Source organism: Chelmon rostratus, chromosome 5 (assembly GCF_017976325.1).
Source record: "Chelmon rostratus isolate fCheRos1 chromosome 5, fCheRos1.pri, whole genome shotgun sequence".
Lineage (NCBI taxonomy): Eukaryota > Metazoa > Chordata > Actinopteri > Chaetodontiformes > Chaetodontidae > Chelmon > Chelmon rostratus.
The window spans coordinates 23,052,638-23,196,816 of NC_055662.1; the positions used below are offsets into that span (position 1 = coordinate 23,052,638).

At 42.4% G+C, this 144,179-nt stretch overlaps 1 protein-coding gene across 1 annotated transcript; it reads right to left on the minus strand.

Moving 5' to 3' along the window:
• Positions 1 to 13,705: 13,705 nt before the first annotated feature.
• On the minus strand, positions 13,706 to 119,844 carry LOC121606778 (EGF-like repeat and discoidin I-like domain-containing protein 3). The gene is made up of 10 exons (XM_041937315.1): positions 119,572 to 119,844; positions 92,707 to 92,736; positions 82,015 to 82,143; positions 61,996 to 62,109; positions 52,356 to 52,537; positions 42,483 to 42,638; positions 41,273 to 41,417; positions 40,964 to 41,148; positions 23,663 to 23,818; positions 13,706 to 14,084 (listed from the first exon to the last, which is right to left on the minus strand). The coding sequence occupies exons 1-10, from the start codon at positions 119,633 to 119,635 to the stop codon at positions 13,935 to 13,937; spliced, it is 1,311 nt and encodes a 436-aa protein (XP_041793249.1). The 5' UTR covers positions 119,636 to 119,844; the 3' UTR covers positions 13,706 to 13,934.
• Positions 119,845 to 144,179: the final 24,335 nt, after the last annotated feature.

The window sequence follows — 144,179 nt, forward strand, 5'->3', positions numbered from 1 at the left end:
ATTGGAAACGGTGGAAAAACTGTCTGGAGAAGGACCAGAGTCTGACGGTAAAAAGGGAAATGTAAGTTGACAGTGCTGTGTGAAATGCTGACCTAAAGAAGTGGACCCTGCTCAGGTCTCCGAGGACTGTTTGCTATGACTCTGAAGTTTCCACTGCGTTGTCAAAGCTTTAAGCATTGCCTGCAGTACTGAGCAGCTGAGACTGTATTTCTGCTCAGGCTTCGTGCAAGTCGATAAAGAGGTGACTCTCACAGGCCCTAAACTCTCACGTTCCCTTTTGACAAGGACTGGAGGCTCATTAGAGCTCGGCTCATGTATCTTTCATAGACGCCGCTGCAGAGTTCTCATCACCTCCATCAAACAGTCACATCACTGAGGGACAAAGACCTCACCTCCAGACGTCTCATCTGTCTCGTTCTGTCATGAAACAGGAAATACTTTTACCTCCCCTCCTTTCCCACCTCCTTATCGTTTTATATAATTATCATAATGCACCAAGCTCACCGCAGTTTGCTTATATTCATACTCAAAATAAGAAAAGAAGTTCAAGGACTACAATATCTAAAAACCACCACCAACGATAAAAGCAATCCCAGTTTTCTCATAGTGATGTAAAGCTAATGAAATGCAGCAGTTCATTTTTTTTTCTTATCATTGAGCACGCCCATTAAGGAAACAGCTCTGATCAAGTTTATATAGTTAATAGGTAATTTCAGGCCATTATTCTCTTCTAACCTCTGCTTTCCTTTAATTTCCTCGCCAATCATGTGGAGCCTTTGCTGCATTGTTTAATAACTCTTCTCATTAACCGTTCACATTCTGTTGCCAGAGTCATAATTCTCCCTTAACCCCACGCAGATGTATGAAACGTTAAGTTTAAATCACGACAAAACTATGAATGATAATTATATCCAAGTCCAGAAAAAGTTCAGTACTACAGTTTCATCCCACCCTGTAAGTGTTTGTTATGCACAAACTGAAAGTCTGTCAAGGTCAAAGTCACGTTGCCTGATCAGATGTTACAATTTCATCATGCCACAGTTTCTTTGTCATTAAAATGTTCAACTTCTGCCATTACTGCTGCCACTATTATCACAAGAAGAAGAAGAAATAATACAGTATTTTGGCCACTTGGGGGAAGCATAGCAAGCTGTAAACACAACACTGATATTTTATCACCTTATACACTTGATATGATGTTGTGTTAGCAAATATTGACCTTTTATGAGCCTGGTCTCGTTCCCAGGACATGAAATGCCTTCACGAAGACAAACAATGTACCCTGTAGCGTCTGTATGAGCACCAGGCTTTCAACAGGCTCCAAGTGAGCTTACTGAGAGCAGAAAGATTGAAGCAAAACAACACAGTTGCAGGTTGTAAAAGCAAAACAAGTGAGCTGAAAGACGCTCTGTGGAGATTCTGCTGATTCACCGCCACAAAGAGCCCCTTTCACATTACACTTTTATATTATTGTTAATATTATTATTATGAAACACCAAAGCATGTGCTTTACCACAAGACATACACTGTGTGTTTTTCAAAGGTAAAATCTTTACACCTTTAATTGTTAAAAACAGACTAAAAAAGAGAGACACCAATAAACAGCTTGGCTATCCAGTCCTCACCTTTCCTGATAACATTTCCCACATGTCAGGCCGGGACTCAGATCAGGACTCAGACGCAGAGATTTACTCACAGTTCTTTATTGAACAACCCAAGAACTACTTCGCTGAGTGTTAAACAAATAGGCTATGAAATTATTCTAGGCAAAAAGATATCACAATAATATATCTATAATATAGGAAAATAACAATGAAACAGAAAACGCTCACAAAGAGGAATAAACAATGAATCACTATGACTATGAAAATAAAGAAACAAAAGACGCTCCCGAAGGAGGAAAACACAAAAGCTATGAACACGGAAATGACTTAACGAAGCTAGGTAAAAAAAAAACTACAAACTCAATACACTCCTAAGAAACGGAGGAATAAGAATGAAACTAACAAAATTAATCCAACAGAAAATCACTCAATAATGGGGAAAACAATTCGGCTAAAATCTAATCTCAGAAAAGAAACCAGAAACTAATTTATAAAAGTTACAAACCAAAAACACTCACGAAGAGGATACAGGAGACGATGATCAATACTGTGGCTGTGGCAAGGACAAGGGAGAAGACAGGCTCGGGTGAATCGCGACGGACAAAGACACACTGGCACAAGACAAGGGAGACGCAGACTATGGTACATCCCATTTCTCAAAATTGCATCCTCGTTTCCCTCACTTGCGTCTTTTCCTTGCGTCTTAGTCCCTCACACCGGGGATGCATGAGAGGACTCAAGGAAACCACGCAAGGAGAGAGAAAACGAGGAATTATGTTTTATGAGAATTGAGACGTCCTTTCCTCTGAAGCGTCACGTGAAGCGACGTGCCCCTCCTCCCCCCGCCCTCGATATATTTATATTTTATACTTATATTTACATTATTAAAAAAGTCTCCAGCACTTGCAAATAAATATGAAACACTTTTATTAACACACATGAGAATTAATAAGTTCATTCTTGGCTGGACGCCTCTTCCAGGTGAACAGGTGGTCATTTTCTGAGCTGAACTTTATCAGCCTCGCTGTGTCTTCTGTCCTGTTCAATGAGACAGACTTCAGATCTGTCAGTGAAGGCAAAACGACAAATCATGAAACACATTATTTCACTCAGATAACACGCAGAACAAGTGACGAGAGGCAGATGTATTAGTGTTTGAAAAGGTTGTAGATAAAAGACTGCTTAGTGGAGACAAAACTGCAGACAGATGTTTTAATGTCTGACGCTGAACGCAGAAATCAGCTGCTGCGCGACTTTTATCCATCCGTAGAAATAATAGCGGTAATCTCTGTCTCCAGCTACGTCTCTCTCAGGTCTGGGATATCCCGTCACTTCTCCACATTTGACATGATTTCTTTGATCTATCTGTAAAGAAATCCGCCTGCCGGCCTGCGCACGGTCTGAGTCGGTTGCTACGCAACGTACGTGCTTACGTTCAGAGCCGCTGCGCAGTGAGAGCGGTGACAGACGAGAGTAGGCTAATTTTAAATCAAGAAAATATGGTTTAATCACTATTTTGTGTCACTTTATATTGAATGCTTTAGTAGTGAGCAGAGTTCTAAGCGGGATAATAGTGAGCAGGTTCCTATATCGTCCCTGCTCACTATACATCATCTCTTACGTGATTGAAACATGACGGATCCTCATGTTCTTGTATTATGGCTTGTATTATCGGAGAACGTAGCGTTGTTAGGCTCATCTGAATTACAGCCATTCACTGCAGGATATTTACACTAGCGCACTTTCTCTGCCACCTCGTTCAAACGTGACAGCTGTGGGGGCGGAGTCTTCATACCGTTCAGTTGAAAGACTTCCGGGTAGGATGCATTGATGTATCCTCGCTCATAGCTCCTCCGAGGGCCACACGTCACAATGTGAAATAATGACTTATGTACGGGTCGTCTGCAATGACTTGCAGACATGCACCTCCATGAAAGGGTTATATAAAATAATGCATAAAATCTCCTGACTTGGAGAGCCATAGATTCCACCCACAAAGCCCTTAAGATGTCCTTGTGATATCTATGAATAACAGAACGACTGAAACAGGCTTTTGTTCATGTGTTCTCACAGAAACTCGAGTTGTTTTATCGCCTCAATGAGACTTCATGCGAAATGCTTCTGGTGCAAAATACACATGTAAGAATGTATCCAAGCTGACCTCAATTATAAATGATGAGTTTGATGCTTTCAGAAGCCTTTTAGTGGTAATTTCTGTCCCACTTGAATGCTTTACAGGTACAAGAACTGAACCCAAAATAACATTTGCATCGGTCTCATTAGAGATATGAACCGTGCACACACACACTGGCCCAGTTCTGCCAAAAAAAACTCCCCAAAGACTACACAAACAAGATAACAAGAGGGCACTCGAAACTCATTTGCCCTCAATACTCATTGTGACAAACAGACTGCCATGCAGACGAATTTAGTCCATATGATAAGTGACACTATATATAGCTCAGACGTTGGGTGGTGCTGTAATGTTCCAGATATGAAACGCTCTGCTGAGGCATGAAGAAATTTGTCACCACAGTTTTTTACAAATGGGCTAAAAGTCAAATCCATGTAATATCACTGAGCAGACATTGTGGGTGGATTTATCCCATGAATCAGAGATCATTACGTTAGCAGCTACAATAAGAGCGCTAGTGTCTGACTGTCTGACGATCCAAATCAAACAAATTAGATTTATTTTTAGAACTTTACACAAGAGTCCTTCCTAGAAAAATTACAATGGTTTCAAATGCTCTGAAACAACCCGCGTTCATGTTTTCCCCTTGTAGTAGCGTAAATGGTATCCTGGAAAAAGAAAAAAAAGAACCTGCATTGGTTGTTCAAATGCTGAATGGGCAGATGTACAGAGCATGTGACTTTGACACATTTTTGACCTTGTCCTAGTGATTGGGAGACCAGATCAGCAAAACAGATGGCTATATGTCAGGGGTGTCCAAACATTTTCCATTCGAGGGACAAAACTGAAACTTAATGGCAGGCCACGGGCCAAAAGCGGACACCTCTTGTATTGTATTGTACTGTATTATTGAGATGCAAAATGATGCTAAGAACCCAAATTCGCCAAAAACCACTACCTCTTCAATGGCCTGCTCCCGTCTATTGACACACATGCAGGTTGACTGACTTCCTGGACAGTGTCACTCCTCTGTCCACCGTGCTCACATTATGAAAAATAATAATAAGGGATCCATCCATCCATCCATCCATTATCTATACACCGCTGAATCCTTTTGCAGGGTCACGGGGGGGCTGGAGCCTATCCCAGCCGAATAAGGGATCCTACATATTAAAACAACATGTTTATCTTACAAAGAATAAAACAGGATGGTTATACATAGATACATACAAACATATCTGGTGGGCCAGTTTTGGCCCACAGTCCTCATTCTGGCCAGCCCTGGTTTACATTTTAGTTGTGACAAGATTATATGAAACAGATGAAGTTTAATAATCATAATAAACGATGTTCAATTAATTGGCTCGATGTTTGTTTGTTTGTTTGTTTGTTTTTTGCTTGTGTTGCTATTTGTTATCGTGATGTTATAAAATCTCACTCTTTATAAAGGGTTCGCTTGCATGACACTCGCTTTGGGTTTTCAGTTGCCTTTTTCATCAGTCACAAAGCGCCCTCTCGTACACCACCTGGGTTACCTGCTGGAGAAGGGCTGCTGGGCATCAGGGCGGAAATCGTGAACTGATGGTGTGACAGCCCCAGGGCCTCTGCCAGGGCTTGCGTGTGCTCTGTTGTTGCCGTTCAGTGTTGCCAGTTCCTGGTTTGTTGGAGCCAGAGGTCATGAATGAACTGGAAGCAGCTGGCCAATGTCTCCAGGTTATGAAAGACCCACCTCATCTTGGTAGCGGGCAGGCTCTCTCTCCCGTGGCACCACCCTCTATTTTGTTGGATCTTTTTGATTTTCTGTATGTAGTTTATTTACCTAAGTTAGCCTGGCAGTCGGTCTCCCTGCCAGTCTTGTTTATTTGAGACAACCTTTCTGTTACATTTGTTAAAATAGATTAACCTTTTAAATAAAGTTAACCACTTACATGATTCTCCTGTCAGAACAGGACCCAGGACCTCCCAGACTGAGCCCGGCGTCTATTTTATTGGATCCGGCACCTCCTTTGTCACTACCAAAATCTGCGGTTACGTTTTTGTGTCTTATTTGATGTTACAGCCCTGCAGCTAAGCAAGCAGACGTTTGTGGCTCCGTCCATAGCACTGAAACAGAGCACAGGAGCTCGACAGACAGATGATTATGTAACCAAACAGACAACACAAACACTTTTCCCTCACCATTTTAGCAATCCACAGACAGAAGGGAAACAACAGGAAAGTGGAGGGGCTGTCAATGAGAGAGAACAAGAGAGAGAGAGAGCTAGAAACAGCTGGTTTTTAGTGATTTTTGTGAATGTTAATAACTGTGAATAAATAGTGCTTTGTTTTTGAAGACAGTAATGTTCAGTTTTAACAGCCAGCATCCAGACACTGTCTAGTGTGCTCCAGCACTCCAGCTGTAGATTATGGATGCGTTTTGTGTTTTTTTCTCTCCCCCTGACCCACCAGAGCTGTACCCGCACCTCCTGATTTACAAATTAAACACAGAGGGAAGGACAATGATTAGGGTTAATTGACTATTTGTGTAAGCTTAAATGTATTTGGGATTTGTTCCTTAAGCAGCCGTGAGTCGTGATAACAGTCCGGTTAGAGGTGGTTTGTTGTGGTGGGGGTATTTTCAGCAGCAAAGATGCTACTGAATGATCATAGAATGATTACAGGCACTTTATAGGGAAACTACAGGCAGCAGTGTGTCTCTATGATCCTCTCACTCCTCCACTACTTGCTACTTGTTGCTGTTGGTGACGCTCATATAGTTTAGAAAATATCATAGATCCAAGATAAATGGTTGATTCTAATGTGCACAAACCTCCGTCAGATAAAGGATCAATGAGTCAGACAGACTAGACTAACATATTCAACTAACAACCCCTCTGCCCCTGTACTCCCTCTGCTACCGTGGGATGGAGGGGTGGGGACAGGGGTAGGGGTGGCAGGTAAAGAAGGGGTTGCATTTTGGTCATTTTGCTAACAAGGGAGACGTTATCCCCCTCCTCATCCAACGGAGTGTAACCTATTATGTGTCCAGCACAATGCTATCCAAAATCAGAATTGGCTCATTCATCCTTGACAATAGATTTATTGCTGTGGATTTACTGGATTTTATCTTTGTGGCACTGAATGGATGACACGGATAACACAACACATACTAACAGCCTTTTTTTTTTTTACAGTCATCCAACACATAGAGACATGTACAGAACAGTGGTTATTCACCAGGTTAATATATGACAGGAAGAGGTGGAGCTTTCAACCATATCGCACAGTTTTAGCTGATAGAGGATCCTCAGTTGTGAAAACTTTCCATTATTATATTGTTGTTATTATTTCATTTTGTTAAAAATAATTGAAAGTTTGAACACCTACTGCTGATGATGACAGCAGAATACAGACAAAAGCCAGGAGAATAAATGGACCTGGAGTTGAGATTGTTTTGTCGAAATAATTCTGTTTTGCCTCTGGACCAATGTAACAGACAAATATGTAGATTGCGTTTAGAAAATGTGAAATTTTACATTTTACATTTTCAACATCCCGTTTCTTTTTCTGTAGGAGGCAGCACTGGTTGCGCGTCTCTTTTCTTCGGCGTCGTTGCCAATCGCATTACAGCCCTGTCAGTCAGTTACACATGGGAGCAGCAGGAGAGCGTTTAATGTGGTCCAACCCTGTCATACCTGCTCATTTGGTAATGCAACACTTTACAACATAGGGGTGGACATGCTCCTGATGGGAACAAGACCTCAATTTCTGCACGTTCTGCAGCGTTTTGCACATACTATAGAAAGGGAGTCACTGAGACTGCAGATCACGTTGCCCTCTCTGTGAATGTTTTTTTTTTCCCTCGCTCTTTCAGTCTGGCCTTTTAAAAATAAACTCTCTGAACCATTATATGCTTGTCTTAATACCTCTAAGGCTGTGTAACATACTCCTGAAACTTTAAAAAATTCAGATGGAAAAGAAAGTGTTTGAAACAGATCCTTGCAAGATCATGTACATATTTGATATTATTAAGTACTACGATGCTGCTGTGAAATATTTTACTGCAGTTTGCTCTCTAAAGTTTGGCTCGTGAAGTACTTTTCAAATGAAGTACCACTGCTTTACAGTACAGTTGATTCCACTGATGTCTCTCGTGAGTATCTAGTGTCATTATCTCTCTCCCTCTCCCTCTCTCTCTCTCTCTCTCTCACACACACACACACACACACACATCTTTCGTTATGCATTGACTTATTACATAACTTTCCCCAATTCTGTTTAACACATTTCATTTGTGTCAACAGTGCAATCCTACCATTTAAATTAGGACATGTCACTCATACAAGCACCTTGTCAAGTTTTTAAACAATTTGCTACGTTAAAAAAAAAAAGGAGCATTATCAAACGTTGAATTTTTTTCTTGGTAATAAAAAAAATCCTTTCTTCACATAAGGTCTTTTTAAAATGAATGTGTCTCAGCCTTCCTCCACCTCAGGTTTACACAGTTCAGCGATGTTTTAATCTGCCGACTCAGTTCATCAGTTTGCAAAGCAAAATTAAATCAGTGGGTCACCAAGACAAATATGACTTGCCTTTTGATTGCAGTAATAGAATTATGCTGCCTGCATGAGAAAAGATAAAAGAAGTGAAATTGGAAAGAGAATAAAAAGGTCAAGGAACAGAGAGAAGTCCAAACAGCTATACAAGTGGTGAAATTAAGATGGCAAACAATGTGAGGCCGAGCTTCGCTTCCTGCATTAAAACGAGAGCTTCTTGAAACAAGACGAAGAAACCAGCAATTGTTATAAATAGACAGATCAATAGATGATGGCAAGTAGGAAAACAAAGTTAAAAATGAATGAGCAGTAACTATGTGAGAGTTGTACCAATAAAGGGATGAAACAGATCACAAATACATTTCTGCACAAGAGACAACAAGATACAATATTACAAATATTGGTATCATTTTATATTTTTACCTTGATGTGTACAGTATTTAAAGTACATGTTAAGGTGGAGGTTTGGTCCTTTAGCAAACATCTTCTTACTTCATATCACTTTCCTTTTCTCTGCAGGTGAAAACTATTCACTTCACTTCACAATTGGTAACACTAATGATTTCAATGCAATAATTTCAATACAATATTTCTTATCAGTTCTGTCCAGACAGCTGTACTGTACAATCATATCTAACAACCTCTATCAATAAAATGACGTCTTTATAATAGATATCACTGCATTGGAGGAAATTAAATTATTGTACCTTAGTTGTGAAATGTTTCCGACACAACTTGAGCAGATCAATTGCAGTCACAGTACTGAGTCATCTGCTCGTAAGAAAACGTCGTGCTCTGTATTGATTGGATGCAGGTAAAATACCACATTGGAAACATCCATTTAAAGAGGGAACAACTCTCCTCAAACACCACCAAGAGGTCGTCACTCTCACTTTGAATGTGGAAGCTTTAGTAATCAAGTTGTAATGGAAACGACCAGCAGACTAAACTGATTGTTTTCTAATAAGCTTTTAATTGCGAAATAGCTTCACTCACCTGAGTTACGAGGCAGTTATCTCCCCCGTACACTGACACTTTAATAACAGAATCATTACCGGACATTTCAGTTTTCCACAGCCGTGTCGGCCCTGCGACTCACACTTTGATCCCCTGCCACAACCGTGAGAACTCACCTGAGAGACACAGAAACTGCCGATGGCAGGACAAAGAAAATCAATGAAAGCAGCTTAATGTGGTAAAACCATGTTGACACTGAGCCAAGCTTGATGGAGTAGAGGGCCAAGCAGTGCAAAGCCAACAGACTTTCTGTTGTAAACTGTTATACTGTAACTATAGAGCTGCTACGACAGGACGGGTAATAAATCTTGTGGTCGCTGTCATCATTTGATGCATCCTTAAATGGTGGCAGGTGATCTCCAAGGGATCAAACTACAATGACTGTATGTATTTGGAGACTTAAAATGCAAAAAAGCTAATATTTCATACATCTTACAATTACAATAAAAGTTTGCTAACAGTGAGAGATGTTTTGACATGATTTTATATCTTGCCATTTCCTGCTTGACATTTTGCAAAATCTGTAACTATGAAGCTATCACCTGCCGCTTATTAGCTTAGCTTAGAGACCACTAAACCAATAATTATCATGTTTAAACTTTTGTTTTTTGTCAACAAGACATACCATATTAGGGTTTTATTGGTGTTGTTACGGGGGTTCTGTCACCTTTGGACGGTGCGAGGCTAGCTGTTCCCCTGTTTCTAGTCTTTATGCTAAGCTACAGTAAGCTAGCAACTGCTAGCTTCAGCTATGTATTCACCGAACAGGCATGAAAGTGGCATCTTCTTATCTAACTCTCAGCAAGAAAGCAAACGGCAGGATTCCCCGAAATGTCAAACTCTTCCTTTTAAGAGTCATCTTTATTTAATCAATATTCAGAAGTGTTCAGCTGACATAAAAGGCTCTGTAGCCTTGCAAAGCCAGAATACATCTTGAGAGTTTTTTTTCTCCGGGTTCACGTGAGCTGCAGCGCTGCAGAGAAATTTGTCTGTGCACAATTTATTCGACGACTCCAAAGACTTAGCATCCATTATGTTTCCTCACGCACATACTCAGTTTGCATGTGAACTTCCAGTCTTTGTATCCTCTTTGCCATTTTGTTATTTATTCACAGAAAAAAGCCACAACGTGCACAATCACAATCTGCCATTGCAGTGAAGCTGGGTTGTGGAGAGCATGGCCAGAGTCTAATCAGCAACGAGGCATGGCTGAGGCCATCAAGAGAAGAGTAGAATGCATGGCAACTTCATCAGAACAGCAGACAAAAGGCAGCCAGAAGCAAAAGAGCCATGATGCAAAACAAGAAGGGTACTAGTGATCATTTCCTTCGTCTAATGCTTCTTTCTGCAGCACCTGATGGCTGAATCAACAGCAGTCACCTCCGCCTCAGGCTGCTGTAGGTGAACCTCTCAGCTCATCAAGATGAGTGACAAGAGTGGAGACGGGGACTTGATTGACTGAGAATGAGGACGACGGGACACAGAATACATCCTGTATCGAGATATCATCTTCAACGCTGAAGGAATAAGCAGAATCAGTGATGAGACATTTAAAGAAAACAAAGCAACCAGGTCCTTTTTCACAGATATGTTTTTATTTGTCAAACTGAAGGAGCTTTTGTTTGAAGCAACACATTTTTTTGACTGTACACAGTTTCTCACTCTCCTCTGCAGGCTTGAAACTAACCAGCATTATAATAGGTACGTTTTCTAGATAGTGATTGACACTCAGGCCGAGGAGGTAAGAAATAATACGTGAACGGCGGACACAGAAATACAAAGACAAGATGAGCTTCCACTTTGCTCCCCCTTTCAACCTGTGAGATGAAGTTTTACATTGCACAAGACAATCGATGGTGAGCACAAAGTAAAGGCTATCAGAGCTTTATGATATGCAAGAACATAATGTGCCTGTGGACATCTTTGTTATACTGTACTGTTCAAACTCATACATCATGCAGACTTCCTCAGAGCTTTGTAGCAGTCCTGCCGACAGGAAGCAGGCTGCGGAGATCAATCAGAGCAGATGCTGGCCGAGATATAGTTCAATGCGATAAACAACTGAAGAGTCGAAATGGAAAATGTTCACAGATGGATAATCTGTGAGAGTTAATCTGTTTCTGCTCATCGTGTGTCCGTGAATTTAAGAATGACTGATTTACACCAATAACAATTTTCACATATTGGTAATCTACAGCAAAGTCTTTCAGTGTGACTTACATCAAGTTTGGCAACGTGAGATATCTCTTTAAACACATCCGTGCCATTACAGTATGCTGTATCATAATCTGCCATAATCGGCTATACTCAGTTCCAATTATCCAGATAACAAACAAAACTTTTTTTTGTTTTATTTTCAGACGTCGTACAGTTACTCGTCAACTACAACAACATCTGTGTTGATGGCATGACAGCTGAGAATGCCCTGGCACACAAAAATAGAAAGCAAGCTCCGAAATGTTTGGACGGTGACGCATTTCTCGGTTTTTCTTGCTGCGCTTTTCATCATTCTGGGTGTAGAATTAAGTCCAAAAATGTTTGATTCCAATGCATTTTTATTCATTATATATAAAGTGGTGAAAATAACTGTGGCACTCTTATTTCCCAATCTAGTCAGACAGCCATCATTATGTAGAGAGCTTTATTTAAATTAAATATGGTTTTCCTCTTCATGTGTTACGTTCTCTTTTCGGCTGGGCTGCAATCTCTGAACAAATACACTGTGTTCCTACAATATGAAATGATTGGTTTGCTAAGCGACTGAAAGCTGACAGGTCTTAAGTGAAACATGAAGCATAAAAGTAGACATGGCTCCCTTCAGCTCTTACTCTCGCACTCGAGAGCTTTGGGAAAACTAGTCAAGAGTGGAAACCACTGGAGTAATCCAGGCCTATTTTTAAGCCGTGTAGAATGGGCTCTAAGGTTTGACGTGCTGTGATACCTCAGGTACTTGTTTGCTTCCGTTCATTTAACCAGCCGAGCATCACTGTTCATTTACTGCAGGACGCAGCCAGCAGCAGAACCCATACAGTGAAAATTGCATAAACAGAATGTTTTGACGTGATTGGCCTAGCAGCATCTTTATCCCCGGTAACCTTAATGTGTCTAAATATTTTTAGCATCCTGAAACCATTTGATCACGCGGAGAGCTGCTGTCATGTAGTGTGAAAATACCCACAAGCTCTTCAGCAGTTCATTATTATATCGTCTCTCAGTCCAGTATGACAATAACAACCAGATGCCCTGAAATACTGAATGTAGAGCTCTGTACTGTCGCCACAGTTCATCATCACTGCAGGTTTTAGCTAATGGCATAAATTAATATACTATTAATCTTGGACCTTTGCTCTCTTTTGAAAAATACAGAAATTAATTAACAATTATAATTTATCATATCAAAGGGATTAAATAAAATAAAAGACTGCTAAATATTGAATATCTGAGTTATTCATATATCGGCATGATTTAATTAATTGCTCTCACTCATTTGACATTTTTTAAAAACAATAATAGACGGAAATCTTTAAATAGGTGGCCATAAATTATACATTTGTGGGTTACTGAATGACATCTATCCTGAGCTTTTAAAGTGATTCAACTTAGATCTCCGAAAGAACACAAAGACATTAAAGACAGATTTTATGCATCTGATGGCGGAGGCAAAAACAAATTAAATAAATACAAAAAAAAAAACAATAATTCCAAATATCTTAGAAAAAGTGTGGTGATAAACGAACAGATACAGATAAAAAAAGGAAACTCCTGATGAGAGCATTAAGACATTTTAACTAGAGGCAGCTGTAAGCCTCAGTGTCAGTGCTGCAGCACAGCGTTTAGCTGCAGTGCCTGTTTGTTGTCTCACATATAAGTCGTCTTCAGTAAGATTTTGCAGTGTGTTGTAATGTTTCAGAACTACTTTAAAATGCACATAAAAATAGGTCCCTAAATCAAAGCCGTTGCTCTCAGGGCTGGAGGTTTTAAATGATTTGTCATAATATACATTTATAATTCACGCACCATGCAATTTCTTAGTCTTTTACATATAATACAATAATAGTGTTTTGACTGATGTAGTAACGTCAGTGTCCATTAGGGTGAAAGCATGGCTTGAGGACGTGTAGTAATCAAAGTAAAAATATGTCTGACAGTGTGAACATGTGATCTCTACATGGTACTTTAGACAGTTTAGTTATGTTATGGAGTTGGTTAATCATGTCCAATGGAGCACGGCAGACAGATTCAACATCTTTGTTAAAAAGTGACACTGTACAATAGCTTCCATGGCAACAAGTTAAAACCACAGCGAGACCCCCTCTCCGACTCGACCCCCCAGTCCCACCCCTCCCGTATATATTACAGAAGTTCATTCCAAACAGGATGGTAAATCTTGAGTAGAATAAAAAGACAAAGATCACGCTTTAAAGAGGAAATTAAAAGACAAAAAGTGGATCAGGGGCAGGTTTGAAATCATTGTACAAAAGGAACAAACAGCAACCCACCACAACCAAACACGTATTCTTGAAAAATCCATTGGAAATTGATTTCTTTTTACAGGTTGCACAGTTTATTTTTGAAATACTGGCTGAGATACTCCAGTATGCCAAGGGACGGGGGACAATGGCAAGAAAGGTGGAGGAAAGGACATCACTCTTCCTCTGTGCATCCCAGTATCTCTACGCGCAAAGTGATCCTGCCGTACCATGACCAGGGGAGGATCCGGATGAGCCGGGCGTAGACGGGTGGATCTATCACGTTCTTTCTGTGTGTGTCGTTATCAAAGTTCCCTTGGAATACCTAGAAAAACAGCAGCATGGAGGGAATTATTACTATTATAACTTAGTATATCTTCTCACAACAAAACCAGTTTTTCTTACAAACCCCAGAGAAAAATCATGAACCTGAAAACTTGTTAACATTTTATATTTATATTCACTGATAACTAGTTTCTTATTAGCATGCATATCCTAACCCTAACCCCCTAACCCCAGAATAAAGCGTTAATATGTGCTTTATAATGACTAATGACAGGCCAATATGCAATTAATACTAATAAGAAACTAGTTAATGGTGGTTTAGCTTAATATAAAGCACGACCGAAAACTCAATTTTAATGGTGCGGCAATATTAAAGGCACGCTTTAGAAGTCAACATCAAAATCTTCAGTGTAAAACCACAGAAACCAAATCTGATGGCTTTTCCCTGAGAGGCAGGTGCAGAACATTCATGCTGCGTTTCTCCGATCCTCCAGACTGTGACCTCGAAGGCCTCACGCCTGAGCAGGTACTGAATGAAGTGCGGCCAATCAGAGCTTCAATTCAAACACTGCCAATAACAGTTGCACATTCTCTGAACTCAACCCCAATTCTTGGCTCTTTCCGTTCTGATGCGCCACACATGTGAGCACATCAACAGTTTCCCCCTGTGGAAAACTGTGCGTCGTTAGAGCGGCACAGCTGGAAGCCCCACCTTCGCAATTAGTGACAGACATCTACTGTTGTTTCTCCTGCTTGCTGAATGGTGTTATTAACGTGCGCCTTATGCTTGCTGGTATTGTTTTCCTTCAATTTACTTCTTTTTTTTTTTTTGTATTTTTCATCTTGGCAATAAAAGGAAGGCTGTGGTGGCTGCCAGAAATGCTGCTATAAAAGAGAAGCCCTGTTTGTCTTGTATTGGCTCTGCAGAACTCATAACATATTGTGCTACAGACTAAAATGCATTCTAGATGAACACACAGAAACCGTCGTCATGAAGCCACTGGCTTATCCTTCACTGTAAGTACTGGAAATCCAGTTGTGTCTAGCAAACCACCAAGTCCTCGAGAGGGATTTCACCACATTTATAACAATTCAGCGACACTTCAGAGCCTTTAGATACGCCTGGAAAAAGCGGTTGAAGGGTTAACTAACTACCAGATACAAACAAGCTAATTGTCATACTGGGATATGTGCTCTGTTGTTGATTATCACTTAGATGCTCTATGATGATGTGTGCCTAACAGACAGTAGAATGAAGTGTATTAGTAAGAAATGTATCTACGGGGACTGCTTCATTGAAGGATATGATCATTTCAATTAAACAGACAAGATTATGCCTGTGTGATTGGGATTCGCTGTTGTGTGGAATTGAAAACCAGCAGGCCAAATCCAAACAGGTGCTGGAGACAGAGGTTGACCTTTTCAGAGTAAAGCTTCAGCTAATTCTCTTTCAAGTAGCCATGTAGGAGCTGGTTTGGATTGAGACAGTAAAAGCACGGTCCTGAAGGTGTCATTATAGCAAGCGCTAGAAGCAATGGCCATGCAGCAAAAATCACATGAGGGAGTTTGGAGAGAAATAGTCTAAATTTTGTGTTGTTGGGTAAAATATTCACACATCATAAATCCTCAAATAGAAGGTCAGAGATGGGATTTTAAGATTTAAGCACCACAGCCTTTGAAGGAGAGAAATGCAAACTTTTTATCCATATTTGATGCTGCTGGTGGAGTGGCGTAAGCACACTGCCAGCTGGAGGAAACCATTCATATAAACCTCCTACATCGTTATGAAGAGGATAATAGACATTCACAACAGGAATTCGTCAAATCAAGTTACCCACACACGGACTTAAATGATGCATAAGCAACAGGCATCCTTTCATTGTGAATAGAGTCTTGAAGAAACATGCACATGCACACTGCAATTCAAGACTGAAAAGGTGCAAAGTGGAAAAGGTTGTACTTCAAATTGTCCTCTGTAAGCAGAACCCACAAACTAATGCACTCGTGAACAGAAGCACAGAGTTGTCAGAAAAAAATGGAGGAAAAGCTGATTGCTGCAGTCAACTGACATAACTTTGAATAAGAAAACTGATGAATGGAAACACGTCGCTTGTGAAATGAAGTGCTTCGTCATTCGACGGTACAGTGGCAACATGAGAAAATAACTGGCCGATCGAGGCAGTAAAAATGTGAAAATGTTTAATGCAAACATGCCCCCGAGCTTCAGGCTAACGACAAGCAAGAGAAAACCTGCCACTGTGAATCCAAATGTGCAACTAAGGCCTAAGTGTGTAAAATATTAACTATTCACTGAATGAAACCTCAGATAATTTAAATATTTCTACAAACAGACAACCAGAATATTTGTGTTTTTTTAAAGTCCTGCTTCAAAATGCCTTCAGGCTACTGTAAACATAATTACCAGCGCAACATAGATTAGTCTGCACAAATAATATTCGCTCAGTCTTCTGCAGTTAAAGGGACATGCATCTGTTTTCACCACAGCTGAGAGAGTCGGAGGTGTTTCACCTGCACAGAGTGAGCTTACGATCTCATCCACCATCATAATAAACCTCAAAGAGGCTTTATATCACAAGTTAAGCTGATAAAGACAGTCATAAAACATGAGTGAAGCGCGTGACTGTGAACTTCTTAATTTCTTATCCCTCCGATAAAAACTCAACTACTCGTTTCACTTGAATTCCTTCAGATAGAATATGAAGCTCAAACAGTTTTTTTCTGATGTGGCTGCTACCAGAGAACGTCACTGCCTTTTGTTCCGTCATCACACACCCATCCTTGGCTGTATTATACTTTACTCTTCATTGAACATGCTACCGTTCACTCCCCAGTATATTATTATTATATTATGTTAACATTTGCTAATATCCATTACATCTGTGCAACTACGTTGTGCAATATTACATAATTCTTACCGTGCTATATATTCTTTACTGTTATATATTTTCTACCATGCAAAAGTACAAAGACGCTGTATTTTATTATTCACACGTTACTCATGTGCAATTCAACATTTTCCACGGCGAACTGCGCCATTCTTCACGAGGCAATATCATTTTTATACTCGTTTGTACACGGCCTGATGCCACTTTCATCATTCTGAAATGTTAGTAAAATTAATTACATGAATTAATTAATTAATTAATACATTACATATTGTTTACAGATGTAAAAGACATGTAAGATGTAATTGTCCCTGATTAATATGTGATAATGTGACAACATACTGAACCTCTGCCTCCTCTTCCTGTGTATGTTTGTGTGTTTCCAATAACACGACTGCTTTCGTGTAATTCCGTATTCTGTCGTTTTGAGCGCTTTCATGAGTTGCTCTTGCTGCACGCTATCGCTGAAATCTTGCGACAGGTGCACACTTTCATTACTTTCCTCATTTCACATGTCTAATACAATCGAGAGCGGGCCACCTTTTCATCCTGCATTCTTTTTCATCATTTTCCTCCTGCAGTGAAACCCATTCTCTCCCCGTCTTTCTCATCTATATTGTAGCACTGGGCTTAGACTGTAGTCAGATAAGGTTTGCATCTGCAGACGGGCAAACAACACTACATCACGTTCTGCTCTCTCACTGCACACGCCGACCGTATCACTGTGCAGAAGGAAGCGTGCATCCTGAACGAGAGACTCGCGCTCATGACAGAGCGGGATGTAAACACTGTAAGCCCCCTCAGCTGGGCTGTCATGTTAGCTAGTAGTATCAGTTAGTTATTACCAACTAATCTTCACAAGCTAGCCATGACAGACTAGGACGGATGCATGCTCCTTCCTGCGGAGTGATACGGTTCTTGGGTGTGGTTCGGTAGAAAGAAAATAGTTCCTACATAAAACTGCTTCAAACTTTTTTTTGGCTATTTAAGCAACACAAGCCAATCGCCATCTCTACAGTCGATATCTTCAGAACTCGGCAACTCAAACCAAAACAATCTAGATGGATACATAGAACTACAGGTAAGGTTTTTATTTTGGGGTGAAATGTCCCTTTAAGGAAGAGACCTCACTGTGTGTTGCATATTTGGTGAAATGGGCCCAAGACATTTGTAATGATATCTAAGTCATACCCTTCAAATTATGACATAACATGAAACAATATGACTCTTGCACTTTCTTTTGAGCTAGCATACAGATCCAACAGGTGCACAGACGTTTTAATAGAGCTGGACACTCTGTCGCAGGATCTGAAGTGCTGCCAATTCTCCCCGGTGGACAACCATGGTATTGCAAGAAGCAAATGCCCAGAGAGATGGATGTAACCCAGATGGATGATGGACAAGACTGGAGTGCTGCATTGGGCCAAAGATTTTCAAGGATGACCCTGATTAAGACACTTGTTGGTTTATCCATGACAGAGAATTTCTACAATGACAGCCAAAGTGCCTCGTATTCCTTTTGGGCTGCCCACCAACACAATGGAGCTCCGCTGTCAGTCAGTCCATTTTTTTTATTTTTATTTGTATGTTGACAGGAAACCTCGAATGGCAGACAGTGGCTTATTACTATGATAATTCAGTTTGTGATAAAACGTCATTACAAGTATCAGGATTCACCAGCTGCCAGACTACTCAAAACTTCTTAATGTATACTTGTTGTTGAAAACCTAAACTTAACTCATCTATTAATTGCAACTGTCTAGAAACTGTAGGTTGTGTTAGAGCAGCACGGCTTCTCGCCTCATGGTGGTAAAGTGGCCCAAACAGTCGATAGGGCAGCAGCAGTGTGTGCTGGCCCACATCTATTCCAGTACTGTTCATAGCATTTCCCAACTGCATACTGTTTACATACATGAATAATATCATAAACCTAGAGTGAAGGACAGGCATTTTGAAATCTAACATTCTACCTGTTTCTCCATCCTGTGTTGAAATGTTCTTTTCACTTTTTAATGTGGTTTAGAAGTGCAACATTTCACATCGGGAAGCGAGAAATGTGTCACTTCCAGGAGTGTTGCCTCACCTGTAATGTGACAACCAGGGCACATGACAGCACAATATAAAAGGCAGGACAGATAGGCCATAAAAGCAGCAGCTGATTGAAATATGACAAGAATCTCTCCTAGACTGTCTGGGGAGCTGCACAGTGTCAGAGGCAATGTCTCCAAAATAAACAGTCTGGAACAGGATATGTGAAGAATCACAATAAAAGGACAAATACTGTAATGCTCGGACAGGGGGGGAAAAAAAGAAGGCATGAGCAAGGTGATGAAAGCATCATCAACAACATATTGGCAAACAACTGGAAATGTGTAAAATAATTCAGGGGGCAGACAGAAAGCGAGTACAAAAAAACTGTATGTCATTTTGATTCAGAAGGCAACATAGGCAATTACACGCAGCTACTCTGCTGTAAAGAATGGATGTAATCCATTACTTCCAGCGAAACCCTGTGCAAGCTGTATGACGTTCTGCTGTCTGACATTTCCCACAGCATTTTAAACACTGTTTGCTGCCATAACAGCACGAGAAGCGAGTCTATGCAAAGTCTAGATATCATAATTTAAAACCACATTTAATCATTCATCTATATGTTCATTTGCAAATCGCCACACACACTGCCTTAATCTATGACCTTTCCAGATTTCATCTGAATTGGACCACTTGTGCAGCCAGATGAAATACAGCTTTTCCCATCCTGATTACGTTGGTGGGACATTTTGGACCATCCTGTTATATTTCTAACTCAAGCTGTCAAAGTTACCATAATGCACTGAAGCCAGAACATCTTCTGAGTTCTGTCTGTTTTTGACTGTTTTTCTATGAGCTATGATTACTGAATTATTAATAGGTAGAAAAGCTTATGTTTTGTCCCATTAAATGTTAGGCACTGGGTTACGTACCTGCAGAGTGGCTGCTTTAACTATTGATTTAACTGTACCAGACGCAAATAACTGTAACTACATTTAGGTTTTATTAAGCAGGGGAAATAATGGATTTTATTTGTGCCCCATTACAGCCATGAGGAAATAAATATAGAGGAGGGTATAAATGAAGCAGTCCAGCTCGCCTGACAGCAGCAGGATCAGGAAAATATAGGATGAGCCACCAGCTGCTGACTGGTGGAGCCCACTGTTGGAGTATTTATGCTAGCTGCCAACTGAAATCATCTCAATTCATCGCCCCCTCCCCCAAGTGTAATCATGCTATCCAAGAATGGAGACGCAAGCTTATAGGGCACCTTTTCTGTGTGTGTTTCTTCAGACTGACCCAGGAGCCACAACTCTGCTCCCAACTATTGATTTTCCAGGCTGGTAGAGACTTCAGTACGTATTACTAAGGGAGGCCTTGCATGCCTCTAGAGACACAACACTGCCCATACTCCCATACTATTAGTTAAACCTGCTGCACAGGTCAAGGGAGCGGGCCGCTCAGATCTCTTTGCACTCTGCCCTCGTGCTGCCGAGGTGATACCAGGAAAACTCAACCACGTCTTCACTGATAGGTCAAGACTGACCTGCCAGCCTGGAGGGGGCAGTTACACTCAATCAAACTGAAATGCACAACTACGTCTTCAAAGAGGGGCGCTGCGTGTTACCCGGTCATGTGTTTTTCTCATCCTGAAGTGCATTAAACCTCGCAGCCAATATTTTCCAAAGCTGCAGAGAAAGAAAATATGACTATCAGTGGTTTGTTTTATGATGATTGTATTCTCAGCTATCTCACATTCAGCTACCCTCTGACCTGGAGGGAACTGAAGACTCTAATGGCCAATTAACCCCGTGTCAGCTGAGTGAAACACTATTAAACATAAATCAATTACTTTTGTGCTTGATTGGCCCCATCAACTGACTGTGTAAATATTGACACCCAGGAAAAAGCGGCGGACTGGGCAGAGCGGTGACCCCGGTGTGGAAACTGTGTGCATGTGGGAACGCAGCCGAGCCGATACGGAAAATAATGGAATGCATCCCAGTTTAATTATGTTTAAACAATGGACTGTGTTGTTACTTGTCTCAGTTACAAGTACACAGGTATTTGGGATTCGTGTGTAAAGAAAAGGCACTCGGTGGATTTCGTGGAGGGATGCTGTTATGTGTGTGTGTGTGTGTGTGTGTGTGTGTGCCACTGTGCCCTGCTTTGACAACATCTGTATTCTGACAGCGCCTCCTCTCTCAATCTAAATCTAACTGCCTGCAGCCTCTGCCACACAGGAGCTGGAGGGGGGAGCTGAGAAGAATACTTACAAGCCTCTACCACTGTGCCCGAACCAGACACCCAGACACACACACACACACACATTCACAGTAAATCCCTGCCAAGTCAAGCATTGTGGTGTGGCAGGAGGAGCCTCGGGAGTCCAACAGCCAAATGTGTCCTCTAGCATTAATGGCTGCTTCAGCTGACTGAAGGGGGAAAACACCTTGAAGAATCATACTTCTGAACAGCCCCTTGGCTCTGTCTAGGGACAAACTGATTGACATTCTCCGAAGCCCTGCTAAACACGCCTGCCCTCTAATACAGAGCACACGCACTCAGATTGACTGCATATCCTTAGTTTGGCTCTGAATTATACAGCAATAACAACACAGGGAAGGCTTTAGATGGTTACAGAAATAGCTTGTATCTGGTTTTAAAGAGATTCAGTGCTGCTTTCCACTGACTTATTTTTGAAAATTAGATTTAAAAATAAAACCTCCTGGGATTCCTAGGATTTCACAAGTACTCTCCTTCCTTTTTGCTCTCTCAGATGATGTTTGCCAGGTCTTCAGAAGTCATCCAGCGCTCAGTATCAATATTGCTAGAGTGAAAATCATGCTGAGCATGCACTGGCCCGTGTCCAAAGATCATCATGGGTGTTGAAATTATAAACTTCTCAAGCAAGCAATCTGCAGAAATGGAAAATATTTCTGGGCATTGGCTGCTACTGAGGCTCCGCAACAAGGATAAGGACATAAATTAACGTCTGGTGACAGAGGGGTATTATTTGCCTTAACAAGGTGCTGTCACATTTTAGCTCCACCATTCTGAGCCACACAAAAGAAGCCCATCTTTAAGAAAATCAAATTCTGAAACAGCAGCTGAAGCTATCACATAACCTCTACAAACTGCTCAGTTTTATGAGAAAGCCAGACATCATAGCTGATGCTTTTATGTGTGCACAGACTGCAGGGCACAGGGCCGCTGCTGAACTATGAAATCAAGCATGACGGCAAATTAAAGGCTCAAGTAGTTTAAGCTTAGAAAACTATCCACCGATGCTTTATGTTGGCTTATTATTTTAAAATGTGTGAAATAAACTGGCATCAATCAACAAACGTGTGCCAGTATGTAGTAAAGATTGAATCTAATGTACTGAAAAATCAATATATCTTCAATTATAAATCAAATATTATGCCTAATAAGGCTCAACACTTACTGACGAAGCATTTACTAGGTAGAAGTTTTGTGCAGAAGCAAGAAGACATTCTCTCTGCATCTGGAGAAGCACTCAGGTTTGAATTACGTGTGCAAACTCTTCCGCTCGCTCACAAAATATTATGCACAACAAGAAACCTTTGAATAAAGTGGAGCGACGTTTGCATCTTCAAACAGCTGGATTTCATTTCATGACATCTCTAATGCATATTCACTGTTATTTATTTATGAAAATGTGTTCCACGAGTTAAAAAAAAAAGATTATTACACTCCAAAGCACTCTTTATATAGTCTTATTATACTTTGAAGTTCAAGAAATTGGTTAGATTGCACTGCAAGATAAGCACAGAGGAGATTATATAGCGGATTATACTGCTGATACGTATATCAAGATCTCAGTGTGCAGAGTGAAATAAAACAGTGAGTTTAAGCACCTCTGCAGTATTTGCTGTTTGGGCATGTCGGGATTCTACTACATTTCAGTTTCTTGATTTTCCATAGTCAACACATTACCAATACACAAATAAACAGACGAAGTAGGGCTTATCTTTCAATAACACAGCCAGAGAGAAAAGTAAACACCACCTCTCTTGCCACCAGTATCTGAAGACAAGGGGCTTCAGCTTTAGCGGTAGCCCTGCGCCTGCAGCTCTCCTGATATCAGCAGGGAGGCTGCTGCAGCCCTGCACTGTCTCTGCTGTCGTGGGCGATTGGAATGGACGTGTACTCCGTTGAAGGGCCGTAAACAAGATTTTCAGCATAGCAGTGGCCAGACGAGGTTGACAGCACGGTCTTATCTGATCCCAAACCAGAGAGAGGGAGTGGGACGGACCAGGCAAGCTCAGTTTGAGCCACAGATAAGAAGATGCTAAAGGGAAGTGGAAAGGAGAAACAGACAGGCCTCGAAATGGACATTTTCACTCTTAAAGCTTGAAACTTTTTGGGATTTGTTGCTTTGTATGTTGTCTGCTTCAGGTTCCTGTCCTTCCTGCGCATCTTTCTGTTATAACGTCTGTTTCTCTCGGCCTAGGATGCCCCTTTCCTTCATGGTGTGATATATAATTCAAAACTGCAGTACTCACAGCACCCACAGACATGCATTTATGATTCCACACTATCTTTTCAGTATGCTTGCTTTGTGTAAATGGCAATAAAGATGTGCTTTATTGAATTGAAAAGTTTTGTCAGCACAAATCTTGCATAATGCTTATTATGGGCTGTGAAAGCTCCTTACCTTATCCTTCCCCTGTTTCTCATCTTGATATACACTCCACCGCTCTCCATCATTACTGTACGCCAGCTTGTATGAACCAACAAACTGGACATGACCAAAGTCTTTAGCTCCCTGGGTGATGATACCTGTGACCTTGGTTGGCACAAGCAAGTCCACCTGAAAGAGGGAAGAAGCAGAGACAAAGACAACAGAATGATTTAATTTCTTGAGAAACTTAGCTTGTGAAAATTGATGCCATCAGAAGATTTACTCTATAAAGACATTGGGCGCAAAAAGTCAGATTCAATTATTCACTGAATATTGAACAGCAAGGCTAAGTCCACGACCTCGCCTCAGCAGAACAGAAAGAGCACGGCGCAGCAGCTTCTGAGACCCAGACTGCGCCATTTGGGTTAATTTTTAATAGCTTCTCATTTGTTGCAAACAATTTACAGGGCAGGGTTGCCACGCTGTAAACACAAACTGTTACTTTTATTGGCATTTTTGGGTTCCATTATGCTTCATTATTTAGAAAAACACACCCACCCATTGGGTTGAGATGCAGAACGTCGTTAAACTGCACCCCAAATGCGTGACAGCAAGAGTAAGTATCATAGCTCCGTCACATTCACCTTGTTCACTCTTCTTCAGAGAAAATATTGTGCGGTTATGTCTAAAGCAGGTCAAGCATTATTCAAGTAAGATCTTTCCACTGTGTTAATTATGTCAAATGAATAATGTATGTGAACAATGAACAATAAAATGGAAGCTAAGAGGAAGGCGTTGCCTGCTAACATGGCCAATACGGTGCTGTGCAAAAATACAGCGCATATTGTAATGGAACATTAAGGGGGAGTACTATAAAATAAGTCAATGCTGCTCATCTTTCATAAACAGAAAGCAGTGGGTGTTGTGTAATGTTACATTCCACACAATGGGAAATGTACAGAAATACTTTGACATCTCTGTGGCATATTAAGACAAATTGTTTGTTTTGTGCGCAACAGGAAAAACATTAATACTTCTAAATATCAAAAATACGATAAATTAAGGGTGTGAAATTTCCATCACTTCCCACGTGAGTCACTTTCTTCAAAAGGTATGCTGTTCATGTCAAAAGATGCAAATAATTTGCCGCCTCATACATTTTCAATTCTTAAAACGCTAATAGCCTAAATGTCACTGTAAAGCCGTCTTGCTTATCGCATACATCTACGGAGCGTCAATTCGCAGTCGATACGAGATGAAAAACAGGGTGCGACTTGGCATTTCGCTGTCACATGGGAAGATAGTGGCAAAATTTAGACGCCCAAGGAGAGAGAGAGAGAGAGAGAAAAGCGCGCAGCATGCAGATTTATTTCCTCTGCTGAATATACACAACATTAGGACAACCATGCATCACTCTAATTGGCCTGGTCATAGGCCAACATACACTTTGTCACGCCGCTCCGACAAAGCAAAATAGCGCCCTGCATAGATTAAACAAATAAGCAAACAAACTGAAGTAATGCCTGAGTTATGGCACAGTTTCATTCCACCTCCTGGTGCTGACACATTGCAGAACACCACTGTGCATCTCAGCACATCACACCGCGCTTTTATTGCCGGCAATATGTTACAAACCCCGAAACATTTTTTTTTTTTTTTTTTTTTGTCTGAGCAGTGATGTGAGTGAGCTCTCAGAGTTTTCATCTCTCACAAGGTTTCAACACTTCTCTTTCCTCCCAGCTACTCTAAGATTGAGGACTGCTCCCTGGGTACTGGAGGGGCCCTCCCAAATGCAGACCGCCTGCTGTGTACATACTGTAAAGGCATGGTCCTGGCACACATGTAGACAAAGCCGTTCCTTAGCGACTGCACAGCCAACTCTTGTCTTTCTAACAGGCATCCAAGTGGATAAACTCCCAGCTATCCATTTGCAAGATGTTAAGCTAATGAAAGTAGGACAAAAGCCATTGAAGTTTGCGTGCTGGCATAATTTAACTGTGAACAATGCTGTGGTTACAGGTATGCAATTATGCAGATGTGCGCAGTACGTATGCATGCTTCATTTGTTGTGAATACACTATTCATGAAGTTTCTCCCTCAGCCTCTGCTTCCTGACTGTGGCGGCAATGTGGAATATTTTCCTGTGATGTATATGAATACCTTCAAACAACAGCTCTGTTATAATGACAATAATGGCAGAACAACCGGCTGGATAAAGGTGGCTAGACAGAAACAGTGGCAGGGGCCACTTGGCTGATTTAGAGGGGCATGGCACCTTACATTGTGAGGCTTTGATTATGCTCCAGCTGCAGAACATCGAGGTAATCTCGTTCTACCCATGCAGTCAAGTCTGCCACCAAAACAAAGGCAGGCTCGAAGGGGAACCTGTAATTGCTGTCGCAGGTAGCGGTCAAAAAATACAACCGCCCCCAGCGACGCCGGCTCTCAGCACTTTGATGGCCCAAACTGAATTAGGGAGCGAGATAAGCTTGTTAAAGCAAGGCCTCTCCTTCAGCCGCCGCCTTCTGTTCTTTTTTCCATCACACTCTCAACCCCATTCTCTCCTCCATGAGCTGTTAACCCAGACATACTGGGAGTGTGTTAAGTCTTTGTAGCGATCTCCGAATCCTCGCGGCATCGATGTTCCAAAGAAATAAAACACGAGAATCAATTTCAGGATTTTGCTTGCTGTGTGTGAGATTAAAAAAGTAAAATTCATGCAGCTCTAATCTGAGCATTCAGTTTTTTCTCCCACACAGCTGAACATCGAAACGGGGGAAGGGGTCAATTACTTATTTGTACTACTCTTTGATGGCAGCATGCGACAGGGCAACGTTTGTGCACTTCTGCCAGACAAACACTCATCTCCCCTGCTCATTAAGACGAGGGTTGGTGTGTAAATCTCGAGTCCCTATTTGAAGTGGGTTTGCCAATGCAGGATAAAGAGATGAATGCAGTAAGAGGCAGCCTTATAGGGATCCCAATGAGGCCCAGTTTCCTTTATTATGAATACAGCACATGCATACGTTGCATCCCGCTGACATTCTCCCTCCAGCTGTGCTAATTTAACTACGAGTTGAAGACTCATTTAATCTTCAAAGCCTGTGGGAAATGTGTGTGTGTGTGTGTGTGTGTGTGTGATGTATACTTTGTGTATATATCCTAGGTCACAGTGCAGAATTCAGAAATGTGTGTCAGAGCCATGAGGAGGAAATTGCACTGACCTATCAACCCCACAACAGGGCAGCTATTGTTAAAGCGTGAAGCTGTGGCAAGAGCTTGAAAAACATCCCGTTTCACTGCTCTTATTAATTAAATAAAGTACAGCCAAAATATCATGAAACACAGCCATAATCGTGCTGAATGTACCAGCACGAGGTCTGGTTAAAGCTCCTGAGAATAACAGAAAGTCTGCATTAAAAACTGGAGGTGAGGGGTTTGAAAGACATATAGGAGGTCTCATGAAATATGCTATTTAATAGCATTATGGTACATGTAGGAGCCAGATTTTCTGGAGCTTGCCCCATACTAAAGACCAAAAGTCATGATATCTCGGATTCTGCTGCTTTGATTTTGACCTTTAATTGGAACACAGTTGCAACATTTGTACCATGTAAATGCACAAAAGACATTTCAGAGTATATCTTTGAATCCTGGTCCTCAGGGCTCTGAGCACGGTTGGTTTTCTATGGGCCAACCAGAGCAATTCTAGCTCCTGATGACCATGATAGAAACGAGCAGACACATTTGAAGCAGCCACTCTTGTACTTCTGAAAGCGTCATTTATAACAGATAATACACTGTGCAAGCTATACGTGTAGCCTTATGACAGCAAAACTCTGGTGAATATGACACACTATCACTGTCCTTGGTTGACACGGAGGGAAAAGTGTGTGTTTTGGGTGACCGCACTGATTTCAGTTGGCATTTGCATGAACTTTTCCACGAGATGTCAGATCTGTATGATTGCCGAACATAGCAAAGAAGACTACTCTCTCATACTGCAACCTGACTATCTTCAGAAAAACCCCTTAAGCCGAAAAGCAAACCTAACTGACTAAAAAACGAGGGATGAGGCTGAAGGCTGACAATTTCCAGGCGGATGGCTCACTGAGTACAGCACCCCTCCACTGAGTGCAAAGAAAAGCCTGTTTGTGTCATGACACCTTTCTGATTTTAAAAATGTCTCCCTTTACACAGAGGTGAGCTGGCTGAGCCGATTCTATGAGATGAACCAGGAGTCTCACTGAGCTGGAGATGCTGTTATGTGACATGTATGGCTTTTTCTGCGTCAAAGTACATTGTTTTAGTATCATCAAAGTGACCTGAGCAGAAATGAGCAGATATAATGTAGGATACGTCGTTGTTAGAGCCCACTGATCAGCCCAGAGAAGTTAAACTGAAACGCACTCATTCATTTTTTTTGTTTCATTTATGATTGTAGAAAACAACGGCCTGCAGCCTTTTATAGACTTATACTGTTGGACAAAGAAACCCAAATAACTTATTAAAGTGTAAGATCGAGGGTGCTGATGATAAATAGCTGCGGGTCAAAGTGAAAAAAGAGAACAACGTTTCATGAGAGCAAACAGTTTTAAATAGCCAGAGAAGGTACACCTTTACACCTCCAGGCAGAATGTGTGGTAACACCTACATACGAGACTGTTTATGGATGAAAATCCTCAAATTAACCCACATGTCCCACCAGACAGATGAACAAATGACAAATTAAAAGCACTGCTGACTCACAGCAGAGAAAGCAGAGGTGTATGACTTACCAACAAACTTGTGCCTCAGGTCACAAGTTAATTATATTAAATGAGTAGACTGCCATTTTTGGAACTGGGTAACTTAAAGGACCAGTGTGGAGGATTTAGTGCCATCTAGTGGTGAGACTGCAGATTGCAAGCAACTGAATACACCTCGCCTCACATTCCCCTACAGTGGCTGCATAAAGCAAAAAAAAAAAGCAAAAGGTGAGAGCCAGTGTTTGTTTGTCCTTTCTGGGCTACTGTAAGAAAAAAAAACATGGCGCTACTACTCTGTAGAAGTAAAGAGCTCATTCTAAGGTCACAAAAACACAACAATTCTTATGTATATATAAGGTGATTATAAACTAATGAAAACACAATTATATTCCATTTCTGCCAGTACATCCCCTTGAATCCTCCACACTGGTCCTTTAATTTCTGCAGAGTACGATAGTTTGACTTTAATATCACTGTCACCTTAGATTAAATCACTTTTTTACAATTTAACTAAAACAACCTAAAACTGACTACATGTCAGGATGTATGCATCTTTTTAAAATGTGCAGCCACATTATTAGGAACACGGCTGATGTTACACTTTTGTTTACGTTCTCAGAGGAGGTGGTGTCACCCTCCATCACCACATTATGACTCATTCTCTCTCGTTCTTTCTTAGGGATGCATGCACACCCACACCCGAACTATCAATCAGCTCCATTTTTTTCACTCTCTTTCTTCTTCTAGTATTGTGTGATTTATCCTTTCAAGCGCTTCTCTGACTATCTGCCTTTCTCAGTGGGTTGTCATGTTGCGCAGGACTTCACATCAAAGCCTCCAAGTAAACAGACTCAGTTGCACACAGTTACATTTCTGTGACTGAAATTAATGTTCGCATTCTTTTAAATTTCAGACATACATATACTGTACCTGCTACGGATACACAACACACACACACACACACACACACACACACAGTGAATCTCCTTCCTGACACCTTTTGTGACCAGTGTTTCCACATGGGGCGGTGGGATGTCAGAATGCATAAACGCCTGCTGCGCGCTCACACAGAGAAGGTAAGGTGTGCAGGCAGGCTGGAGTGTGACTCCGTACCGACACAGTAAAGGCAATGTCATAGGGAACAAATCCCCTCATGGCTGCATCACATTGTCTCACGCTGGTCGGCGTGGCACTGAGCACGTTCAGAATTAACTTCAACACTTTCTCTTTATTGAAATTCGACGTGTACACAGTGTTGTTTGTGAAAGTGCTAAATGTGGAATATGAATGCACTCTGCCAGAAAGAAACATCTCCATGTGGAATGAGCTGTCCCTGACATGAGGATAGATGTCTTTGTTGCAGGGCAGGATGACTCGTTCTGGCAGTACGTTAAGAGAGTCAGCTGGTTGGCCAGTCAAGGCGCATCTTACAGCCAAAAATGCTGGGGACATGAATATGGGAAAAGCACTATGCAGTGACTCACAGTCAATTGCAGAATGGTGGCAAGCGCGCACATTTATAAGCCAAGCAGTTTTACATGGCACGGACATTGCTATGCATTGAACATCCTCCCCCTTCCTCCTCTTCACTCTCGTCCTCGTGCCAACACACTTGCATCTTCACAGTGTGCGTAATATGCTTAAACACACAATGAATGATACCTGCATGTAGATAACCCAAAGCAATCTGCAAAGACCAGAATGAATCTCCTTTTCAAAAAACAGGATGCTCACAGTGCAGTCAAACATTTTTAGCCACGGTAGCGACATGGCTCCAGGCCACTACTTTAGTCAAAAAATTTGCCCAGAGGATGAATCCTACTGCTTTTAGTGATCCCTTGATTTCTGATCCGGCACCACAAGTGGATCAAAATTTTCATTTATCCATTGAAATATTTCATTTTGTGCAGACTTTCATGGCACCGTCAGAATGATTTGAAATGTCTTTGGTGATCCTTGGTCAAAATTTCAGAAGTTCAGTATTTAAACTAATGCCATCAGCCATCTAAACTAAGATGGTGAACATTACACTTTTCAACATCAACACGCTAGCATCGTTATTGTGAGCATGCAGAAGATAGTATTTCCTTCGAAGCCCCTCTGTGTATGGCTGTAAACTCCTAGCTTTGTTTATCAGTATCAACATGCATGTGACCATCCTGTGAGCTTCTTGTTTTTTGTCAGATTTTCTGAGAGGTTTTACACAAGCTTCTGGAGAACTGGGAGAAGCACTGGCGGAGAATCGACTGTGTCATGTGCAACTAGAAATGCTAATGTTTTTAATAAAGTCTGTGTAGAAAAATGACCCTCTCCTTTAACAGCTTGCAACACAAACACCTGCATGGTCAGCTTTTTGTTTCTAAGACATCTTTGCCTCCATCTATAATTTAACACAGTAACTTAAGTGCTTTAAAAGAGAAAGTGCACATTTAGACCATTAAAGTATTATTTATCCCTACTCTTCCCTCCAAAACAAAGGCAGCCTTTCATCAAAGCCAGTGCATTAAAGCACAAACATCGCTACCTGAAATTCTGACAGGCCACTCAGAGCGAACAGCCATAAAACAGATGGAAGCTCAGTTAGCGTGTCAATTCAAAATGGCTGCATGAACCAATGAAGGGAATTGGCAATGGCAGGAAGGAACAGGAAGGAAACCAACCATGGTGGTCTGGATCATTTAGAGCTATTACAGCAAGGAGAACAGCTTCTGCAGAGCTAGAGAGCTGCATACTGTGTCAGCATGAGTGAAGGGAGGGACTCCGAGCTACATGCGTAAAAAATGGCCTTGACGGCGCACTAGTATGGGACTTGTGGGATTTCACACTCTGTTTAATGTTCACTGTGACTAAACACGTGATGGACACTCACTGATAAAACCTAAAGGAGTCTGTCTTCTGTGTGAGCTTGTCTCAAATCAAATCTGTAATTCGTGCCAGAGGGTAAAAAAAAAACCGCTTTCTGTTTGAATATTAAGGAAGCGTTAAATGGGAAGTGATTTAATGATCTAAAGTATGGTGTTCTCATTGTAACAGTGACGATACAGGGTTTCAAAGGTCCTGCAAAATAGGTGAGTTAAAAATAAAGTCGTTTACGGCTGCGGCTGCTGCACACACAGCTCATCATACCTCCCTCCCCTCTCCTGCTTCTCACATGCTATATAAAATATTCATATCAAATTCTCACACATGTGCGCACATACACACAAACACTCTCTGCAAAAAAATATCTATGGTCACACGCAATGAAAGCATTACAGAACAGATAACACTTATGTACAGAAAATCATATGACACTTGCCCTGGTATTAACCAATATGCAGCTTTCTTAAGAGCCATAGTTTAAGTGTGGACGACTCTGAATTAATCATAATACTGTAGCAAACAGCATGTAGCTTTGCTGCTTAAGTGCAGTCCACTCTCTCCTGTGTGCATAACATAAAGATGTCTGATTTAAACATAGGGAAGGGAGTGGAGGGTATGATGGGAGGTGGATGCTTGTCAAGAGACGGCTTACAGACGCCCTGAAACCTTAAGATACACATGCAGAACACACTGGATCCAATCTCTGCTGCACTGATTTAAGCTCTGGTGCCTTCACTTCTGACAATTCCTGCAGATCCCACGATTACAGCCCGCAGTGCTCCAGACTCATGAATCACTCATCCCGAGATAAAACAGATAAATGCATCCTACGTTAGCTGAGAGGGAGTGAGAGGGACAGAGGTAGAGAGAGGGAGAGGGGGATGAGCGTCAGGATGTGGTGTTGAAGGGTAAGATGGCTTCCTTGGATAATGAAAACAAAGATGCAATATTACACAGGTTGCATGCAGACCTGTATATTTAAGGATGTCGTTGGAGGGAGGGGACACTAAAAACCACCCAATTGAATCAGGGAAGCAGATGGGTTTACCATCCCTCCTGTAACTTCATTTGGAAGCTAATTGAATCAGCAGACTAGCTGCAGGGAAATTGAATAAAACAGAGCAAGAAAGAGTCGTATTGGACAAGACTAAAATGACACTCTGAGATAACGCCTAAATGAAATTTACATCAGGCATGTTTTCAAATGAGTGTAGGTTCTTTCTAAGGTTCTTGGAAGGATGATGTTCTCAAGATGAATGAATTTGAAAAAAAAAAAAAAAAACAGGAAACATTTGTAAACCAACATACAGCATTTATGGCTATTCATCTTTGTAATATGAAGGAGTGGGTAGCCAGCTGTTCGATATCCAGGATCAGACAGGTCCCATCTGACATGCCTCTCCATAGAAGTCTGATAATGACCCACAACAATCCCCCTTAATGTGATCTTCCATATTCAACAAACCTGCCAAGTCTTATAATCATCTACACTCTGTACACGGCTACACGGTGCAAATTTGATCTCGCCTCTGTGAAACCGGGCTGGCACATCAGCCAAAGCAAGTGTTGGCCGAGAAATCTGCACTCATGGTTACATCTGCTGTCCTGGCTTCTAGGCTTTCGATCAGTGGGCGGCGTCATAGCTCAGATGCTGTCAAAGCGAAACAACAAGAGAAGACGGGATGCAAGTAGTACATGAAACACATCTATGGATCTGATCACATGTGGAGGAACACAACTGTGTTACTTTCACTGACAAACTGTCGGCTCAGTTGGAAATGAAATCCCACCAACGTTATGTTAGGTAATTAATATCATCATGTTAACTCCTGTGGAGGTTAAATTTACACGCATAAAAGTGGAGCCTGAATGCAGCCTGACTTGGATTGAACTGAATTAGTTTGAAACTGCTCAAACCAGTGCTCACTTTATGCTCTTTTTCAGCATCACAGCTGTGGCTAAATGGTTGTGTGCCTCTCACTGATTGCAACAGAAACCACCTGGAGACGTTGTCCCTCTTACATTCTGTTTCTTTAATTAGTCCAGCAAGGAAACTTGGCTGCAGGCGCTGTTCCTATTGATTCAGCTTTGTGTGTAGGGTAGTAGGACAAATAATGATAAAAAGCTGAGCAGTTGGTAGAATAAAGGATGCATCTAATGTGATTAGAACTTTGAATAGTCAGCTCAACAGGGACAAGTGCCTTTATCTAGTTTCGACCAGATCAATATGGTATGACAGTAATAAAAATGCTGGATTTAAGGGGATACTGTCTGCATACTGCCTAACAATTCATGTTAGTAAGAACTATGTGTTCTATTGGGGGGGGATCAAGCTTGAAGGACGCAGAAGATGGCTCACCCTTGAAAGTTCCTAATAAATTCTTACTGTTTCCCCATGCAAGTAATTTCAACAAAGCACTCGTCTCTTGTTCTTGGAATAAAGACATGATCGTTGCTTTTCCAGATGATCAAAATCCCTCTTAAATCCTGTCATGCTACAATGCCTTTGCTCTCTCTGTGGCAGCTTTTCTGTTTTTAGAAAGGACACGCTTCATCTTTGCTGCATAAACACTCAAGAAGAGATGAGAGTTTCAATGGGACAAATTAAAGCCATTCTCTTCTGTGGATGGATGAAACAAACGCCAGGCTAATTCTATTGATTAAAAGAAATAGAGTTTGTTGTCAGCAGCGCTGTATTTGAGGTAGCGATTTGATTAGGAAGCTGTGCTCGGCAAAATTGGTGTAATGGTAATACCCGGTTTGATTACAACGAATGCATGCTCACAGGCACTGAGCGGGAATCAATCTTGCATTACGTCTACTTATTGTTCCGTCTAGCCTCTACTCACATGGGAAAATGCTCTGTGCGAAGTGTCAACATGCATTGATGCTTTAGGAACCATTGGCAAACAGGTCATTTACTTCTGCAGTATACTGCATTAATTTATGTAATTGTAATTCTCCAGGACATTTTGAATTACACTACAAAATAAAATCTACTTTGCAATGCTGACAGCGTGATGAGCACTTTTGAGACAATTAAAACCAACAGCAGAAAATAATGAAAGGCATTTGAAACATAAGAGGCACCTGACTGCTCTGAAAATGATTTTAGCTGTAAATAATTATTTCTCTGACAAGCCCATATTACATATCACCGTGTTTTTGACCTTAGACCTCATATTATGGTCACGTAAGGGTTAGAACACTCTTTCCGACATCAGACTCTTATTTTCAGTCAGAATTATTCCAGTAACTGCTATTTTAATGTTCGTATACATCTAAATGTTGAAATGTACCTGATGTATTATGTAGTAATAAATGGCTGCATGCTCCACAACAGAAATGTAAAATTCATTTGATTTGTCTTATTATTGTTTCTTGGGAAGCTACATGTAAAAGTGAAATCCATTAAACATTGCTTTTTGCAAAACGTATTTCATTTAATATTTGCTGTCTGGAGAATAAAAATCCTAAGTGTGTTCTCAATTGCTTCTTCTCCACCCATCCCATTCATCTTATTGGTCCTGTATGCTCCCGGCTGACCAACAGAGGGACTCGCTGATGGCCCTTTATGCATTCAGTCTGTCATTACTGTCTCCACATGTCTATATCTACAGCTATTTAAGTTGCAGTACTTTAGCCTGCAAATGGTTCTTCATGTTTCTATATAAAGCCAGCCAACTGATCCAGAAGACACAAATCTGATTCACAAGGTGAGAAGGGAAAGGTGACCTCATGCTGGGCGGTACAAGATCAGTCTTCCCAGATCAAGTGTTGGGTTGCATCCATTTGAAGTGCTGCTTTCTCTGTGCCCATCCTGAACATAACAAGTATATACTCTGACATACAGCCTGCTGGCAACCTCCTCTGGTATCATCAGTACCAATTTGCTAATCTTCTCCTGTCTCCGTCAACTTGGGCGATCCCACAAACCTTTGTTGTATTCTTCTAGTGTGCAGATCTGTTCTTTCAACGAGCACAGAGTGACCACTTGTGGCCGTGAACAACCACACCATTCTGCCAAATGCTATTCCTCTGAGACGGCACTCTTCTACCAGGCCCAAAAATGATTCCCATGGAGAAATAGATTGAGAAGGCTCTAGCTGCAGAGTAGAAACGTCCTTTTGAAGCATGGCTTTTGCATGGCTATCATCTCATGTTCATTCATGAAGGCAGTGAGTGGAGGATGGCAATTGAACCGCACAGTGCTCTGTGACGCCAAGGAACACAACACCGCGGTTCTTCGTGTGATGTCCTAATGCTTCATCGTTGTGTGTCCTTTCAAGACGACGCTAATCATGTCTCCAAGCTTTGCCAAATCCAAAAAGTGTGAACACCTCCTTGCTGTCTGCCGGCCATGTATGGTACAGATGGACTTCACCAAAGTCAGGAAACAAATGGCCGCAACCCAGTTCTGTCATGCAGCTGTAATGTTTTCGGTGGACTGCCAGCTTCCACCACCAAAAGCTACACTTTTGTGGCAGTGCCATTTATTATTCTTACACTCAACTCACATTATTCACCTGGACCTCTGAAAAACTGCTCTATATTGATCCACCCTGACCATCATGGCAGTCATTCAGTACAGTGCGAGGGTACCACCGTTTCCTCGATAATCAGAAACTCATTTCCTTTGCATGCCTCTCCAACCGGCAGAAAGAATCTCTGATATTGGCAATCAAGAATTGCATGCTGCTAAACTGGTGCTAGAGTAAAGACTGGCAGGAGTGCTCAGCAGGCTACATGGGACTGTGTCTCCCCTTGTCTGGGTTTATAGTCCACCCCTGTGCTTTCCCCTTGGTCCCACGTGTTCCAGCAGAGAGATGTGCACGCAGCGCTGTAGCTGCTGAGATGCCGCTGTTTGCCTCCCCAGCATCTGCCTATGCAAACCTCCACTCCACAATAGTCATTTGCCTAATTGATATGTGTGCTCCGCTCTGCATATGTGAGTCGACGTAGTTCCTAGGATCCTGTGATTTTACTGCTCAGCCTTCAATCAAAAAAACTGACAATTTCTAATCCTGCCTGCAGCTTGGTGTTTTCTTTTGGGCCCAAGAGTGATTCAAACACTGACAGCAATATTTTGGATAAATTTGACTAATACAATGTAAACATCGATATTTGTTCACTTGAATAGAACAGTAAAATGGTTAGTATTTAATGAATGCACGGTTGCTAGTAGAAGCCTAATGTGGAGACAATCATGAGCATCAACCCTGTCTCTGATTCCACAGATGCAGAAGTAAAAGTGCACTTAAATATATCATATGCAGGTCTTTGGTCTACTTATTACCCATGACTACCTGGGCAGGCACATAAATGACTTGCTAGCAGAAAAGGATATCATACCACAGCTCGTACCACATTGCCACAGTCGGTGCGCACTGATGTGTGAAAATGGTTGTATGCTTAATTTCACATTAGCGCCAACATACTACTGTAGTCCTCTAAAAGTTTTCACATTCAAGTTTGAGCTCACTCTGCATCATCAGAGGCAGAGGTGATTATCAGGGTGCCACAGCCACACACCACACATATTTATCACTTTAAGGAGATAATTGGGTGTGAAAACCTTGGAGACAAGGGATAACAAATGAACCACCAGAGCAAAATTACTTTCATAGCTTGTTTTGTAACCTTTGCAGGCAACAAATAAATTCAACGAGTTGCCAATGAAGTGATGCATTTTGTCCAATCAATGAGTGTTGATCGTTAAGACGCTCGTACATTGCATGTTGGGACATTGTTTAAAGAAATCCCACAGTGCACCTCGTTACTATTTACTGCACATATGTACATGATATGGAAATGTGCTCTACGGAATTACGAAGGCTATTTTATTGGACTGAGTTACACTGTACATGTGAGCTTGTTACTGTGTTCACGTACACATGATCATGCAGCGAGGGACTGGCAGCTCCTGGTTGGAACTGCGGATATTGTGTGAGGCATTATCCAAAAGTGGAGTTAGATAGCAGCACAGCTACTCGAGTACTCTTTCCAAAGACGAGAGCTGCAGCTGTGGGGAACATATCTGATAGTATTAAAAACCTTTCTGTTTGCACCACTTGTGGACCACCACCAATCATACCTACACAGTGGTTGTATGCTGTGCTTAATTTGCTTGTTTGGATGCTGTGTGACAGATAAAGAGAATTTCCCAATATGAAAGAAAATAACAGAAAAGGATATTTAATGTGAAGCGTTTTTTTAGTGATAAATCTCTTCTGGAGTGAAGTGCCTGCACAGCAGTAGCTTAAGGCTCACTGGAACCTTCCACAGCAGCTAAACTAAAGGGTTAGTATTTAGTTTAATCTTGTGTACAAAGCTTAAAGATGGCACCCGACCAAAGCGGACTCAAAGACCATTTCTTATTTCTGCTGCTTTGCCACAGGGATTTGTAAGCTCATAAGGATGTAAGAAAACATGCTTAAAGTCTTCAGGAAAGTGCAATTCGAGACCTGTAATCAGTTCAACCTACTTTGAATAATAATACTTTGTCAACCAGCCAATGTCCAGTTCATACCCAACTTTTAACCTGACGCCTTTGCATGTGGAAGGATTACAAGTCTTTCACTGCTGAGTGGATCAGTGAATATATAACACCACCGACTGTGTAACATACATGCTCAGATTATTTGGATGTTTTCTTCTTTATTTCAACCACACAAACTAAAGAGAAAAGGATATAACACAGGTTATATAACACAACATTAAAATTATTATAAAATGTTGTTCTGTCTGCACACACGATACTTCTCTCTGAAGAGTGGAGTTCTCAAACTTGGTGTCAGATCAATGTCAGCATGTGATTACAAAGTGTATCCATATTAATCGTATTCAAGATATAAATATAAATAATAATTTTTCAATAAATGGCCTCAAAGACCATGTTTCAGTGCAACACCTCGGTGCATCAGTGACGCTAACATGTACGTCAAAGCACAGGAAGATGAGAGGATGAGAAAGAGGAAAGCGGTGAGTCCAGGGGTGTCTGAGTGGAGCACTTGTCCTCTGCAGTTTAGGAAACAACACAAAACTTTTCAAAAAAACCCAAAAAGTTTTCTTCTCCTTCGCTTCCTGCCAGTGGAGACAGCACCTGGAACAGTTTCAGTGCTACGCATAACAAGAGCCGCGCTTCAGAATTCAACACCACGATTCAGCAAAGTGAATCCTCGCTAAGTAGTTTGTTGACTGCAATACAATTAAGAGATAAGAGATGAATAGACACAATCGCTCCATTCCAACCTTTTTTCTTTGTCTGAGGAATGTTTACCATAATCCAGCAAAAAAACAAAAAAAAACAAAAACTCTCCACAGTCTTGGAACAGTACTTAAGAAAATTTGCAGTGTACGTGTTGCATTAAGAGGGATACTGTGAAATTGAAAAGTAGCTACTGTCTCTCTGGCAATTTCTCTTTGCTATGTGGACATGTTAATGTGCATAATTAACTAATCAGCTTATGCCAGCTGGAACACTTGGCAGCGCAGTCTGACAGCTTCAGCTCCTCTCTTGAAAACATCTTGAAAGATTCTGGTTCTCCCTGTGTAATCTTATCTACTGCCAGGCCAGAATAACTTTAGCTTGGACAGTCCCCAAACATGCCCAGTTCTTGGTGTTTGTGTTCGGATTTTACAGTGTTTTTGTGCCGCAAAACTTGTATTCTTAAGCATTAAGTGTGCTGAAAAAAATGTATGTTCTGAACTTGTTAATCAAATGATTACATTCAAATGATCCATTGCATGTTTGAGTTATGTGTCTCTATCACTGACATGACCACTAATTGGATCAGTGTGTGTCAGTTTAATCCCTTGTCTCAAATGATGAAAAATAATGTACCATCAGTGTCTTGTTAAACTGAAGCAGAGGGCAGCCACTGTGCAGCACTCGGGGACCAACTCCAGTTCTAAGCCAGTGTCTTTGTGAAGTCACTGACGGGGGAATTAACCTACCATACATGTTTTTGGTGGTGGAGAAAAATGGAGCACCTGGAGGAAACATTGCCACAGACTCCACCGCCGGGATTCGATCCAGGAACCATGTTGCAGCGAAAATATATTTGTATATTATTCAAATGCTGGAATACTCCTACGTTAATTAAGCATTCAGAGTAATGTAAGAGACAAAATCTGCGTGACAGCTCATGACTCCACTGTTTGCTTTTGAAATGAGCTCTTGTCCGGTGCTATGCATCAAGAATTCCAGTCTGACATTCGGTGTCTGTAAAGAGTTTCCCGCTGCTCCCACCGCACACCACAGCAGTTGTCTTGATTAATAGGAATACTTAATTTGTCATTAGGGCTGATTAATTCCATTAATCCTTAAGGTTTGAAGTCATTCAGTAATGTCACTGAGAATCAATTATTTGCCATGGCAACCAGTATAAAGCAGACACTGACTGCAGGAGTTTAACAAATGCAAAGATGATCACTGGATTCAAAAAAGTCGGTCAGTTCAAACAGCTGTATCAGTATAAATGGGGAAAAGTGCTCTGCAGTATATAACTCTTAATGTCTACTTTTGAAGAGCTAGACATCGTATATGCCTGTGTGCGCAGAAATGGTCTTCGGCAGTGGAAGCCATTGATTTTCTCACTGCATCTGTATAGCATCTCCCCTTTACTGCCTGCACAGCATGTAATATGAGACCACAAGTTTTCCTTTACCCACAGCAATCAATTTTGCTTAGCCGAGCTCCCTGGTCTGGATGGGGCCCGCCTAAGTACCTGTCTCCTCTGCCACGCGGCCCTGCGCAGCCTCACCCTCAGCAAAAAGGTTTCGGCGTAATAAAAAACAGATCTGACTCGAGACACGACCGATCTAATAACGGCCAGACAAGTCAGTGTGACTACAGAGCGCTAACTGTGTCACTGCTGGGGAGGTGGTATGCATGGAGCGACTGCAGCAGAAAGGCCGAGAAATCAAAGAAATCCCTCTGATCTTCAATTCCCTGAGAAGATGATCCACATCACAATTTCTTCTATGCTATCAGTTTTACAGCTTGAAGTACGATGTGGTTTCTCACTCTAAAAGCAAAGAGCATTTACTGCCTTTAATCTTAAAAGAACAAAAAAATAAATAAATAAAAAATACAATATATATAAGGCTATATGTGAGGGCATACTGGATCTGATTGATACTAGGCCTCCATCAATCTCACATATTGTTTGGAAGAAAGACTGAGGTGCAAACGCTCGCTTAGAAACGTGCCTTGTCCCTTTCAGGAGACATTTGCAGCCATCAGTTACTGTAATGAAAACAAATGGTTTGGCTGTTTTCATAGAGATAGAAAGCCTGGGCTGCAGCCAAAGATAACAAGGCTAAAGTCTTCCAACACAGGCAGTGGGGGTGTTGGATTAAAAAAAAAACTGGCATGAAAAATAAAGTAAAGAAATGACTACCTATTACCGCTTCTAAGAATAATACTGAGACCGAGCGAAAAGAGGTGGGATTCCAAGATAGAATTTCCTTCACAAGCAACAGTGCACACATCAATGAAGTCTTTCCCGATGAAATATAATTGAATTCATTGGCATGCATTACCATGTACACACCATCAATTACTATGCCAGGGACGTAAGAGCTAATCCTTCAGCAGCGTGAAAACCAGCTATCTGCAAGAACCTGGCCGTCTGTTGTTCACTTCCCTGATAATACTGTATTGATCTAATCTCTACAGTAGCTCCAACAGATAACAGATTTGGCTTGGATAGCGTCTCACCTGTAGCCACTGCGACTGGTCGCTGTGTCCGGCTGTCCAAGCGTTGACCTTGCCCTGTTTGTCCAAGCGGGCCTTCCCGGGCTCCCAGGTGAACATGTCCATGTTGAGAGTCCTGAAGATGCTGGAGGCCGTGACCTGGTAGTCCTGGATATGGCCCGACTTCATCCCGAGTGGTTCAGAGCAGCCTGGCAATAACAAAAACAAACAGAGTTGTTCTAACCTTTCTGACCTGACAGTCCACTCCCCCTAAAATGAGGATATTTTCAGTTACCTCAGTGTGTACAGCTGGCTGTAGCTTAGCTCACTCACCTGTTAGCTCACAGCCGAGCAGCTCCATGCGTAGGGTACAGTGCCTCCTGCAGACTTGGGGGTAAATGCGCACATACTGGGCCTCAATGGGAGGGGTGAAGGAGTTGGCTGATGGAGCGTTGTTATCGACGTTTCCCCGGAAAATCTGTTGCAGGGGATGAAATAACAGCAGATGGGGGCGGGGAGGATGGTGAGGCAGATCAGTTTTGCTGTAATGTGGCAGTCTATCTGCCGCTGTCTCTAGTGTCTACTCCACACTCAACAAATTGCTGTCATTCAAGGTCAATGAGCTAGAATTACAGGGAAAAATAGACAATTTCTCGCACCATTTGAGCCCGTAATTCATAAGAACAGTGGTGTGTTTTAAATTAGAGCTCCAATTATATCACTATACCTTCTGGAGTGTTTTATCCAAATGACCTGAGATGGTCTGACAGAAACTCTCTGATTTGAGTGAATGATGCGTGAGGCGAGGAGATATAAGCCAGGAGGAGATAGAGCAGTGGCTTTTCATTCGATACAGGAAATGGGAGCTGTCACTGGGTGGCAACAGGTCAATGTGAAAAAAAAAAAAAAATCCCCAACTCATATCAGGTCAAGGAGGAGGGCGTGTAACTGCTGCAAACACACTGACAGGTATTTATCCCAGCCTGCTCATACGTTTCCCACCTCCACCTCTTAAAACACTGCATAAGAATTTACCCCCAATCACATTCAGATTCTGACAACTGCGTGCAAAAAACATAAAACACAGACAACAAACAAGACTGAGATCAGAGAATATGCAACTCCCCACTCATTGTTCCGTGTGATAAATTTGAGAAGGAGTTTTGGAGGTTTGGGGTCATTCGGAGCTCGGCCAAATGGAGGACAGCCGTGGTTTGCTGTCAGGAATGATAGAACGCTGTGTGGCCTATTTGGTGGCTGTTCATCCCCAAATAGTATAAAAATTCAATCTAGAAGTCATAAAAGTGGAGGGGGGTAAGGGGCAGCAGGATGGGCCCGGTGTGTGCTAGCTAATTAAAAAGCCATCTCATCATGTCCTCCACCCTGCCCTTGACTGAGCGCACCGTCTCTAGTCGCTGTGTGTGCACGTGTGTGAGCGTGGCCGTGTGTGCAGCTTGGTGTGCGTGACACAGAGTGAGCGGCTGAAGGCAAAGAGTGGAGAGATGGCGTCGGGCGTGCCTGCGTGCACACGTGTGTGTCTCACCATATCCTCGTCCTTGCCCTTGACTTTGTATGTTCTCCAGGTCTTCCCGTCGTCACTGTAGGCCACTTTGTAAGACTTGACGTACTCTGGGCTGCCGATGCGTTTTGCACCCTGGGTAATTAGGCCCGTGACCCTCATCCTCCTCTGCAGGTTTATCTGTGGAGTCACAAAAAAAGGGCAAAATCGAAAATTTACAGCTTCACTTCCAGTTTGAATACGTGCGTCTGTGTCTGCCTGTGCTCGAGCGCTGCGTGCACGCAAGTCATGGGAATCAGTTCGCTCCCTTGAATCTTTTCTGTCAGGGCCATCCATCTTATTCAGAAAGCCTGTGATCAAATGGAACATTTAATCAATCCTCACACTCCAGATCCAGTCTGTCAACCCTGTACTGACTGTCAATATGGTGCCAACGTGAAGTGGCTCGGAGAGCCGAGAGGAAAATAGAAAGCTAAGAAAGAGGAAAGTGATGAATGTTTCCGTAGATCCTGCACAGCGCACACAAAGCAGGACCATTATGATCGAAGTGCGACGGACATGTTACCAGTCGAAGCAAAATGACACCTTTTCGGCATGTGTACCACAGATTAACAACAGCATGCTCAGCAGGTGGGATGTAATTCATGTTTTTGTGTTTATGTCACTACATGCTGATGTTGCTACATTTACAGTTGTCGGGTCTAAGTGCACATATACAGCTTTAATATTACATGTTTGCTTTTATTTCTTTACCTTATATCTTGCAACTCAGTGGCCTTCACACTGTACGGTCAAAACTGAAGCCAATGACACATCACTAATGGATGCTGCCTGATGGCTGCTAAAGGATCCTTCCTTAAAGGGCCGGCACTCCGCCCGAAGTCATTCTATTGGTCTTCTAAAATATGTCTTGGTCATGATAAGAAAAATGTCAAAACTTAAAGAGCGATGCACCTAGAAGCATTTATTGGAAACATTTGAAACAAGCCTCTTGTGTCTTTGCCCATTGAACGTAACCTGCCTCCAATTACACAGTGTCAGCAAGAACTGGAGGCTTTTGAAGCTACACATGTCACATCCATGTTGTTCTCCAGCCTTAAACCCATCATTTGTGGTTGGCTTCAAAAGTGGCTCGCCCGCCCTGTAAATCTGGTGAACCTGTTTAAAAAATGTCTCCAGAGTTACTTTGTTTCTCATCTTAACGGCTGATGAGAGCCGATGACAGCTCACGTCACTGCGACAACAGGGAGAAGCCTGCTGTGGTCGTGGAGTGGTGCTGTGATGGGTTACACACACACACACACACACACACACACACACACACACACACACACACACAGCCTAATTTTTACAGTGAATATTAATATCGATGAAAAAAAAAGTAGGGCAGGACAACACAAGGCAATTTCATCATCATAATACTGTAACACTTGTGAGAGTCTGTGACAAACAAGATAAGGTAAATAAACGGTGATGACAATTGTTCATTAATCATTCTGGCAACACATCCACACCGACTTGCCTCGTTTTCAGGGGGAAAAAAAAGAAACTTTGGCTCATCGAGCTAACCCTCTGACAAAATATAAAAACACAGCTGTCTAGTCTTTGATAGCTGCAGAACAGAAGGGCGGCAATAATACCGTATTGAGTGAGCGTTAATTAAAGGACCACAAGCCTTCAGTGGCCAAATCTAAAAAAGAAATGAACAGTTTAACAGAATTTGATATACTAATAAAACTGCTTTTTTATTGGCATTTGTTTTAGAACATGTAACAATGGGTAAAGAAGAAATTGAACAGCAATGCTCACAATCAGAATCCAACTCTAAAAGGCTTTCAAGGTTCACCAAGACTGAACTCCACATCTCTACAGCTGACTCCTTCGCCCCGTCAGCGCAGACTGTCGATAGTTCTAAGCACACAATATCAAGGCACATGAAAACACACACTCGAAAGGCGAGAGAGTGGGTGGCTTCCAGCAACTTGCAACCAACATTTTATCTGCTGTAGGTCCGGCTAATGGCGCTCGCTTTTTGATCAGCGTTACGTCCAGCTCAGAATGACTATAACGGGTGAATGAAACACGCTGATCCGAAACAAATCGGAGAAGTTAGAGCCAACCATTTCCCAGAGTTTGGCCAGAGAACACTCCCAAAACAGCTTTTAAAGAACACAGAGTGCAAATAAGGTTAGCAATCATTCTCATTAAACAAAGCTTCGTGGGTGTCACATGTACTCATGTATAAAATTATAGCATCATAGTGCTAGCAGTGTGCTGCTCAGCTCAAAAGCTGGGTCCAGCTCTGGGATTATCTGCCCTCCATGAAGCATCTGCTGCCAGGGGTCTGTGACAGTGCTGCGAGATAAACCAGCAGAGTTTGGAAACCAGGCCTCTTGTGCTTCCAGTGCTGTATAAATTTTTTGAAGTGGGTGTAGCCTTTGAGCTGATCTTACCAGAATAGCTCAAGGTCAGATTTCTTCACACCATTTGATTTTTAAGCTCGTGCATTCGACACAACAAAATCCATAACTTAATGCGATGCTGCATACAAACGAGACTACATTTCAGTTTATGTTTGCGAAGCTGAAATCAGTTTCTATTTAAAAAAAACTTTTTTTTTTTTAAGCTGATCCACGTGAAATGAAAGTCTAACTTCACTGACAATGTGACCACATTCACGATGGCATTCCGGGGGCTTGAGCTCATTTTCCGGTGCAGAAATGGTAGCATTACTATGTAAGGCAATTTACAAGTAAAATATTTGAGCGCAAAGACTCAAACAGAAAGTCTGAGCCCACTAAGTTATACTCTCCTTTTCAGTTAATGAAAAAACTCTAAGCTGTGGCTCCTGAGGACATTAGAGATTAGAGGATTCGCTCTCGCGGATCCAGCACAGAAAAAGAACTGTTTATGTTCGCCAACCTTGTCTGAACTGTCAAAAACTAATGGAGTAACGTCTAATAATTCTATTGCAGCGTGGAATTCCTTTCTAATTTCCATTTGTAGGGACTCAATTACACATGTTTCTCAACATATTTAAAGCAACATATCAAGTTAATCATACATAAGGACCCATCTTGTAGCCTGAGAGCTGCAGTGACCCACTCTTGCTCATTTGCAGCACTTCTTCGCTCTCCTCAGTTTTCTCCATAGAGATGGATACTTCTCGCACTAATTAGGAGCCCTGTCACTAAAAGGCCACTGCCGGGGTAATTGGGGTGATCATTCACATTTTTAATGACCACTCAGAAACATACGTCTGCCACCTCAGCGCTAATAGCGGTGCATTTATTTGTCTGAGTGAAGCATTGGTGGAAATATCCTCCATTAGCAGATCTACAGACTTACAAGTGTCAGTTTGAAGGAAACGTCCCAGTGTGAGAGACAATCAACTTAAAATGCTTAGATTGACAGAAAGGGGGAAAAATACCTTCAGAACTATTGTACAAAACTGTTACTTCTTAAATGCACTGTGCAACTGAACCCAAACTGAGATGACACAACCGATATTCTGACCTGATTCTGAAGTCTTTATCGATGTGTACAATAAAAATGCACAAGCTTGCGTGCTTGGTATATGTTTGCACTCTCTGAGTTTGCTTTAGAGACTTTGTGCAAAAGAGCGCCACAAGTAGCACTGCAGAAGACAAAGTTCACAATGAACTCCTGAACCTTCTCACCAATTCACCCTTTTCCTTTTCCCCAAACACGGCGAGCCTTGTTTATGAAGCGCTCTCGGTAAAATGCATGAGCCTCCAAAGAAAAGAGCTGCTACATCAAATCATGTCTCCTCTCCAACTTTATTTGCAGCACAAAGAAAATACCACTTGCTCGCATGGTGTGATATAACCGGATTTCTCTGAGGAAAAAAAACATCACGACTGTGAGAAAATGTTCAGCATGGAACCAGCGGCAACACCCTGGAACTGATTATGTCCTCTGTAGCTGTAATTCACACGCTACATTCAGGAAACGAAGCAGTCCTCATATGTTTGGACGGTTTGTCTGCAGTAGATAAAAACCATTAATGACCATTAATGACCATTAATATACCTTTGATTTCTCATTGGCCCTTTGAGATGTCAGGTATACTACTAGTAGCAAATATTGACCTTTTTAATATGCTTGTAATGATGCAGATCTTGAGTTACAGCGACAAAAGACACAAGCTGGGTCAAGATGTACCAAGATTTCTGTTTTTAACATTGTTTTTGTTCTTGGCTTTTATGTTTTCATCTGGATTTCAAAGCCCAGTACTATAAGAAATCCATGTTAGCAGCAAATTTGAGTTATGCATGATGGATGGAGCTGAAACGATTAGTCGGTTAATCAATTAGTTGACTGTCAGGAAATTAATTGACAACATGACACATTTCAGTCATTTACTTGAGCAAATGCCAAAAATGATCTGGCTCTAGGCGGGAGTATTTGCTGTTTTTCTTCGTCACACAGTGTGTGAGAGCTCACTGACTATTTTGGGGATTTTAGATTGTTGATTTGACAAGAGCAATTTGACACCTTAGTCTCTGGGGAATTATAGCCGTCATTTTCCACTATTTTCTGACATCTTGCAGACAGCACAGTTAATTGATTAAGAGATTGCTTTGTTGTAGTGCTGCTGTAAGGGACTGCTTCACTAACTTATCACAGCACAACCTGAAAGCCCTCCACTAAACAATGAAGGACAACATAATATAACTTTTTAACACTTTCCATTATATTCTCCAGAGCTCATTAAATCTTATTTAATGGGCCAAAAACACTTTTATTTATAGCTGCAGCCTTTGGGTGAATATGGCACTGACTTCGCAGTGGCTAACTTCCACTTCTTTACATTGCCAAGACCACTAACTATCACCAAATATAATCATACCAGCAAGCAAGACCTCACACGTATGCAAAGGTCAGGAGCATAGAAAGTGAAAAAAATCCTCTGTTGATTACACACCGAGATGAAAACAGTTGAGGGAATTGCAGCAGCATTGTAACAATTAAAGTGCCCCGTGCCCTTGAAGCTACCAGAGAGCCCTGTGGCACTATTGTGGAAAAGAAAAAAAGGCATATGAGCTCATACACACACATTCAAGCAGCCTTATCTCTCTCACTGAGCTCTGTTCTTCTATAACACACCTGTGCGCACATCAGGTAGATATTCAAATTACGTCAGCGTTTTTCCTTCTTTTTGGTCGATTCCTACGCTCGCCGTGTACGGGAATCAAATCCTGACCACAGTAGCACGTCAGAGAGAGTCAGTGACTCATTGCAAGAGTGGCCACTCAACCAATAACCCTCCAAGAGCTCAGTGTAAAACTAATCCAGGCTGTGTCACAACCTCACAGTCAGAGTCAGCGATATGCAATCATGTGACTGTGATTGGTCATAGCGCTGCAAACGTTTAAAGGATTTGGAACAGCATGAACAATAAGCCCAGATTTAAAACAGCACTGGAATACTGAGGCAGGGCCGCTAAAGGCTAAAGTGGACCTACGAAGAAGCTGCCACGACTGTTAAGACTGCTACAGACTGATGACTTACTCAGAGCTGACATCTGTTTGTAGCTCTAAGTGCTAAAGGTGCTGCATTAAGTTTAGGCTGACTGATTCTTATTTAAGAATACCTTTTTGTGGGAAACTTGATAGAATTTAGTCCAAACATGTACAAGAATATACTTTTTCTTACTTATGATTGCAGTCATGCTCTATGACACACAAAATAAACGACAATGTAAAGATATTTGTCAGGGTCAGATCTCAAACCACATAACACAGTGTGGAGCTGAATGTTTTAATAACTACTATAAGGTTACACTGGAATGAAAAGGGAAAAGCTCCCCAGACGGAGACAGAATTAGAGTCTAAGCAGGTTTGATATATACAAACTGGCACATGCCAGCAAATGGGAACACGCTGTGGGAGATCTGCATGTGCACGTTATGTCATTAGCTGCGCGTCTGTCATTAAACTATGCATAGACCTCAAGCAAGCGATTCGGATTGTGTCACTCCTCCAGCACAGCTGGCCAGAGCTGTACTTTGTTGATATTGGTCAGACTGGCAGCATATTTCCCTTGAGTGTACGAATGCAATTTTATGTGTGAGCTAGTGGTGGCGAGGCTGTGGAAAACCAATGTTCTCACACAACGCAGATGTGTGAACAATGGCGAGCTTACGCACACACACAAACACACCATTCACAATCACACAAACCGACATAAACACAAACAAACACATATAGAGTGAGTGCTTTCTGCATTTCTCTGATGTATTATTTAAGGTACAGTATGCCGCTATGTGTTTAATTCATTTGTTGAGGTTTATGGGGAAGAAGCCGACTCTGGCTGACATCCAAAGACACGTACTGCATCAGAGAAAACCTTACAAATAGCCAGACGAATGTGATCCCTGTCCTGATAGGTTTGTCATCTGTCAGTGCAACCCGTGTCACCTGACAGACACGCAGACGCAGTCGCACCACATCACTCTGCACTACAAAAGCACAGCGCCGACTCCTCAGCATAATCCCAAAACACTGACATGACTGTACACCTCGCTGTACTCACGTCCCAATTATCCAGGCCCTGTGTAGAAACACACAATGCCTACAGCAACCAGCGCAACATCCCACGTGGCATCATTAAAGTCAAACAAACCGCCTGAATGTTTTATGTCCCGTTCTCCTCAGCCTCTCCATGTGCCAGGCTCCCTTTCTCTCACTCATGTTGGCTGTTTCTTTGACTCTCCCTCTCTCTTTCCTTTTTTTTTTTTTTTTTTAAATCCATATTCTCTTGTTGTTAGGTACAGCTTCACTTTCTCCATCATGCTGTCACGCTGTAGTATGTTTTTCTATTATACTTTGTTCACGGTTCACCGACTGCGTATCATGTATCTGACAACAACCCCACTTCAAAGGTTGCTGTCAGCATTTCTGTCACAGCAGAAATGACTCAAGAGTACGAGAAACAAATAGAAGCTGAAAAACCATTACTCATATAGGAGTTAATGAATTAAACTTGCTAAATAATGAATGACTTTTACTCTTTATCCCATCTATATATCTCTATCTTTTTATCTGCAATCTGTGGGACGAGTGTCATCAGCCTGGAGTCGAGCGGGAAATTTATATGTCACAGCTACACATCATCTGACAGCTGTTTTATATGCCACAGCTGTTTCAGCACAGGGTCAGGATGTATGACTATTTGCTCAACATAAATTCAGGCAATCAGTTCTACGTAGGAAACCATGTCATATCAGGTGAGGGGGAAGTACAGCAGCTTCAATGCCATCACTTGAATCATTGTCTTATGCAAAGAAACCCATGGCATATAGGGTTAACATTGCGTAATAGTACACATTGGGAATAATTTCCCTGCATTAAAACAGCTCTAAATATGATATGCAGCAATAATTCAGAACCACCAGGCAGTCTATTTCATGGATCTCTCATCTATTTGTCTATGTTTGACAACAAGCACCAACTAATGGCACAACATGAAGGCCGACTTTAACAAAGTGTAGGCAATAGGAGATTTGTGTGTGTCAGTGCTGTGCTGCAGCAAATATCTAATTTCTTTTCACAATTCACAGGGCTGTTTTAGATGAAGGCCCCTGGGTGGTCACAGAAACACTTATCAGGAAAGGACAAAGAGAGGCACTGAACTGTTAATGCTGAATTCAATCTTTTTTTGTGGATAACAGGAAAATTACTGTTAATATTACTGCTGAGCATTGTGTAAAATGATACTGCAGATTTCTCTTGACAACACTGTGATTTGCAGATCAGAATTTCCATAATACATAGCAAAGCACCAGAAGATCGAATAATTACAATACTGTGCTCTGTAGTTTTGCTGCAAGGAAAACCTCTACTGCCAAACTAAATTCATGACACAAAGTACAGCGAGTGCCACTGCAGTTACATTTGTGAGCATGCCACAACTAAGTGTCCAAACAAGAGATGGCACAGTTGAGTAACTGCGAGCAAATCGTCATCACAGAGCGAGACGCAACAGCCACTTGCTGACAACTGGTATGCCCTTTCACAATGTTTCTCACTGTTGACTACACCTGCACCTGTTCTACTCCCAGCTTGGACTTTTTACTGCTCTTTATTACCAGTAAGTCAGCCATCAAATTTGCAGTATCAGTGATTAACTCTTAAGATGAAACTATACTAACTATCAAATACAAAGTGATGTTTTACTGTAGGAGATATAAGTAAGTTAAGTGGTAAGTAAAGTTCATTTATAAAACATCTTGTCTAACCACAGTTACAAGGTGCTTCACAATGAAAACACTGAGGAAAAAATAAGATCACACACGTTACAGGACAAGTCTGGTTCAAGAGGGCCGGAGCCACAACTACAAATGCTCCGTCACCTTTGGTTCTAAGCTTAGATGTCGGGACCTGTCGGGAAAAGGCCTTGGTCGGAAGACCTCAGTGATCTCACTGGCCACGGGACAAAACAAGCCAGAAATATAAAGTAACGCCAGCCTGTATCTTGAACAGATAATACAGCTTTGATTTTGGCTGTTTCCTAATTGGAAGAAACGGGATTTGACCACTTCCCTTATGTGACACTCAAAGTTTATATGTTGGTTTAAGAAAACTTTTTTTGAGGCTTGCTTCAAATTAGTTGCTAAAAGACCAATACAATGGTGTATTTTATCAGAAATGCCATGAGGATATCTGTTTTGTCAGGGTTAAGTTGGACGAAGTTACCTGACTTCCACTCCTTGACAGCTGTTTGGCAGTCTTACAAGGTAGAGAGTTTACTGAGGTTATCCAAACTGAAAGAACAGTTTAGATGGATATCGTCTGCATAACAGCGATGAGATATATCCTTAAATTGACAAATGAAGAAACCAAGGGGAACATGTACAGGGAGGAAAAAAGATAGGACCAAGGATTGAACCCTGGGGTACACCACACATCAGCCAAACAGATGAGGAGACATAATCTTCAGTGGCAACAGGCAAACCAATCAAGAGCAAACCCTATTCTACCTCCCCATTGCAGAAACCCACTAAGAATGATCAACAGTGTGGAAAGCTGCACTTATGTGTGGCAGCAACATAATGGAACATTCACCATGATCAGCATGCATTAGAATACAATTTGATACCCTGTGTAGAGCAGTGTCAGTACTGCGCTTCAAATGAAAACCAGACTGGAATGTATCAATGAGTTCATTGCTGTCCAGCACCTGCGCAAGTTCTTTACATACTATTTTTTTCAAGACCTTGGATAGAAAAGTTTGCTTTGAAATAGGACCATAGTTACTGCGAGGCAGTAGTCAAGGTTTGCCATTTGATGAGTGGCTGAATGATTGCATGTCAAAAATAATCAGGTACACAGCCAGAGTTAAGAGATCTGTTTACAGTGGAGAGCTTGTGTGGTCCTAAATAACTAAAAACTTTTGAACAATGTCAAGGTGGCTTGAGGAGGGGCGCATTTCGAAGACAGTGGCTGTGAGTTCATCCAGGGAGGTTGGTCGAAACTGGCTCAACAGAGAAACGTGAGAGTATTTTTAACGGGTTGGGTGTCAGCATTAAGGAGTGTATCAAAAGTAATACACTTGTGGTGAGACACAAAAAATCCTCAATGCGTAGAGCGTTTAAGGTTCGACCCAAAGTACAATCCAAATCCAGAGCGTAACCATGATTGTGGGTTGGCCCTGAACCAGGTGGAATTAAAAAGGCTGAGGCGTGCTTAAAAGCTCAGCAGCAGATTTATCCAATACATCATCACCACATATGCTGAAATCACATAAATATAAAGCAAATTTAAGGCCATAAAAAACAAGAGAATAAAGTGCATCTATAACTAAGACTGTGCCTGTGTGTTAATTCATGTGTGCCTGGCCCTGGCCCGGCTTTGTGTGTCGACTGCGCCTTACCTGGATCCATGGCCATCTGTCATTTTCGGCAGCAGTCCAGGCATTGACCAGGCCCTTCTTGTTGAGGCGTGCAAAGTACGGGTACCACTTCTGCAAGCCGAAGAGAGCACGGTGGGTGGAGGAGGCTGTTATCTGCTGGTTGGAGATTATGCCGCCCTCCATGCCCAGTGGTCCAGAGCATTCTGACGGTAGAGAGGCAGAAAGAGACAGATGAGCCTCCATGTAATTTCAGCACTCAAAAAAATGTGAAACTCAGTCTATGGAGTGTATATAGATTTTTAAAAACAACACAAACTCTCCATTCAGTAACGTCAGTGTTTTTGTCCACATCCTGTTTCAGCTGTATCCACATCAGAGTCAATATCCTTGTTTATTTCAGTCTCAGACTGAGATAAACCCTGTACTCTCTACTTGTACGGGATCAGACACGGTCATTAAAATCACCCATTTTGCCTCAGTCTCAGTTGTTGCATCTTTGTCATGGCCCCCTATGAAGAAATAGCCTTTGTGGCCATCATAGATTTGTCCACTCTGACGCCTGCCTCTGGACAATAAATGTTGCTCAGATTCATCAAAAGAAAATTCCTAATGGCCACATCCTTTTGAGTCCCAGCATCCAACGACGGAACTCCTCTCGCCTTCATGCCGTTCACATCTGAGGAACGGTTGCTCCTTCATCTCTTCCATCAGCAACAGAGGCCTGAGGCTTCCACCCGAGGGGCTGCGACCACGTCTGGACAGCATCCTCCCCAAAGTCAACAAGCTTTCCTACGGCTTTAAACACCCTACAGACTCCAGTGCTACTGGGGAGGCACGGCAGCAATATCTTCAGACAAAAGCACTGCCCTTTCTTTTTTAAGCAGCTTGTTTTCCCTCTTAATCCTAATTGGCATGTCCAGGCACATCAAAAGCATTTTAATAGATGTACCTGTGGTGAAAGGGATTCTGGCAATGTTTATCCAATAGAGAATTTATTGTTCTGCAAAACAAGTACCTCTTTGTGTTTCCATTAAATAAACTTCTTGGAAATCAAACAGTCATAGAAAACACATGGGAAAGGAAACACAATGAAGAAACAGATGGAAAGGGGCCATGTATCCATATGGTGAGCTAGATCACTATAAGGCATACGGCAATATACAATTTTATTGGATACAATAAAAAGTTTTAAAAAGTTGCCACTGCTCTCAAAATGAGGATTTCTTAATTGTTCATTTACACACAAAACATCTGCTTTTTCTGTTGAAACGCACATTCCAAACACACTCTGGATGGATTGAATCAGGATGGGCTATGAATGCAAATCGTATAGTTTGCCTCTAATTATAAGACGACTCATCCTTCGGAAAGGCATCATAATTGAGGACTCAGGTGTGCCAAGAAAACAACCTCAACCACAACTGAACCGGGGTGGAATTGTGGTTCCAAACAGCTGTGGCGTATTGCCATCAAAACAGAATCAGATGTGTTTCCAGGTCTTCATAATCCTTCAGACTAAATAAATTGTGGTAGAGAGTTGTGTTGTAAGTGAGATTGCCTCTCTGCTGGACATCATTCAAACCATAAGTCGTAATATGGAACTCATTCACTTAGAAATAGCCTAGAAATTGGTTCCCCACAAAGTGCAATTTGAAGGAAAAGAAAGCAGCGGAGAGGTGACACAAAGTCAGTTTGAATTCTGCTAAAGAGGCTCGATGCACCGACCCCAGCATCACTGCTCCTCTAAACTTGAACAGCACAGCGGCTGTATGGAAGATGCGCTGCATTAGTCGTGACAGATGCTTACATTTTAATTGAACTTTAAGCAAAGTCTTTAAGTTGACATAAACACGAGGATTTCCTGCAAAGCATTTTTTAAGTTTTGAAATATCTTTCCTAAATGAACATGATTGGTAATTATATGAATGCTGTATAACTCTGCACGCTATTAATTAGTACAGATATTGCTGTGCAAGAAAAAGTGGAGTATGATCTAACAAAAAAAAAAGATTAACATCCATTTCAAAAGATGCTCTGAGAACCAAGTTGAAATGACATTACTAGGAGAATATAGATGTAACGTCAAGGCAGTGTGTGCTACACACAGAGGTGCCTGAAAATGCAGTTTGGGACATTTAATCCTCTATCAGATTTGAAAGTCATGAGGTTGGATGTAATCCTCAGGTGTGCGGCAAAACGGGATTTATTTCCCAATAACTTTCTTACTGTGTAACAGCAGTAAACAAATAGATATGACAGTCTGAGGTGGTAGTGTGTGCATTTGTCACTTTTATTTTGCTCTTGAAATGTGTTTTCTGAATGGAATGATGGTTTAGTTTTACAAAGGAGAAAAGATAATTCCTGATGCTGTATTGCATTTCACTGATGCACAACTGCACCCAGTTAGTGATGGATATGATGTGGGAGGGATTCCTCCCACTCTGTTCTTGGTGTTTATTTCTAATGACAGCAGGGATGGAAAGGATTAGAGCGAAAAAAACAGAGGACACACATCATTTATTACGCTTCTTTTGGCGAACAATGGTGAAACTGATTCAACTCACTTGATTTATCCTGTTAGTGTGTCTCAGATAATTAAATGTCCATGCTTAAGAGCCTAAAAACCACAAGTGTTGGAAAAGCTGAGGGAACTTGGAAGCGTCCCAAAAGAATGAGAACATATCATAAGCGCTCAGTTCAGCCAGAGGCGCCGCTCGCCGGCCGAACTGTGAGTGTCCGTGTAAAGCAGCCTTCGGGGGAAGCCTGGAGCGATGGTCACCATCCGGCTGTGATGCCGTCCTCACCATTTAAGTGAAACACCTAAGCATTTCAGCACTGACACACACACACACACACACACACACACACACACACACACACACACACACACACACACATAGCAGGAGACAATGAAACTGGCAGCGCTGAGAGCTGTGAGAAGACCACAGAAGAAAGCGGGAGTCGGAGAGGAATGGAACAATGAAAACAACCCTTGCTCGACTTATCCAGCTGCTAAAACAGTGGGGTTCTAGGCAACAGGGAGCTGTGGAGACAGTGAGTAATGTCTGAGGACGGTCCAGGGGGATCGACTGGAGGCTGGATGAGAGCAAACACTATATCCATGAGTGTGTGTGTGTGTGTGTGTGTGTGTGTGTACTGCCAGAGATGTGTGTACATATTCCACTATGCTAAATTACTCTTGCTTCACTAGTTCTTCCTTGTGTGTGACTCATCGCCTCCAGACTGATGAGAGGTTGGTGTAGGTGGATGCGGTAGCCTACTGCCAAAGCCAAGAGAAGCTTCTGATTTTCTGATATCTGATGGATGAACTTCATCAAGTCTAAGAAAGGATAAACAGCTTCCACAGTAATCCAGTTTAAACCCATGGGGGTCAGGTTGTGGGCTGAGACTTTCCAAAATGATCACTGCATTGAATGTACAGTGATCTTTCTCTCTCTCCTCTTGTCACTCAGGCTCCTCTGTGCTGGATCATCGGCCGTCCTGGGACCTCCTTCTGGCTGTTGGTGCCTCATCCAGATGCTTGGATCTGGATCACCGTCCCCCGGGAGAGTCAGCCTCTCCACATCTCTCCCAAGCTTGCTTGTTATCCTGTCCCTCTCTCCCTCCTTGTGTTTGTTTGTCCCCTATCTGCTGTGCTTGCCTCTTCTGTTTGTGCAGCCTGTCCTGTCTCCACAATGGAGAGGAGGTTGTGTGGCTCAGGTCCTACCTATCTGGCGGCACCTGATGTTGCTCATTGTCCTCCTGGATCCGTACTCTTCACTTGTGTTTTACACTATACAGATGCATGTTGTTATTATAAATTATACTGTGATTTTTGCTCTGCTCTGTCTATTGCATGCATGTCCATCCTAGGAGAGGGAACCCTCCACTCTTGCTATTCTTGAGGTTTCTCCATTAAAGGGGTTTATCCCCAACTAAGTCGAGGGTCTGAGGCCAGAGGGTGTTGTATGTTGTACATATTGTAAAGCCCCTTGAGGCAAGGTGTGATTTGTGCTATTGGGCTATAAATAAAATTGACTTGACTACATGCACAGAGTATTGCTTCAAGCTAAATGCTACTATGCTCAAATGATGATGTTAGCATGCTGATGTTAAACAGGTGTAATGTTCCATGTTCACCATCTTGGTTTAGCAGGTTAACATTTGCTACTAAGCATTAAATACAAAGTACTGCTCACATAAGTAATTAGGACACAATACCTTGTCTGAGGACCACAAATGTCTGTTTAAAACGTTGCACCAATCCATGTTGTCGATGTCACAACATACGTGAAAACTTGGACCTGCTGGTGGTGCACCAGGAAACATCAGGGGAGTCAATAGGATTCGTCCTCTGGGAACTGTGAATGTCTGTATGTAATTTCATACCAATCTTTGAAACAGAGATTTCATTCTGAACCAAAGTGACGTGCCGACTAAAAAATATGGATAATATTTTTATAATGGATCCACAGAGAGGAGCATGTGATCAAAATATCATTTTACTCAAATGAATAATTTGAAGAACAGAGCTTCCTTCATGCAGATATGTTAAGTTGAGGTGATATCCCCTGACCAAGCATAAATAATGTCCAGGGGGCAAATTAATGCAATAAAAGACTCATCATGAATCCCGGCTTATTAGGACCTCACAGATTCACACATGCTACTCAGGCACAGGCATCAAATGGCACATCACCCTGATAGAACTCCTGAAAGTGAAATTGAGTCTATTTCTCTTCATTAAAAACCAGTGTTACCTGACTGAGGTGCAATATTGCATCAACACAGCATCATATTTGTCTAGAATCCAGACAAATCTACACTTCCTCCCCTCAGAAGCCAAAAAAAGTTCATCCCACAATTTCTATCAATCATTAATAATGATAGGGGGGAGCAACTGATAAAAATGGATCTCAGCTGGATTTCAGTGAAATAAAGGTCAGCATGATGCCATCAACAAACTCTTGTTTTTTTCTTCCACAAAAATAATATTAATTCAACTTAGTTTCACTCCATATTTTCCCCCGAGTCATCCACGCCCCCCTCTGCAGTAGCTCGAAGCCCCCCAGGTTTGGGCAGCTCTCTTGTCAGGTACTCTGAGTGGATGTTGTGGCAGGACACTGTTCCAAAGTCGCGGTCCTTCTCACCTTGCAGCAACGATGGGCCACTCTTAACGAGCTGCCTGCCAGTCGTCCATCAGAGCAGCAGAGCCAGCCAGCCCCCGGGCCTTGGCCTGCTGGCCCCTAAGCATACATCAGTCCTGCGACAGCACACATCACTAACACCACCACTACCATGATGTGACAGCTGAATCCATCTCCCACAAGCCCTACCTGCAGCCTAAACAAATTAGAGCCCCACTGAAATTAATGCCAGCACACCAATACTAATGAGCATGCGGCAGAGAGAGGGGACGAGGAAAGGAATAACAAACACACAAAATGCACGTCAGCCACACACTAGACGTTCCACAGGTGATAAATGAGACCGAACGAATGAACTTGCATGTGTTTTACCGTATGTGGGTGGATAAGTGTGTCAGCATGTGTGCAGCTATGCACATTATTAAAGCGTTATTACATCTTGATCGATACTGTTATTTGGGAAAAAAATCTGATAATGGTTGGTTCATATTGATTTTCTTTCCACAGCCCATAGAATATTTTTGGGGTTCTTTTATAATTTAACTATTTTGACCAAGAAATGTACTAGAATTTACATTTTGTAGTTGGAAAATAAACTCGTCACTACTCTGTGGTGGAAAAGGTGATGTTAAAACTTAAAAAGCATATTGAATAACTGGTACAAACATGTGTCTGAACTTTTTTAACAGCTCGGGATCCTTCCTGTATTCAGGCGATATCGCTGCATTCCTGATTAACATTGCATTAATTGGGGAGTAACCAACAGCGCTGATCATCAAAACCACACAAACACAGCTTCTCAACATTATCCATGATGCAGAAAAAACAGGTCGACCAATTGTTTTGAATAGATTTAAAATAACCTGACAAACCAGGGTTGTCACATTTCAAGGTCCAAGTTTAAACTTTACATTAACATGATTGAGATTCAAATCAAATATGTTTAACATGCAGTTATCACACATCCAAGACTGTTGACAAAAGCTCATGGTTGCTGGTTGTCATAGTAACGTGACACAATTTCCAACTTGTGGGCATGGCGGGTAAATAGCGGTCAGAAATCGTGACTGTCAGGACATGATGGAAACATCTGTCGCTGTAATTAGAGCTTGAAGAAATGCCGACAAAGACGGCCGAAAGGACTGAAATCAGACTGACGGCGGCTCAGCTTACAGCTTTTCCTGGTTGGGGCAATGAAGACGGTGCTGTGCTTTTAAAAGGTTTGGGAAGCAGTGATGCAAACCACACTAAAAAATAAGAATAAATTAAATACAAACCGAATGAAACAAACAAGACAATAAAATGATTTACACTTTGAATTACCAGCATCATGAAAATGTGGGCTGATGTGCAGTAAACAGCCAGAGCTGAGCGTGGTTTGTTTGATATGCGGCCACTGGGTGATATTTGATGTTACAGGGTGGAAGTAAGTTCATGCTAAACTCGGTGTACTTTCATCGATTTAGCTTCTGCTCAAGACAGATGGTTATACAATCACCCCAGTCTTAAGGTGCTTTTGGAAAACAGAGCCCTGAATAGTCACCAGCTTTCTTCAATACTGGATCTTTAACCCGCCATTTAACCCATATTAGAGTCTGAGAGTGAATGTCTCTGGACGATTACAGCAGCAACAATCCCAAATTTCTGTCAGCAGAAACGCTGAGGCAGCTTGTGCCAAGTGTTATCTCATTATATTTCACGCCTTCCTGTATATTTCACTGGGAGTCATGTCGGTAAGTGATAGATATGATTCTTCTTCTCGCTTCCCCCTTTCCAGTGGATCACGGGAATCAATATTGAAGGCGCTTTAATTATTTCAGCAGAATCACTAAACAGACAGGCACTGGCCAAAAGCTCGCTGCTGCCTTCACAGAATATTCTCACGGTGGTTGCTGGTATGGCCAGAAAATGTACAGCCGCTTAATCTGCAACAGCCAACGTGTGTGCACGACTTGCCCACGCACACGACGTGGGCTGAAGGAACAAGTCAGAGTAGATGATGAGTCCTTGCATAAAAGCACATTCCAGCAATTCTACATTTTCCATGCATGCGATATTCATTTGGGACCCCAGCGACTGCACTTCTTACGATAAGGCTGCAACACATTCAGCAAATAATGCATTTAAATGGCAGGGTCAGGATTGGGATTTTGATTTTAAAGGCGCATTTCGGCACTTTTACACATTAAGATCAGTTTACTCATCATAAGGAGAACTACTAAAAAAATAACTCAAATGGTGTCACAGCGATGTCATCAGTGTTATCTCAGCTTGGGTTTTAAGGCTGAAGACTTTCAGCTGAAGGTGTTACAAAGTGGGCACGTTAAGTTTGCATGATTCACCAGGCAGGGATGGTGGAATGAAAGATGCTATCGAGTTGCATTATGGGAAATGTAGGTTTCAACATTAAGGAGTAAGGACTAAAAATCTGGAGCTGCTTCGATTTGCTTCCAAATTATCTACTTTATGGGACTACAGTTCTAAATTGCCGAATCACCCTTTCAAAATGAATGCTTCTGGTAAACTTACACTGAGACTGGTGACAGTAATTTATCACATAAACCTGATAAAATCCTGCTGGTTATCATTCACATCGTTTATGTTCAGAAACATAGCTGCGGGACGTTTGATGGTCACTGAAATTAGAGGAGCAACTGCAATTTTGTCACTTATTTGTCTTTGTAGTGTTTTCTTTTAGACCCTTTGTAATAAATTGGCCTGTCAGACCACATAAAGCTTGCTCTGAAAGTGTTAGGACTGAGGTATGATCGGCTCAACTCCAGCACTCTGGACATGAATGACAAAAGCAAAGAAACAAACTTGCGGGGTGTTCGGGGCTGTTAACTTCCATACTGGGTCAGAACTGTGGGATTTATTGGTTTTTTCACCCTCTGGTATGTGTATAAAAAGATTCCTACACAGTTCATCTGCTGTGGATTTCAACGCTATCAAATTTAAGATGAGTCAGCACTTTCATTTCAAATGTGTTGAAGTACAGAACCAAAACAAAGCATCGCAATTCTCATAGACTGCACCGTGGCTTTGAAAATAACTGAAGCCGAATCAATGGTTGTATAATACGCTGTACGAATATTGAATTTATATGGGAAAATGAAATAGAGCATCATTAAACAAATAATGGAGCTTAGCAAATGTTCAATCAGCAAGAGCAAATCTTTCTTCTGCACTTTTTCACTTTTCCAACCAAATCGGTCAGGCTGCGCCTCTTTCCTCCAATTGCTGCCTTCTGCCATCCAGTTCATCAAAACAACTACAGCAACGAGCCACATTTCTCTACTTCAGATGCAGACTCGCTCAAAATCTTAGCCTGTTGCTGAACAACTGTGCTGCACCTACAGTAAGATAGAAAAGCTGATGAATTCATTTGTGAGTCGCGGTAAAGGGTGGCTCGGCGCCCCGGGTCCACTGATACATTAATCCTAATATGTTCCCAGACTGAGAAGACAAAATCCCAGCAAAAGCATAATAAACACGAGGCCCCTTTGAGCTCTCCAACAAAAATAAAAACACTTCAGATAAGACGGAGCTCTCCCTCTTTCTGCACAGCCACTGGACAAAAAAAAAAAAAAAAAAAAATGAAATGAGGGCTCGCAAGCCCAAAGTGGCCGTGACTTCTCGGCATTCAAATGCTTTTATTTTTTATTTTTATTGTTATTCTGCTTGAGGGTTTAATGTGTTTGTCTGAACAAGCAATGTTTTCTTGCTCTTCGTGTTTTCTATTAAACTCTATTAAACTAAAAGAGAGAGGAATGAATTTGTTTTTTTATGATGTTAATGAAACACACGGGCTGTGCATACTTTTGCATATCTTATTTTGCTCGGATCTCATATTCATGTTGTCAGTCTGGACCGTCAGATAGAAAGTCTGATACGTACATGTACCCAACGGATGGATTTGGGGATATACAGTACTTCTAATGCCTTTAATTCAAAAACATGAACATTGTGCAAAATGTAAAGACTTTAGACATTCATGTTTTAAAGAAATAGAGGAGTCATGCTCTGCTAGCATTTCAGTTCATGTTACCAACCACCATGTGTGAATCCATCCTGTCCAGTATGAGAAAACATCAGCTCATACCCCGAATGTATTGACAGATAAATTAAGGGGAAAAATACATCTTTAATATAACTCCAGACTTCTTCTTCTTCTCCTTATGTATTACATTAAACCTTGAACTTCCAAAAGTTGTGTGAGACACAATGTCGACTGAAATTAACAGCTTTCAAATGAAACTCTCTGTAAGACACTGCTGAATACAGAATACTGTAATAATAGATATTATGAAACAGATCCAATAGCAAAGAAATGTCCTCAAGATTTAACGACCTTGAATAAACCTCTTTTCATCACTGATCAATCAGCTTGCCTCTCTTATATACTACTATTGCTACTGTGCGATTACCTGCCGCGTCAGGTGCGCTGTTAAAATGGATGGTTGGTTGTAAAAGAGTCAAAAGGCAAACATTTAAAAAGACACATGGGCACTTACTGTATTGACAGTTCCTCCCCATGTACTCCCCGGGGCATTCGCAGGAATAGTTGGCAACCAGATCCGTGCAAATGCCCCCATTCTTGCAAGGGTCCCTTTCGCATTCGTTGATATCTGAAAGAGCCGAGAAACAAAAAAAGGTGCATTCATTTATTTGAAGCAGACATGCGGGCAATTAGAAAGACCTCATCCTCATTAGAATGCATTGGTAGGGAGCATATATTGAATTTTCTCTGTGTGTTCCTTGATTCTGTCTGCCCACAGAAGCTCTCACAAAGACACAGGTTTCTTGATACTAATAAATCACATCGCTCTGTGGGAGGCCCTTATTGCTAGAACACAGGCCCAAGTTTTTGGATGTGAGGAACAATTAACCTAGTGCACTTTCTTTCTAATTGAAATAATTATCATTCTTTTCAGTGTACTTTCCAATGTGAGTGCACTGCAAAGCGTGTCTGCTGAATTCTGCAAAGCCACACAAAGAAATCATCAGTATTATTGTTGATTGGTCAGTATCTATGAATGTCTGCCAGTAGCCACATGGGTCGGATGATAAATTAATGACAATAAAAACAGTGTAGAGTAAATGCCGTAGATAATCTTTTTGGTATGCCAAGCATGTTGCACAAGCAAGGTTAGATCTGCAGTGGCGTTGCAGCCCTCTTTTGGGTCAAATTGCATTTGTGGATGCATTGCATGACTAAATAAAATAAGAGAAACGCAGCAACAATAAAAACTGCACACAATCAACTAAAAACTTAGGTTGGTCTGTTTGTATTTGCATGTATCTGTTTATACCAACAATCTAGTCAAAGCAGTAGAACTGACTATTATTCATATATATATATAATATAAGGCGAATATTATTCATACTCATAATTCTGACAGCCCTTTGAATTTGAAGTTTTTATTTAGCTGCCATTATGCTGTTTATAAAAAAGTCTTTCTCTGGTGAGAAGGACTGGTTCTGTTCAGTAATATTCAGTTCTGCGGCAGAAAAGTCTTGTTTGTGCTCCATCGCTTTCCAAACATGAGCAAGTCTTAACCAGCCAGCATCGGATTTATTTTACTCAACCATTATTTGTGCAAATCGGATGAACTGCGCCTGGACTCACTTACATCTGTAGTGTGAGTAAATACTGATGCTGAATATAAAAAAAAAACAGCGATGACACAAAATTTGGCAGCGGATTTTGCAGTAGACTTGGTAAATATCCTCAGTTTCTTTATTTAAGAATCACAGAAACACTGAAGAGCAGAACAGAGCATCAATATGCTAAACTGTCACAGAATTATCATCAGCTGTAATTGCTTTCTGAAATAGCTCCACTCTCACTGATTCGTCTAATCAATTACAGACGGTGACAGACCCACAATGCCACCCATCACACCCATTTGCACTCTGCTGTACTGCTGGTACATTTAAGGAAAAGGGAATGATATGGATGGTTTATGAAGGGAGGGGTGGAAAGGGGGAAACTTTCGAACAATTTTGAACTAATTTCTAACGATTTCCAAACTTGCCTATGGCTGCTACGAGACTTTTAATCCTCTAAAACATACCGTGAGTCATCTGTGACTCATAGCTACATTTTGGCTTCATGAATATGTAACCAGGCTTGAGATTTGGAAAGCTTAAGAAAGTGAAACATGATTAAAGTAAGTCTGTCACGCCGCCTCATCTCTCTGCGATTGTATCTACAACGTCTATAATAGTCACTCGGGCACATCTGTAATATCTAAAAACACATCTTTTTTTCCGGTGAGCGTCTAACTCTGGAGAAATACAGTCACGGTCGCCTCACATAATGGTCACTGAGGTACTGTGACTGGAAGCTGTGGCATCTTTAATCTGCAGCAGAGCAGAGGAATAAAAAATAAATAAATAGAGAAGAGTGAAATAAGAGCGAGAGAGAGATGAGAAATGCTTTGTGGTTCAACTAAAAATCCATGGTGGTCCCGCTAGGCAACTGTATTTGGGTGAAAAGATGTTTGATGAAATTGAGCTGTAAAATCTTTCCCGAAAGACCATAAAAAAGTTGTGCAGGTTGAACTTAAAACACATTTATTTTATTTTCATTTGTCTGGTATGCATGAGGAGATATTGTGTCTCTGCCTGGATGTGTAGAATTCGTGTAGAGCGGATGGTTATCGGTCATCTAACGCTGCGTCTTTTTATTTCAGTTTTTTTTTCCACGTGAGCACACAGACGGCACGTGCAAGACCAGGTCTGCTGTGTCTTGTAAGGTCCGAGATTTACTTGCATTTTAAACACTTGTTTGTGTAGACAAACACTGTGGACGTAAATGTACCATATAGAACTTTAGATTTGCATAATTTAAACAGTAAACATTCACAAAAACATGACACTTGAGAAATAGCTAATTCTGAGATCACGACAGAAAAGCAGCGTCATTGTAACTGGCATGCGAGGCCCTGAAATCAAGCACGTCGTGACAACGGCGACTATGTTTCTCTCCTTCTGCCAATGCAAAGAATTGATGATGAGGAGCAACGCCAGCATTTTCAAATGTCCACCACACAGCACACACAGCGAGCCAGCCAGTTCAGCAGAGTGGCTTTCTAGCAACGGGCATTTGCACAACCAACACTCCACACAGATGCATGATATGTGAGGCAGCCATCATGCAAATGCGCACTTAAAAGCATGTATATCTCTGGCCTAATGTGGCAGCTGCGTCCTGCTTCAGATGGCATTGATGAAAGAGAGGCCCTGCAATTTCTGCTGCTGCATACAGCCATGTTAATGGAATGCAAGAGGTGTGATACCAAATGCACTGCACATGAACCAAACAGCGAAGCACCAATCCTGCGAGCGTGATTTTTGTATACTTTAATGCAATATTGTTGGGAAGATTGAAGAAAATAGGTTTGTTAGCCAGCGTGTCGTCCTGTGTCTTACAAAGCACAACAAAAGAGCAGATTTTCACAGTTGGCACTAAAACACGACTCTTGAAAGACAGATCGCATCACCACACGACTGTGCTGGACACGAAGTAGGCAGATCAAAGACGAACTGCAGGGCCCACTTTCATATAAATTACAACAGAGATAAGTGTAACCTACAGTTTTTACCCAATTATTTTGCGCATCAAGCTGTGAAGATTCGTGCACATGACATTTATCGTGCTTTATTTCTGCATTTTGCCGCTGCACAGACGGCTTGTGATTATCCGTATGTTTTTCAGTGTCTGCTTCCCAAGGCATTTTCAAAGGCATTTAATAAAGCCATTAAAGCCTCAATGTGCAGTTGGCTCACAGTCCCCAACTCCCCAAAATTACATCAAGTATCATCTATAGTCTGCTGGGGACCATGCAGTTCATTCTACATGGTTTGCACCACGGAGACCTATATGAGATGACTGGAGAGATGCCACACACATACAGACTGTATACATAATATGGACTGGGGCTTACAGCTAAAGCTTTGAGGGAGACAAAATTTATTTGATGATCCTCGTTAAACAATAATTATATACAAACCTTGCAATGTTTGCATATTAATTCTTTAATGTGAGATGAAGGAACAAATTTGAACGGTTATCTGATGTTATTTCTTGAAATTAGGATGAAATATGCATTTGTCATGATGTAAATCAGCCTTATTGATGCATATGAGAGAGCAAAGCACTCGCTGACTCAAGGTCTGTCATTAATGGGGTGGGTTTGGGTGTGACGCAACATTTTACCCACTTGTTACAATCAGATGCTAAGATGATACAGTAATCAGTAGTTATTGTGCTTCTCAATTGTTAATGCAAGCATCTATTACGTTTCATATGAGATTCAAGCTTTAAACCAGTTCCCCAACGTGAGCTTTGAGCTTTCTTATGCTAACTGATGAGCTATAGTACAGGACAATCTGATATAATTATATATCTAAAAACAGCCTGCATGACTAATACAAGAAACTCGCCTCCTACTGACAACACATTATTAGCACAGAGATGAACAAACAAGCACTTGTCAGGAGGAAACATCTTGATTATGGGAGGTTGCTGCAATCAAGGAGGATTATAATTTAATTGTAATAATAATCCGGTTGGAGGGGCCCTACGATCCTGTTAAGAACTGTTAACCTGAAAAATGCCAACAAGAGCCCGCCTTCTACAGCAGGGAACTATGATTCATTGAATAATTCAGTTTTTTCAGTTTTTAATGGCTTTAATCCTCAAGAACCACTTACTGTTAGCAACTGTGACAACAACAATAAAAACATTAATCCAGTTATTAATCAAGGCTGCAGCTTGGCCATAAGAAACATCATCCGTGCATTTCACGGTTCATCAAACATTTGTACGGGAAATATCTGGTGTTTACTAATTGCCTTCGTGGGACACTCAAATGGAAATGTGATTTTTTAGCCATTTGTGAACACTGAGATATAATGAATTCAATGCATTAGCTAAATGTCGATCCATCTGTGACTAAATGCAACAGCATTAACGTGAATATCTTAACATAAATGACACAAACGTTCCCGTAGAGCTTAACTGAGCAAGCTCTTGAGTATAATAGGTGGAAAGTGAGCAGAATGCTCTCTATAGAGTCCATTACCTCAAATGTCAAAGGAGCAAGACACAGAGAAAAAAAACAGCAACAGAAACAGTGATGTTTATCCATCCATCCATCCGTTAGCTATACCTGCTTATCCTTAAGGATACCAACTGACATTGAGCGAGAGGTGGGGTGCACCCTGGACAGGTCGCCAGTCAATCATGGCGCTGGAACGTACAGCAGCAGAAACAATGAAAACAACCTTCGGTTCATTGTGCAGCACAATCCACTGTTATTGCACCACTGCAATCGCAGCACTTAAATAAGTGATGCTGTCATTATCCTTTAAGCTCATATCCTGCTTTGTTGCCACCTGCACTGTACGTTCAAATACAAAGGTGAGCCAAATGGGCAAGTCAAATAGCCTGGAGCACAACATACCGCAGAGAGAAGGAAACACAGCCAGCCCATCTTACAATGTGATTCCCTTTTATGAGGGGCCATCAGCCCCTGGGAGATCAGCGCAGAGAAAGTGAGACTTAAAAGCGGTGTATTGCCAGCAAATCAGGTGGGAGAAAAGGGATTACTTCAGGGAATGCAGTTAATCTACCCGATAGAAACTAGAGAACAGAGGTGAGGAGCGGCATGGAGAGGTTGTGAGAGACAGAAACTGTGAAAGAAAGAGAGGAGAGGGTGAAATAAATGGGAAGAGGGACAGATGTGATAGCCCAGTGGTCAGGTAAATAAATTCCATTTACACAACTTGTTTAACACAGTCACAGGCATGCATCCAGGGAGTTTGCCTCACTTATAATAGTCAAAGTCTACCATTCTTCATACAAAACTGCCATTAAAGGCTTAAGCATGGTAAAACAACATTGTGCAAACGATGTCTCCGGTTTAATGGAAATGGTGCTATCCTGGTTATAACGATTTAACAAGCCAGTTTGAGTAAAGATTTCTACAGTGGATGGAGACAATAAAACCACCAGGCATACAATTTAATGCAATACAACACAGTGGCTCTCCAATAATATTACTTTAGTGTTGCTTGTAACATTTATTTTTTGCTGAGGCTGTGCCAAGATGATACCAATTCAACTGCGACTGTATTTAGTGGCAGTGTAGTACTTTTTCAAACGTTCAAACGTTATTTTGTCCATCCACCGCACGCACATTGGTGGACAAAATGCAACAGAATACACAATTTCTTCTAAATTCATGAATGGATATACTGTATTGTACTGCACTGTTGATTTTTATAGATTTAATGGTTGTTCTTGTGAGACATATTAAAATTAAGAATAATAAAAGGATAAAAAACCATAGACTCTCTGTCATCATCATTAACATCATCAACCATAACCTTTGCACACAGACACAGCCTCCTAAACTGCAGCGCTGAACCCTCACCATGCTCTCATTGGTTCACTGGAGTGTCTCGCTCCTTGACTTTGCTCCTCTGTTGCTCTCTGAAAAGTGTCTCAGCCGGATAGTAATGAGAGCAATGAATAGTGCTACGTGTCAGCATCTAACGCTGGCTGCGAGCACTAAATTGGCTGCGGTGTGGCCAGCGAGCAGGAACAGGCCCGCGGTCACCTGTGCCCTCTCCACAGGGCTGCACTGACCTCTGCAGCGCCTGCACCTGCTACCACCGCACAAACTCACAGCCCGATGAATCCGCTTTCCAGCTCATTCAACAGTAAAGGCGCTGTGTCAAATCCTGCACAAAGGAGAGTTACTCAAGACGTAAATGTGCCATAAAGAAGAGGCGAAAAATGATGAAATTCCATCAAGTGCATTAACTGTGTGAGCGGAAATAATTGCGCGGTAATTGGTGCGGGGACACACTTCAAATAAGACACAAACCAAAGTTAGAAAAGGGATCCTTTTCGCAGTCAGAAAACATGTACAGCTCCTTTTTTTATGTTATTCTTACAAGGAAGAAAACGTCTTTGAAGACAGAAATCTGACGTAGCAGGGGCAACGAGTCACAATGTGACCGGGTTACAAACCAACTGACATGTACAGTGTAAACCTGGTGTTCGAGAACAACGCCATTTAGCACTGAACCTGACTGCTGCTGACATTTGTAAGTAAGTTACTCTGCTCAGACAGCTGGAGGTGACCAGGTAGCACCGCATGCACACATTTCACATATGGACGTTCGTTTACGAGCCTGTTCAACAAGCCAATGTGCAAGAGAAGAAGCGTCAATGCTTGGAAAGAAAGAAATCAATGATCAAAAAATGATGTTTAGTGCTTTACACAAATTCAACAACAACAATAATAATGAAGCATTTAAAGCTCAAGACTTAAATATATATTCAGGAGCATTAGAAAGCCTAAACTGGCCCCAAACAACAACATAAATCACACAATGATGAAATTAATGCCCGCTAATGGCTTGTAATCCTCTCACACTTGTAAAGCCCCCAACCTTAATTAGCAGAATGAAAGGTAAAGTCCCAGAAGCATTGCCCCTACATCTCACCCACTTCCTTCATTAAATTACAGTCAGATGTTTGGTAAAAACAGTTCCTCCTCAGCCAAGACACTGCAACTCCACACAATTGGAGGTTAGTCAGGACGTGGCTTTCATGCGGAGAACGTCTCATCGTGTTACATCTCTGCATCTGGACTCAGTTTGGCGCTGGAGCACATTTATCCCCGGGGATGTTTCGACTTAACGTATATGTTTTTCATGTCACTGAGCTGGTGGACATGTGAATGCTTGGCAGGCAAGCTGATCCTCTTGACCTCTCAATCCAGGCAGTGGTTTGACCTCTGCGGTCAGTGACTGGCAGGAATGAAGTGGACAACCGTCTGCCATATAATTAATCCCTGACCCTGAACACTCGCACTTCCTTGGAAGTAATCAGCCTATTTTTTTTAGACACACACACACACACACACACACACACATATATATATATATATATATATATATATATATAGTGGGTAGGGTTTCCAAGAGGACGGGCTGTTGCTGATGCTTTAATTCAAGGTAACAGTGAAGATGTTGGAATTGATGCCCTGTGCATACAGCCTCTATAGTTTTACTCAGTGACCTCCCAGACTCAAAGGAGAAGAAAAACATGATATGATTCAGTGCTTTTCATACTTACAAATAGCATGCAAACAGCACAGCACAGCATCTTCTGCTGCCCCTGCCACGATTTACACACGACGATACTGTATTAACACCGTGGGAACGATATAAACTCACGCTCAGCCAATCATAGGGTTGCAGTTCTGATAAGGACAGCATATCTTGTGCTGTCCTGTCTTGTGTTCCCACTGTGATTAGCGTGCACATCCATCTTGCGATACAGTGCTCATTGTTATTTATTTGTTTTGTGAATATTACTTTTCGCCTCTCATTTTTGTCATTGAGCACTTGCACAAAAGAGGTGGAGATAAAAGAGCCGCCTGCTCGCGTCTCAGCAGGAAAGGTATAACACCTCAGTAGCCTGCATGCAGAGTGAGGGCTTTATTACCAGTAAGTCAGACACACGTAATGTTTTCCACCTGCATTTCATCACGTCATATCTAATCTCCTCCCTCCTGTCGGTGTACCCGCTGCTCATTCATTTTCTTTTCATGGTCGAATGCTCACACAAGCTTTAGCATATACTATGGATGCAACAGACATGCATGTACATGCAGTATCTACGTTGAAGGGATTACTGCTTGCCCATGTGAATTCCAGTTTGGATAGTTCTATAATGCTGCTTTACTCCAAGAAGTGCTGACATGCCCTCAGAGCTGCATCTTCGCATATGGGCGATCGGCCTTGGATGTTGTGTTTGACAGGTCCTGCTGCAGTGAAATGTGTCTAGTCCACACTACACAAGGCCAAGACAAGTTCTGTCTCTCCAAGTTGAGTCAGAGATGGAAGATAGAACACGGAAGTGTCTGTCTCCACTGTCAATCTACCCTGTCAATCTATCCCTGCCTCATCCATGCCACTGAAGTGACTATCACCACATAAAACAGGCTTCCTATCCGTGGTCTGATGAGGTCCCACAACCAGTTGAAAGAGACTTTTGAAATCATGGGGTGCATCCTTGAAATGTGTTTTCACAGTGATAAGTCTCAGCCTTGGTCACATGCACCTAGGCTTAGCAAGAGTATTGATTGGACTGATCTCCAATACTGAAATTTGAAAAAATTCATCTTACACGAAGGATAGTTTTCACAGTGGTGCATGCTGCATGTTTTAAGGGATATGCTGATGCATGAAGCTGTGAATTCAGGATTAAGAATAGTGTATTCCAAGGACTCTCTTTTTGAAGTGGGATTAGCCCACTGAGAAGTTATTCACAGCAGCACTCCAGAAGCCCTTGAAAAGGTATCTTAGGATGCATTGCAGAGTGATTCTGAGAGGCAAAACACTCATCATTTCGAAGACATGCAGACCGAGGGGTGGTCCTCCGAAGCTGGGCTGTGCAGAATGTGAAGAGCCCTCAGCTAGGAGACAGAATGACACTCGGAGGAAATAAGTGTGATCTTAAGCTTACAGATGGAGCCTCCACAGCAGGTGGGGGGAATACTGATCTACCTCGGAACAACTGTGTCATCCACAAGCTCTTTAAAATCACAGAGGTTCACTTACTGGAATGTTTAAGAGACACTTATAAGGTACGAGATGCACACAGAAAGTGGAGGGAGGTGGCGGGCAAAGAGCAAGCAAGGGCTTAACAAGAACCGTCTGCTCTTACAAGAGCACATTATTTGAGTATGTGTATGAAACATATAAATGCAATATGTCTTTTTTAACATTACTGCCAACATATGTCAGCAGGACTGTGGACTGGAAACGTTTAAGTATGATAAACCTCACCTACACAGCATGTGCCTTTAAATATTATGAGATTGCTGTGCTGACCACATTACAAGACTCTCTGTCAAATAACGACATCTTGAAGATGTTTTGGTTTATGCACTACACAAGCAATCTGTAACAGATGGTCACACATCATGTCACTTTTCACTGGGAGGGATCCTTGACAGGTCTGTCAGGTCTCGTTTGAGTTCCTCCGGAAATGCATGTCTGCAAGAAGCGAAGGATCCAAGTTGGATAAAAAAGAGGAAAACCGAGCGAGAAAAAGAAAAGACTATGGAGAGAATAGAGAATCGCTGAAGACACGCGAGCAGCAGGGATCGCCTGTTCTGCAGAGACAGTCTCAGCGCCATACTTGCTGATGTTCTCTTGCAGGTGTTACGACTCCTCCTCCTCCTCCTAAAATTTTCCCTCGCCCCGTAGCTTGCGATCGTTGCCGTCATCATTGCCAATCAAAATAGATTTCACACAACAGGGTTCTGATTCGCAGACAGGTCGAGGTATTTCCCTCTAGATATCTCCGGGTATCAGCTCATCTCTCAGATCACGTCTTTGAAAATTCACACATCGATGACACATAGCAGGGCTAAAAGCGTGCAGTGTAAACTCATTATAAGTGTGGAACTACTAACCTAGACATGGAAAAAATCTATGCTTTAGTTTAGCATGCTAACATTTGCTAATTAGCACCATACACAAAATGCAGCTGAATGTGACGAGGATGCCATTAGCTTTGCAGGTACTGAGTAATTTACCTGGTGAGGCAGCTGGATTGCCGAGATCACACGTTCAGACAAGATCACGCGATCTGAGAATCCATCTTACCAGTCCTCAAGTTCTGCATTTGTGGCCAGACCACATTCGTGTGGACCGATCAGCATCCTTTGAGGAACTACCGGCAGTTACAGCCAGAGATTGTTTTCTGGTGGCACGTAATGAGGTGAGCTTGGAGCTGCTGTAGCATCAGTTATATCAGAACTGGAGAGCATTTGTTCAAGATGCTCTTCACTCTTCTCCTGACTGGTTTCCCCAAGAGTCCTACTACAATCTATGGTTAGTTAAGCTAACTGATTTAAGTTAGCCTGTGACAGAAGGTGATAAACAGATGGCTCATCCAATCACCTGCCAAGTATTTTTTGAAAGTGCCTGCCCTTTTTCAAACAGATTACATGGACGACTTCCCAGATGGTTCTGTTTAACAAACCATCTGGCATGTCAGGTTGTTCAGTCATAAGTCACTGGACAAAAAGACATTTAGACCAGGTGAAGTCACTAGATTAGAGGTCTGGGGATCAAGTTAATGTAATTCATCATCTGGGGAACATGAATGTGCATACCCAAATTAATAGCAAGCCATGTAATAGCTATAAAGATCAAAAAATATGCAAAATGCCAACCTCAAGGTGGTGCTGGAGAAAACGCCAGGGGATCATCAAAATCAGTTCGACTCATCCTCTGGGGACAATGAATTTCACATTCAGTAAAAAAAAAACAAGTTTGGATAAGGGTCAGATTCTGAATGGCTTATGCAGAGTTTAATATTGGTAGTGCTGCGAGATTAAGATACAGCGGTTTCAACTGACACTGATTTTGTTTATTCATTTCCTTGCTGCTCCTCTCTCAAAACTACCCTTTTTCTGTGTCTAAGAGGAGAATCATGGCCATTCACACATCATCATTTCTACCGCTCAAAGGTGAACCAATAATCTAAGATCTCCCTGATTGAAACCGACTAAAATCCTCTTATGGTTTACAAACTGCACATTCTCAAGACCATCGAACCTAATCTCTCTTTCAGTCACACTGATGAACTCAGTCCGTAGTAAAACAACACTGGCACTAATTTGGCCACACACCGGAATGAATGCGGCTCTGTGTAGCCAAGCTCAACATTTATCTGCTCTGTTCTGCAGTGGCAGCCAAACGACCTGGGCACAACTGAGTCTAACTATTTTCCACAGCCAGGGATTTGGGAATGCATCTCTTTTTGTGCTTTGGCCATCTGCCAGCAGGTCCATCCTTAGTGCAGAGGCTAGGAGGTGACAGCGTAGCTCAAGTGTCTGAGGTGGCCTAACACAATTGGGTCCTAGTAACAGCTAGCTCCCTACAACTCCTCCACAGGATAAACCAGGCGAATGGGTGCTCACAATACAATTTTCATCACATTATTTTCTTGCTGTTTTCATCCAACGTGCACATTTCCAAGGCATTTGTTTAATCTCAATAAACATTGAAGAATTCCAGACTGAAAAAAAAACTCAAACAAAACCTCTCCAGCAGCACTCGCACACATTCAGTCTTTCAAAAGTGTTGCCCTTTCCCTAGAAGATTATGTTTTGCTAACAAGTCTGCACTTCAAGCCACCAGTCTGACCATTTTATACAGCTTCAACTTCCTGAAGGCATTCTGTGTCATTATATTTGGTTTTAAAAGCAAAGTTGCATTGTGGACAAAAACTCTCACCTGTAATTTTGCTAGAAAAGCATCTCTTTGGCAAAGAAGAAAGGTCATCTTGCTCAAAGTACGTTTCTACAGCAGTTTTTATTTGGAAGGATCTGCAGAGCTGTGTGCTTACTGGAGGAATATAGAAAAGGTGACATATCACCTCTGTATTATCAGTGTTGAGCAAAAGCACCCGCAGATGAGGGTGTGAGAACATGGCTAACACTGACAAGATCAGGGTCAAGCACAGTTCGATCCTGGTAAATAGTGTCTGGTGCCGTTCTTTGTATTCGATGAACTTGAGGGGGAAAAGAGGTCAGTTTTGATCCGTCAAGCAAAAAGGTTCCATCTAGGAGGCTGAATAAAATATGTCGGTGGCGCAGAAAAAGTGGCTCTAAACACCCTGATTCTAGCTTGTTTCCCCAGCTTGTTATCCAAAATTCCCTCTGACAGAGACGAGATAGGGTCAGCTCCACCTGGGATGGAGGAAGGGGCAGCAGGATGCCTGAGAAAACAGGTATTTGTAGAGCAACACTGATCTGTGACTGGGTCTCCTTCACGCACACACACACACACACACACACACACACGCTGAGAGCAAACAAAACCCATGTAAAGTATAGCTGACAAGAAATGTTAATATCAAGAAAATACATACAACTGCCAACTGATTCAGTCCATGGAAGAACAACAGTGTCCTAAACTATCACTGCCTCTATTAGGACCAAATATAAGAGATATAAAGAGAAACACTCCAGTTTTCCATTCATTCATTCATTGCACCTTTTCTCATCGTCAACTGAAAGCCGATTTCTTTAGTGCGTACCCAGTTCAGGGTCAAGGCCCAGTCGCTTTTCATCTACTTACATCTTCCATATGTACTCTTTTTGAGACACGGTAAACAGTTTTGCCTTTCAAAAAAGGAGCAAAAGAGGACTCAGACTTTCAAATGAGATGGTGCCGCCACCAGTGCTCCCCATTGTGCTCCAGGGAAAGCGCACACACACACACACATATATATATAAGAATACATATAAGTGATCCATATCTCAGTAAGACTGTCTATGGTGCCACCCATGAAAAACAAGCCTTTCGCTGTTGTTTGAAAGCTTTTTGTGTGAGACTGACAATCAATGAGAGCTTCACAATAACATCATCAGAATCACTGAGGAAGGGGGCTTATTCATGTTACACATGCTAACAAAGCGACTTATTCTGTTCTTTCTTTTATTTACTTCATTCCTTTTACTTTGCAGTACGAATGCATTGATGAACGCTGCTATTCACGCAGATACAGAAACGTAAAAAAACCCCATAAAAGTCACATAAAGGCCGTGGAAGCGCCACATGAAGAGGTGCTCTGCCGCTTTGCCTTCCGGTGACACAAATGTGCGCTGCTTTGAGCAAAGAGAGACCAAATGTGCAGTGAGCTAAAACAACAGGACCGCTGGCCCACGAGCACGTCTGTCTTTCCAATTTGATCCTCGGAGACTCCCAGGAGACAGAAAGAGAGTGTGCAGACAGTCGCTCCATGAGCAGCTGATCGTCTGCGTCTGATGGCTCGGCCGCGTGATTGCGGTGGCTCCTTTTGGATGTTTGGTGGGCTACAGACCCTTCCCCCCAGGATTCTCTACACTCATCTCCTCCTGTAAATGCAGCTTTCCAGCCACAGACTGCGAGCAGTGGGTGGGCTGTGGGATGAGAATGTAATGTTGAGAGGGTGTCTGGAAACGGCCGTGGCCTCCCCACAGCTCTACATCACAGTAATGGAGCAGTGGGGAGAGCCTTGAGGCTGGCGATGTTCACAACAGTTCTGAGGCCGCTTCAGGTAGCGGGGACGCATTTTTAGATCTGCTGATATACAGCGATGACCTTGGGAAAGTGCAGCACAAGCGAATTTACGCTCACAAGACAAACAATGTGAGACGTTTGAAGAATTTCCCAAAACACGACGCTGTGAAGTAAAACACATCGGACGCTCTTGAATGCATAAATCAGAATAGAGGGCTATGAATCGGAGCAGTGCTGCCACGCTGATACTGCACTGTCAGTTTGAAACAACGCAACACAATCATCGGTCCATGTGTCTGTGACCCAGAGAAGATGAAGAACGGAAGAGCAGAAGAAGAAGTCCTACATTTTTAGAATCAGTGTAAATTATTCTGCGAAAACAATCTGGTGTTAAGAGTGATTCATGCTAATTTATGCATGTGAAAATAAAAACTGCTGTGCAGATTAGCATCGTTTCAGTAAAACTTCCCAAGTCTTGTAACCCAGAGGCTGTGAAGAAGAGACAGATTTATACCTACAAGAACAGACCTCAGGCGCTATGACTAAACTGATGCCTCTGTTTATTTTGAAAATAGGTTAACTTTCTGTGGACAAAGTACTCCTTCTGCCTGTTAACCACGGAAAAGTTTCTCTTTAACAAACTTTTTCACTAAGTTATAGCTGCTCTTAAATCAATCTTAATCCAGTTAGCTAAGCCTGCCCCGAAAACGTAATTCTCTAAAACTTGAAGGGAAAATCTGCCCTAAAACAAAATCTTGCAATACTTCTCTTATGATCTAAGAAGGTTAGCGGATGTCTGCATATGAATAACTCTCCCCCCGGAGCTGCAAACAAAACAGCGGCAGCACTCTGTGGAGCTGCACCACTGAGATGAATAGCAGGCTGATTTTGTGGACACAGCGGCAATTTGCAACATCATTTGTTGGAAATATGGGTCCATTTTCTGGTTCAGAACTGTCGTCATTTCTACAAAACAACCATGAGCAGAAAGAGCAAACAAACACTCGTTTAGGCCACATGTTCGGGATGTGCTGTCAGACGAGCAGCTCCAGGAGTGATGGTGCTACCACGCCTGATGAGGTGGAGACTCCGGGCATATTTATAGGTCTGGAAAAGAACTGAGCTTAATACATGCACAGAAATATTCATTTAACCATTCAATTGCTTGTTTTGTGATCAATATATCAATGTCAAAGTGTATAAACACACTATTCTTTCAGCAATATATCAGCTGTTAGAAAATAAGTTATTAACCGCATGGATTTGGGATTTTTAAGGCCTGGCGATGTGCTCTTAGCATTTACCGACAGGAGAAGGACATTTTTGTGCTTCATCGTGATCTTTGCCGGAGTGACTTTAACAGTGCAGTCTCGCAGTTAGAAGGAGATAACAGCTGCTTAAGTCGTGGTGAGAGGGAGGAGAAAACCACAGGCCCGCCACCCCCCCCGCCCCCCCACCTGCTGTCCCCTCTCGGCGGCCTCCACGGGAGGAGTGGAAGGCGCGCCGGCTAACAAGAGCTTCCTCCCCCTGCCAACACAACACGCTGTAGCTCCGCCGCTGCAAAGTCACCTCCTGTGAGGCGGTGGCAGGTTTGAGAAGGGCAAGTCATTTTTCGCTTGAAGAGGCGCAGGTAACCACTCGGAGGCGTGCCGGTAAAGTGGAGTGGTGGGTGTTCGTGGGGAAGGAAAGGTTGCCGGGAGAAACTGTGTGCCTCTGCCTTGTGCTTGACAAATAGTCTATTGTTGCAGTCACATGTTTGAGGGTTAAGATGCACATAACCACTGTCCTTTTGACACTCACTCATGCTGCCTGAGGCTGTAGCGCTATTGTCCATGCCATAATATTGCTCTTAAGCAGTAAATTGAGCACAACAAGCAGATGAAGGCGGAAAATAAGTCAGATCTCTGTTTCGCTTGCTCGCGATCCATAAAAATCCATGTGGAGGCGTGGAGTCAGAAAGGCTGGTGAAACGTTAGAGAGGAAAAAATAAACAAGGAGAGGAAAAACAAGCGCCCATGGATGCCACCTTACCGGCCGCAAAACAGACAAAACAGGTCGCTAATGCAGTCCAATATGTGGTATCAAAGAGTAACACATAGCATGTCCTTATGGAGTCTCCTTCTTTCTCTTGTGATGATGAAAGGCAGTCTGTGATCCGTCTCCGGTGGACTGACTAACAGTAATGGCTCCATGCGGCTTCATATTGGGCCGCGGCCATAAACAGTGGCTGATTATCCTGTGGCAAGAAGCTGTGGAGGCGGCAGAGCTAATACAGCATGATAGCGACTGTCAATACATGATCAAATGCAGGGCAAGGCTTTAAAAGAATCTCACACATCCTACATTTAGCCTCAATCAATGCTGCCCTGCTGGTGTGTTTCAGAAAGAAGGCAACGACGGTATTGATCAAAGAGCAAGATGGAATCTGCTCAAAGGAGTCGCAGGCTATGGAAGGATGGAAAGAGGCCGAGTTAGAACATAAATACCAGTCATCTAAGACCCGTTTCAGGCAACTTGACTAGCTAATTCATTTTTTTTTTCCTTTTCACAGTGCCTGTATATGTTGCTGCATAAATAACCACCAGCCCAAACACACTGACTCATCCTGTCTGGAAACAGTTTCTGTATCGGCTTTAATTTTCTCTGTGATTTACAGTGAGCTCCACATACAGTATCGCTGAGTGAGAGCTTAAAGGAGCAAAACAAAGTCTTTCAAAGAGAGGAGAGAAGAAGGAGCGATGAAGCTCTGCCTCTCGAAGAGAAAAGGGGGCAACATATCCTCATGTGATCTGCTAACTTTGCATGATATGACTTGGTATTAATGCGTCAAATGAAGCCTCACCGAGAGGTGGGCTTGTTGGACGAGACAGTTTATGGTGAGGCACCACAACGCATTTCTGCACGGAAAAATCAGACACCTCCAATAAAAATCCCGACAGTTTCTACTTCATCTGTCCTTGACAGACTGAGAGCGCACGCCCTAAAGATGATCTGCAACCTCATGACGACGGCGGCAATCAGTCCCAATCTCCACACCGTGACAGTTCATTACAATGTTTGGCTTCTTGCCCAATAAAATGGGACTTGTTCTCTCTGGGACGCGACGCCACACTATGCAGAAGATGAATGACTTAGTGATAATAAGGGCTCTAATAATAAAAGCAGTGACACTAAACCAAAGTATTTTTTTTTTCTCAGGTGGTGTTGAAAACGTATTCAGCTACCATTCCAAAAGCAAAACCTTAAAAACTCAATGCAAAGTAAGGTTAAGAAACTGCATGCTCAAAACAGTACAATCTCTCTTCATTATGCAGTGTACTCGATTGTAACCAAGGCACTGAAGCTGTGAAGGAAACAGATCTGCAATCAGATTTTCAACCCAAAGCTGCACAGACAAACTGGCCTTCAGCTTGTGGGTGTGCATGTGATGGTGTGTGTTCACTGACTTTTTCTGTACCAGCACTGTGTGCAGGTAGTTTGTTCATAAATAGAAAGAAAATCTTATATTTCATGTGACTTTTCTTTTATTTGCTGGAAACTGGTATCAAGAGAGGTATTGAATTTTTTTATTTTTTTCTGTATTGTATTGAACTTTAAAATTCCGGCATTGTGACAATATTAATGCAAAGTGCAAAAGACGCCTTTGGAATTTAGCATTTAAGCAACAATCTATAAGCTGCAAACGAGATACTGTGAGATTTAGTTGCATGTAAAGCGGCTGCGTGAAATCAAACTGGGAACTTTCACTTGAATTCCTGCTGTGACTTCACACTGCACAGCTCTGATTGTCTGACATCTGCCCTGACTACGGAAACCTCAGCACCTCAAGTTGACTCACTGAGCACGCACTATACAGTATCTGCCCATCAAAGAAGTCTGAAATAAAATGCACTTATCCTCGCTGTCCATGTGCGACATCATTCTTGGCTGCGCTTCATAAAACTGGTCTAACAAGCTGGATATGTAGTGCATGTATTTAGGATACCGTTCAAAGGTGTGAAATTGGATTTGGCTCTGACGGAGCAAGGAGATAGTAAGAGCAACAGTAAAAAGCCATTGCTGGCCTAAACATATATTATGTTACAACTGTATAATGCAGTATATTCAGAGCCACGCACTGATCCGGGCCAGTGCTGATGTAAAACACTGGATTACTGTAGATATCACTTACGATCAAGGGTAATCCTGCAATCCTCAACCCAACCTAAAAAACCCTCTTTAAGTACTGTATCATGAGTGAAAGGCTGGTTCCTTTAAAGATATTCTGCAATGACTCAATTTTTTTCAAGCAAATGCTAGTTTGAACTGTCATTAGCAATGAAAACTGGTGCCCCACTATTTACCCATTAAACTGGTTGATATTCATTAAAATCGCACACAGGCTGAGACAGATTGTTCATACAACACCTCGTTTTTGTGTTATTTCTTGTATCCAACAGAATTTCCAGCCAACATTTTATTCCTCGTTTTTATCCTTTCATTAAGCTTGTCATCCATTAAAAGCCAACATCACACCATATCAAAGCCAGCTAAGCTGTCATTGTAAAGGGGCAATTATTTATATGCCTTTATCATTTAATTGCAGGAATTATCCAGACGTTAGATTTGATTATTAATGTCTTCAGATACAAAATTGTTCCTCTCTTTCCTTCTTTCTCTCCCGCACCCACTCTCTGCCATTCAACTGTAATGACCGTGAGGCAAATTGGCAGACATTAATGTGTATTCAGCCCATATCGAATCAGTTTCTCACCACCCTAAGGGCTTAATAGGAAAGAATAACTGAATTATGACATGAATGCTAGCCAAATGCTCACAATTCTGGCTGGAAACAAACACAATGACATGCCGTTGATATTGTGACTCGCTCCATTTCCCTCTATGTTACGTGCATTTTCATAAAAAAAGGGGGGAAAATGATGCGGAAACAAATAATGAGTGACAATGACTGCCCAAAATATAAAAGCCCTTTTCTTCTTTTCAGCTTACCTCTGAATTGTTGTCTTTGTCTAACCTTGATTTAAGGGTGGCAGAATTATGAGACAGGTACAAATGGTTTCTGTAAGTAGCGGCTAACGTCCCTCTACCTCTGAGTGTCTATCCCTCTGTCTCGTTCAGACCGATAATGATCCATCTCGCCGCACAGTTTGCACCATGATACATTAAATCCATCACTTACAAGCACACCTGCGATGAAGGACAACTGTGTTGTGCAGGCTAATGCAATGCTCTGCCAAGCACACACGCTGGCAGGGCAGCCACAGGACTTGGCCTATATATCATACTGCAGGATTTAGCTAGATTTAGCACTTAAAGTAAGAGCTACAGGCTATTTTCAAACCTGGGATCTAGTCAAAATGCATGAGGTTATTAAGACAAGATATCAGCACATTGTTTTGATGCTATGCTTGATTTTTTTTTTCTTTTTTAAATAAAGTGGCACATTAGCAAGATTTCACTTTACACATTTTTTGCAAGTGGTGCCGCAAGTAATATTGACACAAGCAAGCCACGACACCATCGACTACTCTGTGTTGAGAAATTGACTTTGAAACTTCTGAGAACAGCAACTGTTTCTGAGAATCCTGAGAAGTGAAAGACACTGTTTCTGCTAAAGAAGAAAAAAAAGTAGCTTGACTTTTTGAAATGTCAGAGCAGCTCACTCCGGCTGCTTCCTGCCGTTGCCGTGCACCGTTATCAAATCAAACAGCTTGGTTGTGTTTTGTGTTTTTTTGGGGGGGAGGAAACGCTGAAGCATGCTTGGCAACAATAAATGGACGTTTTTATTGTCTTCAGAAAAGCCATGTTACCGACTTCCCATCACTTTGCTATCTTTCATTGCAAAATAACATCAAAAAACTATAGGAAGACATCCAATTACAACGGGTCGGGTACACCCCCACTGTTACAGTCGCTGGTGTTAGTTGCACCCGCATGCTCGGACCTCACACTGGCGTTACCCTTGAGGCCAGTTTCAGGGCCTGAGAGGCTTAAGAGTTCAGGGAGTCTGTTTAAAGATAGAGGATGAATTGCTCGGGGGGTTGAGAACAATGCTCTCGGTCTCGCGCAGCATTATCTCATAGGCAGCAAAAACCTTCTGACATTAACCTTTATTAAGAGCATGCTCAACAAAAGAAAGCAAGTTCAGCGTTTCCTTTCTCCACCAGACCCACTATCGTTTTGCTGAACTCGTCCTTTCGACGGCGATTTACTTCCTGTCAGCTGTTCGTTTAGTCGCTGCTCAAGGTCAGTATTGGGTATTGGTGTTGGAAAATCCTTGAGATCAAACAGACAAATCACACTTCATGGGAATGTGGACACACAGGTTTTCCGCAACCTTCCGAACTCTCTGATTTAACATTCTGTTTTGGGAAATGTAAGTGCGTCAGGGCTCGTTAGAGGAAGAGAGCGGTCCGACTTACTGTGCTGGCAGTGAACTCCACTGAAGCCTGGTGGACACTTGCAGACGTAACCAATGAAGGTGTCGCCCCTGTAGGTCTCGCTGATCTCACATGTTCCCCTGTTGTGGCAAGGGTTTGGATGGCACGGGCCTGCGTGGAAAGACCCCGTTAAGACATCTGTTTTGTGGCACTATTAAAACACTGTGTAAGGCGGTAAGACAGTGATAATGGGTTGCATCTTTTACCTTCTCATTTAGTGGGCATGCAAGCGCACAATGTTCACGCTAATTGATTCATTCTGATGCAGCATTCTGTTTTTCAGTGTGTGCATGGTTAAAATGAGCATCGCCATGCCAACAGAGACAAACGAACCAACCAGCGAGTTCAGAATCGAACATGCATACTGCCTGAGCATTTGAGCAGATTTGCAGTGACCGAGTTTAAATTAATAAATTACATGAGGTTGGATCTTGTCGAGCTTGTAAGTAAAAGTGTCTGACAGGAGAAACCGAGGATGACAGGGGAGCAGGGAGAGTCTGGCTTTCAGTGACTGCTGCTGGTCTCTGTGGTCTGGAGGGCAGCCCAAAGCGCCATCTAAAAATCACTGAATATGTCCCCTCCAGGAAGGCAGGGCTTCATCCTCACAGCGGTAAGAGGAGAGCACAGACTAGCTGCAAGGTAGAGCGCTATCACCTATATGCATAGAAAAACATGCATGCTAATACACCCACACCCACACACACACACAGATGAGAGTTCAGGGAGAGTGAATTGCTCAATTAGATTTTGGCTGGCTGAGTACTGAGTGGAATAAGACAGAAAAACTCTGACATTACGATGCTAAAACACAAAACAGGCAATTAGAAGGTTATTTAACACAACAGAAACAAAAATTACTTTTGAAACAAGCATAGCGAAGTAATAACTGGACACTATAATGCACAATTCAAATGTCAGACAAGCCAGCGAGGTAATTTCATCAATCATGGACTATATTTCCGTTCCACGTTGCAGAGAAGTGTTTGCTTGAGCGACTGCATAGATGCTACCTTCTCTTTAACTTGTTGCTCACTTGACCACAAGGATCATAAAATAGGCCCTGCAAGATGCAAGGATGATATCAACGGAAAGATAAGAGACAGCCGGCCGAATTTACAGCATCTGTGTCAGGCACAAACCTGCACAGGTCTCAGGATAAACAAGCACTCGCCACACGTCAGCGTGGGGGCGTGCACATCAAGGACTCCCACGACGAGACAAAGTACAAAGAAGAAACTGACTTTGCCGTTAAGAATTAAAATGTACATTAATTATTATGCTATGATTAACTAACCACTGGGATGGAGGAACAATAAAAAGTGTATCTCAGTATCTCAGTGTATATATATACTGTGACATTTAAACATGGGTTAACACCATTGTCTGGCACCTTTCATCAACTGAGTGGGCCAGCTTTTAAGCATGGAAGCATTAAACCTGTACCTAACGTCTTTATTGCTAAGAGTAATAAAGAAAAGAATTAGGGCCAGATAGATTTAGAGGAATGGCAGACACCCCCATCCCTTTCTACAGGCTACTAAGCAAGAGGACGCCAAAGCTTCACCAGTTCGCGTCTCTTCCTCTCTTCATTTTAGTCTCTTGACGTCACAGCCCTCGACGCTCCACCAGAGGGCGGACGGGCCGGAGTCCAGCTCACTCTCCCGGGATGGTGATCAGCTGAGCCTCAAGCCATCCGGCCGACTTTCAAAGCAAGAGGAAGGAAGTTTGAATCCTACACACCCAGCTAGGTGAGGAGTGTGAGGGAGAAAGCCAAACAAACACACAAAGAAAGAAACTCTCTGCTCCAGCCTGCTCAATGCCGTCATTTCTGACCTGACCGAAAGTGAGAGAGGTCAGGACTGCGATCCTAGAAACACTGCCGCCGCGTCTCTAATACGTCCCCGTGGGTGAGTGTCACCCTGCCGACTTAAACAGAAGAAACCACATCCAACGCAGGATGCCCGGGAGCTCCGGGAAGCTAACTGGCCAAGCTGCGATGTGGGACAGAGCACATCCAGAACCAGGCCGGTCCACATGAAAAACGCCCTTCCTGCAGAGCAGCCTCTCCTCGGGCCACCAGGAGCACCAGCTGAAACTTCTCCTGTGAGTAATGGAAATACTGAAGACGCATTGGATCAAAAATTAGGACCTCAATTAGTATATGTAGTTATGGTATCTAATTACTTCAGATAATTTCTTTTGCTGTCCAATCCCTCTCAGAGCTGCCGTATGCATATTTCACTGTTTAATCTTAAAGACTTCTTCTACAAATCAATGCATCTGATTAAGACATCCTGCTGGATCTGTTGTGTTGGTCCTCCATATTTTGTGCCTTGCTGCATTCATGACTTTGGTCATTAGTTTATTTATTCACTTACAGTCACTAGATTCTTCAGCCCATTGGTCACATTTATTTGTTCATATACATGTTCAGTGGTTATTAGTTGTGTCTGCATTCATTGCACTTAATATTTACTTGTAGTTGCATTTATTTGATCATCCATCCATTCATCATTCATGAGGAACGTGGTTACATCAGTTTGTGTGTATGAAGTACTACAGGCGCTGTGCATGAGTCAAGAACTCTCTAGCAACCTTCAGATGGAGACTAAATTAATTAACTGGCTACCGTTTTTCCCTTTCGAAGGAGGCTGCCCCGAGGTGAATTTAATGCCAGTTAAATCCAGTTGTTTAATATAAATAGTATTTCTGATAGCGAACGTGAGTGTAAATCCGATACGCCCTCTTGGCAAAATAAAGTTATTTGCTATAATAATTTAATATCCTTTAAGGTATAGTTTGCTACAGCTGGATGCACAGTCTCACTGGATAATTAATAATCTGCCACTGGTGCTGCTGTTTATTCTGTTTTTAAGAGAAGATGCAGTATTGTGGCAGATGCATCAACATGATGTGGATGGCTGAGAGCAACCATACGTCATTGTTTTAGTGGCCACCTTTACTTCGATCTAAATAAATAAATAAATATTCCAAAATAATGTTTCAAGACAAAGAAGAAGTTCATACAGACATCCAGACACACATTTTCTGAGACTGGTGTCTCGGCAGCTAACTGTGCATGAAGACTGTAAGACTCTGAGCCCTTTGAATACTGGCCTACTTCGTAAAAGTTTCCACATGTTGCCGTTCCAGACCGCACACATTTCAACAGTTCAACATTCCGACTGAAAATCAAAGCTCATGCTGCACCCTTTGCTATGGTCAGTGCAGAAAAGGTTCGCATGCTCCAAACTCTAATTTGCAGGGGAATTCATATTCATTGCCGCAAAGCACATGTATTCTTGCTGTGTGTGCAGCACCCCATTCATCACTACCATTGTTGTCTCTTTAGTATTTGGGTGTAGTGAACACTGGGAAGCTTTGCAGCCGCTAGTGAATTCACGCTTTGGGGATTTAGCAAACAAAAGAAAGAATTTCAATCACGCACACACACGCACACACTCACACAAAACCCCTCAAAGTTATGCTGATAATGATAAATAACTCAGTAGGGGCACTTTTTCTTCTGTGAGTGTGTTTTTTCCAGATTTCTTTACAATTTATTCTCCTCATAATTTATCTCCTTAGGACTAATGGTGATAACAACAGCTTTGAATCAAACTCAATACGACCAAATGTGTGTAACACAGCAATAGATTATCATTGGCAGTGCCCACAACATGGTGTCACATTACTGCCATCTAATATCTTTCCAGGACTAACCTGCAGCATGGGGCCAAACTTAATGACAAGGCCTTGATGCAGGGTTATTGGTTTCATAACTTAGGGGTCAACCAATAGCTGTCTCATCTTTTAAACATCAAGTTGCACAACCGCACCCAGACTGTCGAAACTCTGTGGATTGAGATTGGATGGAAAAACTTCTGGATCCTCCCATCGTATGTGAATGCAAACTTGGCTAAAGCTCGGCACGTGTTGAACATTAAAATGCAGGTGCGGAAAGAGCACCTGGTGGCGATAACTTCTGGTCACGCCAAAACTTTTAAAAGCCCGCTGACACAAGAGCCAAAACTAATTTGCTTCTGTGAGACTTCGTTTTAAGCTTCCTGTCTCTTCATGCAATTTCTATTCTAGTCTTTTTCCAGTCATATCTTGCTGTTGGCAGGTAAACTGTTCTTTGACAGGTCTCTTATTTCATTTAAAGTGATAGGCAACAAGAAGAAGTCTCAAGGGTGAGAATATCATGCCCTCTGAAGTCAGTTTGACAAATGAACAGCCGTGAGCACAAAATGTCAAGTAAACGGGCGTGGCCTTGGAACGCATACTACATCATCCGCCTGACCATTTAGCCAGCTAGCACCAACCCAGGAAATGTATAGGATAAAAATGAACTGAAAGGAAACAAATACACAAACACCTCTAGCAAGGTTATTATTGTTCTCTCGTCTAAATTAGAAGGCCTCTGGATATGAATTACAAAGGAGTTAATCCTATTGAAGTCACGCCATTTCAAAGCCAGGACCTGTATCGGTAATAATTAGAGTGGTGCCTAATCAGTTGAACAGAGAAACGTATAATAGCTTTCACAAAGGCGCTGCTCTCCGAGGAAGAGGGGGGTGACAGGTCTCAGGGCTGTTTTGACGTGACGATCTATAGTCGCACAGAGGCGCGCTGACAGCCTCCATAATGGAGAGCGCATAAAGCCGAAAAAAAGCAGGGAGGGAAGGAGGCGGAGAGACAGAGAGGAAGAAAGAGAGAGTCAAAGTGAGCGAGTGTGTTCTGTGTGTGTGACAGCTACGTTAGAGTAGCTACGCTTAGATATAAACGGCTCCAAAACATTACAGACCAAAACACACCAATTTACTGATCATTCACGGGGCTGGATGGAAACTTCGTGGTGAGTCAAACACTGCAGACTTTCACACCCTATGTGTTGAAACAAACACTAAAACCTGATGTACTGCAGCAATTATGAGTCAGGATCAGATGCCACAGCTACAGTTGCACACACACAGGAAAATTTGACATCCATTCGGCATATTATATGAAAAATTATTCCACTGAGAGAATGCGAAGTAATCTAACCAATAGGAGAACAGTGCGTCTAATGCAATTGCTACGATTGATTTAAATCCTACAGGAAAAATCAACAAAAATACAGATAAAACTGTGGCTGCTGCACTAAAAAGTCTGTTTCTAACTGTACAGAAACAATATTTACAACTAACAGCGGCACATTTTCATCCATTCATGTATCTGCATTGTGTTCTCTTATGCTTCAAAGAAATACATTCACTTATTCGCTGCAACTGACTATTTTCAGTAAAGCATGAGTGCATAAAGGAATGACAGGCATGCTGGAAGCGGCAGCGATGAGGCGACGCAAAACTGGATATCAACACACTCCTACTGTAGGAGGAAAAAGAAAAATTCCAGAAAAGGCGAGGAGGTGGACATGGCGTGCCATCTGAGGAGATCTCATCAGGCTGTCAGCGGACGCTCTCTTCGTACGTCTGGAGGAACCATCGGCAGCCTTCTCGTGTGAACGTCAACTGCCGCTGTGCTGTACAAGCCGACGCTCGCTCTGTGATTGATGTGAGCCTGTGCCGTGTCCGGCACGAGTGCCGTGATTTCTTTTCTGGCCGCAAAGAGAGCCCAATCAATCAGCTGCGAAAACCTGACCAGTGGTTAAACAACGGAAAGCATCCTTTGTTTCCTCGCGGATCAATCATGGAGGCCTGACATTCTCAGGGTTAAGTCTTTCATCTCAGCTGACAGCTGTCACAAACATAAGCTGGTTTCAAATGTACAAGCCCATACTAATCTCACTATACTGCATCTTCTAACTCTTATAAAAGATATAGTTCACAATGCAAACTTGTACAATGCACCATTGAAGCAGAGAGGCTTTATGCATCAAGACTCACTTGATTTCATACTCTGAGCCTCTTGTTCATTCGGTTTTACTATTACAAAGACTCAGACACCTCCGTTTCACCTTGCAGCTCATATCCAGATGGCGTCTAGATGTGATTTAACCTGATTTCATGCATACAGTTGGTATTAATGTGTCTCCAGTGCCCACATTGAGATCCCACTGATATCCGATCACGCTGTCCAGCTTCTTCTTCTTCCGTCTTCCACCCTCCTCTCGCTTGTGTGGGTCCCAAAAAACAGCAAAAAAACAAAACCAAAAAATGGCAGCGATCTGCGGAGCTGCGCTGGACTTCTGATTTCTTTTCAAAGCTGGGAAAGAAGCTGACGACGACTGGAATGCAGAGGAGAATGCGGTTTTGTGCAGCTGCTTTTGCTTCAGCTGTGGTCGGTGCGACCACCCTCGAGAGGATGGATGTAGATGTGCAGTCAAGACTGGTGGGAGAGGATGGGGACTGGGAGTCAAAGCGATATAAACACTGTCAAACTTTTGATTCTATTAGTGGAAGACTGCGCCTGGTGTTATCCACCCCCTTGTGCTCGGCCTTAGTTGGAGAAGAGGGTCGAGGCAACCATTTGCTGACTAGCAAAAGGTTTTATTTCCATTTTTGCATTTAAACTTGCATTCAGTGTGGTTGAACAGATCAAAATCAATCCTCAATGCATCTTGGGTGCATTCACACCTGTACTTTCATGTGGTCCACCACTAGATGATTGCTAAGCAACTTTTAAAGACACATTTCTATATAAAAGATATAAACAATGTAGTATTACAGCTATTTCACTGACTATTTCAAGCAGAGGAAATGAGGTCTTGTTACAGCTTTCCCAGTGCTTACCCGATAGGTCGGGCTCATGAGAAGGTCTGACAAAGGATTACTGACTGTTCCTCGACAAAGATTTCTGTTGATCCCAGTGACGTGGATCAGCTTGTAGGGCAAACTGACCATTTCCAGCAGCAGCGGAGGAAGTGCCTTTAATCTAATGTCGGTAACTACCACAAACAAGCATTTCCACATGGTTTGGTCCTCTACTGACAGCTGCACTGAGCAACACTTCCCCAGCTACACTGCTGCCTTTATTGAAAAACCTTTATCTCAAGGAGATTCAGTAGATAATTAAATGACACAATTGAAATGACTTTCAGTGAAAAACCTCCCTGAAAATGAAACTGTCAAATGAGTTTCAGTTCCAATTTATCTACCAGTACTGAGTCAACAGTGACAAGCCGGCCCATCAACCCTCTTTTTAACCTTTAATAAAATCTTTCACATTTTACCTGCCTGAAGAGGGTGAAATTTACATCGAAGGCCCTCAGCTCTGAATGTGCAGCCCGGCCCCAGCACGGTGAAATCTGACATGGCCTAATTGTGTCAAATCTATTTTAACCCAGCCTCTTCTTCTATGATGGCTTCACTGGTTCACGGGCTCATGGTCACTGCACCCATCCTTCACCTCAGCTGATGAAAGCTGGCACTGTACCACCAATATTACATCAGTGCTCTCAGCATGAGCCGCCGTACGGCTGTGCTTTTAGTGAATCTCCGGCCTCCTATTCTCCTGTGCCCTTGCCACGCTGCCATTTCAGCCCATCAGCATTCGACAATGTCAGACAAATGCACTTAGAACTGAAAGTAGCGGGAATCACGCGGAAACAAAATGGTTCGGAATATGTCAAACAAATGTCCAAATGGAGAGGTCACACCAAGGCCCAGCATCATTCTTAGAAGATCCAGGAAAAGGCAGGAATGGAGGTTGTCCTGTCAGAGACTAAATGCCATGAAAATGTCACAGCGTTGTCCCTGCCTCCCAGAGGTCTCCTCTAACAAAGGCCTCTTCCTGATTCTAATGTTTGTGAACAATGCCAAATACTGTATGGTTAAAGAAATTAGCTGTAACCTAATAAGACTGAAGCTAATCAGAGAGAGGCTGGCACCAACCTGTTCAATGGAGGCCTATTGTCCTGTGTTCTGCAAAGAGACTGTTAGTTATCCACTTAACCTTACTTCAGGCTCAATTATGCCTCTTGAGGTCTCAGTGGCATTTGCAATATTTTAAGAGCGCACGCTGCAACCACGGGGGTTGTGCATTTCTAGTATTTGTTGGGCCATCTGCAGGGTTAAGTTGCATTCGGTGAAAAGCAAGTAGATGAGAGGGGTAAAAAAAAAAGCTATTAGAGCACTCTCTCTTTTTCCATGTCTATGATTATAGCCTCTAATGAGATACTTAATGTAGAGAAATGAATTTTGTACTTAAGAGTCTTACATACACATAATGAGCTCACATAGCGGAGCTGAAATCCACTCAAGAGTTTTGAGCAGGACGGATGTTGAGGAGGAACTTGTTCCTTAAAGTGGATGTAAGAGTATTAGAGTCTCTTGATACACAACAAAAGACCAGTGAGCATTAAAATCGCTTCCTGTTGAAACTAAAACAAAGAATCAGATGTGCGCTTTGCTAATGTTTACTGAGCATCTCTGTGTGCGTGTGCGTGACTGATCATGCTCAATTAGGGAAAGATGCTCGTTTAACATATGAACATTCAACATGCATGTCATTAACATGCAACATTAAAACTGCGACATCAAACACAGTGAAAAACGTGAGGCACTCAGGCCCACTGTATGCTCTCTCCATGTGTAATTCAGTTTGACTTTCAGTGATTTCTCTCTGCGGGAGCTTTTGCAGCAGTCAGACCTCGTCCTTTGTGCTTTTTATTGTATTCAGGAATTTCCCATTTCTTACAATATGAGCAGACTTTTCAAGATGTAAAGGAAGTTCCCCCTGTTATGTAGATATAATGTAGCCCATTTCCTCATTTCCTTATTATACCACTGGGGCTGAGGACAAAATGAAATCCAATATTCTGTCAGGTTTAGCACACTAAGTAGAATTACCCTCTCAACGTCAAACGTCCAATTTTAATAGCAGCTTCAGATGCCATGTGCTGCAGATGGCGAGCCAATGCGCATCGACTGCAGTCCAATCAAATCAGCGTGGACATAAGACACAGTGATGCACACTACAGGCCAAACGTGCAGGGCACTGGTCCCCTTTGCTGCATGTACGCCAGAGAAGAGTGTGAGTCGTGTGACTATGCAGACTGAAGATCTGAAGGCTGTGAAATAGCAGCTGATATGGTAAATTCTTCAAGCCTGTCATGAGTGATTTGGCCTTCCACGTCACCCTGTCCTATTTTCTCTCCAAGTCCAGTTCCAGGTCAGTGGTCACAAGTCACACCTAATTCGTGTCACTTTCGCATCTGATCATTATTTCTTGGACTGTTTGCCTCATTCTCTGTGTTGTCTGATGGTGTGTACAGTACGCAGGAAAACAGTTTTGGCAACAGGATTTATTGCAGGCAGCAAAAGGGAATAAGCTGAATTATTATACATTATAAAAGCTGTAAATCATTTGCAGCATGTTAAGAGCTCCGCATTATTCTAAAAACACGATAAAAGTAGCTGTGACACACTGTATCGTGAATGTGCTGCTGTCATTGAACTCCATGTGCTGTTTAAGTCTGTCTGTTGTGACATTCATGGCACCAGATATTTAAAATCTGAACCATCTGCTCTCAGTGGAAATCCGACATTTGAATGTTGAAATTTTAATTCTATTTTGCGTGCGTGTGTGTGTGTGTGAAATTAAACTTTTCAATAATCACCTGCATTGTAACAAATGTATATTCAGATTATCGTATTACTTATGCATGTGGATGCACGTGTGCATACATGCGTTTCTGTCTCCTGACTAACCGATCAGGCTCTGAGATGTCACCAAGCTTAACATTGCATCAACAAACCGCTTTGATTCCTGGGTTATTATGTCTTATCTAAACAAATCAGTCTCGTTTTAACCCATCTGATCTCAAATAAACAAGCAGCGATTAATATTAATGAAAGAAAGGTAGGCAAATACAATTAGATGCTGGGGATGCACTTAGAAGTAGGAAGTTTGTATTCAGTTGCAGTACTTCTCCTGGATGTGAAGTGACATTTTAATTATATCACTGATGAAGATAAATCAGGCCCTTGTTTACTGTTGTCCTCTGTGGTCTTGCTTTTGTAATGAAACTCTCGTTACATTAGTTCTTTCAGTAATGAGAAGCAGTACCTCTGAATACCAAGTATGGCCTTACTTTACTGCCTATCACATGCAAACACGCAGAGCAGCACAAAGCACACTTAATGCACTCCTTAGGGATTGTATGCACTGTACATTCAGACTTAAACTAATTGCATGCATTTGAAGATGCATCGAACGTGAGATATAAGACAGGCATGTTCTGAGATATCGACAGTGCTGCGTATTAATGCTGCTCTTAAATTAATGGTTTACAACAGGAATGGTTTTCCAAAAACAGCCCTGGAAGTGATGCTCACTACTTCGGTATTCAGAAAATTTCACGTGTGATGAAAAGCAATCAAGTGAAAGCAATCACTGGACTGAGAGGCTCTGAAAACAATCTGCAAACTCTGTACCAGACGAAGATGAGATATTTCTTTTGAGTCACACTATTAGAGGAGGTTTAAATGGGTCCGCCTTATGAACTGAACTACCAAATGATATAATCATGAGTGCTGCTGACCAGGCATGATCAGTGAGTCGATACAGGAATTAGAGTCTGTGGTGATGAAGGAAGGAAGGGGCTCGGCCAAGATTTAGAAACTGAAAGAGCTCTCTCCCTCCCTCTCTCTCTCTCTCTCACACACACACACACATTCTGACATACACAAATGAAGGGAAATCACGTTACCAAGCATAAAAATTTCCCACCTGCTGAAGTTGGTTCCTCACCATCTGCCGCTGTTGAGACACAGAGGGGGAAAAGAGGGAGGAGGGGGGGAGAGAGAGAAAAATTATATTAGCTTTATCACCACTATGTCACAGTATTCAGTGCTGCAGCTGCACGTAACACTGCTGATTCGACTACAGCATTAATTGCAGTATGCACCGCCATATGTGCAGTAACATTTAACATGTAATCCAAGGGAGTGTGCAATATGTAAAGCCAGACACACCTGCTACCTGTAGGGCACAACATCCTGCCAGCAAAAACGCTCCACGCTGCGTCCATGAAGCGTAGCCTGGCACTGTGTCACAGCCCATCCCCCATTTATACACTCTTGCTATGCTATGTCCTGGTTGGTGGCCTTTGACTAATATGTGTTCATCATTCTGGACCAGTGTCGGATTAGCCCCCGTGGCATACATACTTGTTTGCTGCATCCCTGGCTCCTAAGCCCCAGTCCAGCTCCGTGGCTGAGTTTTGGCCTGTCTCCCGTCATTACCACAGCCCTCTATCTCCATCATCACGAGCAAAATTGCACTGAAAATGTGGCCAAAAGCTGGACACGGCTACAGAGGCGAAAGGCCAAGGGCGTCAGATACATGGGATGACAAATAAAATCGCCCGTCCTGCTGGGGATGATCATAAATGTGTTACACGATGAAACAATTCCCTTGGAGGGGTTCGATGGATGGATGAATGGATGGATGGACAAACAAAAATGTATTGGGAATTAGTGCTCTGAAGACCATATTAAATATGCATGTCTGCTATTTCCCAATTGCTAATGATACTGCCTACCAGTGAGCTAGCTTAATTAAAGTATGATTCAATGTCATGTACATGTTTTCATCCATGGCCCTGAATACTGATTATACGCATTAGCATATGGAGAGGGTTAAGGCCACGTAGATCATGAGGCTGACAGCGAGACAGCTACGGATGCCAGCATTTCACGCAGCTGCAAACGCATCCAAAACCATTTTCGAAAACTAATCAAGTCTCATTTCCAATCATAACACCGAGAAACATGCACAGAGTGGATTTTTCTCCTCTTCACAAACCAAACATCAGAGCTCTGTCACTCTGCATTCCCTGTGGTGTTTTTGGATGTGAAAACAATCACTTCACAAAGTGCTCTCAGAGGGTTTTAAAAACTTTTATATTGCCAGTCTAATTTAATGTGGTACTTTATTTCTGGTGTGTGGGGGGGTCTGCATTCAGTGTTTCTAGTAAGTATCTAGCAAGGCTGCTTTGACAAACTTAGGACACCCCTGGAACAAATGATTTCAACTCAGACAGCAGCCATGAAGCTGTTCTCAGCAGCTGCAAAGTGAAGGGGAGAATGATTCACTTAGAGACAATTGTGGTAAACAAACAGAATTAAATAGTGAACCGCAGCCTTTAACACTGCTTCAAATGTGAGAGAAAGCTCAAACTGAAGTCAGAAGCAGCCGGAGTCGAGCACTTCCACAGCCTCTCATCCGTCCGGAGGTAGAAGCTCCCCCTTGTGCACTCCCCTGCACATGGGCCGTTGGAATCCCAAAACCAAACGCATTCCATGCTTCACTTGCCGTCGTGCGGTTTTCTTTCAGCCATTTCCTCTCTTACCGTCGGGGTAAAGGCGTACGCACGCCAGCCCACGGACTCACACTGTATATAACGCGCACAAAATTACACCCCCACAAAGAAAACGAAAAAAACAAAAAAAGAAAAAAAACAACACACGCCTCCCAGTGCAGACAACTATTCGCACCCACACATAAATACACATGCTGAGAAGATAGAGATACATAAAAGGAAGTTTTTTTTGTTCATCCAAGTGGTGAATCATAAAAGTACATAAAGTACTGAGTGTACAATACACTGGGCTGGTAAGATTTATGCTCACAGCTGTTGGTGTTCCATATATGAGTCAAAACACCCCATTGTGACTTGCGTCATATGGCCTATTTCCCATGGAAATGACCGCCGTTTGAGCACAACTGCTTAACAATTATTGTCTGACCAGACAAAATGTACTCCACATCTAACACATACGTTAGACGATGAGCCAAGTGTGCTGGGTGGGACACAGCTGCAGACAAAAGTGGCTTCATCTCACGTTAATATGTAATGTATCCTCTGCAAATCATGGGTGTTAGCATTCCTCGATATGACACTGATGAGGACCTTTGTTTACACACCCTGACAAGCAATGAAACACTGCAAAAGCTCTTAAGGAGGAAGCTGGTTGGGTCAGCAGACTCTGACAGGGTTGCGCGGTTCAAAGATGGCGTTCTTTCTCCAAACTTAAACAAGAAGTTTCAGTCGCCTAACTTCATGCAGACCTTGACCATAAAGCAGGCATGCGTAGTTTTTTGCGTTGTTATGCACAAGTGACTTATTGTGTCAGTATGAACCAAAGATTTTTCAAAGGTTCGTTTAAATGTGGGTTTTCTAAAGGTCTTTTCATGTTGCAACGGGCAGCTTTATTTTCTGTTTTATCATTCTATTAAATCGTGAATTTTATTGTGCCATTCCTTTCAGAAAGGATTCAAAGAGGAAACTATTCAGTGAATCACTGCTGTTGAGGCCACTGCTATAAATACTCTGTTGGAAAGGTTGTAATATTGTATCACAAAGTAGAAAAAGAATAGCATGAAATAACATACTGGTAGGATAGTAGGAAATTGGTGCTATGCTGATACTTACAATCAGTAAAAAAGCCAAAAAACAAAATGTTCTTTTAGTCATATCCTGGTAACACGACTGACCACATGTGCTTTTCTTGGGGCGACGAACTGTTTCTGCTCATAAAATCCTGCAAATATAACATCGTCCAATTTCCCTCCACATAAAAACTGTCATCAAAGCCAAACCAGCAGATTTCCCTCAGCTGTTGGGCTAAAAACAGACACATAATGAATCTTGAAACAATCACGAAATACGGCTCGAGCGTGCTTGCGCCACGCTGTATCTCAAAAAGGTGCTTTGATATGTATAAACACAGAGGAATCAGTTCACTTTAAGGTCTATCATGCCTTTCAAAGTGGTGAAAACCGCACATTAGAGCTGCAGCAGATACAACATCAAACAGCGTGTTTTAATATTCTCCTTAAGTATATTCAGCAACAAAACTACTCTGCCAACCAAAAAACTACAAGTTAGTTTATTTTGTCCACTGAACGTGTTACATGGGAATCCTGCAGACGCGTGTTTTCTCATGTTTTCCTTTGGGTAGTTCACCGTATGTGACAGACAGGCAAACAAGGGCATTATCCAACACATTGTTCCATTTGGCTCAACAAATGGAAACATCTTGAAACTGCACTAAGACATTTGTAAACATGGAAGGTTCTGGAGATGACTTTTTTAAATTGCCCCTCCTCCTCCCCTGCTGAAGGTCCTCTCTCTTGCACGATGAGCCTCCATCCTGGGACATATTGGTTTAATCTGACTGACACCCGGGAGGCAGTAATAACCATCCATAATCTAAATGGGGAACCAGCCAGCCTGTCCAGCACAGGGCCGATATGACCTCAAGGTGTTCAGTGGAGATAGAGGGGCTGGTGCACAGGTTGAACAAATGCAAAACACACACACACACACACACACACACACACATACAGAGGAGGATACACATGCATATATCAAAACACAAAATGACTGAGACCAGTGAATTCACAACAGAAACAGAATTCACGTCAATAGCAGCGTGCTATTTTGCTTAAGCAGGGCGGGTGACTGGAGGCATTTAAATTACATGAAATCAATAACACAATATGGATCAACAGTAAATTTAAAAATATTTATGTAATAACCTACATTTCTTCCCCAATAGTGACAAATCTATAAAACCATGTTTCACAAAACAAATGTGACGAAATCGGATTAATTCGATCCCGTATAGGCTGCTTTTATCAGTCAGAGGTGAAATGAGGTGCAACCACGTTCTATTAACTGTAAAAGGTGAATTAATATATGAATCTTAACATGCATCTGAAGCAGCTCATTCATTCAGTTCTACAGAGCAGAGTCGAGGAGAAAAGCGCATCATCGCCGCGTCCCTTTAATAAGGCTGCATATTCAGTTGTGCTGTTTCTGAGACATCAGACCTGAAGCAGACTGTTCCTGTGCATTAAACACAGGAATCATTAAGTTCAGTTCAGTTTATATCAGTAAACAGTGTAACAGTGACCACCTCACTGTGAACACCAGGATGTACACTGAGCAAGCAAACAAGACATCAATGCATGAGACTGACCTCAAAATCCACCCACCATGTTATATATAGTTACTATGTATAGGTACTCTTACCAGCAGCCCATAGTGAGGTGTTGTAAGAGTTCAGGGTTAGCAGTGAAATCTGGCTCAACAGAAACCAGAAAATCACTACAAAACTGAACCAGAGCTTCAGCATAATGAGAAAATAAAGAGGGTCACATACGGCTCTGCTGCACGGCATCTGAAGACCGAGTGAGTGGCAAGATTTTTGGAGATGCGTCACCGAGGCGGTGGTCGTGATACATCTGTGCGAGGTGCCAACAGGGAAACGGAACGTGTGAAATGCATTTGGATCACCTCTGATAAAGCATCACAGTAGCACAAACTGACAGACACCCAGAAATGGAATCAGAGAAGGTGAGAGAAAAAGAGACAAAACACTCAAAAATTAGAGAGGCAAACAATGCCGTCATCCTATTGGTTAATTACTTAAACTGCTAAAATGATAGAGAGACATTCTGTGGTCAGTAAAGTGTTTCATCTGGTCTGTGGTCGTGTTCAGTTTGTTCCTCTTTAATGTGGCCTCTTCAAATTTAGATAAGTGAAAGCTTAACCCCACTCGAATTCTTACCAGCTGTGAGCATCCTGGCAAATAATATAGGTGATTTTGCCGACAGTGAACACAGACTACGTGTTGAGATGACAAAAGGTTTGGAGAACAAAGCCTAGACAGGATACTTGTCACCTGTCTCATTTACCAGTATGAGAGGTCGGCTGAGTGATGAGATACAGGACATAGTGTGAACACTGAAAAGAGTTCATGTAACGCATGTAGGGCTTTAATAAAGTCTGTGTAGGTGTGAGATTAACACGCTGCTTCATTCGTCAATTTCCATTAAAGAGAAAAACATGTGAGAGATGATTGTCCATTGGCTGCAATGATGAGATAAATATATGTGCATCGGTTCGAGTGGGACAATATGTCCCGGGCTTTTTCACTGTTGCTTCCTTAGCATTCGCATTAACCCAATAACCCTGTAACCCTTCTGTAATAAAGATGAAAGTGTTGTTTTGATGTAGCCACATTAGTCTGGGTGAGAGGTCAACACAATGATTGCAAATACTGCATTTATGATTGCGTCATGGGAGGCAGCGACTGTTTCATCATGTTGGGTTTGATGGTGCTGACCTGGTGGATGTTTTAGCGGGAACGTTGTGGAGGAACTCCTTTTTAATAGTTAGTTATTTACCATAACAGGCTTTCTGAGGACCAGTGTTATATATTGTATGAGTGGTTGCCCCTCTGAACTGGTACTTATAAAGATAAAAGTAAAATAGTGTTGTGTTTGATTGTTTTAGAAGTTTAAGATAATGAGCCTATAGATAAGATTGGTCCGCACAGGTTATACTGTGACTGCTAATGTTGCTTGTGTTTGGCAATGACAACATTTATGTCTCACTAACCTGCACTCAACACATCCTAATACTATATAATTCAAAGTATTGATCATATGTTGTGAACTGCAGTTGCAGGTGTTGCTGCAGGAAACTTCTTTGCATTGATTATGTTGCAAACATTAGTGATTCGCCTGGATGTAACAACTGAAAACCCAGACAATGATGGCTGCTACGGCACCACAACTTAGCCCCATCTGACTTGATGGCTCTGTAAAGCCTATCACTCTTACCTTCATGGCCGGTCGGCCCGAGACAAAGTCAGAAACAATCCGGGTAATGGATCGTACTTCCATTTAGCGGCGTGGCATTGAGAGTGACAGTCAGCTGTCACTGCTAATGCTGGCAGCCCAGACACCACTCACTGGGGCTGACAAATCCTGTTTGTGTCTGTCAAGTGTCGCATGTTATGAATCTCAAGCAGTAAAAACTTTTGTTGGAGTTTTTAACGTGTCTTTCCTGCATTTGGCAGCGAGTAGGAGATGGAAGCTTTTTCTAATCGTGATACAGTAGCTTGAAGAAAGACAGAATCCATGAAATTATCGCACAAACCAGTTTAATTTGCCACGGGGCTGCATTTAATTACTGCATGACTCAAGTCACAGTGTAAAATGTTCCATGTGTTTTCAGCTATAAATGAGCAGTATTAATTTTCACAATCAACTTGCCAGGCAGCTGCAGAGTAAGAATGACATAAATTGTTGTGGACTAGCTGAAATGCTAATTCCAGGTGGGAGTTATCATTAATATGAGTGCGACTATTTGGCAGATCCGCATTTACGCTCACAAAGTTTCAATGCTGCTCATATTGCACTGACAGAATATCTGGAAAAGTGGACTAGACAGGTGAAAGAGTTAAGACTTTGCGTTGCTAGATAGATGCAGAATTCAGTCCAGCTGGGAATTCATTTTCGCTTTTCTGATAGAAAATTAAGCAAAAACTGCCTAAAGTTGGGTTGTTGTTTTTTTTTTTGTTTTTTTTTGCAAATGAGGATTGACTTAGCTGCAGTGTGGCACATATGGCAATCTGTGTACATGCACTACATTAGCACTACAGATATCACCTTTCCTTGTACCCCCTACACACCCACACACGCGCACACTCACTCTGCAACCCCCAGCAGATGTTCACTGCATATCTGTCTCCCACGTAACATCACCCTTAAAAGTGTTTGTTCCATCATAGCAGGGCTTATTAACATTAAATCATCTCGCTATGGAGTGGGTGGCTAACTGTGAAATGACTCACAGACACAATACCAACAATAATTAGGGAGGCATTGTTGATGCTCTTCCTACTAATGACAAGGAAGTGCAGCAGCAAACCCCTTTGTATCAAGCCGAGTGGTAAACACTGTCTGTAAGTAAATAACCCATCCATCCTCATTTTACTTTTTTTTTGTCGGAGGAGCAGGAGTGCAGTGCAGAGTCCTCCATTAATGACACGTGGTTTAGAAAGGAAAAAAAAACAAGAACATACACCACGCTCCAGGATGAGATCAGGGATTTCTTCCTTCCAACTCATCTGTCTTGGATGCTTTATGCGCTATTGTGACCTCTTTTGATGACTGAATGAATATGAAAAATATAGACCGTACTTTTTCTGACAGATACTACAACTGTGGTATGGTTTATGTTGTATTTGTACCTTAGAGGTGTATTTCCTAATATCGCAGGGGAAGCACTGCCAAAACAGTTTATTATGGGAATACGCCTATCATCCATCACTGCTCAATAAAGCAGTGATGGATGATGGCCGTTTTCAAAATTCTAACATTAGTGTGCTAATTTCACTAGCAAGCAGATCTAAAATAACACCGAATATGGAGATTCAATCGGTATATTCACTGGGAGTCTTTGTTAGTAATAAATGGTATCATATTCACAATAATCCAGAAACAGCCTGAGTTGAATGAAAGAAACCATAAAACTGTTCAAAATCCATAACCGCACAGGCTGTGTGCTGTCTGCGATTGCATGTGGAGGCCATGTTCAGTCAAATAGAGCATCAAATTGCTTTTCCAAGCATAACATAAAGGAACTGGACTTATGGCGTCGTGCTTGTATGCCTCCACAAACCAGTCATGTTGCAGTTTACTTCCGTGTCTGTACAGACATCATATAATACATGCAGTGAAGAATTTCAAGTCTTTAAAGGTATTAAGTGTATGTTTAGGCGAAATGGAAGTCATCACTGTTTTGACACTTATGATTCCAGTGAATAATTTCCACTTAGAAGCTTCCTGAAGCTTCTTCCATTCTGCACATTAATGGGAGCCGTTCCTCATCCCAGTAGAGAATGTAAGGATACAGGATGTCGTCTGCTGTATAGATTGTGAAGCCCCTCGAGGCGAACTTTTGATTCGATAAATAACACCGGTTTGAATTGACTTTGTTGAGCTTTGCTGTTCCTGTTCTGCTGTGTGTTGTAGCAACAACAGAAGACGATGATTCAAATCTGGATGCTCCTGCAAAGAAGCTACAAATTATAAAATGTGGAGGCTTCACACAATCATACAATGAGCGCAGTTTCAAAGTGGGCACCCAAGATGAGCGTCACCAATTCAGTATCCGACCACATGTGAAACATGGTCACAATCTGCCTTCTGTTCCTGAGTTACGTTGCAGAATAATGGCCCGAAAAGTGTGGGTGCAGAACATTATGATGTCACAGTGAAGTTGACCTTTGACCTTTCAGATGCAAAATGTCATCACTTCATTATTTTATCCCCTGAGACATTTGTTGAAATTTAGTCATAATTAGCAAATGAATGCTTGAGCTACGGCCAAAAATGTGGTTTTGAGAGGTCACAGTGACCTCTGACCAGCCAAAATCCCTAAGTCCAAGTCGACATTTCTGCCAAATTTGGAGAAATTCCCTCGACATGGTCCTGAAATATCGTTTTCCGGACAGATGGGCGGACAAACTACCTGACCACAATGCCTCCAGCCATGGCTGTTGCCGGCGTGGATGCATGAAAGCCCACCTGATCAGACTGTCTAAATGGACTGGTTCTTGTTTTGTGGTCAATACAGAGTGCAGTCATGCCAAAGGCCTGATTCATTCTGTGTTTTTGACATGTAATCAATGCGTTTTTTTAGAAGTCCGCTCCTCAGTGTCAGTGTGCAAAACTGAAAAGTGTCAACAGATAATATATGTTTTCTATAGTGCTATGGTCAGTATTGATTGTCCGTCCCCTACAGGAGGCGACCTAAATAACACAGAAGTAAACAAAATTGATCTTTTTTTCTGACAGTTGTCAATAAAAAGCAATCCCTGATGCTGGTAATTGAAGTTGTGTACAAATTCTCAGATTCAATAGACTCCTCAGGCAGCAGATGGAAAACTGAAGCACGCGGCACGCCATCCAGTCTGATAACAAAACGACGAATTATAGATTAATTATTGCTATTCTTTCAGAAGTAATTCCAAACTGAATAACGGTCGTTGCACCGTTTAATGAGCAACAGCCAGATGCCTTGGCACAGACGCTGGTTCGCATGGCAGTGCAGCAAGTGTTCCTTTCCATCAGAGACATGTTTTTGCATCTTTTGTGTCCTGTTGTGCAGAAATCTTATATCTATGGTAGATGAGAACATGCATCACATTTAGCTCAGATGGATGAGGTGGTCGGGGATTAAACCTGCCAAGGTAAAGATCCCAGGATTGCTTCATGGGACACGGAATGTGTTGTGTTCCCTCCAGTTTGGAAAAAAAGAAACCAACATTAACAGTATGAGACCATCTCTGCTGCTGATACTGCAAAACTTAAATGTATTAATACCACAACACTTGCAGTATGAACATGTGGATGAAAAACTTATCAGGTTTTACTTTTTGTGGCTTTGAAAACAGCAAATAAAACATAAAGCCAGTATATACAGAGAAGACGCCCCCCCAGGATGAATGTATATTTATTTGATCTGTGTATTCAAATGAATAATGCAAATAAGGATTATAACCGCAACAGTGGCAAGAAGGAAAATGGAGCAGGGAGGTAGAGAAGAAGGGAAGGAAGCAGAAACAGCAGCACGAGCTGTGGAGCAAATGCCTTCATATGAGGCAGCTCACCACCACCTTAAAGGAGCAGCTCACACCAAAATCACTGCCTCCAACCTCGTGTCTGTGTGTATGTGTGAACGAACAGTAAATACAAGCAAATAAGCTCCCTGAGCGCTAAAGCACAACAACCCCATCATGATGCTCAAGCTGTTTCCAGAAATCGTATGGCAATTTTCCTCCACTTTTGAATCACAAACCGCTGTTTACCTCAATGATCTGAGATGGAACTCTAAACTTTGACTCCCATTGCCTTTTGAAAAGAAATACATGTACAGTTTTCAGTGATACGATCATGTGTGGCATGAAAAGCTGCTGTCATGGGCTGGAGATGCACGCAAACAACTACTACAGCTGCCATCTTAACGTTTTAATGTGACGCAAAGAATCGTCAGTGCCAGGGGTAAAACGATTGAACAAAACGCCGTTATCATTCCATTCCTTTCATCAACATTACCGGCCGTGACGCCGTGGTTGTGCCGATATGGGTCACGCAGCTTTTATGCACCTTAAAATCGTCGGAGGCCATGCAAAAGAAAGATGTGTTTAAAGGTCATCTTGAATACTCTCCTCGAGCAGCGCTGCTTTAAATTCAGCCGGAGAGCCTCTGAAGGTAGCACAATTGTCCATGCAGAGATTTGTCTCAACACTGTACACGAGCAGAAGCAAGGGAAGCACATCACTGTAAGCCAGCATAACTGACAGGAATACTATCAGAACAGCTGGCAGTGTTCTAGGAAAGGCTGGAAAAAGCTTGTGCTTCAGGGGTAGGGCTTAGCAATGTGACGATCACACAGCCGGTGACCAGTTATAATGTTATCACAATGCCCCTGTTAAATATATATATATATACACACACTCACACAGAGCTCCAGAGTGGTGCTCGCTGCTGAAGATTTTAGGTGCACCAGCAGAAAATGTAGGAGCAACACTTAAATCAACATGCAATGCAACACACTCATTTTTTCCCCCCATCTGAACTGTATTATTGATAAATGCTTTGCTCATAAATAAACAATTTAGAGAAAGAACGATCTTCAAAGTCAAGTGCATCCGCTAGACCGCAGTCTGGTTTGTGGACTCCCATGAACTGGTCCAACGCGGGCTGAATGCACATTATATACTGAGCGTCTTCATGCGTGAAGTAAGTGTATCTTCACGATGCTGCGTTTTTAGAAATCACGGTCGCCTCTCTGGTCCAGGCGCTGCCTCACCCCCTCTTCCCCTCCTCGGGGTGGATCTGCTCTCACGGGTGGAGTTACAAACAAACACCTGCGTACGGGCTGTTGAAGCGATCAGATAATCGTTCAAATGTTTTGTTCTTTTGTGATTTTTTTTTTTCTTTCTGTCGCACTCAATTATGAAATTTTGCCTCACTGTCTCCAAAAATTGTCACAAAATGCGACTGGTCGCGGTCTGGAGCCATGATACACATATATTTACACTGCGGCTATTCAAATCCCATTTTGCAACTTTTTTTAAAATGAAAGAGAAAGCCGAAATAAAAGAAGCCATCAATCCACGCCGAGCGATCTCGTCCTCCATTGTGCGTCTTCTTGCTCGCTGAATGACAAAGAATCCAAACTTGAAAGAGTAAACTGGATCTTTGTTTCCTTGCCAAGTGTGTATGTGAAGTGTAATTTGTTCACATCAAAGACGAGAAGAGAAAACCCTGACTCATTCCACAGCATTCCACATTGTTAGTGTAGAAAGGGAGGAGGGGTGAAACTCTCACTCCTCCTAATTGGATGTAATAGCTGGAGGGAATAAGCTCGCTGTGGCCTCGGGGAGAGGAAAGCGAGGAGAGAAAGGAGATGCTTAGAGAGGGCTGAAAATGCTAAACATCCATGGAAGAGCAGAAAGACAGAAAAGCGTGGTCCTAGTGAGTTGAACACATACAATAAACAGCCTACTGTTCAGAAGCAGATCTACAGAGCAGAAGAAGAAAGGAAGATGCAGGAATCTGGACTGGAATTAATCTGGAGAGGAGAGAGACAGAAGAGAGAGAGAGAGAGATTTCCAAAAGCAGCACTTCAAACGCGTGAAATGGTAACGATAACAGCGAGCATGCTGGCCGCTAACTCTGCGGAAGCATTGGAGAGGACCCAGTCCACAGAGAAGAGATCTGGGTCTTCATTGCGGGGACATTTGAAGATGAGAGAAACCTTAGGTGCTCCTGTGAAGTCAGTCAATTGCTGAGGGCAGTCCTTTAAACTTTCCTCCTCGATGAGTTTGACTGATTCCTACAGCTGCTGGAACTGAGGCGAAATGGGCCAGCATTAATATTTCCAGAGATCCGACCAGTGATTTCCTCATTTCAAACAGGTTGAAATCGAAGCGCTCGGCCAGACCAGGAGTTAGGACAAGGAAATTTCAGCTTGCAATGGGACTGGCTGCAAAATCAACCTGTGCTGAGCTTTCGTGCAACTTTGACATGCAGATTTGAGCCAGTGACCAATAGCTGTCAACTGTCTTGACGGTGCTAACCCGAGACCAGAGAGTCCAAAATAAAAGGAGCTATGATATTAGCTTTGTAGTATCATGCTATTATATTTCACACTGCAGTGTTGGGATTATAAACATCTCCACGAAAGTGACGTGGCATGGCTTGAAGTCTGAGACACACACATCAATTTGTGATGCCTAGAATGTGCAGGGAGGCATATCTTTGTTGTCTTTGGACACAGCCTGGCTAGCTGTTTCCCCCTGTTTCCAGTCTTTATGCTAAGCTAGGCTAACCCACTGCTGGTTGGAGACATGAGAGTGGTGTCAATCTTCTCATCTAACTCTCAGCAGGGAGGTGGTTAAGCCTATTTCTCAAAATGTCAAACTGTGTCTTATTGTGTCTTATTTCCAGTCTGCAAAGGAGACTGCACACAATGTCACTCGGCTTCCAGCACCATCTACTTTGCCAGGAAGCAGAAATAGATTTCGCCACTTCGTGGTGTGAGCAGGCACCAACACAGACTGGAAAGATCAGCAGGGAACAGACATATAATGCAACTTGTTTTTGTCTTTTTTTTAAGTTAATCTTATTCATCTGTTGCTGGGCATGAAACAAACTATTGTCTCAATTCCACGACGATTTAAACTCTGGGCAAGCCTAACAAAACCTAGAGGAGTCACAGCCCGGAGCCAGCACCCATAATAAATATGGTGTGGCTGAGCCTTGGTCACTGTGAGGTTAGAGGCTTCACCCAGCGTAACCATCACCTCAAAGGCGTCTTCTCTTTAGATTCTTTGGCATAAAAAACAACTTCTGTTGCCACAAAATCCTCCGACCACAGCAGTGACAGGAGCAGGGATCTTTCCTCTCAGCCAGAGGTTTCCTACCCTCTCAGGTCTGGGTTATCTCAAACCGCTTTCTCTGAGAAATGCTTTTAATCGTTTACGAAGACCACTTCCACTGCTGCTCTCGCTTCACACTGGGAGTGAACCGAATTTGCTTTTCAGAGAGTCTGTGCTGAGATGTATTCCCACAGGAGTCCTAAATTCTAGATAAGACCACCAAGGCTAGAGTGTGTGGAATGATGAAGATCTGAACTGTGCTCAGAAATAAGATTGGCTTGAAGGGAGGGGTTCAATAAAAAAAAAAAGAAACAAAGCCCACCTAGCTTTTGTCTTTTCTGTAGTGTAAAGGTCTCCGTCCTTGTTAGGAATAAGCTGCTCCCCCATACTGCCCTCTATTGCTCTCATTACTGTGTATCCTGCCTCAGCCAACTCTAAGTCCTGCAGAGGTGCCCAGAGGGCTTTTGTCAGAGGATAAGATCGATACCTGTCCTCATCATGGGCCAGGGGCAGCGATAATGCACCCAGCGCAGGGTCTGGAGGGTTCACAGGATTTTGCAGCAACCTGGGACCAAGGAACCGTTACCCAGGTACAATATGAACCTCGAAGACACTACGGAATAAAAACGTGCAGTGGTTCCAAAATGAGCAGGTTTTAAGATTTCCTTCCACCACGCTGCCATTATAAATCAGAATAAACCAAGATCAGATGCAGCAGCACCAGCTTATATAAATGCTACAGGCTCAGTTAAGCAAAGCCCAGGAGGTCCAACCTTACAGATCCAACACAACACAATGTACCTGAGCATTTCTTTCTTTCATATACAGCATCCTCTCATGCCACTGCAGGCTCAATAAAATATAAATACTCTTACCACTACATCAAGTCGAGCCATAAGTTAGCTAACCTCTGACCGCCCTTAGCTGGTCATACATCGTAAAGTGATTTATTTCATGTGATGGCTTCGGCAGATAACCGTTAAAAACTGCTGAGATGCAAGTTAACTGCTGCGCCAGTATCTCTTTTAGGTTTACTGTCCCTTTAGGGACAACGAATGAGGATTACGACACTGCTAGTATTGTAACACAGTTATTTATGCGTTCTAAAGGTTGGCAGGACTATTGAGTTGACAAATATAACTGCTCTAATCTTTGACATAAAGGCAATAATAGAGTATAGCCATCCGAAACTATGCAACTAACAGGAGAGTTGACAGTTTTAGAAGACTTTCAGAGATGCCTTTAAAACCTCATTTGCACCTCATCTTTCACTCCTTCAGTTATCGTTTAAGCCTTCAGTAAAAAAAAACAACTGGGCTCCAGACACTCATGTCAATCCAGAAGTAAACAATTAGTAAATCACCAAAACAAACTGTTGTTATGTCTGAATCCCGCTCGGCTGTAAATCAAAGACCGGCAGAGAAACATAGCATCAAGGCCCAATGATGGATTGTCTTAATTAACATAATATATAATAATTCACATCCATCCTCTTCCAGGTTCTCCCTAATTAAGAGTCAGCTAAGCTCTTATGGTTTAGTAAACATTTCACAGTATTATTTACGATAATGGCATTGCATGGAGAGAGTGATGTCATCTGCGGTGACATTCAATTTAGAAAGGTTGCAGTTAGCAGATCGCCGCTGCGATGTACAGTTTGTACACGCGTGTGGCAGTATAACACGGGGCTGTCATGCCATTAGTGCCTGAAAATCAAGCCGGGAGTTTCAGGTCTAAGAGGAGAGGTATCAGTATCTCCTGCTGAGCTGGAGCTACAGTCACCGGCTGGACAGCTGATGCCACAGCTCGCGGCTCGATCCAGGTTTGCAACACGCCCCCCCTCCCATCTCTGTGCCCCCTCCGCCTCGTTTCTCTGCACGCTCATTACAGATGCCCTACTTTGCTCGTGAGCCAGGAGATGCCGCGCTAGCCTCATTACAAACTCGGAAACCTCCTGTCTTTTGCACCTTTTTCTCCCAGACAAGATCTCCCACATTCGCGCTTGTACCCCAGCAGCGGCATAAAAAGATTCATCAAACATGTATAAAGAAAGCGGAGCTCACATCTCATCTGAATCTCGGTAACCGCTGAAGAGGAAGGTGTCGGTGATGGGAAGCGCCAGTGCAGATTAGCAGGCGAGGGAAGAAGAAGGGGCGAGAGGGAAAACGCGTTTTACTTGAAAACTGTGTCACTAATTCGCAGGATTGATGCATATTCAACAGCACATGAAGGCATTTCTGTGACCCTGTTCGTTAAATGTTTACCTCATTAGCTCTCTTGTTGTCATGATGTTCTCTGTGTGGCATTTTGGATGAAAGGGAAATTATGCCACACAAACACACTCTGTGACTGAGCAAGCCTCTGATTCAAAATTCACAAAGGATGCAGCACTACAGCAAATTAAAATGTTTAGTGTTTTTTTTCTGTGTTTTTGCATGTGTTAGAGACAGGGGGACACAGACGGCTTCAAAGAATGAATTACGAGTTTGACAAATCACAGGAAAGCATTAAAGTGACTATTATTCTTATATGGGCTTGTGTTTCTTTGCATTACAGGAAACATTTTTGGGAAATATGCTTATTCGCTTATACGACAGGACCTAGATGAGGAGCTCGATGCCACTCTCATGTGCGTCTGATCAAGCCAGCGAAGCTAGAGAAGGTCAGCATAAAGACTGGAAAGAAGGAGAAACAACTATTCTGGCACCAAAAACACGCCTACCAGCCCCTCTAAAGCTCCCTAATTATCACATTACAGCTTGTTTGTTTAAACTGTAAAATAAAATAAAATAAAAAAGTTATGGAAAACAGTGTGGGGGGGTTCGTGTGCCAGACTATTTATTGGCTAGTTGTGACTTTCTGGCATCTCCACTGCTTGCCTGGCACAGTCCGGGTGACTGCAAGACTTCTGTAACTTTTAGATGTAAGCTAAGCTAACAGCTTGCTAGCTCCAGCTACATATTGAAAAGGATATGAGAATGGCATTGATCTTCTCATCTAATGTTTGCAAAATGAGGAAGCGTCCTTAGAATCCTCGTCAATTTAAGACATATTGGTTTTATTGGAGTTGTAGCTCATGTGATCACCTGCATCACTTTTACTTGGTTCAAGGGAAAATTTTAACTAGCTTTCTATCATTACATTGTAGGTAGTGGATGCAAATGACCAATATCACAGTTCCTTCCATGTTGCCTGGTCCCAGAGCTCCCCACTCATTGGCCAGCCAGATTTTGCTATAGGGCTGTTCTTTGAGATGCAGTTTGCACTTTTTGCACGCCCGCCTTGGACAGTCAGATCCGGAGATCGGCAGCTCACAACACGAAACTCAGATTAAACTGTCAAACTAGGCAGTGTTCGTAAAATATGAACCAGGACTGCCTATTTCTTGCCTCAAATCTTTCCAGAAACACAGTTTAGTTCACTGTTTAGCTGTAATATATGACTTAGTTTGTGACCAGGCCACCATGGCTTCAAACCAGATGAGCCAAAACCAAGCACCACCCAACTCGCACTACATCAGCAGGAGCGTTTATTGGTCCAGTGCAGCTCATTACATTCCGGTTGTTGTATTTTTTTTCTACCTTTTGAATAAAAGGGAGCACCAAAGCCCCTTTTATCTGTTCTCGCTGGTCATGCAGCACCAATAAAGAAATATTTGAGCCTTTCTGCTGCATAGAAAGCCCAGTTTTATACTTCTTTAAGGTCATACCGGCAATTTAAACAGTGAAAAGCAGGGAAGCTGCATGTGAAGTCGCTCTGTTACACCACACGCATGTTAGAAGTACATGAAGAGGTAGTTACAAAATATCTTCTGATCCTTGTTCCATTCATACTTCACACTGGCTGGCCTAAGCTGTGCATTGTGTGTACTGAAAAGGGCAGGCCTTGACAAATTGAATTTTTTCATCCTGCTTACCCCTTGGTCAGTGAATTTCATGTAGCAGGAGCTGCTTACTCCGAGCCTCCGTCTGCAGCAAGACAAGGCTCAGTGGAGGGTAGCTCTATGAGTGGTAATGCACAGTCACGGGCGATTACTGAACATGAAAATATTACGAAATAGCTACTTATCGGTGGGGTTTTTTTGTGTCTCTTTGACTAAACACCCATTCCATTTCAGCTGCAGAGGCAAAAAAATAAGCAGGTGAATCACTTTACACACATATTGGAAATGAATAACGGGTGTATGACTGAACGACAGCATCGGACACACACGCGTCAGACACAAACAGATAAGCATGGATCTGCGAAATAAGCAATCAAACATGACGAGTCCGACATGCAGTGATATGATAGTTTTATTCGTAACATCAAATCGACGCCCAGCTGCAGCGGCCACCTAACAACCGCGGTTTGATGTGTTATAATTATAACTTCTGGAGTTTGTGCGCGTGTGTGAGGCTGACAGCGAGGAAGAGAGAGCGAGATATCCCACCAAGATTCCTCTGAAAGGCACAGAACCTGAAGTTCTTCTTCTTCTCCAGCTGCTAATTTAACTTGTCAGGCACCTCACAGCCTCAACACGAGGTACAGAGCAGGATTTACAAGCAGAGGCTTCACGCTGTACTTCAGCACGATTTCGCCTCCATCTGCAGTGGTGCACACCTACCGAGAACAGCTGAGGCAGGTTAGAAAGATCACACTTGTAAATATTTCATGCACCTCAAACAGTGGTGAATAATACAGAGACCATACCGTCCAACTCCCTGGATTAGAAGCAAAACAGAAGAAGTATGACAACATTCAGCCAGGCGGTGGAATTAGCTTGTATGTGCAACCAGAGGGTGAGCAAAATTTCTTTAAACAAACCTTTAAAGGAATGTAAAGTAATGTTTTGAAGCTGCGCAGATCATGCAGAAATCTTTTGAAGCTCAAAGCCTCCGCCATATTCTTTTACCTGATGTCCCTGCACTGTAAATACACAGTGACACAACCTATACAAGCAGATGCAGCAGCACTCGGCTTGTCCTCGGTTTTATCATCGAACTGAAATAAAAAGAAGCTTTAAAGCAGAAAAAACACAAGTTAAATGGCGTCCGCTGCGAAAGCGCATCGCTGCCCGTCGGCGTTGAGATGGATTCGACTTCTCCCTGCCAAAAAGTCAGAAAGACCTCTTGCTCTTTGTCCCTCGCTGCCCGTCAGGGCTCATCTGAAACCAGCGACTACAGGCGGCCTTGTGGCTTGTTGTCGCTGCCTCACACTCAGAGGGACTTGATTGCACACATATCAGGTTATTAGGACTTCAGTTTGCCTATGATTGCCTCATACGCCCTTAAAAATAAGAATTTGGAGAAAAAAGTAATCTAATCATCAGTTTCACGCCTGCACCTAACAGTCGCCAAAATGGTGCAACTTGTTGCAACTAATGCCCTTTTTTTTCAGTGACAATGGACGGTGATTACACAGCTGAGAGGATGATTTTTTTTTTTTTGGGGGGGGGGTGTAATGGACTTTACTTTAAAGTTTGAAGGTGAGTGGTTGCTGTTCATTGAACCTCACATTAAAAGGGATTTTTCATCCTGGCTCCCAGCTCTCCCTCTCTCTCTCCGTCTCCCTCCCTTCCCTCTCCCGTGTCTGGAATTACACGCCACAAGGGTAATCTAAAACATCTGGACAGGAGATATTCCACTTTAAAAAAATTGCACTTCACATCTCAATGGACGGCATGCAATTTATGCCATTACCTCAAACAAGCCTACTGAAAAGCACTTGGCACTGGTCCAGGCCGGTTTCTCCACATTCGAGTTGAAGGACGTGCCTTCAGTTGGAATGTGCCATTTGCAGATTGTTAATATCAAACAACATATCAAGAACATATTTTAGCATTTCTTTCAACAGATACACTCTTTCTTGCTCTCAGCCGCTCACCAAACACCCCCTTGTTGGCATTTAGCACAATTTAGTATAAAAGCAGGCCGGCTGACACGATAAATAAAGGGATGCTGTTTTTGTTTTTTGGCAAACGAGTGAAGTGCGGCTGCACATCCACGCTGTGCAGAAGAGCCAGAATTGCTGCCTAGACTTCGCGTGATGACATTTCTGGGTTACCTCTCCGAGCTGCGAGCACACAAACCCACACAACTGCACGCACACACACACACAAACAGAGGAGAACACAGCGTCTTCAGCACAGGTACTGTATTGGCATATTCAAATATGAGTTAAAATGCTGTAAACTACCGAGCTGATGAAGTCTGGGGATGAGATGAACAAACAAATCCTCAAACACATCTTGCAAGAGAGGAAAAAGGAAGGTTGACGGGGAGATAATAGGCAAAGATGGATGGCAACTGGCACAATAATGCACATTCACAGAGGAGAAAAGGGTTAAGTTACCTTTTTTTTAACCCTGGTATGTTTTAACCCTGGGGGCTCGTGATTCCAATATGCCTCTAGAATAGGAATAAGTAGCCCACATCTCCTCAGGGCTTGTTGGAAGTAAGAACTTAAGCCACCTGCACCCATCTGATCTCAAATAAGCAGATTGAATTTATTGAGAATGCAGCGACGTTCCAGAGCCCAGAGACTTTATCAGACCAAAGCAAAGCTCATTGCTTAAACTCCACAATCTTATTTTGACTAAAGCAGGCTTAACTTCAGTCTGCAGCAACCAAAGCATGCCCGTCCAATAAATACAGGCAGAAATGTTGCAAGTGTCGGGTTTATTCGAGAAATTACCCACAAAATCTCCTCCCATCACAAACTTAATATGGCCTGGCCTACACACACCTGCTATAAAACTGAAAGCATCACACACACATTGTTAGGAAAGAGAGTCTTTGAGAGACGGAAAAACTGCATAAATTACAGGCGCACACTTCACATAAAAGACATTTATGCCCTCACACACAGCAGATATTAGATCACAAAAATGTGCCAGGAGCTGGCTTTTTGTGTAAAGATAAAACACTGAAACATTCAAAGGTTTCTGGAGTGATTACGGCCATGCATGAGCTTTAAACTGTGCAGGAAAAAAAAAGACATTTCCATTTTTAATCTCACTGTCTTCAAGCTTTGGTCTCACAGTAAAGCCTGAACAGGCTGAAACCGCTCACACCTCCTCAGATTTACAGGCTGCTGCAGTTCCGCACTTAATCCAAAATAATTTATTCGGCTTATTGATCTGCCATGGAAAGGTGGACTCTTTCGCTCACGGCCAACACTGATAATGAATGTCTGATTCTGTTCTGACACCTCCCTGACAGGAAGGGTGGGTCCAAAGCGGATCGGCATCCACACACACTACAATGCAAAAACTGTGCTTGGCTCGCGTTAGGAATGCAATGTAAATCCACCCTGATGCTTGTCAGTGTGCCTCACATCTCCCTTCTCACACACACACACACAAACATGCACAAGCCGTCTAGCAAGAGCCGAACACTCTGACTCACTTCTTATGTGTAGAGGCAGGGCCGTAACAGAACAAAACAATTAAAAAAAAGCAAAAGAGATTCATTTATACAGTAATTACATGGCACGATTGTCGGAAGAGACTGCAGGCTTCAACTTGACGTGCTTTTTGTTTGCAATGAACAGCTATTTAGTCAATACTTAGTCTGGACCCTTGCTTGTTAAATTATATTGAAGAGACATTACAGCTGCCACGCACAGAGCAGATAGACAGAAAAACTGTATAGATTCACAGTACGGTATACGTTGACATAAAAAGAGAAGGATGAAATTTCCTGCTTTGCCATTTCATGCACAGGCAATAGAAGCAGAGCAGCTTCAGGAACGAGGCCAATCTAAATTTCTTTGGAGTGCATTTCTCAGATTAAGAGCTCTAATCTTATTCGAGTGTTGATTTCCAAAATGCACTCCGTGTTTGATGATGCCAGGTTGGTAGAGGAGTCTCAGCTAATGTTTTCTAATGCAATTAGCACGACGCATCCGAACCACCTCGAGTGCTATTGTTGAGAAAACTGAAAGCTGTATAAACATACAGCGTGGTCTAATGTGACTTACTGCGATAAGCATTATGAAGGTACTGCAGTGTTGAATGTAAAGCCACGTATGTGAACTCACTGCGCCTAATGAGTATTTACCTTGGCCTCTATATTAAGCCACAGCAAACACTGCGGTGGATATAGTATAATATCATATGAGTATATATTACATAACAGTAAGATTTTTTTAGAATAATTTGAAAAGAATTTCAGCCAGGAGCAGTGTGAGTAAATGAAAATGTGCAGTTCATCTCCTGCACAGCTTATAGTCCTATCAGTAGAATGACTGTGCAGTGATTAACTTTCTGCTATCAAGAAGAATCTTAAAGAATGCTGTTCAGTACCAAGTGTTTAAAACTTTACTTCACCAGCACATTTACGTCGGTTTGTCCAGACACATATCATCGCCTCAGCAAACGATGCACCTTCAGGATGTCTGGCTGTCAGGATGATGCATCTAAACGTCGGCCTGCTACAACTAAACTGATGGATATCTTGTGGTGGCCAAGTTTTTGATCTTGTGTGGGTACCATAATACCTTTTTAACTTAGAAGCATGTAAACATCTCATAAAAGTTTCATGAAACACGCTGCAATGCCGTTATTGGGCAAAATAAGTGTTTCTTTATAAATGTTAATGCACGCGGTAATTAAAGTGTCAAAGGATGTTGGGTAATATGCATATGCACTAAGAGTGGCACTGTTAACATTTCACACAGCCATTAATATCTTCTTTCCTCACGTTTTGAGGGTGGGATTAGCCCCTCCACACACACGGAACGGAGCAGAGACAGGAAGTGAAGTGTTGTCGGTACCGTTACAAACCGCGAACAACACGCTAACTTGTTTATGGATTGGGTGTTTCAAACTGAACTTAACCAGAGAATATTTGGTTAAAACAAATCAGTGCTGCTGTTTTGCCTTCATTGTTCTCTGTAAAGTTTGCTGAAAATCATGTGATGTAGCCCCAGTGCACCAGACTCCATTTAAAAAAATAGCCTTTTAAGCGCTGCTTCGCCTCCCAGCCTGTCATATGATACCTTTCAAACGGAGGCAATTTGGCCTCGTGTGCTCTGATGAATTTGGCGTGCTGTGAACACACCAGTCGTAATTGTGTTTGAATGAGAACTTAACTCCTGACATTTGCTGCTGGTGTTCTTCGCCACTGTTTTGGAAGAAGGAAATAATGGGAGTAGCAGGTGGTCCAGCTTTAAAGGTGACGTATCTTCTTTTAAAACAAGTGCTGTACGCTGGATCAAATCTGGGCCGACGTGAAGGCTGGTTCAGGTGGATTTCAAAGAGTGACTGACAGTCTTCGGTGAGATTACACCGGCATGTGAGCAAAGACACTTTACAGAGAGTTTAAGGTCAGAGTACACCCCCTTATAACCATCCACTGACAGCAAGACAAGCTACTGTGCCGTAATGTTGAATAGGGTTTAAATGAACTTGTTGCATGTTTAAAATTATTTGTCTAAGCAACAGTTTAAGGTCAGCTGTAGCATAAAATGACATTACCTCCTTCAGGCTAAATGTGCTCTGTCTGGATGGCTTTGGATGTCTCTTTATATGCGTTTCTTTTTATAAGACCTGACTCAGTAAAGTAGTCCCCAACAATATGTTCCAGCTGTTTGAATTTCCGGCAAGTTATCATCTAACTTCATCATCCGCTACACTTTGTGCCACATGCACTGTGGGCCTGCTCGTGCCTCCCAAAGTTGACTCATTAATCGTGACCGAGTGGGATTACTTAAAACCAGCATGTGGTCTCATGAATGCTCAAACTGTGACAGGGTGGGCTGCTGCATATTCTTCGCTGACACACACTCGATGTGAAATGACACTACAAACGAAACATTCGTATAATCTTTTTGCTGTTTCAGAGGGCTCTTTCCGCCTTTTTTTCCCCCTTCCTGGCAGACTCATGGTCTGAATTTTGACACCGGCATTAATAGAGTGCTAAGAAGGTCGCAGCTTAAGCCAGCTGTCATAACGTTACATGCAGCTTTTAGCAAACGTTAGACCTTTAACATGCCTGGGAGAAGTCAGAATCAGTGTTTCCAGAGTTTTGTGAATTGAAAACATGCGACTTCGATTTAAGGATTAGGGAAAGTCTTATGTGAAAAGGAGGCAACTTCAGTGCCGACCAGTCCTTGCGTTTGTCTTTTGTCTGTGTGCTGAGTTTAAACACAGGTTCTTTTCAATCTCTGATACACAAATGCAGAGTCGATCAGCCCGAATCACCCTGAAAATATAGAACTGGGCCTAAAGCACAGCACGTCGCCAAAGCCGATCTTTTGGTTGAGGGAGACACACATGACTGGTCTGGTGATTACTCAATTACAAGGTGGAAATCCAATACAAAGACACAGCAAAACAACAGCGACATGGTCATTTTGTTTCTGTCTGAAAGCTTATGTGTGTGTCTTTGCTCAGACAGCTTATTTTACCGCCTCATCTCAGGGCCGTGTTCAGGTTCTCTGGTAAGCACTTCCTCAGTGTGTGTCCTTGCAACCTCTACAACCGTCCCACTAGTGCCCTCCGCAATAAGTCAAGCATGAAATGTAGGCAGGACAACAGAGGCCAGACTAGAGCGAAGACAAATAGCACTGTATCCATTAACTTGTCAGCGCAGGAGACAAATGAACTCTCCTTCAATTATTAATGGGATTAAAGAACATCTGCATTGACAATGAGTAGCCCAATCAAGTTCTGCAAACCTGAGAAAAATAAAGACAGTGGCCAGTGTCAGCTCCACAGCGTGGGAGGGCTTTGTGGTAAGACTGACTCCTATGGTCCGATAGCCCGCGTTGCATTGTCTTACGCGTGGGTTGTCGTCCAATGACTTGCTTCGATTTCGTTGGTTATCATGGCTGCTGATCTGACAGAGGTCTGACCCCTCTCGACTGATTGAAGACTGTGCCATTTAAAACCAGAGTGAAGGGCACCGCAGAGGTAGGTTGCAAGTCATTGTTACTAAAAGTCACCTGTACATCAACCGTAATCTTCAGTGGCCTGTAATGTAATGAGCTTTTAAATTAGATTGCTATCATCAGCACGCATTTAACATCTTCTATAAAATACGATTCATCAGATGTTTGCTGCAGCTAGCGATTATTCTCATTGCTGACTGATCTGCAGATTATTTTCTCCATTAAGTGGAGAACAGAGCTACAATTCCTCAAAGCCTCAGATGATACATCCATGATGCTTCCTTTATTAGACCAACAGTCCGAAACCCCTCTAAATATTCAGTTATTAATCAGATGTGACAAAGAAAAGCAGCAAATCATCACATTTGAGACACTTTAAACAAAGAATCTTTGGAATTTCTGCTTAAAAATGACCCAAAATATGATCAAAATAGTTCATTTATGTGGTTTGACTAATCAATTAATGAATTTATCAACTGTGCTGCTGCAGTGAATTGTGCACAAATGTGATGTCATATATCTGCGGTGATCAATACTTCAAATAACTCATGACAATTACAGCCCACCCTGCATATACTGTAGTGAAAAGAAGCGTCTGAGGAAAATGTAGTTTAATTTAATTTAATTAGTCCCGTGTCTGAAGTTCGATGGCTCCGTGACATCCCGAGCAGTATGAAGTTACGTCCCGCCAACATTTCCATTGCCTCATATTTCCATCCAGGTCGATCGTTTATCCAAATGCACCAGATGCAGCTAGCGGGGAAGTCAGCCTTTGCCTGGAGTTTTAAACAGACAAATCAACAGTCTGCGAGCGCGACGAGGATCTCAGCGAGCCAATCCAAACCCGCAGTCACTCTAGACATGACAACTTCCTTGTCTGTGTCGAGTGAGTGAAATCTGCGAGAGAAATGAACGGTGACCAACAACATCATACTAATCATGATTCACCAATAGCAGACAATCGCTTCGCCTCTCCAGATGGCTGTCCATTTGCCTAAAAGGCTCTAATTGCGCAGCCATTATGACAAGGCTGAGACTAAAAATTAAGATGCATAAAATTCATTAAAGCTGACTGTCTACACAAACACAAAAGCATCTTACATTTCCATACAGAGGGCCCACTGGTGCAGTCATGTGCTTTGTCCAGGCGGACAGGCAGGATCCCAAACAATGTGTGAGAGTCAGCACCAGTAACGAACCGGAGGAAGTGATGTATTGCACACTGACTTGGAACAATGCAGCCTGTTTTACCTGAAGGCGAACGTTTCTACCCCATCAATTTGTTTCAGTGGACAGAGGCGCCCTGTGACATGCTCAATAGAGTGTTTGTTAGCAGCTGTCTCTGAAGACACCTGCTACCTTTGAGCCACGGGAAAAGCTAAGCACAACGTAGCTTTTGTACTGTCACGAAAGGATTTCTAATCACCACAGCACACGGCTTCATGACGGGGAGTTTGGATGCTTTGGAGCCCCTTTCAGGCTGACTCTGAGATGTTCAAAAATCAAAAAAACATCCAAGTTATGTTGCTCAAGTAGCCACCAGGGTGACCACTGTGGCTGTAAGTGTACTCACACACAGATCAGATATTGTTAACACCCTCCATCTGCTCCCAAAAGCAGCCCCTTGCTGTGAATGAGGTTACAGTTTCACTCCTCTTGGAAACAGATGTACAAAAATCCCTTTACAATACCATAAATTTAACTGGGATATGATTAATTGAGGGACAAGTTCAGGGTGTATTTTTAACTCAGCGAGCCTTGAAACGAGTGGACCCACGGCACCACGGCTCCCTGCTTCTGCTCAGCATTCATTATGCCAGCCTACCGGGGAGTGTTATGTCTTGTGACGGCTGACTGTGAGCTGACACTGCCAGGCTCAGATAGCCTCAGAAAGTCTGCTCAAGGCGCTCTCCTGGTGCAGAGGCAGAGGTCTGTCTGACATGTGTGACTCCTGAGGCGGGCATGTTGCTAAATGAACAGAGACAGGGAGGATGGCATGACCCACTTCCACGAGGGCTACACCGCTTTCTTTACACAAATCCCACAGGTACTGTTCTGCACTGTTTGTGGGAAATATACAGCAGGCAAAAGCTTAAATATTCCCAGTACTGGAAAACTGGAAGGGCAGAGGGGTGTGAAATCAACTGAATTCTGATCTGGTGGGGCAGGTGAATCTATCAGCTGTGAGCCGTTCCCTCTCTACATAAAGCAGCCTGACAGTTGTTGTTACATTAGACTTGTAATGCACAATTGACCTTCTCCTGGTGTCATCCTAGTCAATAACAGAACAGCTAATACAGGAGGCTCTTTAGCATATCTCCCCTAAGTGATAGCATCTGGGTCTGCCTGCAGCCCACATGCGAGACATCTTTCCATTAATCTTTTTTTTTTTTTTCCCCTCCTTATTCAGTTGGTGAAAGGCGGAAAAGTGGACGCGGGGCTTCCTTGTATCCTGAGGAAGCATCACAGAGGAGCGAAGCGCACAGCTGAAGATCATCACCGTGAGGGCGCGCAAAAGGCTGGAGCAGTGCACGCTTCCACCTTAAATGTGCACGCCTGATGCACGGGCTGATTTGGCCCCTGATCACAGAGACATTACGCACCGATTTAAAAAAAGAAGAAGAAGAAATGCAATCATCTGATTCATCAACTCAAACAAGTGTCAGTTAAACACAACTAAACCAATTAACTAACGAGTCGTGGGTAGATCGCAAGCGGTAGTTTTCTGCTGCCAAACCGCGCCGACAGGCTGCGCGCATACCGCAAACAATACAGGCTCTCCATACGCGCACAATACATTTTGATCTGCCATTCATGCGCGCTTAAAATAATCGATCCACTTGGTCCCTCTCAAGATGCAAATGTGCCCCGCCGCTATCGATCAGCTTGTGGTGCTCCCACGCCACAGGGCCGGTCGCGGAAGCATGTTTTGCCACCGATAATGACAGCCAGCCACTTTTCCACTCACCTTTCACACGCTGCGGGACAGCGGCGCTCAAACACAGGGCGACGGAAAGGAGAAGCGGTCCCATCCTCTCTCACGATAAACAGGTCTGACTTCCAAGGTGACGGAGGCGTGCTAAAAAAAAATCACGGAGCAATAGCCAAAAGTTCTCCCTCCTGCGCTCTGGCTGGGCTGCGGGATCTGCTCCCTGGGAGCCGCTAGTGTACGTCCTCTCAGGTAAAGTCCTCCTCTGTGACAAAGTCGGCGGAGAGACGCCCTCACCACCTGGATGTGTGTGTGTTTTTTTTTTTTTTTTTTTTTTTTTTTTTCTTTATTTATTTATTTATTCGCGCAGGAGCAAGTGAAGTGTGGCTGCCGGGTCCCCCCTGCGCTGCTGCTTCCCCCGCTCCTACCGCAGTGGTGCGATGTAGTGGTGAGAGCGACGTGTGCGCTCAAGGCTGCCGGACAACTGCCGTCAAGCCTCCGTCAGTTAGAATAATCAGCACTTCCGGTCGGCGTTTCCAAAATAAAACCTTCAAATGATTTCATTTGCATTCAAAATACGCTGCATTTGGCTCCAATAAGTACAAAAAGGGGTTAATATATTTTACCCGTATTATTCTATTAAATTTTCCTTCAGTATTTTTTCCTGCATTGATTGAAATGCTTAAGCTGTGAATGTTTTCGCAAGCAGTGTTTCACTAGCCTAGTTAAAGTTTAGTTTTATCCTCTATCGATGTTTATTCAGGACTCCATGATTTTAACTTTTCTTTGTTTTTTCAAAGTAGAAAGGAAACAAAGAAAATAATACGGTTTGTTTTGAAGGTACAATCGCCAAACATCCGGGCTAGGCGCTGCGCATTGACGCAGCCTCAGGGACAGTCCGTTTGGCTCAACGGAGGATGTGCACTTCACGGTCGGTCACAGTAAACCGACTGGGGCGCTGTCTCGCTGATGGAGACGACTCTCCCTCCTCCCTCCTCCTCCCTCCTCCTGAAGCACTTCCAAAACGCCTGGTTGGGACTTTAAATTGTGTATAATCAGCCTCTTCAGCCTTTCCTTAACCCCCTCTTTTTTTGCTTTTTTAACTCCCCCATGGCTTCCTTTTGAAGCCCGAAGAAACTGGATAGCTGTTTCAAGTACCTATTCTCTGGAAAGCCTGCTTGAGTTTTAAAGTGCTTTAAAGATCTTGAACCAGCAATTCCACCCGAAAGATTAAATTAGTCAGTTCTGTAATTCCTGACTCAAGCTGCTCATGAACACCATTCAGAAATATGTGTCTTTAGGTCTTCAGTGGACATCATATATATATGTATATATCATCTCATTAAAACGTGAGTTATCCCTTGTGTTTTTGTGGTGTCTGCTGTTCCCGGGAAGGACAGGTGTGCATGTGGTGGAATGTGATGGTCACTGAGAGAGTTCAATAATATGCAACTCAATTTAATTTCATGGATGTCAAAATTGAAGTGAGTGCAAGTGCTCCGAGCTGCTTATTTTGACTCCAATCCCGACAGTTTCAAGGCCTCGACCTGCCTCTTCCTGTTCAAAAGTCACTTCAGCTACTCAGAGGGATGGAACAGGATCTGATGCTCTTACTGAGGCTGATCCCGAGGACCATCTCGCGATGTCACCCGTCCACCCGTTCAGACACCACTGCAGAGGCGCTGCTATGAATGATGAATGATGGAACGAGGATGTACACGGCTGTAGGTATCTCGCTGAGCGGTGGCATTTTCAGAATGAGATAATTTCCACAAGGGTGGCATCACGCTGACTGTTCATGTGCCATGTGTGATATTTCAGCCACCGCTGATTGGATTTTGATTAAACTCGGAGTTAAACGAATCTGACAATTGCACTTTGGTGATTTCAGAATTACACTGATGAACCCATGGTGGGGACCATCACTACAGAACAAATCAAGAGCTGTTTTTTTTTGTTTTGTTTTGTTTTTTTTTTGCTCTATGTTCAAAATATCAAGATGTTCGTTACAACGGTGGTCCCTTGCAAGGACGTGCAATTTTATTTTTAATGTCCTCATTACCATAGGTCAGTAATTGGTCACTAGGGAGAAAGCATCGGTTTTACTTTCACACTTGTGAACTCAGTTTCTGTTTCCACACATTTTAGTGAAAATGCCCCAGAAAGAAGAGGGCAAGGCTCAGACTTTAAGCTGATGTCATCATCCAACACCGCGTAGCTATCAGCCTGACCTTGAGGTGTTGTCGGGCTCCTCATAATGAATCATGAAAGATATCGAGTGTCTTATGGTGTAATGTAGATAGAGACCTATAACTGTATGCACTTGGTCAAGACCTATAAATCATCCGCAGTGCCCACAGTAAAGTCTGCTATCATCTTAATGAGACACCCTCTATTCCCACGATCGCAGCACCTCCCGTTGTTTCAGGTTTCCAGACTGTCTGCAGCAGAGCATTTTTCAGGGGAAAATCTCTTTAAAATGTATTATCACTCAGGAGGATTATTAATGAGAAGATAACAGCTGCTTACAAGCATTGGTTCCAACTTATGAAACCTGTGAAAATATCTTAGGCTAATCCTGCATATGAAGACACTGATAAATGGTGTTATTTTACTGGTATTACCTTTTCTTTGGAGTTTGTTTGAGTAAAAATTCACTCTTCAGCTCAGATAAACAGAAAACCTTTTATCATTTGACGAGCTAGTGTGCATTTACACTCACAGAGCAGATGCACACGTCTCCCATTAGGCTTCAGTTTCACAGCGAGACAAAAAAAATCAGACAGCGAGATGATCAGAGAGGATTGGTCACCAGCACCGAGGCTTGCTGGTAAATCTGTAGACAAGCACAGGCCCCTTGACCTCCGCTCAGTCTCCGCTGCCAGCCTGCACCGTGAACCCAACTGTATTCTGCAAAGCCTCCACACCAGGGTATCTAAACCCCGTCGCAGCCAGTCCAGCCCTCGAAGTCAACTCTCCTCGTCTCCTTTGCCCTTGCTTCTCCCTCGGCTTGTCGAGAGGCTGCAGCTCAGACCAGCGAATCCTCTTCGACTCACATCCATCCTCATTTAGGCCACGGGGACCCATTTAGGATGAGCAACGGGCTGGAAAACACAGTGACCTTCTCATATTTGACTCATTTACTGCTGTTTTTATTTCAGCCACTAAAAAACGGCGGCGTGTTTTCATTTCGAGCAAAAGTGACGGAGTTGGAGAGGAGTGGCCGCCGTTTCTCCGGCGGCAATAATCCACACCTTGAAGGGCACACAGGTGTTATCCTTTCATCCGAACGGACAGAGGCGGCTAAAGCACCTTAAGGATGCAGACATAATCTCAAATTGAAGCTTCATGGGCGAGGAATCTATGAATTCAGACTGTGAATGTTCTATTGGCATGAGGCTTTATTATCTACCGTGCCCTCAGCATTTTCATAACCACAATTTTAATGAGGTTAACCTCTTTAAAACAGTGGATAAGAGGATAACCACTTTCTCTTTTCGTCCCTGCCGGTCTGTGGTGCTGTCAGCGCGCTCGCCCTCCTTTCCCATTCCCCTCCGTCTCTCACAGGGAGGGAGAAGAGAGCTTTTTCATATCCACTCGCTCCCCCTCTCATCTCCCATGTCTCCAGGTTCTCGCGCTCTCCTTCCCAATCAGACTGCTCGAGTCGTGTTCTAGGCCTCCCTCTTTCTCTGCGTGCTCGCCACAAAGGCAGTCTAACAAAGGCCCGAGGCAGAGAAAGAGAGAATGAGAGACAATAAAGGGAAAGAGGGGTGGCGGCGGTTGGAAGGGCGGCGGGTGGAGAGGGGGGGTGGGTGCGCAGAGCAGGATGGAAGCAGCGAGATAGTAAAGCAGATGGATGAAGAAAGTGGGAGAGACAGAGAGAGCGAGGGGCAGATTGAGACAGTAAGAAAGGCAAGCAGCACTAAATTAGATGCTCTTGGAGAAGAGACAGTGAATTAATTCCAAAGAGAATATTGCATTGTGTCTTCTTTTCCTTTCCTCTAGCAGCAACGGGAGTCGTGTGTTCCCCCAGCAGCCTCCTCTGTTCCTCTCCCCTGTTAGTCCCAGGCCGCCGACACCGGCACCAGCTTTCCCTCCCTTTGTCGTCCTGCTCGTTATTCTACATTTTCTGCAGCAAACACGCCGAGTGCGAACAGCACAAATGCGCCGAAAATGAGGTTTTGATTGAGGCTATGATTGTGATGTTCAGCGTAAATTCATCATTGAAAATCAGACAAATTACTCAACCACTATAACGGCGCTGGATCTCTGAATTGACAAAAAGCAAGAAGATAAAGTAAACAGACGTGAGGGTATCGCATTCACATTCAAAGTATTTCTATTTTCTGTCATTTTACCCTGTCGTCCATTGATTTTCTTCTCAGATTTCTGGGTTGAATGAGCCATGATACATCGCCTCACAAGGGACATTTTCCTTAACTCGCCCCCATAATAACGATGATTCGCCACCGTGCACCCCATCCCATCTGTTTCTACTACGACTACATCCGAGGCAGCAATCTGGTGGTTGCCTGCAACCCTGGTCTGAGCCCCCGCATCCAGAAAGCTGCATTTCTTATTTAAACTACGGCTGGAGAATTATAACATTTGGCGGCGGGGTTTGCTGAGTCGTCAGCTACGCTCCGCTGACGTTCCACTCCACAGCGTTTTTGTCAGTTTGTGCTGAATGCATAATAGAGTGATATATATCAAGTTCTCCTGAATGAATGACACACGCTTTCACACTATTCCAGGCGTTCCTTTTTATAACTTGTTGCCGTTGTTTAATTAGGCAGGGATTTAGCCTTTGAGTTTCCTTCAGACGTCTCTGTTGTGATTTAACATCTGTCAGAACTGACTGATGAGTAATGCAAGTAGTCCTTTAGTCAAGGGTAACTCTGACATGCATGGCGTGGTCTTAATAGACACACTCTTCCCCGCTGTCCTCTGCTTCAGCTTCCTGTGTGGTAGACAATGAAGATGCACCTCCTAGTTAAGTGTAAGCTGTCTGCACCCACAGGTCAACAGCTGGCTTCGGGTGAAACGCCTCTGTGGTCGCCCCCCTGCACGAGAACGATACGCGAAGGAAAACAGAGTCGGTGCATGTTCATCCTTTTGAAATGCTCACAGAAAAACATGAGACAGAGCTCGCCGCTGTTCGTCATTCACCCTATTTCGCCATTTAGCAAGTAGGTGACAGGACCTTTCAGCCTGACTAGCATGTTGTTAGCGACACTCTTTTCGCTTTTATCAGTGAATGACTGGAATTCTTTGAGCCTTTATAAAATGCACCTGTTCTGTCTGCTGGATGTGAACCACGTATCGTAGTTGGCTTCAAGCCACTTTTCAGAGAAAAGTCTCATCCAAGCACGAGATTGGTTTGACAGTGGAAATCCAAAGTAGCCGCTTTGATGTCGACTTCATTGGGCCAAATGTACTGACAAGAAATGTGAGTCGAGGAGAACCGTGAGCTGATGACCAATGATAATTGCTGCCTAGTACGCAAAGGTGCATTTTGAAACAAACAACATTACACGTTATATGTCAGTCATGCATTCCCGTCCTTCACTGTATATATTGCACATCTGCATCAGTGGCATCCTTTCACTCTAACGCTCAGATTCATTGCAGTGTCAGTCGTGTGAAAGTAATTTAATCTCAAACAGCTGAAGATAGCAACAATCACCAAATTTGGGATGTGAAAACAAATGTCTCAAACAATCAAACATTCGCTGTTGAGCTCAGCACGGCTCCTTTTAACTTAACTCCACAGATTCCTCAAATCAAGAAGACTTAGCAGGGTGTTACTTTAACAGGCTCAAATGTCACGCTGGGCTTTGTACAGCTTTTAATTCCAAACAGCTTTGTTTATTCACATATCCAGGAATCCGTTTTGATTATAGCTTGTTTAAGGGCATCCCCCTCCCCTTTCAGTCTTCTGACACGTTCGGATTTTGTTCGTGTTGTATATAACTGCTGAGATCAAGGATAAACTTTTACCTACAATTTAAACACTTAATAGTTTTTTCTTCTCAGAGTGAGCAAATATTTTCTTCCCAGCGGAGGCTTCGGACTAAAAAAAAAAAAAAAAAATGTATAGAGATGGAATGCTTTGCCAAGGACTTAACTTCAAAGCCTGCGTAAACACACACTGCAATCATGACGCACACATAACTACTGTACTTTGATACAAACACGCCAAACACGGCATAGCAAAAGCACAAATGCACAGTTTCGCTGAGGGACGCTGAGGAGTTCCAGCAACTCATTTTTACACATCAACAAAGGCAAACAGCTTGGAAGGACTTTGTTTCTAGTGCAAAGATCAATACGCTGTTCACATGCATGAGACAACAGGGGTTCATAATGTAACAACTGAGTTATGAGGAAGTCTTCCCATCCTCCTCCTCCACCACTCTGATTATCAAAGACTTGAGTAAACACATGACCCCCACCAACCACCCCAAAACACCCCCCTACTCTCCCCTCTGCCGCTCATCTGTAATTGTTTGTTAACTATTAGAACGAGATCCAGCCAAATGCCCACTGAACATTATCGCACGGGCCAAGAGGAGTCTTTACTGATTAAAAGTGTTGACTGAAGGGAGTTAATTACAGCTTGCTTGGTTTGATTTGATCAGCATTTTAATCAATCAACTGTTCCGTTGCTGTTAGGTTGATCAAATCAGCAGCCGCAGTAAACCGAGGTGTTTGACATCGCTCTGCTGTGCATCGTTTCAGCTGTAAATAGGAATAAATGCAGGCAACAGGAGCAAGGCTGAGTTATACGCGCTTATCAGGTATTCCTGATGAGTATCTGTTCTGAAAAGAGTCATCAAAGGCGATATTTTTTCAGCAGCGATGATAAATCTTGTTTCAGGTTTGCTTTTCGGCAGTAAGCAGTAGCAGCTGGCCCTTGTTTGCCCTCCGTGCTAACCTCAGTCTAGACAAACCTCTTAAACTCTATTCAGCCAAAACCAGAAATATCTGGAGAAAACTTGAGTCATAAAGAACTTGGGCTTTGGTTTGGATTTTTCCTGATGTGAGAGTTCCTCGAGGTTTGCTGCAAAGTCCACGTCCAAAGGACAGAGACACATGGGTGAGTCGCTCTCTTTGAAGAGTGAGAGCACAGTTTTAGCCAAAGCAATAGAATCAATCAAGGGAATCATTGGTCTGCGCCACAACTGCCTGAAAATAAATTGTATCAGTGGTAATATGTGAGGGATAATGGTAGGGGGTTTCAGGTAAGGAGACATCATGCCTCAGTGAACTGCTTATAAAACCATTTACTGAGGCTACTCAAGGCGTCTGTTCCAGTGGAACCATAGAAAGTACTTACTGACACCCAGAGGGTCTCACTTATTATTAAGCTGCACACAAAAGGCATTTGGGAACCGCATTAATGTGTATTTGTGTGTTTATTGCTTGTTGCAAAAGCGTGCGTGTGGATTATTTGCTTGTGATTGTGCGTGTTTGTGTAGTATTTAAAGTGTCATAAAAAGGCCACATAGACAACCAAACATTCTGTTTTATGGCAATATGCCTGGAGTACTAAGATAATCATTAAATACCTCAAAGGATACCTAAATTAGCCATTTCATCAATGTGGTTAACTGTCTTATTTGAGGCAAATTCAGGTAAGGGTAAGCAAAACCTGACAGGCCAGCTGTGTGTAAAATAATTCAAGGAAAGGTCTGGTATTTTGTGAAAAAGGGTTTTTTGTTTTCACTCGCATGTCTGCGTGCTAAATTTGTTGCCTGTTGCTGAATAACTTAGCTTAGCATTTCGACTGGAAACAAAGGGAACAACTAGCCTGGCTTCGTCCAAAGGTAACAAAATCTTCCTTCCATCACCATTCTGCATTATATGTGGGGACTATCCCCAAGAGTCTCCGGCGATTGCCTGGTTCCTGATAACCTTTATGCAGGTAAGTGAGCACCAAACGTTGATTTGTAGCCACTAAACGGGCGTTTTCCTACGTTTCTCCGGTATTCCAAAGCCAACAACACTGAAAACCAAACCTGTGTTTGCTGCGTTCCCCTCCAGTGCACCAGGTGGCAGTATGACCCGTGTGCTGAAAACACACCATTACAAGCTAGTAAAGTCCAATCAAGCTTTATTTATGCTGTACTGCACATTTCGAACACAGCACAACACAACACAATGTGCTTCGCATAAAGTGACACGACAATCACAAGACAGTGCAGAGGACAAATATGCATATCAACAGGTGTTTGTGCATTTATACAGGAAGCAGTGTAGAATACACACACACACACACACACACACAGACCTCAGCCATGACACACCAGTGTAGCGGCCTCTCTCCGCCAGTCGCCCGGTGGCTTCTCTCTGCAGGAAATAAAGAGAACACCTGGGTTTGGATTTTGTGGAACTTAAGTCATTCTTTTCAAATGATATTACACTAAATGTTTCTGCGCCTGTGAGCACTCACAAAGCTGTTTTTCCCCCCACAGCCCAGGCACGACGATGATGATACATCTGATGCCAAAGCACATGCAGTCACCCTGTGGGTGGAAAAGGAGGAGATGAAAGAGAGAAACGAGAGGTGACACTTCACATCAAGCTTCCATTTATAGAGAGCAAACAACAGCATCACAGTGTTTACTTACTCACATGTGAAAACTTTTTATGCTACACTGAATTATTGAATAACTTGAGGAAGGTTTTGACAAACTGTATCGACAGCAAATGCCACAGAATACTGAATGTCAGCTCGGCTATTATTTTAATTGCATTGTTCAATTATTTGTGGGAGGATGTTCAGCTCAGATGAACTTTTTCTTGCAAACATCAAAATCTATTGCCAAGTAGGTTTTCACATACAAGGGGTCTGCCTCGATGCACAGTGTGAGAAGATATAGGATGAAGACTAAAGCAAGTGCTGCAAGTCAAGAAGCATAAACAGAAAATAGAAAATTGCTAATAACATGTTAAAAAAAGATCGAAAAACAATATGTACAATTACTTAAATGACAGCGCTGTATAGTTTTGGGCAGGAATGAGCGAAGATATTGACCACATTGGATTCAGGGTCAACATTAATGTGCATTAACGTGGAGAGGGCGCGTGTGTGCACACTATGTTCCTGAATGACTATGCACAGGGTACGTTTAATAGGTCACTAACTGACAAAGAAAGCTGTGATGACAAGAGCCTTGAAAAACAAAACAGACAGGAAAAAGAAAGGAGCTGAGAACAATCCAAGGTTATTCTCTCTTTTGACGTGCACCCCAAACTAAGGCCCTCATTTATAATGGAAACAAGCATATGGGTATGTTCGACAATCCAATGCCCTTGTATTAGTATGCTACAGAGACATCCCTTTAACTGGTATTGATAGAGAACGGTGCCCAGGAGACCAGCATCCTTGAAAAGCTGTCTTTTCATGGTCGGCAATCATCCAGAACAGAACAGACTTTTTGTAGTTTTCAATCTTTGGAACACTTTAGGTTGAAGCCAATCAGAAATACCCTGACATGCACACATGCACGGCGTATTGGTAGAGACAGCGGGAAGGTAGATGTTGAGGATTAATCCCTGCATCACCATCGAGTGCCTTGGCAAAAACTATTAAATGATCGATAAGTTAAGCAGAGCCAGGATGGCCACTGACATGACAGTGCCATTGGTCCCTGGGTTACGATCAATATATCGACCCTGCTCGCGGCTACTGTCTCCCTTTCCTCTATGGATTCTTCCGCCATCACATGGTCTGAGGCTGAGCACTGTAAGATGATAGCTGTCAGGGAATGTTTGTGTCCGTTCTCGCCCAGCCAGGCATATAAAAGTAATGTTTATGCACCGCACCGGAGTATGTAAATAATTCAGAGGTTATGCAAGCGATTGTCTTGGCTGCGCCTGTGTCAGGCAGCGAGACGCTCCCTGCTGGAGTTCCCCGTGCACTTGACATTTCTCCATTCCAATTCAAGAGCCACCTTTGAGCAGCGTAAGCCATCCACAATTCGTCTCTTTCTTTCGGAGATCCGGAAAACAGCTGTGGGAACCGAGGACGCTGCGGGATAATTAGTGGACCGCTGGTGGAAAAGCTGGCGATACGGACTCTTCATCGATGAGGAGAGTTTAGCCTTTCACAACACTTCTAAAAATGTCAAGCTACAATACAAGGACTATTACTGACAATGATTTTGGATACAGCTCAGTTAGGCTCAGCCAGCACTGCAATAAAATGTTAAAAAATGACAGACAAACCGTCCTTACGACACGTAGCACTACAAAATTAGATATACCTAATTAAGAGAAACCGAGTTAAGGCTCAACAAACAAAACCTGCACTCAGGCACGTCCTCGGCCACCGAATCAAATCAATAAGTACAGCAGAGCCTGAACGGGTCTCTCCTGAGTCCCCAGTGCCACCACCGGCATAGGCCCCCATGAAAACATGTATTTAAAGGGCTTAAACAGACACATGGTTTGCTCTGCATCTCAGTTCTGTACATAAACAGTGAATCTTCTCAAATGTCAGTAAAGGTTTGTGCATTATTGTCAAGCGTCTTCTCTTCTCTTTTCACTGGAACAAACATTTTGCGCACCACATCATTCCCACATCAGAAACCATAAAAACACTGAAGTGGCAAATTGAATTTTCTTGAAATATTGAATTATTTTTCACACTAAAAGAGAAATAAAACCTATTATCCAATCATAGGTCAGAGGCGAAGAGTGCAAGAGTGTCCCACACAAGATATTTAAAAAAAAACCTTGACTTTGTTTATTTTTCACACTGTTTGTTCGCTGCATAAATCTGCAATGGATATGAGATTTTATGAGCCACAGTGGATGGAATTGTACGAAATGTGCCTTTAACGTTGACAGAAAATGAAAAACAAATCTAAAAATATGCATTTCACTCCACTTAATGTCCTTGCTGGCTTTTCTTCTTTGGGGGCGACCTAGAAAAACTTAATCACATGTTCAGTTGAACTAGAACAAAGCTGTCCGAGCTGAATGGACGATAACATAATAGAAACAGTGCAGACGTGCGTGCGTGTGTGTGTGTAGAAGCACTGTAGAGTGGCCATCACAATAAGGACCACTGACCTGAGACAAAACATAGTTTGCATGCAACAAAACTCTGCAGGCTTCACGTGTTTGGATCCGTCTCTTGTTGTCTCATGAATAGTTGGCAGCAAACATGAACACGAGGCTTTGGGGAGTTACACTTCCCAAATGGTCTACGTGTTTTTGTGCTATCTGAGGAGCCGCAGCTGTTTTGCATTTGAGTGTGTATCCACTTGCTTTCGGGAACGAGTACAAAGTGTTTCGTTATCGGTGTCAGTCGTGATGCCGACATGGGAGTGTAATGATGCAGTTTTAAGATGAGGAGAGGAAGTGGAAAACAGTACTGCACGTTCTGGTTCTGGTATGTTAATCATTCACTGCTAACTGTATACATGCAAGAGTGCATGTGAGCTTTCATAACTGGAACAAAAATTTGAAAAAAAAACCCCCAGCTATTAAAGGATGAAAAGCCGTTCCGATGACACACATTCGCAAGTATATTGTAAAAAGCTTGAATATCTAGTCATCACTAAAGCGTATGTCATGCAAGAGAGCCAATACAAACAAATGGAATGGTCAAAGTAGTCACATTTAAGGTGTGCTGACTGATTCACATCAACTCATGCATTCAGCAAAAAAAAAAAAAAATCCACCTTAAAAGTTGCCAGTAGGTGTCAGTAGCCTTTGAGTGGCACATTAAATTACAGCTAGCTAATGTTAACTAATAAAGATGAAATGGCAGCAAACATCCCTCTGACTCTTCACTCTTCTGACGGTTTATTAATTTATTTATTCTCAAATTTGCCTCCATATGCAGCTCAAACACACCGTGTAAGTGGGTCTGATGGAGGCTGCTCCCACGTTCGGGCATCACTCCTCCTTGTTTATGCCGCCTGACCAGAAACGGACGGAGCTTTTTCGTTTTTTTCCAGCAGAATATCTGACTCCCTGCATGCAGCCACACAGTCTTCAGCCAACTTAAGTCTTGCATCTGCCAATGTGGCTGCACTTCTGAGAGTTTGTTGAAGTGATGAGCTCTTGCTAAAGCGCTGCCTCTGTCTCTCAGAGGACATCTCTGGCATGACTGTGTGTGTGTATGTGTGTCTGTGCGTGCATGACCAAAACATTGCAGTTTTATTTTTCTGTTCCTTCTTCTTAGGTGGCGTGAAAAACCACTTGGAGTGGAAGAGAAATGCCGGATTTTTTACAAATTGCATCCACATTTTTGGCAAGTTTTCTTATCACATTCTGCAATTTCATCTTTGTTTTTTTGCATCAGTGAAATCACAGGACCCGAGAAACACTCCAAAGCCTGCCTATTGGCCAGCTTGTGCTGCATCACCAGGAAATGCGGCAAGATAAGAAGAAAGCAAATGAAATCATTCATAACACAAACTGCTTGTGGTCATTAATGCCGCACTAATTACAACCTATTGCGCCCATTGTATCACCTAATAGTGGCTGCTTTACTAGATGTTTGTTAATATTCTCAACACGATGAAACTGTTCATAAAGTCAGGCTTATATTTGATCATGGGGTCAGTTATAGTTGACTAATGCATGTAAACTTGCCATAGTAGGAACAGTCATGACATAACCACCGAAATGAGCCAACGGTTCTAGGATGCTGTGATCCAGTACTGAAAACTACTTTGTGGATGTGTTTACAACAGTCTAAATCCCCAGTGCCTTATTTGACTAAATAAATTCCCTGTTGCCACACAACACACACAACATCCCACAGTCAACACAACTGATGAGCAGCTCTGTTTACCTGTCGCCTCTGAACCTCCCCTCTGAACGCTCGCTGTTTTGTCTAAAATAAAGCAGATTTTTCAGCACGAGCCAATGAATCTGATTCCCGTTCATGGAATCCCGCCTTCCCATTTTCCCCCGGTGGATTTCCAATCGACTGATCTTCTCTCTCGCTTGCATCCTGCACAAACACAGCACGCACATATGAACATGTCCCACGCTGAAGTCCTCTGTCTCCTTTCCTGTCAGCGCGTCTGTCACGGCTTCTCTTTTAAGTGTTTTTTTTTTTTTTTTCTAAGAATTGACACCCAAGAGAGATTCCCCTGCATCTGCCGTGGGTCAGCCTGATCATTAACACACAGCTCTCGAAAAAAACAAAAAAAAACAAAGACAGAGCCATGTCAGATATCATCCCCCTACCAGACCGCAGGGTCACACTGGAATTCTGTGTAATCTATAAAACCACGTCGGCTGAAAGATAAAGTTCATCTGAGGTGAAAACGAAGAGATGCCTTGAAAGAGAGTGACTGCAGTTCACTTGCTCGCTTTTGTTTGACTGATGTTTTCCCCACGGCATTGAAGGGAAAGTATGAATAATGAATGGCTCTTGCTGCAGTTTAGGTTATTCCCACCTGCAGTGTCATGTGATTACAAAGAACCGTAAATTAATGAGAATAAAGGAACTCAAATGTTATTACATGGATCTACTCAGCCTCTTTTTATTTAGAGGCCATCTTTAAAATCATAGTTATTGCGGTGTGTTACTCATAACTTTTACATAACTATGATTATCTGAGGCGATGTCTATGCTTATCATTGATCATAGGAGTTTAGTTTTGCTGTAATGTAACATTTTCTCTGCAGGTATTTGCAGACTGTCATTATCATGTGCAGCTCACAGGCCATCTTTCAAGTGATTTGTTACATAAGGTTAGAAAACAGAGTTCATGCAATTGCATTACACTATCATAAACACAGTCCTGCTATTCGTGCCGGTGAACGTCAGGGAGGTATGCATGTCTGCAGGAGGGACTTCAGAGTCTGTTTACAGGTCTTGGGGAGTACTACTGCATATGTGAAAAAAGATGTATAAAACCCTTTGTGGTTCCAGAGGGAGCCGCGTGAAATCTGATGAATAATGTTGGTTGGGGCTGAAGAGTAAAAGTTGGAAAATGAAAAAGACCCGGAGGCGTGGAGTTGAAGAAAAGTGAGTTTACCAGACCTCAGCAGCTCGCTCCTCATCTCTGCTTGAGGCTAGCAGGTCGAGGCTACATTTGACTCTACTAGCATAAACAACTGAATCTCTGACCTAACTGTCTGCGGTGGAGATGCATTGTGGGTAATGCAGATACCAGGTTTTGACAAGGAAAGAGAATGCGTGGAATAAAAGAGAATGCTGAATGCATTGATTTTGATGTTTTACATAGTGAAGTGAGTGAAATGCTAAATCTGTAGTCTTTTAAGTTTCCTTGAATGATGCCTTCTGATTCCTTTCAAAAATATCAATGCCATGGCTATTATTCCATTTTTCCCCACAAGTCCAACAAAAATTGAACATTTCAAAACTTTAATTTGCTTTTTTAATGCCTACCAGTTGTTTTTAATGGTTACACGGTTTATCTTGCTCATCCTCAGCCCAGAACCTCCATTCATAATCAACACTTGGGAAGCAGCAATTAAAATATTACAGAAATTTCTAAGCAGCACATCCATTAAAAAAATGATACAGTGGTCCAGAGACATTTCAACCATGAGGTCTAACATATTTATTTTTACATGATTTCTCTGAGACACTGAGCCACTGACTCCAGTGAAAAGCTGTGAGCAGCATTCACTGGAGTGAATGAGCGGCCATGTTTGAGTACCTCAATCATTGTATAATACATTTATGTATCTAGCCAAACACACCATTGGATCTGGCAGCACAGTCTGCATACCGCTTCAAGAATGCTCGTCATAGGAATGAAGTGGCACTCGTGACCGAGTGCCACTTCAAACCCTGGAAGCTGGTGTTTTCCTGCGCTCTTCATCGTCTGTATGGGTGGCTCATTTCCAGGAGGTCTGCATGCATAATGTCACACCGTCACTGAGTGATGCTGGAATATCAAGCGCCCATTTGCCCATTTCCTGTCTCGCAGATTGATCCAGTGTCATCGCACGGGTGCCTCTTGGCTCTGTAGTTTCTTCACCTGAGAACAGGTTGTTCGGCGGGGATGGACACCAGACCCCCGAATGGCCAGAAGAATTGGAAAAGTGGCTGCACAGTTCAGGAGGTGGAACCAGGCTGGTTTAGCACCTCTTACACCTCCCTATTTAGTTCTTTTCAAGTTAATTCACTGTGCAAAAAGTTTTTTTTAATTGCATTTTTATCTCACCAGGTGCCTGTCATGCCTTTTGGGGCTTTGGGGCTCCAGCAGTACATTAGAGGGACTCTCTTGGCCTAAATTAAGACTCTCAGACTGCACTTAGTCTCATGCTGTGAGCTTGTTGGGGGAACCAGACAGCCCGAGAGGAAGTGCTGCCTTAGAGGCTTAACTCAAGGCACGAAACCTCCCTCAGTAGTTGACACCAGATTAGCACAGACACTTGCTGTGAACCTAACTAGGATGTAAACAATGCAAGGCATAAATAAAGGTGAACTTTTTGATGTTTGTTTCACACTCTGAGATATAGCATTACCTTTTGTCAACTCAAACACAACTTTAAAACTTACGTGTTAACGTGTTAAGTCAACATCCATCATATGCAGCTGGGAACAGGAAGAGACTAAATATGTGTCCTGCATATATCTTCTTTTTAAGATGTGTGAAAGAATGTAACATTTATTTTTGTTTGGTTGAATGTGATTTGTATCTTTGGATTTCACGTCTGACTGCAATGTAGCCAGTTATTCAAGGTCAAGCTCATCTTTTACACCTTCTGTAGATCAACATTTCTGCAGAACATGAGGCGAGAAGCAGAAAAAACCTGCTTTGCGGACGGTTTCTACATGCCAATTTGAGAAGAATGTGAAAAAAACAATGTTTTTTTTTTTTCTTGAAATTTAAATATGCAACTATCTGGGGTGATCCTCATTGTGTTCAGAGATATGCAGTAATCTCAGGAGCCACTGATGGTCCATGATATCCAGGAAGCAGCGTGCGCTCCAACCATATTTTTATCTCTACAGACAGAATACATTTTGTATGCTCCGGGATACTGTTGCAGTACCCTGCCTTTGCATACATCAACGAAACCAAGAGGGAACGCTGGGTGTCTCTTAAGGAAACTCGACTCGAGCTCTGCAGAAATACTAAATGGTTACAAAAGGTAAACTCTCTTTGGGATGCGGGCAATGCTGATTGCGCTGCAGTCATACAGCATACTAGCTGGACATATGGTTTGGCTCTCTGTTGGTCTTTGGGGGATTATTTGCAATGCTCATGTATCTGCAGTGTCCATGTTGGGCTGCCTACATGTGATTAAAGCAGAACTGCTATGCAATTTGTGCTATTGCTATCCTACGCAGAGAGAGATGTCAGACTCTGCAACAACACTACTGTGGGTGTTGCGGACCACAATGATTTTTATACCTCACTACTGTTAGAAAAAAAAAAAAAGTCTTGAAACTTGAACACTTCTTGCTGCTGACTCTTCATAGCATGTCCTTGTCAGATTGCAAATGACCCTGCAATTTCCACAGATTTACAGTAATATTAGTTCAATTTAAAGTAAAGTATTGACTTTTCTTTATATGGAAGGAAGAGAAATTTGGCTTTTGTGCTGAGACTTAGATGAGAAGATTGATACTGTTCTCTAGAGTAAATAGGAATCTATCGGCAGCAGCTGATTAGCTTAGTTTAGCTTAGCACAAAGACTGGAAACCAGGGTGACAGCTACAGCTTGGCTCTCTCCAAAGGTTGCAAAATCTGCTAACCAGCACCTCTGGAGAAAACTGGTCAAGAAAGCAAAAACAGTGGAGTGTCTTTCCCAAAATGCTCAAACAATTCCTATAAATTTCCTGACTTCCTGTCAGAAGACACCACCCATTCCACAAAGTATTGTCAACTTCATTTGCTATATGTAGAGGGTGTTCCTAGCATAAATAAAAACAAACTTAAATGGTGGAATATAATGCATATTTCCAACTTTTCCCCTGTCAAAGAACATCTGTGACAATAGTGCACATTATGTTTTAGCACTGAAGTCTCTACTATGCTAATGTACTATGCTAATGTATATCTGTGCATACATATCTGTCAGCACAGTGGCACTGTGGTTAGCACTGTTGCTTCACAGCCAATTTGCATGTTCTCCCCATGTTTGCGTGGGTTTTCTCCAGGGACACCGGTTTCCCCGAACCATCAAAATACTGGTGTGTCTTAGGTCAATTCTACCGCCAGTGCCCTTGACCCTTGACCACAGCACTAGTCTTAAAGCTGGAGTTGATCCCCCCTGGATGCAACCGACATATATATGGCATCATCAACAGACAGATGATGCCATATATATATATGGCATCTTCTTTTTTTCACATAATCTTTACTGCTTTATTTTTTTCTGCTTCTACTTGTGTGTATCTGTGCTCGTGTTATATTAAGAACTGAACCTTCACACAGCATGGGGCCTGAGTTCACATGCTATAGAGACATACTGTAATTAATATGTTGTGGTGAATAAAGGATAAATAAGCTATCTATACTGGGCATTGCACAGTGCTATGTTCAGTATACCATGTTTCAGAAATACTGCAACACAAAGTTCATGTGTAAATCGTGCAAATGGTCTGTGTTTTCCGTTATTGACCTTGACACAATATAACTTGTTGACAGACAAACGGCGCCTTGCTGTTTGTATAAGAAAAGCAATCATATTATGTTTATGCTTTAGACCTTGAAGACACAAACACGGCACTGTTAGTGGCCACCTTTTTACTGTGTAATGCAGCCGCCCTATCTCGGAGCGCTGTCTCGCGTCTTTGTTCTCCCTTCTCACTCCCCGCTCAGAGCTTCTCACTCCAGGGACGGCATGCGAACAACACAACAAACCGGTGGTGGGTGTCAGAGAGCTGTTGTCGGTTATGTGTGCCGCGTCCCTGTGTGTGTGTGTGTGTGCGTGCATGTGTGTTTACATCAATGGTATGTAAAATGATGCAAGTGTGAAGAAGTTGCGTGTGTGTCACTTCGTTGGTGCGTCTGCTGTGTTTGAGTGTCTGTTAATTACAGTGTCTGTGTATAGCCAGCCATGACTGTGTGTGCAGGGGTTGCCACAGATGCTATTTGCTTTTCTCTGTCTGTATGTGGCTGCACACAAGCTCCTGAGTCCATTGTGTCGTTCTGGTGGCTCGCCGAGAAGAGCGTGAGTAGAGCCACACCTGTCATCTATGTAGCACCTGAATAGAGGCTACTGGCCGGTGCGAGTTGATTAGTGTTATTATGAAAACGGATGTTAGAGATTCAGATTTGTCATGCAGGATCACATTGATTTTCCCTCTGTGTGATAAAAGTAGGACTGATTGATAGATGTACGGGTCAGCCTCATCCCATTGGGTGAGATAATTGCAGAAACTGGTAATCCATCGCTCTAAAGTTCATTGTCTTCTTCTTCTTTTATTTGCAGGTGCCACTTGAGTGACTGACCTCTCCTAACTAGATGCTACAGCCAATGTTCTACATACATACATGGTCTGCATACTGCCACCTGCTGTGCCGGAGTGGAATTTAGCAAAGCTCCTGTCAAAGTTGCAGCTGACCTTTTTTTTTAATAGAAATTATAAAAATACATAAGAATTACAGGAAAGTATTGAAATGGGAGGAGAGCAGGAGAGGGGGAAAATGTGGGAAAATCTAATGTAGGCCATATTCTTTCAATTCAGTCTTTTCTTTAGGACACCTTGGATTTGAGATGAAATGATAGCTGAATAATTGATCACCTGCCTTAAAGAAAATTGATCAACATCATTGTCACATAATTTTTCAAGCATGTATAGAAAAAGTTTTTTTTAACGTTTGTTTTATGTTGTAAATTGAATATCTTCACATTTGGGACTAGCTGAGCAAAACAAGACATTTGTGGATGTTGTGCTCAGGGAAATTATTGTTTTTAAATATATCATAGACTAGCCAATTAATTGATTAATAATGTAATTAATTGTCAGATTGAGAATGCTTGTTAGCTGCAGCTCCACTCCCATTCCTTGGTCACTGCTTTCATTTATTTGTAGCTGGTCAAGTGGTGGCTAAGTGGTCAATGTAGCACAAAGTGAGATACTGATAATAACACCCGACCACAATGCAGGGTGTAGCAGGGCTGATCCGTTTAACCTACAGAGGTCAGTGGAGCGATGCTGTTCCCCCACAGCAGATTTAGTGTGGAGATGTTCTTTAAGAGCCATGCGAACTTGCAGCCGTGAACCTTAAGACCTTAGGAAGGACGGATCTCGACAGTGAGAGACCCCTGCTGCGGGGTATTTTATCACAGTCAGTTTAATGTATCTGTATCTGAGACTGGGCCGTGTGAGTATTTAGCTCATATCACCACTCCTGCACCCACCGTGAGCCACAGTAACAGGTTTTTTTTCCCCCCTTTTTGTCCATGATGTACAGCATCGAGCTTCAGGTGTAGCAGCAATGACTGATCAAAGCCGCCTTTATGGAGCATGTCTATACCGCCACTCCTCTGGCACACTGTATATATTTTTTCTTTTTAGTATTGATGCTATCAGTGCTCTGTACCATAAGTGAAAACTAACATTGCCTTTTGAAAACGTATCACTCTGTCGCTCAGAAACACCAGTGTGGTGTGTAATCCTGCACAAAATGCTGAGTCCAAGAAACCTGCTTTCTGCTAACTTCGCTGCCTCCCTTTGCCTTTTCTGCTTACTCCTACACTTTATCTGCATGCAATATTTACCCCAGACATGGGGCTTCAACACACAGACATGAAGATGCTGGCCTCTGGCATCTGATTTCTCAGTTTCCTGCTGGATCCGTGCTTGATTAATATTTCTCGCCCGCTGAAAGACCTATCCATGACGTTGTCTTTGATGATAAATGGGTGCCATGTAAACAGGAGATGTGGGATATGTAAATGACTTTGTGTTTGGTGTGCTGCTTGGTCCCCAGTCAGAGGGAAGATTCTCCATGTCTTGGACACAGAAGAGAGGGAGGTTGATATGAAAGGGGTTCCTGGGGGTTTGCTGCTCATGCAAGCGCGGTACAGTGGGAATTAGCTCTCCAACTGATGCAGGCATGTTGTTCTATCAAAGGCGACTGCCAAATGAACCCAATATGAGACACTCAGACACAGCTCAATCTCTGAAGTCTCACATTTTAAAACGATAAGATACTAATGTGACTTTAGGATCTCTTTTTATGGCTTTGGTATTTACGCAGGTTGGGTAGCTCTTAAGCAGTGCTGAGTGATCATAATAAGTAAATTTAGGATTTATTCAGATTAGTAGGAAAGGGTGACTGGAGATATCAAAGGCTGCCAATGGAGTTAAAAATAACATGTCACAATGAACTCGTTAGTGAATTCTCTGCATCACGATGTTTGCCAAGTCATACCACAGTCTATATTTCCCTGGTTTGTGTGTATTCCAATTATACATAAAATGTAAATTCTGCACCTGTAAAAAGCTCAAAAGACTGACTGCAATCTTATGCTGTTTTAAAAATATATTAGTTTGCAAGAGATATACTCCATCAGGAAATTGCTTCCTTGAGGCCTGAAGTGCATTTAAGCTGATGCTGGTATTAGAACACCAACACCGTTTAGCAATAAGCAGACCAAGACCACTTTAAAAGCTATCCGAATGCAACCTCTCATCAGTTCAGTTTTATGTCCACCCTCAAGGTTGTGTGGGTTTTTTTTCTCAACTGTGCAGTTGCTTCCAGTATCACTGTCAAGCACATCCTTTTTATTAATAACATAACTCGGCTGACCCTGATCAAACCTGAAGAGAGAGAGAGCATCCGATAGCATTCAGAGCAGCAACCAACATGCCAGTGTCCATCCAAAATAACACAGCTCTCTCCCCGCAGAGATGGTTGACTGTGGTGACTGTAAACTATAAAAGATATGGACCTATCGATTCCTAAAGGGACATTTAAAGGAATTCACGACCCACTGCAGACTGGGCGAATTCCTCAGGATATGAGAGTAAATTTATCTGTCATGAAGTAAAGACTTTGATTAACTGTAAGGTGTCACACGGTCAAGATGAAAAGAGTCCACATGTGGAAATGAGCCAAGTTCATAAAACTGATGCCCTGGATGGAAAAAAAGGCTTGTAAATGTTTTATGCACATTGTTTATGCATGGAACGTGAATATGTACTTGGCAATGTAAAATCAAATTGATTGTGGTGTTGGGTTAGCAAAGATAACTGCACCGCGAATTCTTCCTTACTTGATTGAACTGAAATGAATACGAGGTCAGATACAGTTTCCTTGCAGCACTTATGCTTTTAATATTTAGGATGTAGCGTTGGCCAAATGGTGTGAATGATACAAATAAAAGAGGAAAATGAATAATACTGTGAAATAGAGACACTGAGAGCGTTTTTACGGTCCGGAGTGATGAGAATATCTTAGCAGTTGTCTAGAATACTGAAATAATTTGCCGTGGAAAGTAATTGAGTGAGTTTACTGCTTTGGCAGGAAGACAGTCACACATCATTTCCAGGAAGCCATCTTGTTAAAGGGGCTGTATTTATTTCTGTATGTGAGAGCTGTGGAATTGTTAGAACAGTCCAGAGACAAATAAACCACTAAACCTTTGAAAGTTCCTCTCTCCTCCGCTGATGGAGCGATGCGCTCATCTCCATCTCTTATTAAGATCTGAGCAGATTTATCAGGGCCACCTCACACAGGGTCACTTCCAGACTGCTACCAGTAAATCACGTTAAACTTTATCTCTTGTGTTCGACACCCTTTGTGCATAAACAGAGAGAGACAGGATGGATATGTAGCTGTGGCAGAGTCTCGCTATACAAACATCTGACACATCAGTTCTGTGGAAAATAGGAGATGTGTATGATGTGCGGATGTTTGCTTATTTATGATTTATTCATTTTCTTCCCCTGGCTTAACATGCCAAATGCGTTTTGCTTTGGCTATCTCCAGGCACGAGAGGATTTCTGTCAGTCAGCGAGCAAAATTGGAGAACCAAGCAGACTGTTCACTTATTATCTAACTCTGAGAGGAAGATAACACCAACGTTCGTGCGCGCGCGCACACACACACGCACACATGCGCTGCACTGCATGCAACACACACAGACACAGATCGCTGTTCTGTCGACTGCAGAAGATTCTATGCTAAATATAGGCTACAGTAGCGCAGCGATGTGCATAATGCAGGAACATTTTTCAGTTTAGACTGCATTAAGGCCTTGATGGCAACCACACTTTCTTTCAGAACAGATGTAACACAGGCAGGTGTGATTTACCTTTTTCTGACCCACTTTGCCGTCTGTATTTCAATGAAAGGTAAGAGTATGAGAGCTGAACATTATCCACGGGCATCATAATTTTTCTCTGTGCAACTACTTATGTGTCAAATGTGAATAAGAACTTCAGATTGATTAGAAATAATCTGCACGGGCACATCTGTCCTGCATGTGGCGTCACAGAAAACACACTTCCATGAATGCTACGGGGAGAGACATTATACAAAAATGTTCCTGCAGCACTCCAAGGTGTAGGACGATTTGCTGTTACTCGATTTAATCTGTATTTAAATAGGCATATTTGCATTTGCAATGGAGGAACAAACAACTGCAGAAAGAGATTAAAGCATTTAAAATGATGTTAAAAAACACACACAACAGGTTTTAAAACATGCAACTAATCTTCTTGACAATTAATTAAATTAAATTAAATTTAGTTTGGGGGTTGCAAAACTCTCGCTACACACACTACACATGCAGATTTGTACTGCTATGCTTGTGGCTCAACGCTCTGCCATCTGTGAGACTTTAAAGTCTTGAAAGTGGAAATTGTGTTGCCACTGATTGAATGATTGGGTGAGGCAGCAGCATAAAAACAGAAAAAAAACTGTTTAAACATAATAAATGTCATAAATCAGTGCCTAAACACACATTCCGTTGTTTCGCCAGTGCATCATATATTCAATTATAGAGAAGGAATTTAACACGATAGACTACAGTTCCTCAGTCAAACTGACTCCACCATAATTAGGTGAATAATTGATGCGCTATATTGTTGTGCACACCCTGATCATAAAACGAACAAAAAACATCCCGCTTGATATCTCCAAATACTAGCAGAAATATACCCGCAAATTTCTCCTTGGAGATAAATAAAGTATCTATCTATCTACCCTATACTGTAGCTATTATATATATTTTGGGAAAATACACCAAACCACAATGTATGAGCCACAACATGAAACATGTAATTAAAATGCAACTTGTAGCTCACTAAATAAATCAGAAACCCCATCAAAACCTGAGACGTTTTCTTTTTTTCAGAGCGTATCCCCCAAAGTAAACAAAACGCAGAGCAAAGCGAACATAATAACAAAGCAAAAAACAATCTCTCGTGTTATCTGACTCGCTCATGCGTGCCTAAAAGTACAAGACTGATCACCATGAATCATCTTCCCAAGCTGGAGGCTTCTTTCCACTCAGACCTGCCATTAATATTGCATGCTGCACTTTTACAGCGGCCTGTTTGTCATGTGTCATGGATCGGCGGATAATCTCCCCTTTCTAATATTTTGTAGTGTTAGAAAGGCAGGGATGCTCTACGCCAAAGAGAACTAGCCCACTGTGTGTCTGTAATATCAAAAACTAGTCAAATACGGGATAATTACCACCCTGAACTTTTTTTTGCCCAGCATGCAATAAGATTAGTGACATATTGTATATTGAATATAATTCTGTCCTTACAAAGTTTTGAATAGCTTTAGATTTACACCAACATGACAGCAAAGCAGTAAATGTTTGATCTCTGAACTTCATGAAAATTTAATGTAACAGAAGTTTGCATGAAACAATACATTCAACATTATATTACAATACACTCACACAAGTGATAGCAGCACATGATCTGAGCCACACCAGACTCATTTACAACTTTAAATGTTAGGAGTTTATGAGTTTGCAGTAAACATCAGTGGGTGTCTTCTCAAAGGGCTGCAGGTCTCTGCATCTCAGGAGGATTCAGGTACCACATGACAACTGATGATGGTCTGTTTAGGACAGTTATAATAAACAGCAAAGGCTAATGTGCTCTCACTCAGTCATTACCGCAACAGTTCAGAAAATACATCATAACTGTGTGACATTTAAGCTGCAATTCTCTGTGTACAAGCATTTTTTTCTAACAACAACCTGATGTTTAATTTACAGCTTCATCCAAAACCAACCATTAACCCACGGCAGTCATGCTTTTCTAGTCGACTTAAAGTATACCTTGACATTAACTGTATCTTTGAAAAAACAAACATAGCAACAAGACCTCCATTGTCAGAGTTATCAGACTTCTAAAATAAAATTGTCCTCAATATATCAGTCCTAGTACTGTAAGGTACAAAGCAAACAATGCAGCTCTCTGGCAGGAAATAAATAAATACATAAAAGATTCAGCTCCATCTTGAAAAGGTCCAAATATTCTGCAGAGCATAACTGTGGGCCCACATGCTGTTCAAATACTGCATGCTTCCTCCCAGAAACCTCAACATGTATGAGTTTCATAGTTATGCTGATGATACCTAACTCTATATTTGTGTATCACCTCTGGATTTCAGACAGCATGACGTGGGGTTTTCCTGTCAGAGGATCAGTCATCTTTATCACCATACAATTGAGTTTCTTTTGACAATTTAAGCTTGGAAATATTA

Excerpts from the sequence above, each read along its gene's own strand:
- LOC121606778 (XM_041937315.1), bottom strand. The coding sequence starts at position 119,635 with ATGGGACCGCTTCTCCTTTCCGTCGCCCTGTGTTTGAGCGCCGCTGTC. Across the intron at positions 82,144-92,706 it reads TGAGGAACCAACTTCAGCAG|GCCCGTGCCATCCAAACCCT; the intron begins GTGGGAAATTTT and ends CTTTCCACGCAG. Across the intron at positions 23,819-40,963 it reads ACCAGTCGCAGTGGCTACAG|GTGGACTTGCTTGTGCCAAC; the intron begins GTGAGACGCTAT and ends TCCCTCTTTCAG.